This window comes from Armigeres subalbatus, chromosome 2, assembly GCF_024139115.2.
Source record: "Armigeres subalbatus isolate Guangzhou_Male chromosome 2, GZ_Asu_2, whole genome shotgun sequence".
In the NCBI taxonomy this organism is placed as follows: Eukaryota; Metazoa; Arthropoda; class Insecta; order Diptera; family Culicidae; genus Armigeres; species Armigeres subalbatus.
The window spans coordinates 204,065,846-204,210,024 of record NC_085140.1 but is presented as its reverse complement, the minus strand read 5'-3'; the positions used below and the strand labels follow the sequence as shown (position 1 = coordinate 204,210,024).

Here is a 144,179-nt window from a genome sequence, read left to right as displayed (position 1 = left end):
CGATCGACACGGTTGCTAATGTGCCAAGTTTGCCAAACATGTAATGTGGTGTTCGTCCTACATACAAGAAAAAACGACACTTGCCACTTAATGTATGTCATGTATCCTGTTTCCTAAACCTGCACAGTGAAATTCAATCGTGTTCTCCTATTTTATTTCCCATACCTAGTGCTGCACATCATGCCGAAGAAGAATATTGCGGAAAAGCATATTTCTATACCGAGGGTCAAGGGTGTATGTGTATGAATAGTTGTGCGCCGTTCTATAGGCCCATTATTTTACTATGAAGTTGTCACTATAACGAAACTGGATGCCTTTCCCGATCTTGAAAAATTAGCTATTTGCTTTTCTCCTACGTCAATGTGGATTTTTAATAGAAGGCCCTGAGATTCCAACTGTTTTAAGTATACCAATCGACTCAGCTTGAGTTAAGGTTATGTATATGTGTAAGCATGTGCGAAAACCCAGATTGTCTTTCTCGATTCAATCGTTTGGTTGGCAATTATTTTTGATATATATCAAGCTAAAGTCCACAGTACACTGTATGTCATATTGACAAATCGACATTCGCTTGTCATAAGACGAGTTTGTACAATCCCATTTAATTCCACCACTTAATTGTATCTTGACAGATACGTATTTCGACCTCAACAGTAAGGTCGTCTTCAGTGTCTCGTACTTGATTCGACTCGAGTCGAGTCAAGTACGAGACACTGAAGACGACCTTAATTTTGAGGTCGAAATACGTATCTGTCAAGATACAATTAAGTGGTGGAAATAAATGGGATTGTACAAACTCGTCTCATGACAAGTGAAGACATTCCACTAAAAAGCTCAACATAATTTTCTTAACAAATCTACATTGTTGTTTCAAAAGGGCGAAAGTCGCAAACGTAAACATTGACTTCTTCCGCTGATTTCAGAAAGATTAGAGAATTCTGGCGGCATTTTCCACTTCCGTTTGATAGAAGACGCGGAGCGCCACCAGTTCCAAGTGGTTTTTAGCTGGGGGAGGTCCTAGTTGTTGAGAAATTTGCAGGAAAAGGCATTGTTTACGTTTGCGACATTGGCCCTTATGAAACAACCGTGTCGAAATATTTGTTAAGTTTTTCCGGACTTCTATCAAACTGATTAGAAATCGACATAGAAATCAGGCTGACTCGACAAATATTTGTCATTATGACAAACAGTGTACTGAGGACTTAAGGGCACTCCTGACGGAAAGTTTCAAAGTACTCGCGTTCTCAGGGGCACACCATTCGACACGGAAGTAACGCACAACTGTCATTCTTGTTTTTTCACGCATGCTGCGACACAGCAAAGCTGAACCAATAAAAATAAGTGCCTGTTTATTAGTGCCTGTTAATAAGTTTTTTACTCAATTTTTCTATAAAAAGTGGATTCTTCGACGCAGAATACTCTCCCAGTGTTTCCTATTGAAAATTGGCCAGATCGGACTATGGGCTCAAGAGTAATGGCCAAAATACTATTTTAATAATGCACGAGAAAGGCACCATCACCGCTAGGTGGATTAATCAGGGGTTTTCAAATAAGGAAAAGCCATTGTCGACAACCGGTCTTCGAAGGAGGAACTTTCGAACCAACCAGATTTAGTTCGGTTATATCTAGCATGTTGTGGTCCACCTTAAGTCCATGAAGTGTACAAATGTAGGTGTTTTTGTACTCTTATTACTCGCTCCGGATATTTGCAGCTACGTCTTGTAATAACCTTTTTTTCTCCCGGGTCATCACACAAGTTAGTTTCATCGTAGTTTACAAAGATGGCACATCTCGGAGTTCTTGGTATAACCTACCAAAATAGTCTTCGATAATTTTGTGTCTTCTTCATTCAGCTCGGTCCATGGCTGCACTTCGCCAGCCACGCAGTCTGCGGAGGGTCCGCAAATCGCCCTCCACCTGATCGATCCACCTTGCCCGCTGTGCACCTCGCCTTCTTGTTCCCGTCGGATCGTTGTCGAGAACCATTTTCACCGGATTACTGTCCGACATTCTGGCTACGTGCCCGGCGCACCGCAGTCTTCCGATTTTCGCGGTGTGAACGATGGATGGTTCTCCCAACAGCTGATGCAACTCGTAGTTCATTCGCCTCCTCCACGTACCGTCCGCCATCTGCACCACGCCATAGATGGTACGCAACACTTTTCTTTCGAAAACTCCCAGTGCGCGTTGGTGCTCTACGAGATTTTTTTTATGTACAGGTTATCCGACTTTGTCAATAGATGGGAATAACCAGCGCGGGGGGGGGGGATACATACATTTTCAGTGCAAAACGTAAACAAACGAGCATAAATTCCATATAAAAATCCAAGATGGCTGAGTTGGGGATATTGACAAGTCGGATAACCTGTACATAAAAAAATCTTGGTCCAGGTCTCGTGTCCGTAGAAAACTACCGGTCTTATAAGCGTTTTGTAGATAGTCAGTTTGGTACGGCGGCGAACTCTATTCGATCGGAGCGTCTTGCGGAGTCCAATGTACGTACGATTTCCAGCCACCATGCGTCTCCGAATTTCTCTGCTGGTATCGTAATCGGCGGTCACCAGTCAGCCCAAGTACACGAATTCTTCAACCACCTCGATTTCGTCACCACCGATAGAAACTCGTGGTGGGTGGCTTACATTGACCTCTCTTGAGCCTCTTCATATCATGTACTTCGTCTTCGACGTGTTGATGACTAGTCCAATCCGTTTAGCTTCGCTTTTCAGTCTGATGTAGGCTTCCTCCATCCTCTCAAAGTTACGTGCCATGATATCAATGTCGTCGGCGAAACCAAATAACTGGACGGACTTCGTGAAAATCGTACCACTCGTGTCGTATTACTCCCTCCAAAGCGATGTTGAATAGCAGACACGAAAGACCATCACCTTGCCGTAACCCTCTACGGGTTTCGAAGGGACTCGAGAATGCCCCTGAAACTCGAACTACGCACATCACCCGATCCATCGTCGCCTTGATCAACCGTATCAGTTCATCCGGAAATCCGTTTTCGTGCATTAGCTGCCATAGCTGGTCCCGATCGATTGTATCATATGCGGCTTTGAAGTCGATAAATAGATGATGTGTGGGCACGTTGTATTCGCGGCATTTCTGCAATACCTGACGTATGGCGAACACTTGGTCTGTGGTAGAGCGGGGGCAGCAGGGACATCAGGGACAGCATGATGTCCAAGGGCTTGACGACCCCTCCCCAGCTGTCTGCGAGTCAGGGAGAACTGCCTAGGGCGTGGTGGGATTTAGCAGTGGGCTCTGCTAAAATCCCTCCCAAAAACCACAAGTGCCCGTAAGCGGACTCTATCAAAGCGACTGTGTGCCGCTTCAAAAGCACAAGCCCAGGGAGGGAGTGCCAACTGGCATGTGGAGTGTCCCTACTTCGGTAGGGTAGTGCGTGAGCTGCTTCGGCAGGGAGTGAGTGATCTGTTTGTGCTGAGGCAGGAGTGTCATAGCGAGTCGCCGCCGCTATGGCAGCCTCGAAGCGCAGCAGAAGTCTGAGTATGGACTGCACATGCTAAGGTAAGAGTGTCGTAGCGTTGCTACCGCTATCGACACCTCGAGGCATGGCAGTGGAGTGTTAGAATAAGTTGTGGAGTGTACCTACTTCGGTAGGGTAGCGCGTGAGCTGCTTCGGCAGGGAGTGAGTGATCTGGTTGTGCTGAGGCAGGAGTGTCATAGCGTGTCTCCGCCGCTATTGTCACCTCAAAGCGCAGCAGAAGTCTGAGTATGGACTGCACATGCTGAGGCAGGAGTCGAGGTATCCCATCGACACCTCGAGGCATTGCAGTGGAGTGTTAGAGTGAGCACCTGAAAAGGGTCACATGGAGCGAATGGTCTTTGGAGAAGCTGCTTCGGCGGCAGGGTAGCAGTGGGTTGTACCCACACACCTACAGTTGTGCACATGTGGTGCATGGGGAGTGTCCCTGCTTCGGCAGGGTAGCGTATGGTCTGCTTCGGCAGTGGTGTGATTGATCTGCTCGTGCTGAGGCAGAGTGTCGTAGCGCAATATCTGTAGGCCCAGGCAGTTACCGCTATTGACACCTCGAGGCATGGCAGCGGAGCGTCCGGGAGAGCATCCAAGTAAGACTCAAATGGAGTGAATGGGGTGCGAGTCAGTCTCGCGTGGGACGAGTGCCTGTGTGAGCGATAATGAGTGAGTACGCTTAGTACTGCCGTCCCCCCAGAAGTAGTACTGCGAGGTAGTTCCTGGGGAAACGATGGTGGAGCCCAAGGGAGTTTAGTCGGTATTACCGGTATGGTCGAGTCCGACACACCAGAACACTTCCGTGTGGTAGTTTGGCAACTACAATGCACGTGTACTGGGTTAGTGTGTACATGCATTCTCCCTTGTGAATAAAAAAAAAAAAAAAAAAAGAGCGTTCACCTATAAATCCCGCCTGGTACTGCCCCACGAACTCTCTTGCAATTGGTGTTAGTCGGCGGCATAAAATTTGGGAGAGTACCTTGTAGGCGGCGTTCAGCAATGTGATTGCGCGGTAGTTGCTACAATCCAGCTTATCGTCCTTTTTGTAGATGGTACACACGACACCTTATCCACTCCTGCGGCAGAACCTCATCCTCCCAAACCTTGGTAATTACCTAGTGCAGCGCTCTAGCCAGTGCCTCACCACCGTATTTAAACAGCTCTCCTGGTAGTTGGTCAACTCCAGGCTCTTTGTTGTTTTTCAGCCGGCCGTTCTCCTCCTGGATTTCCTGGAGATTCGGAACCGGAAGTCGCATGTCCTGCGCGCGTGCTCCTAGGTTCATTACCATACCGCTACCGTTGTCTGCCATATCGCCATTCAGGTGCTTTTCGTAGTGCCACCTTTGGATCACCTCACGCTCGTTTGTAAGAAGGTTCCCGTTTATGTCCTTACACATATCGGGCTGTAGCACGTGGCCCTTACGTGAACGGTTCAACTTCTCATAGAACTTTCGTGCGTTATTAGCGCGGTACAGTTCCTCCGTCTCTTACGGTCTCGATCTTCCTGCTGGCGCTTTTTCCTCCAAAAAGTCGAGTTTTGTCTGTTCCGCGCCCGTTTGTATCGTGCCTCGTTTGCCTCGTGCGGTGTTGCAGTAATCTCGCCCATGCTGCATTCTTCTCCTCAACTAACTACTTTCAGTCGCCGTCATACCAGTCGTTTCTCTGATCCGGAGCCACCGTGCCTAGTGCAGCGGTTGCGGTGCTTCCAATGGAGGATCGAATATCTCTTCAGCTATCTTTAAGAGATGCTGGGCCTAGCTGCTCTTCCGTTGGAAGTGCCTGTCCCAGCTGCTGCGCGTAGTCTTAGGCTAGTCTACCGTCTTGTAGCCGCCCAATGTTTCGCCGCGGCGGACGACTCCGATGCGTGATGTACACCGTCGAGAGTTTTGAGCGCAGACATACTGCAACGAGGTAGTGGTCGGATTCAATATTCGCACTGCGGTAAGTGCGTACGTTCGTGATGTCGGAGAAGAATTTACCGTCGATTAGAACGTGGTCGATTTGGTTTTCCGTTACTTGATTAGGTGATTTCCATGTGGCCTTGTGGATATTCTTGCGGGGGAAGAAAGTGTTTCAGACTACCATTCCGCGGAAGGCTGCAAAGTGTAGGCATCGTTGGCCGTTGTCGTTCGATACGGTATCCAAACTATCCGGTCTATACATTTTCTCCCTTCCTACCTAAGCGTTCATGTCACCTATGACGATTTTGACGTCCGCGACTTGCAGTTCCATGTTCCAAGCTTCCAATCGTGATCCTTTATTCGTCGCCTAGGTCGTAGCCGATTGTATCGAGTCGTATTATCTTCTATGTCGTTCTTAATAATAATTATTGTTTTTAAAGGCGGCTTATTGGGCCTGCGCAAACCTCCTGTCTCGTCGAAGGGCCGTCGTGTCAGGGCTGTTTAGCGTCCTACCTAACACCAGGACTTGGGCTTGTGCGCTTTGAGCGGCACACGTTCGCTTTGGCGGACCCTACTTGCGGATACATGCAGCTTTTTATAGAAGTTTAACAGGGCCCACTGTCAAACCCCACCACAACCTAGGCAGGCGCTACAACTCGCAGATGGCCTGGGGAGGGATCGTCAAGCCCTTGGACATAGTCCATGCTGCCCCCAACTGCTCATATGAATTCTCAAAAAAAATATAGGAACCATGGACATTCGCCATACACCCTCTCCCCCCTAACTGTCCACGTGGTATATGTTTAGCCCAACTTGTTGTATCTTCTTCTTCTTCTTCAATGGCTCTACATTCCAACTGGAACTTCGCCTGCTTTTCAACTTAGTATTCTATTAGCTATTCCTCAGTTATTAATTGAAAGCTTTTCTATGCCCGCCATTGCATGAGTATGTATCTTGTGTGGCAAGTGCAATGGATACATTATGCCCAGAGAGTCGAGAAAACATCGTAGACCGAGAATCAAACTCAGCATCTCCGGATTGGCAATCCTACGCCTTTGCTCGCAAGGCTACTGGAGACCTACATATTTGTTGTATGAGAAAGACAAAAACTCAAGCACTATTATATTTAACCGATTTTCTCGTAACAAGTTGTATTCGACGATCCTTCCCTATTGTTTCCTATTGAAAATAAACCTGATCGAACAATGGTGTGAAAAATGTTGTCCAAAATATTAATTTCAAAACGTATAGGAAAAATCACCTTTTTGGCACACTTACATACACATGGTACATACTTATAGAATTTGCAAATATCGAAAAACTTTGTCATGTTTTTAGGGATTACACCAAAGATATAACCAGCAATGTGTACTACGAAAGTAGACTATCAGAACACAATCTGCGATCAATAGAATCATTAGCGACGTGAAGCAACGAATTAGTTCTTATCAGTGGGGAGTCAATTTCATTAACATGCTATGCGCCAAGTCATTAGGATTTAGATAGAGACTCTTATACCCATTCGACAAACAGTGCACCATTGCAGAACACATATCAATCGCTGTGTATAATAGCCTCCCGTTTTTACTGTGATAACGTTCGTGCTAGTAGAAACAGAAGCGCCAGATTTCATAATTATCGATCAGGTACTATTAACGTCATCGGTGGCCAATCGATGTGGTTTTCACTGATTTTCACTTTTTTGTTTCCTCTTCGCTCTGCCAAAACATATGGCATCATCATGTCGAACCGGTGACGTTACAATACTGGGGGAATAGTTCGAGTATCGGCATCTATAATATGGCTATGTACTGCAATGGAGGTGATTCCACTTTAATCGCTATCTCACTTTTGTAAATTGGTTCGGGTCAATTGTTCTTCTTTTTGTTATCGATTGATTGAACGTTAAATTGCGCACGTATAGCACATAAAATTTGCGGTAAGCAATGTGTGAGATAGGCATTGTTGTGAAATATCGATGGACCCGTTAAGAAGTGCATGATAGGAAAACATTGGATGCGTTGCAGCATACTGCCGGTGGACGCATAATTGTCCCATGTTTGCTGGGATTCCCTATATATGTGGGACAATTATGCGTCCACTGGCAGTATACGAATTATCTAATTACCCGATTACCGTTCATAAATCAGCTTGATCCATGTGTAGATTAGGTCCATATTGTGAAAAGTTTTGGTCATACTAATGTTTCTATATAAATTAATATTATTTTCATTGGCATTACATCCCCCACTGGAACATCGCCTTGAAGCTTAGTGTTCATACGCACAGCTATTAACTGAGAGGTTTCTAACTCAAATAACCATTTTGCATCGTATATCATGATGTAACATGATGATACTTTTATGCCCAGGGACGTCGAGACAATTTCCAACCCGAAAATTTCCTAGATCGGAACGGGAACCCTCATCATCATGGTCTTGCTTTGTAGCCGCGCACAGGGCTGGTAGCAAGTCACTTTTTAGTGACTTGGTCACTATTTTGAACTAGTCACTAAAAAGTCACTATTTGCATCCAAAAGTCACTAAAGTCACTATTTTCGCACCACCGTTTGTAAAAAAAGTTCAAAATAAAAATCATTTGTACCTACCATTATCATCAACCAAATCAAATGTAAATCTGTTAGCAAAATATATAAAGTTTGAAAAATTGCTCCAAGGCCGTCTTATGAAAGGCAGAGTGGGTTCGAACCATGGACTTCGGGATCGAGAGGTCTACAGCAAAGCTTGGGCATACGTTTAGGCAACGCCGTATATAAAGCGCAGGATTGTTACGACTACGAGGATTTCGCGATTTTCGCGGGTTTTGCTGTTCTCGCGCATTTAATGCGGATTTACATAACGGTTTTGAGGCTTCGCGCGGATTTAGTTTTGGGTGGAAATTTAATGAATAAGTAGCGTAGGGTTTTGTTTTCGATTGCAAAATGTCGTTGAGAAGGGACTCCACATTTGAAGTCTATGCTTACCCATTTTTTTATATTTCCAAGCCATTATTGAATGCATTATACTCTTGAGCACTCGTTTAACAAGCATTATAAGGGTAAGAACTTCACTTGTTGTCATTTTTCATCGTTTCTGAATATCCATTTTTTTGTCACGTCAATTTTGACATAATTCCGAGATATTTCTTAGTTTCTGATTGATTAACCCTTCTACGATGAACCACATAGCACGATATTGTCGGCGTAGCACCACATTAGAATTCGGACATCGGGACTTCCGAACCGAAGTTTTATCTGTTAAACTAATTGATGCATTGTTCAGCGCATCTTTAGGCGAATCCAGCGCACTACTTCCTAAGTTGGGTAAGTTGCCTGTATCTGGAAAAAAAATCCACCTTCGTTATAAAAAGCTTCCTAACTTCGTTTCTATTGGAGGAACTTTCAATGTAATTTCTGTAGCGATAACCGCATAAATCTTTATGTAAAATTCCGTAAAAAATTCGCCTTGAATTTGGGAAATAATTTTCGGAATGTTTTTCTTAGGAATTCACCAAACAATATCTACAGGAATTCTCAAAAAGATTTCTACCGGAATTCATGAAAAAATCCGCTTGTATTTGAAGGAGATTTTTTTTTCAGGGATTCGCGGAGAAGTTTTTATAATAATTGACGTGCAGTTCCCGCGGAAATTCCTGAAAGACAGCAGGAATGTCTACAAAATATTCTGCCTTGAATTTATGGTATGAAAGAATTTCCGGAAGTTTTTGTGCTGACATTCGCTATCGGATTTCTGTTGGAATTTCCGTTTGAACTCCTGGAGAAAGATTTCACAAGAATTGAAGTATTTTCTGCACAATTTCTGAAAAAAATCCTAGAAATTTTCACAGAAAATCAACTTTCGCTGAAATTTCTGAAAAAAATTTCAGAGTTTTCCAAAGCAATTTCTGCATCAAATTCAAGATTTTGGATCACATTTTACGAAACTTTTTTTTTGTCTTTATTAAGGAGACTTTATCTTTACGAAACTTGAAACTTAGGTTCGGTAAAATTCATGTTGTATACGAGTTAATGTTTTAAAAATGTCATCATAATTTAGAATTCTTCAAGTTTTTTTTAACATTTTTTCCTTATAACGATTCATAAGCATTGTGTTTCCAAATAATTCTCTGTCTAGTAATTAAATTAATTTATTAAAAACAATTCTTACCGGAAAATAAAGAATTACATAGTAAATAATTTTTGTTTCTTAATATTTTACTAAAGAACTTTTTCTATATGCAAGAAATCAAATGACACAATTCGATTTCAGTTACTAAATAGATCAGTGTAGCTGTCGGTATAGCTACAAAATTGACATAAATAATAGATGTACATACTTAGGACATTAACACACAGCAATACCAATCAAATTATTGCTACTTTTGTGATACTTGCAGCAGTGACTTATACATTTCTTGTACATCGTCTCATTGCAGGAACACGTGATTGCAGCCAGATTCACCCGTCCACATTGCTGCATCTTCAAATATTCACGATGTACATTACGAATCGGCTTCGGAATTATAGGCAACATTTCCGACGTCACATTAGATTAGACTGATGCGATGAGGTAATACTACAAACACTTGGCATTTACTATCCGCCCGGTTGGATCACATACATTCAGTGACGGCAACGACTTGCGCGCGGAATTCTGAAGACGCAAGCTTCGGGCAGCGAAATAAAAAAGGAGAAATGAAAACATATTAAAACAACAAACAGTTGAAGCAAAGTTAAACCACACATCACACCAAACGGCACTGTTGTCGCCGGTCAAAAATGATTTCATCGGAGCGAGCGGTACAATCCAACACGAGAAACCACGGGTGCAGCGAAAGTCACAGCAGAGAAGCACCCAAATGTAAGTTTTTTTTTCTATCAAATCATAAGCGTTTTTGTAACAATTAACGGAGCTGGCGGATACAGTTTCAAGCGTTGACTCACAGTGTGTAGTTGTAGATAACGTATAGCTTGTTCGACTTGCTTCTGATTGTCTTACCGTTGACCCTTTTTGTGTTTCTCGTACACTAAGTATACGTAAAGGCTATATGATCACCCCAAACCCAATCTTTCAATAGAAGGCTCGGAGATCAATAGTGTTATATACCAATCGACTCAGCTCGACGAACTGAGATGATGTCTGTTATGTGTGTGTATGTGTACAAAATTTCGTAGACACACTTTTTGGAACTTGGCCGAATTACTCGCAACAAGTTTCATTCGACGGGGAATCCTGTCCCATTGTTTGTTATCGAAAATTGGTCAGATTGGACTAAAAGATCAGTAGTTATGGTTTACGCTAAAAAACACTCGTATTTTTAGTATTTTTGCACGAGAAAGGCAACAACACTGCTAGGTGGATTAATCAGGGTTTTTTAAGCTCACTAAAGTTATTTTTTGAAGTTATTTCACGCGGTTTTTTATAGTCAGGGGTACATGAAAACCGCGAAGAATCGATAAGGGTTACGGGAGGTAATATTGGCATAGGATAAAATGTTGGCTCATCACGCACATAAATCAAATCACATCGTTTTGTAGGGATATATATTTTATCACCGCTACTTAAGAAAAGTGTATCGAGCACATTTTAGTTACACTACGCTAGATTCCTGTACTTTTGAAAAATCACTTTGACATAATTTTTAAGCAGCCATATTTGATCGGCTTAACCCTTTGTCATCCATGACTTTTTTCAAAAACTTCAATAGGAAGGAATCATCTTTGTGAAAAATTCTAGAACAAAAGTTATTTGGCATAGTTAAAATTAGTGAAAAAAAACAGTTTTTGATTGTAAATTAATAGTTAATTAATTGTTTTCAATAGTTCAACAATTCGTACTCATAATTAATTATATTTGCAGTCTAATGGAACCATAAAAACATACCGAATATTGCTTTTTGTTGTTGAAACAATTCGATGAAGGTTAGAGGGTGCAAAATTTGATGGTGCTCCACAGACACCAAGGGCGAGAGAGGGTCAAGCAGGCAGGCTATTCAAGATTTTTTCTTCTGCCATTGGGAAATGGAATTTTCTGAATGAACTTACCTGTTTTCGCACAACAGATGAACGGATAACAACCACACTATGTTGGCTAACATATTTATTGCACAATTTTCATTAGTATAGTGACACGATTAACAAAAACTTTGTTGGATAATACTGAGGGCACCCGTTGCAGAATTGCACGCATCAAAACTTCCTAACAATAACCTGACGAAAATAACTCGATTATATTGACATTTGCTCATACAATAATCCGACGATATTGTTGCACCCTCCGGGTGCAAAGAAAACAATTTTGGAGTATATTTCCAATAAACTCAAAATTTAGTTTTCCACTTTCCCAAACACTCCCTAGCTTCGCCTCTGGTGATGAGCAAGAGTCGGTAAGTATCACTACAAATTCAATCTCCTCCGGAGAACATAAACGGTTAACTTGACTTAATAGCGCAACAAACTACACATATTTCATGATGGAGACTTTACATCGCTTATGTACTTAGTAAACAAACAACAAATACAACATTATCGAAATTAATTTATTGGCTGAGCCAATAAATTAATTTCGATAAAGTCACGCGGTGATCAAAGCTTTCCTAATTATAAAATACAACATTACAACGATCATCTGTTTCTTTACTCATATTATTGACACTCACACAAACGCACGTATATCCGTATGTAAATTTATGCTGCAGCAAGAAACGTCAAATATAAGGGTGCGTTCACAGCTTTCTTGTCGGGATGATGCTTTGACCCTTTCGCGACCAGGTATTTATTTACCGGCGGTAACATTCCCCCACCCGTAAACCCTGTGGCTGCTTCAGGCTGTGCAGGGATTACCTTTACTAATCTGCTTTCTAATTAATCAGTTCCGCTCTACTGATACTATTCTGCAACTTGCTTCTTCGTTGGCTGTAGCCTCCTTCCGCTTTGGCCAGGCGTCTTCCCTATACAGGCTGAAGACCCTGTCGAATCAAAATATATTATTGTGCGACTTCATCACACATTTCCGCTCTCCGAGCGGTCTCTCAGCGCCTACTCTCTTATAGCTTCAGACGATGCCCTATACCGTCCAGCCTAGTTCGGACCGAACAGCTACTGGTTCTCCAGATTCTCCTATTCTAGACTCCAGTGGAGCAATAAGGTGGATGTTGTCGATCCCTATCAACATTTGAGGTGCAACTGAACTGTAACTCGATACATCCAAGCCATTCAAATGATTAAAAACACTCAAGTGCTCCGCATTCATTTTTTGGGCAGGGAGCTCCAACTTCTGAACAGTTCGAGCATCAACAAGATCGAATAGACATGACGAACCTTTGGCAGAAACTTTGATCTTTAAAATCTTCGATTTTCTTTCCTTTTGCTGAACACCATTCATCCAATACATCTGCAACGGCTGAACCGGTCCATCTGCTTTCAACAATTTTGCCAGCTTCCTATTGATCAAGGTTACCGCAGATCCTTCGTCTATCAATGCTAGGGTATCGACTTTTCTCCATCCGTTGTACAGGGTCACTGGAGCCATTCGAAACAACACCGTTGGATTCAGTTGACGATGACTGTGGCATTGAACCTCTAGCGTCGTACACTCTGACCCAGATCCACTGTGCAGCAAAGGATTGTGAAACTCAGGGCAGCCATCCACCGTACAGCGCTTCCTTATACGACATGGCCGCTCTCCGTGATCGTACATACAACACGGACACAGATCCAGCCGCTCTACCGTCTTCCATCGTTCTTCCATGCTTTGTGACACGAACTCCGAACAGTTTCGACCAAAATGTCACAATTTCTGGCATACGGAGCATCTCGTGTTCGTGTCCCGATGTTGTGCTTCGGTTGACTGATCCGGATTCTTCGCAACACCCTTCTGACTAGACTGACTGTTCCATAGAGAATTCCCTCCATTCATCGTATGAACGAATCCCTTTGCTTTGAGCTTATCTTTCTTCTTGACCTTCTCATCCACATCCGCCTTTTCGAAAGTTGCTTCCAACGCTTTCTCCACAAGACTTTCCATAAAAGCTCCAAACGTTTCCAAATCGACCAACTGTGCGCGTCGCTTGTATTCCACCCACTCCATGGCATAGTACGAAGGCAACTTTTGGATCAAACTTTGCATGAGAATGGGATTTTTGAGATGATCGGCTAAACCCGCAGCTTTGAGATGCTGAGTGAATTCCTCAACTGCACTACCAAACTCGATTACCGACTCGAGGCTCTCTGCCTTGGGTCCTTCCAATTCCAGGATCCGGTTAGCCAATCTTGTCGACAGAATCTCCGGATTCCCGAATCTCTTCCGCAGCTTCTTGATTATCAACGGCACATTTTCAGGTAGTAAGAGGCGATTTTGTACTGCATCCAATGCCTTGCCCTGCAAAGCTTCTTGCAGACGGACCAAGTTCTCAGCTTTCGTAAATCCACATGACTTATTCGCCTGCTCATATGCGCTAATGAATATTGGCCATTCTTCAACAGCACCGGCAAACTTCGGAAGACTTCTAGGAAACACTTGCCGGGATGCAATCTGCAATTGCGTTGGAGCTTCCTTAAAGCCACTCGAGCTCCGCTCGAAATCCTCTTCATCAAAGTCAACTGTATGGTCGAAATGCGAACTATAGTTTCTGTATGAGACTCGAATGACGGTCGAGGGAGGCTTACTCGTCCTACCCTATTCGACGGTCTCAGACTGCTCTGAGACTTTGGTAGACGAATCGAATTGTGATGAGGCAGATTTGCAGTTGACAGCTGCGGCCTTTCTTGAGCAAATTCTGGAAATTCATCGCCGCTCAATGCTAAATCGTCTTTGCCAGTTCCATCTTCTATTATCTGCTTCAATTCCAGACGTCTCTGCATCATTTTTTTCTGCCGAGCAATCCGCTTCTTCTGTAGCTCAAGAATATTTCGTTGATTCTCCTCCTCAAGTTCTTCTAAACGGTTCCATTCGTCTAGTTCCTTCATCTCCTTTAGCGCCCGAGTTCGCGTCGACTCCGCCGACGATAGCTGACAGCTTTCTTCACACGCTCACGAACACAACTAGTTCTCTGAACCGGAACCGACTCGGATCGCTCAACACGCTTACGATAATGACTCAATACTTCTGTCAGTGCATGCAACAAATCTTTCTCTTCGCTTTCTACTTGCTTCTTGCCTGACTCTATGTACGCCTGATCTCCTGTCTCAATATTACCATCGTCTTTATTCACGACCTCCTGCGCTTTAGCCATACTCAGCTGACTTCTTTTTGTAAAATTCTCCTTAGCTGACTTACCGACTCCCGAGCTATTACTCTCCATTTTTCCAGCATGCTCAAGTGCCAGTGGATGAATAGCTGTGTTACCTGCAGCACCCAGTGATGTACGGATGGATCTATCCTCTCCCAAACAGGTCGCGCAATACCAGACGACTTCCGCTACGCTCTCGTCTACGCCGACACACTGGAAGTGGTACCACTCCTGGCATCTCTCGCACTGAACACTGCCATCGAACTCTCAAAATTTATTACCATGACCTACTTGTACCCGTGCTGTGATAAAGATAAGGAGTGAAAAAATACAATCTAAACATGCTTTGACCCTTTCGCGACCAGGTATTTATTTACCGGCGGTAACAGATATAATGGCAATATGGTAAAATATATGGTATTGATATAATGGATCAGGATCGCTTATTCTATTCAAAGAACTTCAAAGATCATTTCATGCGATCATTCAAAAAGTATTTCATCTGAAGTATGGGAAAGTGTCTTCTTTTTTATTCGGGAAGTTGCAACACGTGAGAGTATTGAGAGGATTCACAACAGCTGATCGACGTAGAGAGGTATCAGACGCACTTAGGGGTGATCGGGGCAATATGGGCCACCTAAGGAAATCGTTCCGAAAAGCGCTGAAAAGCTCAAAAAACATCGTTCAAATGTAGTTGACTTATACTAGAGAATGTTACCTTTCATATAACGTCGATGAATGACGAAAAATGCGTTTGGAAATTGTTGGAATGCACTTTTGAAAATGTATTGATTTCAATGTGTGTTCCCGACTATACGGGGCAATATGAGCCACCATTTGGGGCAGTATGGGCCACCCATCCAAAACGTTTATTTAGGCGAAAAAAGTATCGTAATATGGAAGAATATGATATTCCTACAACAGTTGTGAGTATTCCATACCAAATAAAATTAAAAAACCGCACAACAGCGGACTGAACCGATTTGCCACTCTTCACCGTTTGAACAGCCACATTTCAACTGGCCAATGGTTATTTTTTCTGTTTCAATCGCAGTAATGCGCTGTTGTAATTTTTCCGTAATGAATCTTACATATATGATAATATTCTTGTATTTGACTACTGAAATTCGAACTTGTTCGTATTTTAAGGCCTGATATCTTGCTCTGTACAGGTATGCCCATATTGCCCCATAGAGACTGGTTTTGGGAAAAAAAAGTTTTATGATAAATTCAGATTTGTATCAAAACAAACATGTGTGTACAATACTCAATTTTAATATATCTTTTGATTGTGGTGTATTTTTTACCTGTATTTTAATCAATTTTGTGTCAAAACCTTATTTATAAACTTCAAATCTTATAATAATTTTGCCTATGCAGCGGAAATTTACATTTTCAAGTGTATTTTCATGTTTGAATTGAATTTTAATGCGGTTTTCACGTTGATGCATATGTGTAGCATCCTTTTAAAGATCATATAACTTTTACATGATAAAACTTGTCAATAAGCTCAAAATGAGGGTGGCTCATATTGCCCCGTATGTTCATATTGCCCCTACTACCCCTACCAGAGATGGGAAATGTCAAAAAAATGTCATGGGGTTGCTATTACTAATTTGCTAATAACTTTTTTCAAAAGTTATGTACAATTCGGATTTTTTTATTAACATATAATGCTCAAAGGACCCTACAAGTTTGCCAAACAGGTCAGTGTTCTAAATACACAGTATGAGGCACGATAACGAATTTAAAAAAATGTCACGGAATGTCATGACATTAATGTCATTTGACACTAATTCGGCTCTCACGGCGCCAATTTCAGTTTTAGAGCAATGACCTATTAGAAAAAGTTTTAGTATCCTTTGAAGGCTTTATATTCATATAAAACATACGATTGTAAATTACTTGTGAAAAAAGTTATTAACAAATTAGTCCCATGACATCGATATGACATTTCACGTCACTGACCCCTACTAAACTAAAAAAAATGTACGCTGTGTCGAAAATAAGGATCCAATCATTGTAATTATGTATTTTGACGTAATAATATCAGATAGGAGGCAGAGTTCTCGCTGTTTATGCAAAATAATAAGCAAGTAATTGCCTAGAATAAGGTTTACAATTGAATTTTTCTGTTGGTGCGTTTTTGCGGCATTCCCACCTAACGCATTACGTTTTGCATCGCTCCACGTGAGCAGGTGTTTTGAATTTCTGCTTTCGTTTACATGCTTTTTTCAACGTAAGTTAATTTGCAACCAATCAAACATCAACCCATCTTTATCTTTCGTATGTTCAAAATCAACAGCCACTTGTCCCAAGTCGGCTAAAACAGCATCCACCTATGGAGCTCATATTGGGAAAATTAGACAAAATGTCATCCATTTCGATCGTCACTCGGGGCTTAAAAAAGAAATTGTGGGCAATTATTGTTGGTTTTAACTACTTGGCGCAATAACCAAAAGTAGACAAGTCGCCTGATGGCATAATATTGGTTAGAGCTCCAATTTATGCTGATGTACAATAATAAATATGCTCCACCGCAGCATAATAGGCTAAGCATTAGCATTAGCCTTGAGCACTTGATCTCTTAGCTGGATTAAATTAAATCAAATCAATAAATTGTTTTTATTTCATCTATTGCACATACAACAAAATAATCTGAACTTCAAACTTCCTATTCACAGAAACAAAACGTCACATCAACAGGACACGAGACAAGGAAAGCATCAGGATCAATACGTTCTCCAAAATTGAATCAAATTGTAGCGACGGAAAGAGGTAGAAAGTACAAATTTAGGTAGGGATTCCAATTATTGAGCGGCATTGAGAAGCACCATGGCGCCCAGTCAGAAAGTAACGAAAAAGTGGGAAATTTTCGCTGGTCGAAACAAATTTTACTGCGATGGGTACCTGATGACGGCGCCAAACTCTGGAGTATTCTATTTTACCGTAGTGCTCATCACCGGAACCAGCGGACTATTTTTCGCATTTGAGTGAGTACCTTTTTTGAACCATCCCTTTCTTGTGTATGCTGATTTCGTTCGTCCTCTCATTGTAGCTGTCCCTTCCTAGCGGAACGGATAACGCCGGCCATTCCGATCATTGGCGGTATTCTATTTGTGTTCACGATGAGTTCTCTCTTCCGCACATCGTTCAGCGATCCGGGTATCATTCCGCGCGCTTCCCAGGACGAAGCCGCCTACATCGAGAAGCAAATCGAAGTGCCAAATTCGCTCAACAGCCCGACCTATCGGCCGCCTCCCCGCACCAAGGAGGTCTTCGTTAAGGGGCAAACCGTGAAGCTGAAATACTGCTTCACCTGTAAAATATTCCGACCGCCGCGAGCTTCGCACTGTAGTTTATGTGATAATTGCGTTGATCGATTCGATCATCATTGCCCTTGGGTAAGTTTATTTCGAAGGGAATTACCCGAGGTATTATTTTCCAGTACATATATTGTTATTATCTTATTTAATTTATTCTCATTGATGCTTAAATTTGCCTTCCTATTTGTTTTTAAAGACTATTACCTTCCTAAAATACTGTTCCTTTCTTTCTAAAACTTCTGTTTTTTCCTTTTCATTTTCAAATTCTATTTTCACTCACCTTTTCTTCTCTTTTTAAATTTTCTTCTTCACTTAACACTTTATCTTTATCTGGAAATATATCAAATAAATAGTACCAACTAGCCTTCCCTTCTATCTTTTTTTCCCTAAATTTATTATTACATTGTATTCGTTATTTTATTTGTTTTGTTAATATAATTTAAATAATAAAAATAAAAATAAACTTCGATTGATATTTTTTTGCTTTTAAATTCATTGTCTAAATTAGGGTTATATATTTTCTAAAACCTTCAATTGTTAATATGCATAGTAATACTGCTAAACTGTTTGCCGGAAAATGTTATGGACGTTAACTTTCACCTACTTAGTGACTGAGTAAAATTGTATTGCCCTCTCTTTCTTACTCATGGAAATTTTACTCAATTTCCACCAAACGCATGACTACTCAAATCTATGAGTAATCCTGCTTTTGACGGAAATTGAGTAAAATATCCGTGGGAAAAAGAGAGACGGCAATACAATTTTACTCAGTCACTGAGTAGGTGAAAGTTAGAGTGTGCTGTACGTGATATCCGAAATATTAAAACTAAACTTTTTATTCTCAGGTGGGCAACTGCGTGGGAAAACGAAACTATCGTTTCTTCTATATGTTTATCGTCTCTCTCGCATTCTTAGCAGTATTTATATTTTCCTGTACAACAACACATATAGTTTTGTGTAAGTAAACTGTATTTTTTTGTCAAAGCAAATTCCCCAATTCATCTCCATTTTCTTTATTTTTAGTATTTAAAGATGAGGATCAATTTCTTGACATTGTCAAAAAGACTCCGTTCAGTGTGATAATAGCGGTAATTTGTTTCTGTTCAGTGTGGTCTGTGATCGGCCTGGCCGGCTTCCACACCTACTTAACCACAAGCGACCAGACAACGAATGAAGACGTAAGTGAATCATCCTAACAAGACCATTATTGAAACAAGCAATATTTAACTTTCAAATTCTACTCGTTTCCCGCACAGATCAAAGGTTCTTTCACCTCCAAAGGAGGCCAACAGGCGATCAATCCCTATTCACAGGGAAACATTTGTTTGAACTGTTTTCACATCCTCTGTGGCCCGATTACTCCGTCGCTAATTGATAGGTAATTATCATAGCCGGTTTAGCTGTGGAAAAACAAAGCAGCAGTAAAACTTATTTCGCAAAATGCAATTTCTCACGTTCTTGCGATTTCCGATATGTTTTCCCCCATAGGCGAGGGATAGTGACGGACGAGTATCGAACGCAGATGCAAGCACCCGATAAATACAATAGCGCACCGGTGCCACCGTTGGTCGTCATGCAACCCGGATTGGATTCACAGAACAAACCGTACAGTTTAGAGGTAGGTGTGGAAAACTGTTTATTGGTCTGCTTTGTGCAAATAGATTAAGGACAGCTGATTATTAAATTACACGTGTAAGAAGATTTCGTGAGGCCATGCCATTTGTATTCTACCTATATCTTATTTCAATACTGTCCTAAATCACCAATGTTGGCAAAACATTTGCTTTTTGTTAACTATGACACTTTTTAGACATTTGAAAAGGAGTTGTATCCAAAATGACCAAAGACATTAGTTTTCTGTTGTTGAAGAATTGAATTCTTCCATGATCTTTTCATATTTCACCACATTTTGGTTTCCTGCGAATTGCTGAAGATCTTATCCAGTGGCCATCAGGGTTTGTAGAATTTGTTTTTTGTTGATTGATAATGATAAAAAAGAAAAGAATACCTGGATACCTACAGTGTCGATTTACATATGCCTGTTTTGTAGAGTTCCATCATAGTTGGTCTTCAATCATGTTCTTCCAGTTTCTCCGAACGTTTAGGGTCCCAGGTCTGATTCTACCACGTGCAGCCAACGTGTTCGTGGCCTATATGCAGTTCTCGGTTGAATAATGTTTTTGCTATTCTTTATTCCGACATTTGTAAATAGTGACCAGCCACTGCATTCCGTCGTATTATATACGATTCACAATATTTTTTTCTTTGTACAACTGATACCGCTCATGATTCATGCGTCTGCACCAAACACCATTTTTTAGTTTCCCATCGAGTATTGTACCTAGCACTTCTCGGTCAAAAACCCGGAAGCTTTCCTGTCCGCCTCTTCTAACGTCCACGCTTCATGTCCGTATAGGGCCACTTGTAGAATCAAAGTTTTATGCAGAGCAAATTTTGTTTACATCTGCATGTTTCGGGACCCAAGCTGGTTACCCAATCCGTAGAAGGCTCGATTCGCAGCAACAACACATCTTTTCACTTCACAAGAAACATCATTCTCACATCATGTCACAAATGTTCCAATATGAATAAAATCATTAACAACTTCAAACACATCCTCATCAAGCACTACTTCAACATCAACACCACTGACTAGGTCTACCTCTATCTCTACCCTAAGTACATGGTTACTTTGCCTTGATAGAGTTAATTGTTGAGCCTATCCTTGCTGTCTTCCTCTTCACTGGAACAAAAGGCTCCACAACTGCCCTACGATCGATTCCAATGAGGTCGATGTCGTCCGCAAAGCTCAGGAACATAAGCAACCATGTGATGATAGTGCCGTTCCTCTGTACACCGGATCACCGGCATACTTTTATTTGGCATAATGTTATTTGGCATAAAGACCATTTGGAATATTTGTTTCCTTGACCCGATAAAAAGTATGTATATACTAACTGGTTACCGTTAAAAAGAAATAAACAATTACAATAACGACCGTTTAGCATAATAAAGAAAAATAGTCAATTATTTAAGGGCCATTTGGCATAACGACCATTTAGGGGCCGTACACTAATTACGTAAGCATTTTTTCTGGGTTTTTCAACCCCCCCTTCCCCCATGTAAGATTTTTCCCTAACAATTTTTTTTTTTATTTATATGGAATGTAAGAAAATTGTAGACCTCCCCTAATAAATGCTTACGTAATTAGTGTACGACCCCTTGGCATAAAAAACTCTAGGAAGAAGCTCAATTTACATCTGTATTATTGCCTTATTCTGGGCATATGCGTGTTTTAAGGAGTGATTTACTTTTTCGCCTAATTCCGGGTAAATTTTAATTTAAATGGATTTAAATGAAGAAATAATGTGCTAATTTGCCTTATTCCTGAAAAATGTGATCTACCAAAGTTTTTTTTTCAAATGCGTGCTTCGAATGGAGAAATGATCTGCTCATCAGAATTCTTCCAACCAAATGCAACCAAATCGTTAGAAGGAGAAATCGAGTGCTTTAAAAAATGGAATCATCAGCTCATATATCTAATTTCGATCGTATGCGTAGAAAAGAAATCATACACGCTTCGACTTTTGCGTTCTTTAGAAAAATGGGACATCTAGTATTCTGTCTGGAAAAGGCGTGCTTTTGAAGAAGGGGTCATTTACTCTTTGCCTTTTTCTGAGCAAATGCGTACTTTTAAAGAAGTCATCTACTCTTGCTCCATCCCGGGCAAGTGCGTACATAAAAAACGATTCACTATTTTGCTTTATTCCGGGCAAATGCGTACTTTTAAAGATGGAGTCATCTACTCTTTTGCTTTATTCCGGGCAAATGCGTACTTTTAAAGAAGGAGTCATCTACTCATTTGCTCTATTCCGGGCAAATGCGTACTTTTAAAGAAGGAGTCATCTACTATTTTGCTTCATCCCAGGCAAATGCGTACTTTTAAAGAAAGGGTCATCTACTCTTTTGCCTTATTCTAGGTAAATACGTACTCCTAAAAATGGAAATCATATATTGCGCATATTCCGCCTTATTAGACCCCTGCGCGAAAATTATTTGCGTGAATATTTTCCCCGTGTCACACGAACAAGTGAATTAACACTGTTTGCTGTTTGTTTGAGTAAACAAAAATACGTGTGTCCGATAAATAACAACAAAAAAAAAAACAATTGAAAAGAAAGTTTGAATGTATTGGTGTGCACGCTGAAAATTCAAAGCAAAACGCAATTGCGCCAGAGTCTAAAAATTGATGCAACGGGCAATATTCCTACGATTAACCTTTTTTTGTGCCAAATGCTAGTTTTGCCAAACGGTTCATTGTATTTAATACGTTTTTCGAGGATTCTGCCAAATGGTCGTTATGCCATATGGCCTCGAGGTACCCAACAAATTATGCCAAATGGTCATTATGTCAAATGGTCTTTATGCCAAATAGCCTTCAGACATTTAAATCATTATGCCATTTGGGCTTCCCCCTGCAACGTTGAACAATTAATCTGTAAGTGAAACACTCTGCTTCAATTCATATAAGGTCACAGACGAGTTTGAACCATCAAGCGTTGCACTATCAGCCTAATCAGTTTCGCCGAAAAACCATGTTCAGACATTATCTGCCACAGTTTCCACTGAATCGTACGCCGAGTTTAGAATGGTTAATCCTCTGTAATTGGCACACACTTTGCTTTTATAAATCGGCAATATGAAGCCTTCCAAGCAGCTGGCAGTTCTTCGTCCTCCCATATTTTCTGTTTAATGTGGATCATTTAATGCAGCTGTTCACTTCCAAGCTTGTGAAGCTCGCCCAGGATCTCGTTCTTTTCAGCAGATTTACTGTTCTCATCCAGAGGTGAGAACGTTTCTATCCACGTTCTCCTACGCTTCAGCTATCACACTCTTTTTATGCTGCCTTTTCTTTCTATTCTGTCCCTGCTACACTGTACTGTCCTCTATTATATTGGGTATCAGTCACTATGGAGCACTCCTAAGCCTAGCGGTAAGATGTGCGGCTATAACGCAATACCATGCTGAGGGTGGCTAGGTTCGATTCCCGGTGCCGGTTTGGAAATTATCTCGACTTCCCTGGGCATAAAAGTCCTGTTAGCCTCATGATTTACGACTGCAAAAAAATGGTAATTAGCTTAGTAACCTCGCAGTTAATAACTGTGGAAGTGCTAAGAGAACACTAAGCTGCGATGCGGCAATGTCCCAGTGGGGGATGTATTGCCAATAAGAAGAAGATGATCAGTCATTATCATCGGACAACTTAGCAGCATTTTTCTCGTCCGCCACTCGCTGGCACGCCTCATCAAACCGACCATTTCGTTGGCGTTGCTGTGCATTGCCTGAGAATGACGTCAGAGTAGACGAGACCACACGATGCGCCGCAACAGCGCATTTGACAGTTCATTGATAATAATTATTATTCCTTTGTGTGGGCCGTGTCGCGTCGCATCACACGTCTCATTTACTCTGGCGGGAACCTAACAATTTAAGCTTTATTAGGGTGTTTCAAGCTGAAAAAAGGTTCGTGGGCAGTTGTAGTCACAGTTTTGTGGATATTATTTCGCAATCTGTTGACGTCGCTAGATCCGTTGGTCCTTAAAAGTTCTTATGTTCCAAAGTCCGACTTTCAAATCGTTGCCGGTATTATTGTTGTTATTGATTCCATCTGTTTACTTTACTTTTGCCTCTCTTGGTAACTGTAGAATCTTCGGTAGGCTACCTTACCAGGGTTGCACTGCTTGCTCGATGCTGATACGATGCAATACAGTGTGCACAGTTTTTCTTAGAGCTCCTGACATGGGAACGATCGATCAGATTTGCACCTCCGGAGAAGAGCGAGTCCCCTGTTCCCTGTCAGTTATGAATCTCTAATGAGTGAATGTCCACCGTTTAATATTAAATATGGAAAGTTTTGGGCTTAGTTTTACTATTGCAGTTATTCGATCAACATGCTGGTAGCTGTACACTTCGGAATAAACATTTGAACATGAAAATATTGTTGCCTTTGACTCGAATAACATGCTAAATAATAAATAAATAACAATACCTAATCCTTTTACAACTCTTCTGTTTCAGAGTGAAACTCAAAACTCTAGTGCGGGAGTATTTCGACAGCGAAGCTACGATAACTTACAGAATGGTAAGTCGCCATCCATCAAATCTTCACTTAGCAGTATCAGTAATCTAACAAATTTGAATGTGACTAACCCGAATCAAGCTAGTAATAGCAGTAATAATAGTAACCAAATTAAACACCTCCAAATGTCACAATCTCCATCATCACAATACAATAATCTCTCGTTGTCTTATGTAAATCTTTCGCAAAATACGCAACCACAACTGTACCATTCCGCGACATGCAATGTGAATCTGTCGAATTTCACGCCTATCAACAACAACAACACCTCTGTGTCCGCCAATAATGTCCCGAATAACTCGAATACCTACCAACAAATTCCACGCTATTTGCCAACGCAACCGTTACAACACAACCTACCGGCAGTGCCGATACCAACTAATTTCAAGTACTTTGCTCCGCAATCGAAGTACAATACTTACAGCGAAAGTCAAAATCAACTCGTGCCGCAAGTCTCCCCAGCGGTTCTCCAAAATCAACAAAGCAACGACGTTCAGCAACGACTTCAATTCCATCAACAACAGCAGCAGCAAATCAATATTAATATCAACCTCACTCTGCCCAGGTATCCCTATCACAAGAATCGTGCTATCGGTAGAAAGTCATCTCACGACCTGCAACTGCACGAACAATCAAGCAAGTTGTTCTACTCAAACTATCCACCCTTCTATAATCACTCCAGTACCAATAGTCTCAATAACAACATCACCAGTAATGCACCGCCTTCGCACAACAACCTTCTAGCACTAACCGATTCGTCCTCGTCCTCTACCACTACCATCTCCTCCTCGTCCACGTCCACAACCTCCTCGCTTGAGCAGAGCAATATGCTACCTTCCGGTGGTTCATCTTCGTATCTGAACAGCTACGACACCATGTCCGAGCAGAATCCCAATTCGCTTCCGCAAACGTGTCCCAGTAGCCCCCGGACACGGTGCGCCAGTCCCAGCTGTAGTGAGCTCGATCCAATGCTTCAAAAGTCTAAACACTATCACCACAAAACTTACAAACTGTACAAAAAACAATATCAACAACAAGCGCAACAGCACACTCCACACGCGTCTCCCGGGACAACGAATCCCATATCTCCGCAGCCTTCGTTCAGTCAGTTCAGTCCGAGTTTCTGGAGTGCCAACAGTAACCGGAGTAGCGTCATCAGCACTGGTACGCTTGGGTCGATCGGTTTCGTTCCAACGAGTGGCAATGGCGGAGGAGGAGCGGGAGGGGGAGGGCTTGGTACTGGTAGCGGCGTAGACTGCAACGGCACCGGTGTCGTCGTCGGTGGTGGTGGAACCTATCAGAACTATGGTGGTGTTGGCCTAATCGGAGGCAGCAATGGCACCAGCAGCAGTAGTCCGTACGCGCAACGGCGCACCAACGCCGACAAGCAGCGATTTTCCAACGTGTACGAGTACAAATTCAACAACTTTGATCTAAATTCCATACACGAAGACACCACAAACGAAACATAACACATATTGCATTTTTAGTTTTGTAATTTTTTATAATCTTGGTCGAGGGTGTGCCTAAAGCCAGCAGATTCGGTGTTTTGTGTTTCATGCATGCACTCGCTTGATCGCTTCGGATGGTATGGTAGGGAGTTTCAGAACGTACGAGTTTGTTTGCAGTTGTTTCTGGGTGAATGTACATTAGTAGTTGGTGTCGGCTTGCTGAAAAAAATATGATTTTCTTCGAACCAATTGAGTTTTCATGAGTTGAACGATTTGCAAAGGAAAAGACAGCTAGCTACACAGATAAAATATTATAAAATATTCATCGTGCACATATATGTCACTTTGGCTATAAAACTTGATCTCGGCTCCGTAACGCTTAACGGCAAATGAGCCTACTAAATAAAATAAACTTCAGAAAAAATATGCAATTTTGATGGAGTTTTGGCACTGAATCATTCAGGCGAAATTGTTGAAAAAATCTATTTCCATCGGGAATAGTGATCATTATTCATTAATTTTTAAACGTATCATAGGCTTTAATTTGCAACGATAAATCCTTAGCCTAACGGTATAATTAGAGGTTACAACAACATGGGGTAATGCTGAAGGTGGCTATGTTTTATTTCCGGTCTGGTCCTCGATTTCTTTGGAAACTGGTATATGAATGTAAAAATGGTAACTAGGCTTAAAAACGTAAAAAAAACGATCTTCTTTTAAAAGGTGGCTATGTCCCAATCGGGAATGTAAATCCAATCTGATCAACCGGGCCCTTTCTTAGCCTAGTGGTAAGATACATGGCTACAAAGCAAGACCATGCTAAAAGTGGCTAGATTCGATTCCTGGAATTACACATCATACGAATACAAAGATGGTAACTTTGAAATCCCGCATTTAATAACTTTAAAAATGGTTAATGAATACTACCAGACGAATATTACAAATACATATACGAATAACATTAAATCTGTTGCCTTATTTCAAATTTGTTTTCAAGCAGAAAATGCAATACTTTACATAATTGTGAGTTTCGTGGCCGTGCGGTTAATGTCGACTGGCATTCAATCGCGTTGTGCTGCGGGGAGTGTGACTATTTTTCAGTCGTAAAACTATTTTTCTAGAAATTGAAAACGTGTTCGACAGAACCAATGGACGTTGCATGTTGGTCGTTTGTCAGGTATGGTACCTCCTTCAAAGAGCGAAATGCTCACTGGAAACAATAAACGTGTAGCGTATGCTTTTATTTATAATGTTATTCATACGCGGGGAACACGAGAGTGACCCTATCTGGTAATCTGGAAATCAAATGTTCGTTCATATAACAGAAGGGATATGAACACCGAGCATGAATGGGTCCATCATCGCACTCGAGTTGACTCCTTTGCAGCAACCTAATTATTTCATTTGATTGAAAACGTTTCAGACATGACTAGAACACTGCTGGGGAAACCAACGAGTTTGTTCTATTTTGTTTCAGATTCAAACTAGAATAGTGTTCGAAAATTTGCAATGAAACTGAAGCTGATCAAAATCAGAGTGCGGCGCCGACACCTGCATTATCCCATCTCCATTAGTTATCAATTTCCAAATCACAAACCCTTTACCGGTAGTCTCTTAAGCCCTGAACACAATTAATGGAATGGAACGGAAACGGTAACGACAGGATTGGACAGTTAGTTCATTTATTTTCTGTCAAATCTGTTCAGAGAAATGAAAGAAGCCAGTTCTTCCGTTTCCTTCTTCTTTTTTCTTCTTAGATCCTTCCAAGTTCACCCTTCATGTTTCTTCCTTTATCCTCCATATTTATTCCTTCTTCCTCGTTTCCTTGTAATTGTTCCTTTTTCTTTGTTTGTTCCTTGTTTCTTCTTACTTTTTCCTTTTTCTTCACTACTCATTTCGCATAAAGCGATAAGTTAAAAATAAGGAATGAGTGGTGAGCACTGCGAAGTGAGAAATAAGAAATAAGGTATAAGAAATGAGGATTGAGAAGTGTGACGACTCTTTTTACTTTTCACTCCTCATTTCACGCTTCTCATTTCTCATCTTGGAAAGTAAGAAGTGCTTCTCACTTTTCACTTCTAACTCTTTATTTTTCACTTTTCATAATGAGTGGTGAGAAATAAGAAGTTAGAAGTGGGAAGTCTTAGATTTGATGCCCACGTAGCGTTTCACACAAGGTTGCGTACCTTCAAATGTATCAAATCTCGCTTAACTTTTCAAAATCACCTAATTGACAAATTCAGAAAAATAGATTTAAGTGTTGCATATAACAGCGTTCAAGCTAATCTACATGCTACATGAACCCTCGTGCTAATATTATGCATATTGCCATAGAAAACTAGAAAGCAACAAAATGACCAATGTACAGAATCGATAAAATTCAATTCGATTGTTACATTGGACGTTTGATTCAGAGGACATGCGAACGTTCAATGTAACAATAAAATCCAAACGAAACAAAACTGTACAGAGGTCATTCTAATTATGTTCAGGAATACAGTAACTGAACTGTTCATCGATTGTAAGGAGTCACGAATTCACCGAAAAAATGAGAAAATTAGATTTTTTTTTTACTATTTACAAATTACATTTACATAAAATTATTTTGTCATATTATACTCTAGACTTGATAAAGCACGAATTTCGTTTTGGACTACACATTCAGAAGAACAATTCGATTGGTATGTAATTGGTTTGCCATGGCTCGACAAAAAAATTCTTGCTTAACATTTCAAAAGGACCTAAGTAACATTTTTTTCATGAATTAATTTGAATAGCGCAAACAACAGAAAAACAGGAGAGCTATTGATTGCAGTATTCAAATTAATTAATGAAAAAAATGTTACTTAGGTCCTTTTGAAAAGTTAAGCGAGAATTAATTTTGAAGCATTGAATCCCTGCTGATCAACAGCTCCTATCGGTGAACGAACATATATAGGGGATTTTCACCGACTAACTAATAGCCGGAAAGTAGGCAATTAACTAAGGAGGGGAAAACCAAAATGGGCAATGTAACATCCTGGAACGACCAAAGTAACATGACCAATGTACAGATTAGGAATTCAAAATGTCCTATCTGACTTTTTTACTGTTATTATTTTGAATTCAATATGTTAGGCCAGCGGTTCTCAACCTGGGGTACATGTACCCCTTGGGGTACCTTCGTTGGCCCCAGGGGGTACCTCGGACAAGAATGCGTAATGGCGGCTGTATGACAATTCCAATCAAAACTTATTGATAAAGTTTTGATAATTGTGTATTTTTTTTTATTTCAAAACTTTGTTTTCTACATAATATGCATGGCGATTAGTAAACAAAAGCATATTGAATCCTGCCCTCCAAAACCAGCACAGTATATGAAGGCCTGTGCGACACAAAATGAAAAGGACAAAACGTTGAATGAGCAAATTAAAAAAAAACTTTAGTGCAATCTACCTATTCGAAACATCATATTGCATAATATGTTAACAACATGCTTCTGGACTTAAAGCTAGAGCCTGAAGGTACGGAGGCCTCATTTTAGACGCTTTTTTTTTTCGAAAAACTCAGTTGCTTCGTTGCGAGAGATTTGGAAGCATCCTTTTACGCTTCTCGGAAGCTTCAATACAAGCAGCTCGAAGTCACCTTTCAAGAGACTCGGAAGTTTCTATTCAAGATGTTCGGAAGCCTATTTTTAAGTGACTAGAAAGTCGCCTTTCAAGAGGTTCAGAAGTTTCCCTTCAAAATGCTCGGAAGCCTCCCTTCAAGAGGCTCGGAAGCCTCCTTCCAAGTGGCTCGAAAGGCTCATTTCAGGAGGCTTGGAAGGCTGCTGTCAAGCGGGTCGAGAGGCTGCTTTCAAGAGGCTCGGAAGCTTCCTTTTAAGAAGCTCGGAATTCTTCTTTCAAGGGGCTTGGAAGCGTACTTTCAAAATGCTCAGGAGCCTCCATTCAAGTGGCTCAAAAAGTGCCTTTAAAAAGGCTCTGAAGCCTCAAGATACTCGGGAGCATCCCTTCAAGATACTTGGAAGCTTCCTCTCAAAACGAGCGGTGCCTTCTTTCAAGAGGCTTGAAAGGGTCCTTTCCAGAGGCTCGTAAGCCTCCGTCCTAGAGGCTCGAAAACTTCCCTTCGAAAGACTTGGAATTCTTTTTTCAAGAGTTTTAGAAGCATACTTTCAAGAGGCTCAGAAGCCTCCTTTCAAGAGGATTGGTATCCTTCCTTCAAGAGGTCGAAAGCTTCACTTCAAGAGGCACGAAATTCTTCTTCCAAGAGGCTTGGAAGCATACTTTTATATGCTTGGAAGCCACCCTTCAAGAGGCTCGAAAGGCGCCTTTCAAGAGGCACGAAAGCTTCCTTTCATGAGGCTCGTAAGCTTCCCTTCAAGAGGCACGAAAATCTTCTTCCAAGAGCCTTGGAAGCGTACTTTCAAGGGGCTCATAAGCCTGCTTGTAAGTGGCTCGAAAGCTGCTTTCAAGAGGCACTGCAGTCTCTCTTCAAGAGGATCATCAAGAGGATGAGCCTCTAAAGTCCCTTTTAAAGAGCCCGAGAGCCGCCTTTCAAGAGACCCGGAAGCCTCCCTTCAACAGGCTTGGAAGCCTCCCTTCGAGAGGTTCGGAAGCCTCCTTTCAAGATGCTCGGAAGCCTCTTTTCAAGAGGCTTGGAAGCTTCCGTTGGAGAGGTTCGGAATTATTCTTTAAATAAAAAAGCTTGGAAGCATACTTTCAAAGCCTCATTTTAAGTGGCTCGAAAACCACATTTCAAGAGGCTCAGAAGCCTCCTTATAATAGGCTTGAAAGCCTCCCTTCAAGATGCTCAGAAGCCTCCAAAAGCCAAAAAAGTTTTGCAGGAATCTTGATTAGGGTGGCTCAAAAAACACTTTTTCAATTTTTTGATGGGCTATTTGATGCCCTGATGCATCATGCATTTTATTCGGTTCTATTTGATGCCCTGATGCTCTGGACAAAATTTCAGTCAAATCGGTCAACGTTTCTGCGGTGCAAAACTCGTTGGAAGTTTATATGGAAAAATGTATGCAGAAACATTCAAAATCAGTGATTTTCAGTTGGACGGCACAATTTACGATCAAGAACCATGATACTCATTCACTTCTTGTAGAATTAAATACAGAATGTTATGCTGAAAACCGCGAGAAGATTAGAGTTTATTAGGCAAAGATATTAGCATTTTACTGGAGTGTTGTAGAGGTGAATTTATTTCTTTTCAAAGGTAAAAGAAACGAAATTTGCTCAAACCCCACTTCAAAGAAATGCTAATAACTTAGCCGGGCAAACTCTAATCTTCTCGCGGTTTTCTGCATAACATTCTATATTAAATTCTTCAAGATCTGAATGAGTATCATAGTACTTCATCGTAAGTTGTGTCGTCCAACTGCAATTCACTGTTTTTGGATGTTTCTGCATACATTTTTGCATATAAACTTCCAACGAGTTTAGCACCGCCCAAACGTTGACCGATTTTGCTGAAATGTTGTCCAGAGCATCAGGGCATCAAATAGAACTGAATAAAAGGGCGGCCCATCAAAAAAAAAATGAAAAAAGTTTTTCCCATACTAATTTGAGCCACCCTAATCTTGATGTATACATTCACTTTGAATTGTTTCAGTCAGCTTAAAATAAAACACATGATTGGTCAGATAAGAAACATAAGCGATAGAAAAAAAACCATAGCCAATGGAAAATTAAGGTATGTTGAATAAATATTGAGATAATTTTGATAATCAAAAATTCAAAATAAAATGTAAACAAGCCGGTTTCACTCAATCTAACGCAGCGCACTCTGGGATAGATTATTATTAAATTTGCCTGTATCAACCGGATTTTAAACTGTAAAATCTGTAAAATCGAAAAAGCCAGGTAGTGGTTAACCTCAGACCATTTTCTATGAAAATGGAATGAAGTTATGCTACTCTTGTATAATAGTCAACTTTGTAACACCTACGTGCGAATCTCTTATTACGTAAATGTCAACTCAAAGAATGATTAAAAAAATAGTTTTTGCGAAGAAAAAACACTCATTATATGTTCATTTCAACATTTCAACACATTTAAAGAATAGTAGGGTGAATCATAAGGAGAGGGGTTAAGAAACATTTGATAAAATTTCCCATGTAAATATGACAACTGCTCAAGTATGGGCGAAGGAATGTTTTACTGCAAAGAAAAACGACAGTTCCATTATTGCAATACATACACAGGCGTTACTAGTGTTACAAAATTTGATTTCTTATCAGCTCCGTAAGGCTCAAGAAATTTCAAAACCTGAATTATTCCTTGACGTATCATCTTTCTTCCGACATTCGCACTAAGTGGCCAGCCCACTGAAGTCTGCCGTATTTTATACGATTCACAAAATTCCATCCGCAGGCTAAACATCTGATTCGTCGTTGATCGGCCCTCACGAAAACCTGCCTGGTATTCGCAGACGAGGGGCTTCTCAAGCGGTCTCAGTCTGTTAAACAGTATACGCAATAGGATTTTGTACGCCGAGTTCAGAAGGTGATCCCTCTGTAATTGGCACACTCTAGTCGGTGCCCTTTCTTATAGATTGGGCATATGAGGCCATCCAACCAGCCGGCAGGCAGTTCTTTATCCTTTCATTTTTTTTTTGAGTAATGTGGTGGATTGATTGATACAGCTGTTGACTTCCGTGTTTGAGAAGCTCAACCGGGATCTCGTCCTTCCCAGCAGCTTAACTGTTTTTCAGCTCGTTTAGAGCCTTCTTATCCTCGTCCAGCGTTGGTGGTTCCACACCTCGACCGTCGCCGACTATGTCCATTCTGCTCCTTAATACACCTTCATTTTCACCGTTCAACAAATCTTGGAAGTGCTCCTTCCACCTGGCTGCCACCATAGTCTTGTCTGCCAGCAAATTCCCCTCTCGGTCATTGCACATGGCGGGCACTGGCGCAGTCTTATGCCGCGCGCCATTGACAGTTGCGTAAAACCTCCGCATATCGTTTCTATCCATGTTCTCCTGCGCTTCAGCTATCACACTCTCTTCGTGTTGCTTTTTTTCTGCGGTGGATTCGTTTCTCTTCTGCCCTTGAAACATTGTACCGCTCTCTGTTGGAATGGGTACGAGCCAAGGGGCTAGACTTCACTAAGGTGGCGCAGATCAGCGCTGCATGCCACTAGTTCTCTCTTTGACTCTCCCGATGATCTTATGCAACGCAAATAGTGACGTCACTATTCGCGTTGCATAAGAACAACGGGAGAGAGAAAGAGACAACTAGTGGCACGCTGCGTTGATCTGCGCCACCTTAGTAAAGTCTAGCTCATTGGGTACGAGCCACTAACATTCGACTCCTAGCAACATTTATCTCGTCCGCCACTCGCTGGCACTCCTCTTCGAACCAACCATTTCGTTGGCGTCCTGTTCAGCTACTCCTTTAACTGACAAGCGTTGGATATTGCATCGTTCTGTTAATGATATGGAAATCTTCCAAACTTAGACGTACATGTTAATGATAGAATTAGAGGCGAAAGTATAGAATTGATAGTTCCGTTAGGATACGGCAGGCAATATGAGGTTACAATATGAGGTATTGCAGCATCTGGTCTCATGGGTCCCATCCAATCGCATTTAATATTGCGGTTGCGGAAGATTTCCTATTTTTGATTACCTCTACGTGTTTACCATCCGAAGCGTGTTACGAAAAATTACAAAGCATCTAAAAATGCATTTTGGATATACACAGATCATACACAGCTTTTTGCTCTTTATTTCGTAGGTACTTATCATTTCGCTAATATTCGGTGCTTTACTATGCAGTTGCTTTATCATCAAAGATAAATTTACAAACTTTTCCAAAGTTTTAAGATGACCCAAAAAATCAACACAGGAACAGAATCTTATCGGACAGATAGAAATCACCTCAATCTCCCAGAAAGTAGCAATCCCAGAGCTTCAGGCGACAATGTAAAATAATCACAGCAACAACATGTCACGGTTTCTCGCCACACACATCCTTAGTTTGCCATTTGGTACAACTTCCCATACTTGCATTAGTAGAACAATAATATACAAGCAGCGCCGGTACGTTTGTATCGTTGTTATATTTATTAAATGGAAGATGAAGTTTATAATATTTACGAAAGCAGAAGGATAACGGGTTGGAAAAGGAATAGAAAAGAAAGATTCCAGGGCTATGAATATTACCAATTCATATTAATAGTTTGAGCTTCCGGTGAGTAAAACAATAGACACTTTGTCCCTCTTCAAATTGTTCACAAATACGAGTCCCTTCAATACTTACTAATATGCAACTTAATGTCTTATGAAAGATTATGATATATAAAAAAAACTATTCAAAGCGTGGAACGGTATGTGATGGTAGAAGATGAGGTTGGAGAAGACATGGAATCTCGGTAGATATATTTTAGCTTCCGAATGGTTAACGCACCATATAAAACAAATTTTATCACAACGATCTTCTTTAGCCTTTCCAAAACCGTAGTAGTGTCTAGAGCAAGTTGCTACTTTAGCTACTCATTCGATTTTAATTAGGATTCAAACAAATACTGCAACAGTTTAACATAGTTGGATGCATAGAAATATTTCCCTCTTTGCTGTAATCGATTTCATTCAATTTCGTTGAATCCATGACATAGCGATTCCGTTGATGTTATCATCACCAATGAATTGTTGAAGTTTAGAGAGTTTGTAGCTTTTGATTATTCATCGAGTTCAATTGTTAGTATTAAAGTGCCGTTGAGTAATTTTAGATAGCGCCAGGCGTTATTATTTACAAGGAGAAAAGATTGGAAGACAAATTATTAAAAGGAACGGTATAAATTTTATTTACTTTTTATTGAACAATGTATGTAGTCGATCGATTTGTTTCGAGCAAAATAAAACAATAAAGATATAATGAAATGACCAAGGTATCTAAAAATTGCAATTATTTGCTTTAAAATAGACCATCGAAAACATTAACTACAATTATTAACCTATTTTCTAAAGTTTTCCATTTCGAAAGCTGATTCAAGACGAGAGACATCAGTTTTAATGCGGGCATTTGTGGTGAGTTTCCAAGCCATTCAGATGAACGAAAAATCTTTGTTCCTTTTCCATCTTGATAATGCCAGTTTCGTGCGTACTTAGTTCTGGCTCCTCGCAATCCTTTAGCCTTGTGACGACATCCACTTGAGAGATCTTTCGTTTATTTTACATGTGTTCTTTATGAGTTACATGCGTAGCTTGCAAACTGTTTTAGACTTGTTATAGAAAACGCTATGGCTTACCAGCTGCTTACAATTGAACCAAGTAATCAGAAAGTGCTAATTGATATTTTCCAACCGTTTGGAATTCCATACTTTCTTATGGCTCGAAAAGCAATGATTTGACAACACGTAAAAACGTTCAACACAGTCCACCATCCTCACATACATCTAATGGTCCATCTGCTAATTTATATGAGTATCATCATAAGAAGTACTGTAACACTAGGTTCACAGACAAACAGACGTAATTATTAGCACATATTGTCATCAGCAGTTTTTGATTAAAAACACTTTAGCCATCTGAGACCGCATCGTGCTTTCGTGCTGTGCGGTTCTTTTCTGGTTTCTCTCTTTGCGGAAGGAAGTTTTTAATACAACCCGAAGCTATTTTAATTTCAACAGTGCTTCTCAGCGCTATTTGTACCCACTGATCCCGTTACGTTTCCAAGGACCCGTGCCTTCGTTTTACGTTGGACCCGTTTGCGGAAGTTAAATTCCGACAAGCGGTGGTAATCCTGCAGGGACACCGTTCTGAAAAAAAACCTCTTAGAAGGTCACGTCTCCACGCTCAGCAACAAGAGGAAGGGTGAATCTCTGAATTCTCCACTTCCTTCTAAGAAACAAGATTTCAAGACCGTCCTGCAAGAGCTGGTGTTCCCCAAGGCTGCATACTGGGGCCCATACTGTATAACATTTTTACTTCTGACTTACCTGATTTACCACCAGGGTATCAAAAATCTTTGTTTGCAGATGACACGGGCCTTTCCGCCAAAGGCTTCACTTCGTGTAATTTGTAGTAGACTGCAAAAAAGTTTGGATATTTTCTCCACTTACTTGCAAACATGGAAAATTTCCCCGAATGCTTTCAAAACTCAGCCTATAATTTTCCCACATAAGCCGAGAGCTTCTTATTTGAAACCTTCTAGCAGACATATTGTCACTATGAATGGAGTTCCAATTAATTGGTCTAGCCAAGGTAAATATTTAGGACTTCTGCTAGATCAAAAATTAACTTTTAAAAGTTGATTTACAAACAAATTTTTAGACCAGCCATGTTGTATGCTGTGCCAATATGGACTAGTTGCTGCAATACCAGAAAGAAGGCACTCCAGAGGATTCAAAATAAAAATTTGAAAATAATTCTGAAGTTGCCTCCGTGGTATAGTACCAATGAACTTTATAGAATTTCGCGAAAAGCTTTACCGATTATGATTCGCTCCAATTTCAATTTTGAACAGTTTGAAAAAAGCATTACTTCCCTCCCCAACACAAATAAATGCAATCCCATCAGAAGTGTTATCTCGTTTTATTGGGTCGTATGAATAAAAAGCAGCAAAACTCAACGCTTGTAGTATCTACTCAAAAATAAAGTCCACAGAGAAAACTACATGTTTGATATGAATAAAAACATTTTCGAACTTATGGCATATCTCAATTGATTATTCGACTTATTTAAGCTTAACCCTTATGCGGCCAACAAAAAATACACACGTGGATGGCCGACAGGGTACCCGTGTTCCCATAAATATTGAAGATATTCTCATAACTTCAACAATTTTCAACCGATTTGGATAATTTTGACAGTTTTGGAAACAATGGTCAAGGTTTACAGCTTATGTCCATGGTTATACAAGAAATCTTTGAAGTAAGGCTTAAGAGTCTACACGCGTAACCAAAGGCCATTCAACCAGTTTCAAATATGCTACAAGCTCTTTGCACTTCTTAGAATTGAAGGTGTTCACAGTATATGCTTCGGGTAATGCAAAAAATCCCTGAAGTGAGGTCTTAGTCATTCGAGAAATCTCTGGAGTAAAGCCTGAGGATCTACTCGCGTAACCAAAGGCCTATTGTCCAAATTCAAATACGGTACAGGCTCTTTGTGGTACTTAGCATAGAATGCGTTCACAGTATATGTTCCGAGTCATCCAAGAAATCTTTAGAGATAGGCCTTAAGGTCTACACTCGTAACCATGGGTCTATGGACTTGTCTCAAAAGTGGTGCAGATCCTTGATGACGCACAGTAAGACGTTCATCACCATTTTCAAGTATTTAAAGTTTTTCGAGAGCCTCCTGGAGCTTTGACGTATGTGGTTTGTGGTACATAGAATAGAGCGCCTTCATTGCATATGTCCATGGTCATGCAAGAAAACCCTGGAGAAGGCCTTTACATCTACACGCGTAACTAGTGATCTTTCGGTTTGTTTCAAAAGTGGTATATGCCCTTTGTGGTACATAGAATAGAGCGCCTTCATTGCATATGTCCATGGTCATCCAAGAAAACCCTGGAAAAGGCCTTAAGATCTACACGCGTGATCAGAGATCTTTTAGATTGTTTCAAAAGTGGTACATGCCCTTTGTGGTACATAGAATAGAATACGTCCATTGCATATGTGCATAGTCTTCCAAGAAAATGCTAGAATCGGCCTCAGGATCTTCACACGTAACCAGATACATTTCGGATTGTTTCAAAAATGGCATATGCCTTTTGTAGTACATAGAATATACCGCTTTCATTGCATATGTTCATTGTTATCCAAGATAACCCTTGAACAATCCTCAAGAACTTCACGCGTAACCAGAGTTCTTTGGCCTATTTGAATAGTTATACATGCCCTTTATGGTACGTAGAATAGAATGCACCTATTTCAAATGTTCATGGTCATCCAAGAAAACCCTGAAGTAAGGCATTAGGATCTACACCACAGATATATCAGCCTGTTTAAAATTTGGTACTTGTCCTGTGGGCCCTCCTTAGCCGTGCGGTAAGATGCGCGGCTACAAAGCAAGACCATGCTGAGGGTGGCTGGGTTCGATTCCCGGTGCCGGTCAAGGCAAGTTTCTGATTGGAAATTGTCTCGACTTCCCTGGGCATAAAAGTATCATCGTGTTAGCTCATGATATACGAATGCAAAAATGGTAACCTGGCTTAGAAACCTCTCAGTTAATAACTGTGGAAGTGCTTAATGAACACTAAGCTGCGAGGCGGCTCTGTCCCAGTTTGGGGATGTAATGCCAAGAAGAAGAAGAAGACTTGTCCTTTGTAGTCCATGAATAAAATGCGTTCATGACATATGGTAATGGCCATCCTAGAAATTTATGAAGTGAGACTTCTAAGTTTACACGAATAGCTTGAGGGTCTTTAATCTAATTTCAATATGGTACATGATCTTTGCAATATTAGCCCGTTTTTTCCCTTACGTTCTCGGCGTGAAGTTATACCATTCCAATTTATACACATTTTGCATTTCCAAAGAATAGAGAGTGCATGTTGGCTCTTGTTTCGGACGGCAGAACGATCGTGCGATTCGTCGAAATTTTGTGTTTTGCATTGCGCGGCCGGTAATAAAGTTAATTAGTTCAGTGCGAGTTAGCTCTTGTTTCGGACGGCAGAACGATCGCGCGATTTGTCGAAATTTTGTGTTTTGCATTGCGCGGCCGGTAATAAAGTTAATTAGTTCAGTGCGTGTTGACTCTTGTTTCGGACGGCAGAACGATCGCGCGATTTGCCGAAATATTGTGTTCTGCATTGCGCGGCCGTCAGTGCCTGTTTTGTCGTGTTTCTACTCAGTAAGCAGATAGTTCGCGCGGCCGAGTGAGTAAACAATTGGTGCGTGATCGGACGTGTTTCAGGTAGGATTTAGAACATTCGTAAAATCCGAGTTTTTGGTTCTGATTTTAATGTTCGGTGAATAAGTGTGCGGTTGAACGTGTTTTGTATATAATGCGAAACATTTGTAAAATTCAGGTTACTTTGTCCTCCTTTGGACGGTTCGTAAGTAAATTGATGAATATATTTTAATATTTTTTCAGCATATACCTACTGTTATTGACAAACGCTCTATATTGTCGAATAGAGCTCCCTATTATTCACCTTACCCACTAACACAAATTTTCCTTCCCGAGACATCTATGAAGGTAGTATGGGTTCCCTGCATCTTCACTAGTAGATGTTGAACTAACATTCCTTCCCTTCCTTCCGCGATTGTAAGGACGTGGCCAGGTATACAACTGCTACTGTATAGGAAAAAGTACTACTCCCAAGTACAGTAGATACAGTAGATTGCTCAATTGAGCATTGTATAGCCACCCACGGTTTGTACAATCACATAATATGCTACATATGCTATGCATTTCCAAAGAATAGACAGCTTCGTATTAGTGATATGAATGACGTTTGTATACTACCTGGAACCAACAACAGCAAGACAACAATAAATACTTGAAATACAAATATATCAAGATGAGGTTTCACAACTTGACCTATTTGAAATGCAAACCTATAGACGAATCCAAGTAAAAATAAGAAGAAGGCACATGACGGTGTTAACTTTGACAGATCCTACAGCACAGCATAGGGAGATCATTTTAAAATGCTTATAATAAATTCTAGACAAAATGTAATTAAAATCTGATTGATGTACGGTACGGAAAAAGTTCTAAATTACATATCTGGAAGCTTATCTCAATTTTGTGAATATTTTCCGAAAATGTATCTATCATACAGTTCGAAACTTACATCAATCAGATTTTAATTACATTTTGTCTAGAATTTATTATAAGCATTTTAAAATGATCTCCCTATGCTGTGCTGTAGGATCTGTCAAAGTTAACACCGTCGTGTGTCTTCTTCTTATTTTTACTTGGATTCGTCTATACCAATAGCCTTCCGTTCGTGGGTTTGTCTGCAGATCATTCCTCTATGGAATTCATAGACTAGCTAGTACCATGGGAAAAACAAAAACTACTTGGAATGCATACATCCACTCAGATGAGGTTGCACAACTTGTTATTTTTTTCAATTATTAGATGATTTCAATTATAGGTTGATCAGCAAGTCTTGACTCTATGAAGTTTGTTGGCTACATGGAACCAATGGCAACAATAAGAACTACTCATGCAATCATATAGCAAGAAGCAGTCACACAACTTGCCTATTCCTCAACAAGTACCTCAACTGCTGTTGATCTGCAGACCTTAACTTTACGGAGTTCGTAGACAACTTCGAGCCCATGACAATAAAAATCACTACATGAAATGCGAACATATACAGTATTGATCCGATTTTGCCACTACTCGATTTTGTCTACTCCCGATTTTATCACGTTTTCGACCTAATTTTCCGCAAACAAAAATGATTTTCATTAAATAACTTTCACCGCCTGTAACTTATTATGAATCATTTATGAGTACCTGTTAAGAAGTTTGTAAGTCTCTTCGACAATAAATTATGGGTTCCATTCACGTATTTTGCCTTTCCAAGGCATAAACTGATGCATATTTGCGAAACAAAAAAATTTGAAATAAAAACTGCTCCGATTTTGTCACATTTTCTACTTTATCACCCAAAAACCAAGGGTGTGATAAAATCGGGATATTACTGTACCAAGAAGGGGTCACACAAAGTGTGTCATGTTCAATAACTGCCTTCATTACGGAGCCCATGACAATGAAAATAACTACTTAAAATACAAGCTGTGATACAAGCATATAACACGAAGGGGTCTCACAACTTGTTTATTCTTCGATAACTGCCTCCATTATGGAGATTGATCCACAGACCTTGACTATATGGAGTTCGTAGACTACCTGTAACCAATGACAAAAACAAGAACTACTTGGAATACAAACATATACCAACCCGAGTAGCACGTTTGTCATATACCCGTCGCTATGACTTATATGCGACCAAATCCAGTCACATTGGAGTTGTTTTAACAAAATCGATCAAAATTGTGCTACTAGGGAAGAAGGGGTTATAAAACTTGTTTGTTCTTCGATAACTGCCTTCATTACAGAGATTGATCCACAGACTTTGATTCTATGGAGTTCGTAGACTACCTGGAGCCCACGACAACAACAAGAACTACTTGGAATGGAAAAATAAACCAAGAAGGGGTTACACAACTTGTTTAATCTTCGATAACTGCCTTCATTACGGAGATTGATCCGAAGACCTTGATTATATGGAGTTCGTAGACTACCTGGAACCCACGAAAACAACAAGAGCTACATGACATACAAACGTGTGGCAAGAAGGGGTCACAAAACTTGTTTATTCTCCAACAATAGCCTCCATTACGGAGGTCGATCCACAGACCAAACTCTATGGAGTTTGTAGACTACCTGGAACCAATGACAACAACAAGAACTACTTGGAATACAAACAAATACCATGAAGTCGTCACACAATTTGTTTATTCTTCAATAACTGCCTCCGTTACTGAGGTTGATCTACAGATCTTGACTCTATGGAGTTCGTAGACTACCTGGAGCCTACGACAACAACAAGAACCACTTGGAATACAAGCATACAAGCATACAAGCATACATACAAGTCGTTCAAAAATGATGTCACAGGTTTTAGGGGGGGAGGTGGTCTAAGATTTTGTGACAGTACATGTACTAGGTATACAAAAAGCGTGACAGAGGGGGGGAGGGGTTCTAGAAATCCCAAAAAAGTAATGGACGTCATATTTGAATCGCCCCCAAGAAGGGGTCACAAAACTTGTTTATTCTTTGATAACTGCCTCCATTACGGAGATTGACCCACATATCTTGACTCTAAAGAGTTTGTAGACTACCTGGAGCCCACGACAACAACAAGAACTACTTGTAATACTATCATATACCAAGAAGGATCACGCAACTAGTTTGTTCTTCAATAACTGATTTCATTACTGAGGTTGAAGACCTTGATTATATGGAGTTCGTAGACTAGCTGGAAAGCAACAAGAACTACTTGGAATGCAAACATGTTTTAAGAAAAGGTCATTGGATGAGATTTATTGGATGAACCGGAACATATACTGTGAAAGCATTATATGCTAGGCACCAATAAGAGCATGTACGGTTTTTGAATTTGCACGATAGACCTTTGGTAACGCTAGCAGCCATAAGATCTTATTCCAGGGATTTTTTAGATGACTGAAGCCTTACTCCAGGGGTTTTTGGAGACCCAGAACATATACTGTGAACACTGACTATTCTAAGAAGCGCAATGAGCATGTAATATATTTGAAACTGGTTGATAGTCCTTTGGTTACGCGTGTAGACTCTTAAGCCTTACTTCAAAGATTTCTTGTATAACCATAGACAAAAACTGTAATTGACAATGGGCAAAAAGTATATGAGTTTCTGTTTCCAAAACTGTCAAAATTATCGAAATCGGTTGAAAATTGTTAAAGTTATGAAAATATCAATTTATGGAAACACGGGTACCCTGTCGGCCATCAACGTGGTAAAAAAATCAGGTGCCCCTCCCCACGTCCCTCCTCACTGTATCAACGTGATTTTCTCACAGATGCTACATTTTATGGAGTTCTTAGATGTCACCGAGTTTCAGCTTTTAGCTATAAAAAGTCATTGAAATATGACCCCTTGAAGTTGAAACCGTTATAAGGGTTAAACACATTTTTAGAGCTGTAGATATTTGTAGAAGAAAAGGTTGGGGATAGGCCCTATTTGATATAGACTTTCTGTTAAGGTCGAAAAACGTATCTTTTTTTTTAAATGTAAATTTGCTCGACTTGCGGCAGTATAGTGATTTTTAATTTTAAATTAATTTCATCATTTGAAATACGTAATGTAATTTTGAAATTTTATCAAGTGGTGGAATTAAATGAGGTAGCACTAATTCGTCTTATGAAAAGTGACATATTGAAGGTCAACTAAAATCCCTATTTTTAACGCCACTATTCTTAATTTTCGTTCCTATTATGGCAAATCCCATAGTTTTCTTATGGGATTGGCTATAACAGGGCCACTAGTGCGACAACTGGTGCAAAGGACGCTAAAAATTAGGCAAAATCAATTTCTACAATTGTTTTTTTTTTGTTTTGAAAGAAGGTGTTATCGTGTAGTATGAATATTATTCACTAATTATATATTTTGTGGTGATATGATGTGCCACTAAGTGTATAATTCACTAGTGCGACAACTGGTGCTATAATAACCACGACTGGTACCTCCACCCTATTTGATCGACGATTGGTTCAATTATTTGATCGACGACTGGCATTTCAAGAAACCGTAGAATTTATTTAAAATTTAGAACGCTGTTCAAAAAAGTCGTTTACTGTTCGGTTGCTTATTACTTTAGTAAAACTAAGAATATTTTGGTTTGTTGGTCAATATTTATATTGACAAGAGGTGTGCTCGCCCATCCTTTCATGATAGTGGAATGAGTATAGTTCTTTTTATGTAACATTTAAGATAATCTGTTCTTTTTATGAGAATTTTAATCACCTCTGTGCGGTCCTTATTAGTGTCGAATGAACCCAATATTGATACATCTCTGTCGGAAAAATTCAAAATGTGAACTGGGTAACACACACAAAGCTGAAAGTATGCTCTTTTGTGGGAGAATGGGATTACCCACAAAATTCATATTTTTACATATTTTTCCTGTTTTTATGCATAAAAGTTAATCATTTGTGAATAAAAAATAGTCATAATTGTGCATAATGTTTATTACTTTTTGTGTGTAGTCCCATTCTCCCACGAAAAGAGCGTACTTTGAAGTCAAAATAGAATTATAGTTAAAAGGGCATACTTTAAAGTCTTTTGTGTGTAAAAAAGATATTTCAGTTACCAAATAAAGATTGTCGCTTCGGTTCCCTTTGTTCTGCTGCCCGAAACATGTGTGGTACCTAACTGTCAAATCGTATGTATTTTTCCTCCATTGATGTTTAGATCCCCTATCCTCGCCAGCAAAAGATGTTCCGGACAGCGACGACAGCGACAATCTTCATCTGGTAACTAAAATATCTTTTGTGTGTAAACTTGTTTCAGCAGTTCAGAAAATTAGAGAACGGATATTATGTAGCGACTCTGTTCAGCCCCCACTCGCATTACAAACTTCAATATTTTGCAATGCGGCAAGTGCTGACAGCGTTTGCTACTAAAAGTAACAGCGTTAACAATTAATTGCATATTATTCGGCAACTCGGCCATACGAAAACCATTTTTTTTGTTAAATATCTTGGCTGTGCATATGCACAGCTCATGTTTCGAAATGGACAAATTGATATGAAATTTGCGAAAGGAATCCACGTGTCTTGGAGGGACTCAAACCCTCATCCTCCTACTCTCTAGATAGGCGTGATAACCCCTACACAACAAGACCACTTAAAGGTCACGTTTGCGGAAAAGCCATCAGAATCCGAGTACCAACCTCCACCGCGGTTAGCTCTCTTTTTTGCAAATTGAATATCTGTCGGATGCTTGATTTGTCCAATCTTCACATGTGCTTAACTGTTGTATATCTACAGTCAAGCGAGTGCACATTGTTTATTAATCGAGAGCCTCACACTCTATGCCCTCCCAACAACGGGCTGGGCGGATTTGTATAGAGTGCGATTCAATCACACTCTGCTGTGTCAAAGGCTTGCTTGGCTAAAGCATTTGATGAGCAGTAACAGCGTTGCTATATCGTCAGAAAAAAATTGCATATCTCTCATTAGTAAGTGCCATGTCATTTCATGCGTCATTACAACTAACGTTCAAATGAAGTGACTTGGAGAATCCAAAGCGAGACTGCCCCAGCAATGACCGAAAGCAATATTTGATAGACTACAAAATTCACAATTGTATGATTTCAACGGTTCATTTCCTCATAGTAATTGAATAGTTCTGACGCACTGATGCTCACTTGGTTCTCTTGATCATATTATTTTTCACGTTAAAGCGATTGTTGGTTCTTGTAAGCAAAATTACACAAATACCCGTCACTTCTTGTACCAGCTTCCCTGGTATTTTGAGAGAATGGCAAAAAAGTAGTTAAAATCCAATATCAAATGACTTAGTTGATGCTTTACTTGATTCAAAAATACTCGTTCAAATTTGTTTTCAATGTTAGTGGTATGTAAATTAGGTATAGGAGAATTAACAGTTTTAGCAGGTTTGTACTACTTTTGGTAGATCATATAAACACCAATTGATCGAAATTTGTCCTCGGGCTAAGTGTTTCTGATTTACCCAGATTTTCCATGCTATTATTCTTATACTGCTAAAAAATGAACCAAATGGATGGTCACTATTTTTTTTTCAAAAACCACGGATTTTTCAACAATCGATTTTGCAGCAGTATTAGCGAAATAGCAAGAACTATTTGGGAGATCAGATTTTTGATCACAAAATTTTACCAACAAAGCCCCTCCTGCCATTATTTGACCGATTTAACAATGCTCGGGTACTTATTCAAAAGGACGTATGTGATTTTGTAAACAAAGATTCAAACGTCGATTTGTCCAATCTGATAGCACTCCCACGCAAAACATCACCACAGACAGGTAGGGGAAGCCTTCGGCTACCTCTTGGTGGTGTTGGTTTGCGTGGGAGTGCCATCAGATTGGACAAATCGACGTTTGAATCTTTGTTTACAAAATCACATACGTCCTTTTGAATAAGTACCCGAGAATGGTTGGAATGTGTGAAATTTTATTGTTTTCTTCGAACGCAAGATAAATCTGCCAAAGCTGTCGTTTCCCCTACCCAATAGGGGGCTTCCTTAGGCCTGTGCTGTGAAAGAACATGAAACATGAATTTTTTACATGACAAGGTATTTACAATTGATTTTACTTATTTACAGTAAACGTTGATATTTTAAAGTATTTGGAGTCTGACGGCTTAAAATCATGAAAATCTAAACACTTTTTTGGTGTGCGGATGTTTTAGTAATAATCATGATAATCAAAATTTAAATATCCCATTTTGTCAATAACTACCTATTCAATGAAAAAAATCCAAATACGTTTCATATTCTATTACTTATACGATGAAATGTGAAATTTTCATGTTTCTAATTTTTCGTAATTGACAGGTTCAACTAATTTGCCTTTACAATTGTATAATAAACAAATGTATATGTTAAAAATGAAGTAATTTGGCGTAATGATTGTACAATAATTATACCTGTTCATAAATAGAACCAGAAATATTGTTTACATCATTTATAGAATTTATCTCACTTGTTATCTTTGTTTATAGGAGCTTTCAAATTATGTTAGCTAGGTTTTTTCTGCTGTAGATAGAATTTCCTAGTTGAATTATTTGTTCGTGACATAAAGCCTCTAATTACTATTTTCTTAATTATGTATTCTTGCAGAAAAATCCAATAGCATAGCGCACCTTGTGGAGAACGAGGCTCCACTGTCCAACACCGGTAACATTTCAGCCATTGAGGACACCACCGCGACTACCATCGTGATGGATGACGATACTATCGTCGAGTTAGAACCACCGAAGATAGTCAATCTGAGTGGCAGCTACAACAATCTGTTCCGAGAATCCCATAGCGCAGGAAAACTAATAGCTTCCGATAGCGAAAAAATGCAGCACGTGGATGAGATCATCAACGCCAGCGATCTGATGATGGTTTCCAGCGTTAGTGGACATGAGAATGTCTACAGTAATATTCCGGCCGGGTCGGGTACCATCGGTAATGGAGTGCTGGGTTCGCCCAAGCGGGTCAGTACGGGCAGTGCCGGAACACGCACCAGCGATGTCGGTAAGTCGACAGATCCCAATATGCACGTCTATTCCAACATCGGTAACGGCAGTCACACTAGCAATGGGAACGTGGTTGGGCAACGGCACAGTGCTTCCAGTGGGAGTAATTTCCACCACCTACCGAATAGCAATAGTGTTAATAACAATTTTAGCCCAGTAGTTGATGATCAGTCGCTGCTCAATTCCTCATTCATAACCAACGATCTGGATCTAGACGATCCGGTGATGACGAGTGCATTTGCCAGTAAAAAAACAGCGAACTCAATGCCGCCATCAGGCGGCAGCCTTGTCGATAGCGGGCCATCAGCTATGATTACTACCCCTGCATCACATTTACCGCTACCACCACACAAAAGTTCCCAGCCCATCACGGCAATCGAGATGAAGAATGTTATCAAAACTTTGGATCCCAGCGTAATTATTCAAGCAGCAGCTGGCGCCAATGGTACCACAGCCAACGCTATCAATGCATCCGTAAGTAGTAATACCAACAATAATACCATCAGCAGTAATAGCATTAGCAACAACACAAATAGCAGTAGTAATGGCACAAGTGGTGGTTTCATCACCAGCTCAAATCGGTTACGGCTACTGCAAGAATCCACCATGATCGATACTGCCCTAGATTTGGATAGTTTGGACGGTTCGATAGGGAACAACTCCCAATCATGTCTGGTCAAAACGGCTATTGTATGATAAGACTGCGCTTCCTTCTTACAACATTCGTCAAACTGTTCGTAACCTCCCTTCCGTTAATCTTTGTGGACAGTCTACGCCTGTCACGACATGTATGTATACTGTAACTAACTAATACTACTTGCATAAGGTCGAGTAACTTTCGGACGATTATTCACTGGAGTTACTGGAGTATGAAGATAGCAAAAGAAACTCGATGGCACAAACAGTCTGACCTTGGACCTATATCGTTATCTTCCACGTGTGCAGTACTGGTGAAACCATAATTATAGCAGAATTTTACCATAGACGGTATGAAAAAGTGATAGCATGAAGGGTCGCCCCTTTGATCCTGTATTGTGTAAATTTGATTAATATCAGTTGTACAGAGAGCCCACCGTGGTGTAACGATTCAAACGACGAATTAGATGATAGAGAATACGCGCGCGCTGATGCAGCGTGTGAGATTCGGAGTTATGCTAAGAGCGGATAGAATGTATTTTTGTGTCTGTACGTATAGAAAATATTATTTTTTTGTGAGTGAATAACAGGCATACGAGAGGTGAAGCACAATTTAAAAATAAGTGCATTGTTATGTTAATGTGAATGTGAAAAACAAAACAAAACGAGATTGCAGAATGACGTAATAAATTGCAATTAAAATTTTCATGTTTTTGTTTTCTATTACTTTGCAAGATGACATGGCCTGGTTTTTCCAAAAATATTGTAATATGTAAAATGTAAAAAGTTTCTAGAATAAGATATTGGGAATGTTTAACGAAATCTACGATTTCTTGAGGTATCAGATTAATAAAATCTCCCTCAAACCTTCTCAAAATGGTTAACCTTCATAGGCCTTCGGTTCTTCATATCATCGTAAAAGATGGGATCAGTACAAAATGCCGAACCACAGAAGGCCGAATCACAAATACCGAAAATGTTCTAGCATACCACAAAAGGCCGAAAACCCAGGAGGCCAAATGATACAAAAGGCCGAATCATTGCAAATGTTTCTTTTCTGATCTTCGAGACGATGGAGCTCTTCCATCATCTCGTGGTCACGCTCCAACAACTTCTTTTTAAGTTCCGACACAACCGTCATCACTTGTCGTGCGGTTTGACGCTTCTTGCGTGTTTTCAAAACTTCGCTAGTGGGCTTCCTCAACGTCGCAGCGCTGTTGTTTTCCTACCTTTCTAGTCCAGTCGAAATTCGGCTCTCCGGCGATTGCACCTTGGTCATCAACAGATGGAACAACGAGCGTCTTCTCAGGGATTTCGTAAGATACGGCCTGTTCTCCACTGATATGCTCATCTTCCAAATATTCCACCACAAATGCATCGCTAGGTCGGGAGTTCAAACCCTCCATTTCATAACTTTACATATGAGCTATTCTCTGTGAAATTGAAGGTCGATTTATTTTTGTATTTTTTTATTTCTCCGAAATGTTGCATATACAGTAATATCCCGATATTGTCACCCCCCCTGGTGAATTTTGGGGTGATACACCAGGGTATGTGACAAACTTGTAAAAAAAAATATTTTTAATTTTTTCATTCATTCCACAAATATGAACCATGTTATGCCTTGGAAAGGCCAAATGCCGAAATGCGTGAACGGTACCCGTTATTTCTTGTCGAAATTACTTATAGAATATTTCCCAGGTACTCAGAAGTCGTTCGTAATGAACTACAGGCGGTGAAAGTTATTTCATGAAAATCAAAGTTGTTTGTTTGTCAAATTTTGTGGGGTGACAAAATCCGGTCGAAAACGTGATAAAATCGGATATTTGACAAGGTCCTATTTGGTATCTTTGGCAAGGTAATCATTGGGGCTATGTGAATATCCACCGTAAAAAAAATTGTTCAATTATTGAAAATAAAACTTAAAAATCGATTTCCTCAAAAACGAATTTTTCAATATTTTTTATTTTTTGATATGTTGTAGCAGATTGTATATGTACTTTTTTGCACTATAGGCCATAATGGAAAAATGATAGACAAAAAAGTTATATTTTTTTAAATAAGTTGGTTTTTCAAAAATGGTCGAATTATTTTTTTTACGTTTTTATCAACTTGATTTTATGAAAGTACGTAAAATTTCCAATGTAAAAGGTGTACGGTATTTTTTTTTTCTAAGTGCTACCGTTTCTGAGATATTTATTTATTTATTACCACACAGAAAGAAAATTCGTTATTAAAATTAAAAAAAACATTGGTAAAATTAAAAAGTTGCGTTGGTTCTTTTTCGTAGAGAGTGCTGTAAGTTCAAAATAAAAGTACGCCAACTTTTATTTTGATTATGGTTCAAAAGTTGCATAAAGCTCTAAATTTAAAAGTTTGAACATTCAAAACTAAATTGTACAACTGTCAAATGAAAATGTTCACACTATAAGAAATAGAGTGAAATATTTTCATTCAGAATAAAAATTACCTCCTTATTCCTCCCTCTTACCCTTCAATCATCTTTCCATTTTGAATTAAAACAAGAAAATCGCAACGAATAGCCTTAAGTTTTTATTTTAAACATTTTCTTTACTAACACGGTGTAAGCTGCAGCATCTCCCATGCATAACACGGTGGGCAGTGGCCACTTTTGTACATATATCTAGGATGCCAGCCCCTGGCCAGGGTGCGCACCATTGCCTTCTGTGGACATTGCGCCATAAAATTCCTTTAGGAAAAGAAAGAAAAACACGGCATAAATACCATAATGAGTCTGATGATGCCAACCAACTCCGGTACTTCAAGTTTAATTTTGCACCGGAGTGGGTAGCTGCTTTTGATGATTAAAACTTTCGAGCATTACCTCTTTTCAAATTCATGTCTGACCTACCTGCTCGATTGGTGCTCCGAATATTTTTCTGAAACTTTAAGGACCAAGAACGATAGGAACATTAGCTGCAAAATAAAAGAAAGCACATCAGAATTCTCGGATCATAACACACTACCACGATCGCATCGCTTTTACTAGCGCTTTCTCAGGACCGGTCATAAATATATTTATTTGTGTGACTTACCTTCGAATGGCAAAAGTTTTTTGGATCAACATCCCATCGATTCCTACGCGGATGGCCATTTCCTCTTTTCGGTTCAGGCCAGTGAATATATGAAATAACTGGATTGTTGTTGTCTGCTGGGTAGTGCGGTTAGCTTAACAGTATAATAACTATGCTGCCGTGAATCGCATATTTGTCCCATATGAATAGGAAACCCAGCAAAGATGGGACTGATATGCGATTCACGGCAGTATGGCCGGCTTTTATCTAAGCAAGTAGCCAAAAATAGTATTTACAAATGACATGAAATACATATTAGGAAATTATTTATTTTTCAATATTTATAATTATTAAATAGATATATTGGAATAAACCATGTACTTGTAATCTTGTAATATCAACGCACCCTCTGACCATAGCCTATCTGCGTTGTATTTAAATACCGCTGAGCGATACGTCTACCGGGCAACACGTCCGGTGTTCACTGCACTAAGATCTCCTTAGATGCAACCGGACCGAGATCTTACTTAAGGCTCCGAAGGGTCCCGTTTCGCAGTGATTGTTGCCAAAAAATAGTAATTTATGCACTTGCTTTTCTAATCTACGGAATACTTAACTTTACTAATGATATTGATTATTCACGATCAGAGGCGCATCCATGTTCCGAGTTGTGGGAAGGACAATTAGGAAAGGCCAATTTGGGCAATAATTCTAATATTAATATTAGCATTAAGCGATTCGCATAAATTTGTAGATATTTCAACCCTAGACTGTTGTATGAGAGTAGCATCTCCGCTGGGATCCGTTACCACAGAGGCACTCTCCAACAGTCAAGATCTGTCCTGGCCACGTGCTTGCGAATATTTCAGGGGAAAGAATTGACACCTATTAAAGAACTCTACGACGTCGCATAGGTGCCACAAGAGGTTTTACAACTGTGAGAAAGACATAACAGTAGGCAGGGCACGATTCAGCCGGAAGGGGGCCCCGGTGCCGACGGTATGTGGGGTCCCAAAATGTACAAAAAAGGTTGGTTTTGGTACATAAGAATTGTGGGTGCCCGGGGCCACACCAACCCCCCCCCCCCCAGCCCCCCATAGATCCGGCCCTGATAGTAGGAATCGTTTAGGTGAAGTGAAATGCAGAAACAAAAATAAGACGTAAGGGATGCGCACAGCAAAATCTGACCAAAGAAAAACTCACAGTAAAATATGTTTTCCTTAATCAGATAATATTTATTATAACAAAGGGGTTATTAACAACTGACACTTTGCGTTTGATCCCACCCATCAAGTTTTGCACAACGTCCTCAGTCACCAGTCTGGAAGCCTTTTCCCACTTTTTAACCAAATTTGTCTCATTATTTGCCTCTCCCCTCGATTTTTCAAAGTTTCGCTTCACAATGGCCCAATATCTCTCGATTGGACGAAGTTCTGGAGTGTTTGGCGGATTGCAGTCTTTCGGTACAATGTTGATGTTGTTTACTGCATACTCCTGTGGCGTTTTTCCATAGTGGCACGATGCCAAATCAGGCCAAAACAAAACAGAACTTGTATGCTTCTGAATAAATGGTAGCAGCCGGCCACATCTCGGATCGAAAGGTTCGGGTTTCGCTTAATCATTCTAAGCACTGCACTCCGCTGTGATTTGAAGTTGTCGTTTCGCTTGCCGCCAGATCCTGGTTTCCGATCAACAGTTAACCGATCCCGGAATCGTTTCAAAACACTACTTACTGTCGAACGAGGAATTCCGGTTGATTTTGCTATGTCATGATGCGACATAGACGGATTTTCAACACTTATGTGCAAGATTTTTTCACGCACTTGCTGTTCTTTCGACTCCATTTTCAAAACAAAGCTTATTTGTCAGCAAGTTATATGTCGATACGTTCACACAAACAATGAAGTTGCGTTAGGGGTGTTGGTTTCATATCGGCATATAAAAACAATATGGCTATAAAACCATGGCTAGATTTTCCTGTGCGCATACGTTACAGAATAGGAAAGAGATGAGCCTGCGATCGAGTCCACAACCTCCTACCTATAGTGGGCTTCGTGGCCGTGCGGTTAGCGATCACCGAGGTTTCCTCCGATTTGGGCAACCGTTCTGGTGTTGAGAAATCGATGCGCATTCTACCTATACTGCCGATGAAAGCATAACCGTCCCATGTTGATATGAAATTCATTTCAATGTGGACCAGTTTGCTTGCGGTGGCATATAATCAATTCTAAAGTATTCAATCAGGACTTGTAATGCTCTTGCGGAGAATACTCACATAATTTAAGATTTTTGTTTCAATTATCGGGACAAACATTGCATTTCCAAGATTATTAACACCTCCCAAGGAACTGACATACATGAATTCTTACGATTATCAAATATCTTCACAAGCTTCCAGTAGAAGTCACAAATCACAGAAATGTGTATAAATCATTATTGCTAACTGCTAGGATTTTCAGAAATGGTTATGGATCTAGCGGCAAACTACCAAGAAATCACATGATTGTCAAATAATCTTTTTGGGAGTTCAGAATCCTTTACCGAACCGATTTCAAGTGGGATTTGGGATTTTTGTGGTTCCTCAGATTTCAATAAATCATCTTAGGTTTGTATAAAACTTTTTCCGTGGGCTTATTAGAAGCCATTTAAACAGCAACATGCGGCTAAACTCCGGTTTTAGCGGAGTTCTAACAACTTGATCAAAATGATTTTTCAAAGAGACATCGAGCTCATCACTTCAACCAACGGTTTGTTTGGCGGAGTTGTAGAAAAACTTTCACACTAGAAGTCCACCATACATGATATTTTAAAATTTAACCACTGAAGTGAGTTATTTACATAATACAAAATGATCGAACCTAAATTACTAAATAAATGAAAACATTCTTGATCCTAGAAATATCTATGATTTTTGTCAAGACTATAATTAACTTTGAAATCTCCACAGATTCCTGCCAGCCAATGACTTCCCCAAGCAACCAGAAGTTCAGATTTTACTTAAATTTGTTACTAACCGAACCAATTGGTTCACTTTTGATTCACATTCAGTTCCAAGCGCCTTAACGGAACTTCAAAGTTCACTTTTGCGTTCCCACCATACAAAAAATTGCTTAAAATGCGATCTGATTAAGCCAAAACATCCCTTCTTATCCGAACTTTTGGTTGCTTTGGTTATCTTACCATAATCATGGGTAGGACAATGCTTTGACTGTCCTACCCAGGAAAATTCATGCGTAGAACATGTCCTACTTGTCCCACCCACTCCCGGCGCCACTGTTCACGATGTATCTAAATATGTAACAAGTTAATTCATTCATCGATCAGATTAGAACGAGCTCAGTGCAATTAAAATATAAACGCAATACTTATCTGCAATTCACAGAGGATGTTGGGATTGTCCTTGAAGTAATCACGTTGTGAACACAGACTTCCTGTATTGACGGTGGTTGTAGGTAGTATTACTACCACTGCTGATACCGGAACTATGAGCTTTCCTTGAAGTAAATTCTTCATCATTGGTCGTCTGGAAAGAGGTAGATAAAAGAATTGGGCCGCTTTCACTCGCCGGCCCGTAAAACATTAGTAAGTAATTAATCTTACTTCAAAGACAAAAATACAGTTCTTATAATTCTGCCTTATTAAAGGTTATCATACATGCATATCTGCTATTTAACTTAACTAAAAACATATCCTCAATACTTAATAAAACGATAACTGTATATAGTTTCTATTATTGTCCATATATACCTACTATTCAATCTAGGATTCCAAATCGGATAAATTAATTCAGTTCCTAACTAAAAAGCTTATCCTCAACGCTTTGGTTGTCAATAGTCTCCACAATATGAACCCTGAAGGTTATAACTTTGTTCAATCCTACATCTGTTTATATTAAAACTCAATCATAACTGCCCCGAAATCGCTTTCAACACACAACTGCCCCGAGCACAGCCACTACATGCGACCCACAGGACCCCAATCGAGGATGGCCTACACTATACCATTACAACGCAGAGCTAACACCCTCTCCTGGGCTGTGTGACGCTGAGAACATGCTCCTTACATTTGATGCCTAAAAAATAAAAATAATTAAACTAATTAGGTACACTAAATCTTACACTTTGTATCGATCCCGGCTGACATTCGCGTTAAGGTGATTATAGAATGAAGCCAGAAATCGGCCATTTTGTAAACCACGTGCTTTTCCAATATTTTTTTCAAAAGCACGAGATGAAAGAACCATAACGCGTATGGGGCTGAAATAATGGTAGAACGTTTGCTTAGTTATGCTGAACAATCATAATTTGAGTTTTGGCACTGTTCGAAAACTATTACGCCAGATTTGGGGTTTTGGAAATGTATGTAGATAAACGTGTGGTGAATTTGAAACTCACCACGGGCTTCATTCTATAATCACCTTAAACAATGTGTTCCATGAGTGCTGATCAAAGTAATGTTTTTTTTCGTAAGTAGAAGTTAAGTAGAAGTAAGTAGTAGAACCCACAAGCGAAATTAAGCATTACATTCCTAACCCATCTTTTATTTTTGGCACACGATATTCCATAGTGAGTATGAAACTGACGAAATGCTATTTTTGTGGAGGAATGATTTGAGAACTTGACAGTTAAACAATTTTCATGGCGAAAATGTGAACTTTTAAACTTACAATCAGATCAAGCAGAAAATATTTTTAAATTTGCTATATTACTTTTGCAGAGAGTATTTAAACTTTTGTTTTCAAATTTTTTTACACTTTTCAAATAGAAAGCCCACAACATTCTGTTAAACCATATTTGTTTTTTTGTGTGCAGACTAAGGCCGGAGTGGCCTGTGCTGCACATAAAAGTCTTCTCCATTCAGCTTGGTTCACGGCTGCACTTCGCCAGCCTTTCGTGTTCAGCCTTATGAGTTTTCAGCCTTATGTGATTCAGCCTTTCGTGGAAGACCCTCCAAACCCTGTAAGACCTGGTCCATGGACTCTTTGAAAGATGACAGCACTAGATGATGCTCCTTGTGGAAGCCTATTATACACATTAGAGTGGCCCAGCCTAGTATGGGGAGAAAAAAAAGTCGTCGGATTTTACGGGGCACCCTCCAGGATTTTGCCTTTAGGTAAGAAAATCATTCTCTGGAAATTTCAGCCTGATCGGTTATTGCATAAGCTGGCGCAATTGATTTGAATTTTGAATAAAATGGTAGTGTGAAATGAAAAAAATTTGAATCCCCCATATTAACTTCAAATCAATTGCGCCAGCTTATGCAAAAACCGATAAGGCTGAAATTTTCAGAGAATGATTTTTTTACCCAAAGGCAAAATCCTGGGGGTGCCCCCGGGCACTGCCCCGTAGAATCGGACGACTTTTTGTATCCTGGGCCAGTCTAATGCACATACAAACCCTTTTATGGTGTTGATCACCATAAACTTCCGGGAGCGCTTGAAACATAAAAGTTGCGAATAAGCTCCAGCCAAATCTAAAATACAAAACACCCTTGAGCCTGACAAAATAGTAAACAAATCTTGTGGTACTGGTAAAGGATAGGTTTTAGGGAACCGGCGTGATTATACCATCCTTCTCCAATGAATTTAAATGTTCGATTACTTTTGGCCGTTATCTTGAAGGCACTTCGTAAGCTTTCCTGAACACCGGTGTTTCGTCCTTAAAAATCAAGTTTCCCTCAAAACCATCTATCGGTTTGGATAAATCTCTATCGGAACAAGCTGGGAACTTACTCTTTATCTCCTCTACCGCTGCATCCTCTGTCAATGAGTTCGATGGCTCGGTGCGGCTGAATGAAAAAATACGCTCCTCCAGCCTTTGTAGAAAAGATCTAACCATGTTCGTCCCATCAGCGGGACAAAATCCTTCTCAGATCGTAATACAATCAAAAACAGCTTTAATTCCGTACCGTTTAGCCGTGCTACCACAACGATTTTTTAAGATATCCAATTTATTACCATCGATCACAAACTACCTTTTCTTACATAACTCAATTGGGCAGCTCCTGAAATTTTGCTGGTAAAATGCTTCTGATGTCACGCAATCCACTTTCATTGAAATTCTACAATTTTCAACTACCACTTCAGCATAACAAGGTTCATTGGTTCTTTGTCTAGAGGAGATCATCATGCATGGTGAGTCTTCTTCTTCTGAATCTAAACTCATCTCTGCTTTTAGCCTTTTGAAAAGTCCTGAAGTATGTGATGCAACCGGAGGAGAGGAGGAGTCAATGAACTTCACTTCGGAACGATTTTTCCTAGGGCTCTTCCTTTTAAGACGGTAACAAAACTTTTTTGTGTGCCCTCTCTTATTGCAAAAAGAGCAGACATATGTTCTACCAGAGTTCCTATCTCGACTTCTGTCCCTAGAGGAAAAATAATGGCTGTCGTTCCTATTTGTACTCCAACTTTGCTTTTTTCTGGTGAGCGCACCGCTCGACGACCCAATCTTACGATCACACTTCCCCCTCTTTCATCATCTCTGTCAATGAATCGGGTTCTATCGAAGGATAACTCCTGGTTTACAACGGAAGAATTACAAAATTGTATGGCCGCGCAAGGATTCGAACCCAGAATAGTAACAATAAAAGCTGTGGGGATGCGCTTACTCTAGCCACACCACCACGCTACCTGTATGAAAGCGTTAAGTTATTTGGTCCACATAAGCTACTACCATTTGCATTTATGGTACCACGAAAAGACTCGAATATGAAAGAAAAAGAACAAATCAACGATTGGCGGCAATCGAAGTGGGCGAAAAATGGTTATCACTCTCCAGGCTGATTTTCTTTCCATCCTGTGCTCCTGAGATTGAGTGAGCATTACGAACCCTGATAAGCTGTAATTCAGTGAAAGCATAACCATTATAATATATCTCCCGCTCTTTATCTCATTTGCTAAAATCTCAGAAGAGAAATACTTCTCACTTCTATTCCCATTGAAGGGAAGTGGTTACCCCCAATATATTTTTCAGGGCCCTCCTTAGCCATACGGTAAGAAGCGCGGCTACAAAGCAAGACCATGCTGAGGGTGGCTGGGATCGATTCCCGGAGCCGGTCTGGGCAATTTTCGGATTGGAAATAGTCTCGACTTCCCTGGGCATAAAAGTATCATCGTGTTAGCCTCATGATATACGAATGCAAAAATGGTAACTTGGCTTACAAACCTCGCAGTTAATAACTGTGGAAGTGCTGAATGAACACTAAACTGCGAGGCGGCTCTGTCCCAGTGTGGGGATGTAATGCCAATAAGAAGAAGAAGAACATTTTTCAAATCATAATCTTCCACATAATGTACATATATACATCTGAAATTTCAGAACATTGAAAATCAATGTCCGAGTCGGGTTGTCCAATACCCGAAAAATATGCAATTAACTTTGATTAAACTGAAATAATAGTACTAAGATGCAGTCGCAGAACCTCATTACAAACAGTACAGGATGATGGGGATTTTGTTTTGGTCTGGGGCGCATGAGTTCTACCGATGTAGGAAAATTGTTTTTTTTTACCTTAGACTAGAATCAAGACCCCTTCTTGTTTTTTGATAGCATACTAATGCTAATAGTTTAATGGCGGTGATATATATGGCAATGGAACAGTTGGTAAATCAGGATGGATTCAAGATCTGTATTTCATAGAGAATTATCTGCTCTACAACATCATGGAAAGAATTGTAACAGCATCAGATTCAGGTATACTTACATTTATCATAATAATGGTAATATTTTTTCATCACTCCATTTTGATCTCACACTTCCAGACATAAAATTTGCTAATTTATAGATTCAACTATTCTTTCACATAGTTTGTCTCACGATAACTTGACTTGGAAATTAAAATAAATCAAATAGGAACATAACAACTACAGGAACTAACTGAAGACACAACCAGCTGCGCTAAGTACAACGAATAACTTTGTGCTTGAAGTATGTTAAATGCCAACTAAACCTATAAAACACTTAAACAGAAACAAAACATATAACGATAGTTTAGGAGGTGTTCACTGCTGGATGGCTGAAATGATTTAAGTCATAGTATGGCCACTTTCAAAAGGTTTCGTTCCTTGATCGAACAAAAAAAAAAGACGATCGAAAGTTAAACTTTGTCGCTGTGTCTAAAATTAACTTATACTGTGCCGACAAGTAGATATTAAAGTGCTACTACTATAATAAGTACCTGCTACTGTGTATCGTCATGAGCAGTTTCATAATGCTGTTATTACGAGTTGAAAGGCTATTATATTTTGAGTACACTGACATCGAGACTGAAAGGATCGGTTCTGCGTTGGCTACTGAGGCAGATCTACTGCATTGCTGACAATAAAAACGGGCTAGTCCAGGTGCTTCTCGGGGTTTGAGGGTTGGAGTTTCGAATCCATCAATCTGCTTATGGGGCCAGTATGGAAGTCAAACGCTGGTAGCGGCATCCGGCGCATACTGCACTTGGTAGAAGACCCACTCTTCCATGAAGGATGGCACGAATGCGCTGCACTTTGTGTAGTTTACCTTTGGCGAAAGCTTGTCTAGCTGTTCTTCGTACATTTGGAGAGATTCCGGACAGCTGACTCCGTTGCCCTGTGGATTGAAGGGAATTTATTAGATCTTTAGAACCACTTCTTCAAAACATTTTCTAGAATGGCCATAATTATTTATTAGGGTTATTTGGATGAATGCCGTTTGGCCGAATAGTTGAAATATGTTTCCTTGTTAAGTGTGTGAAGTGAGAAGTGATTAGTAAGTAGCGAAAAGTAGAAAGGAAAAGTGAGAAGTATGTAGTGAGTAGAAGTGTGTAGTGGGAAGTAAAAACTGAAAAGTTACGAGTGAGAAATGAGTAAAAAGAAAAATGGAGGAAAAAGGAATAAGAAGAGAAACGATAGAAGGAAGAGGAGAAAGGAAGAAAAAGAGAAAAAAGAAAGAAGTAGGAAAACCAAAAAAGAAGAAAGGAAGAAGGAAGATGAAAGAAAAAGAAAGAAAAAAGATGAAAGGGAGAAAGGAGGAATGAAAAAGAAAGGAGCAGGAAGCAAGAAGAATGAATATAATGAAGGAAGGAAACAGAAAGAGGGAAGAAGGAGGAAAGAAGAAGAAAGAAGGAAAAATGAGGAGAAACGAAGAAATAAAGGAGGAACACCGAAAAAAAATGGAAGAAGGCAAAAAGGAAAACAAAGGAATAAAGGCTTCTCTTAATCTTTCATCCCCATTTCTCAATTTTCATTTTTTTATTGTTACTTCGACTTTCTAATCTCTCGCTTCTTGATTCTCACTTCTTATTTCTCATTTCTCAGTTCGCATTGGCAGGCATGAGGTGGCATTTTTTTATTGGCGAAATGTACACTAATTCCGTCGAATTGAATAAATACGAATGATGCTTTAACTTCTTTAAGCATTTTTCTCCTAACAGTTGTTATATTCATTTCACTAAATACTTACATGGGTCATAAATTTGCCGCTCGGTTTGAGCACCTTGAACGAAGATTCCAAAATAACGCGAATAAAGTCCCAAATTTCACCGGTGGGGGTATCCGAAATTGGGATATCGGTCAAATCACCGAACACGTAATCGAATTTACGTCCCTCCTTGATGAACTTGTTCAAATACATCATACAGTCTCCCACGACAATCTCGTAATTGTCACTTTTGCGCTTCTCCAGTACGTCGCCACAGATGGAATTCATGTACTTGTTGCAGGCTGCCATGACGAGATCATCAATTTCCAGCATGACTACATGCTTTGGTTCCTCTTTGAGGAGTTCGTATAGTAAAGCACCGTCGCCGCCACCAAGAATGCAGATTTCTTTGTCCTTGTAGTTTTCTACACCGCGGCGCATCAACGTTTCCGTGTAAATAAGATCGGCCTCGGCAATATCTGGAAAGATAAACGAGTGATATTTTAGGTGGATGTTTTCTAGAGGAGGCAGATGGCTAGAAACACATACTTTGCAACTCATCCAGAACGAGCATGTTACCCAAGCTCTTGGAATGGACGATCTGGATTTTCTGGAAATCAGAACGCTTATCGTAAAGCACCTTGTCGATGTCGTATTCAATTACACGTTCATCTGTAAAAATGTAACAAACAATGTTAGTTATTTAAACGAGCTTAATGATTTTATACTGAGGGAAGATCCGTTAATTATAAGTTTCATCATCTACCCTGTAGTGGCTTCGCATCGTACGTATAATACGCGGCGTTCTTGTGTTGTGTATACAGCACCTTGAACACTTTCAAAAAAATATAACTTGGAAACGGCTTGTCCGATCGTTTTGGTATCTTTGGCAAGGTAATCATTTGGGCTATGTGAAAAAATATATACCGTGAAAAAATGTTCAATTATTGAAAATAAAACTTAAAAATAAAAACGTATTTTTCAATATTTTTTATTTTTTGATATGTTGTAGCAAATGATATATGTACTTTTTGGCACTATAGGCCATAATGGAAAAATGATGAAGAAAAAAGTAATAGTTTTTTCTAAATAAGTTGGTTTTTCAAAAAGGGTCGAAATATTTTTTTACGTTTTTATCGTCTTGATTTTATGAAAGTACGTAAAATTTCCAACATAAAAGGTGTACAGTAATTTTTTTCTAAGTGCTACCGTTTCTGAGATATTTATTTATTTATTACCAGACTAAGGCCGGAATAACCTATGCTGCACATAAAAGTCTCATTCAGCTTGGTCCATGGCTGCACTTCGCCAGCCACGCAGTCTGCGGAGGGTCCGCAAATCGTCCTCCACCTGATCGATCCACCTTGCCCGCTATGCACCTCGCCTTCTTGTTCCCGTCGGATCGGTGTCTTCCGATTATCGCGGTGTGAACGATGGATGGTTCTCCCAACAGCTCATGCAATTCGTGGTTCATTCGCCTCCTCCATGTACCGTCCGCCATCTGCACCCCACCATAGATGGTACGCAACACTTTCCTTTCGAAAACTCTCAGTGCGCGTTGGTCCTCCACGAGCATGGTCCAGGTCTCGTGTCCGTAGTGAACTTCCGGTCTAATAAGCGTTTTGTAGATAATCAGTTTGGTACGGCGGCGAACTCTATTCGATCGGAGCGTCTTGCGGAGTCCAAAGTACGTACGATTTCCAGCCACTATGCGTCTTCGAATTTCTCTGCTGGTATCGTTATCGGCGGTCACCAGTGAGCCCAAGTACACGAATTCTCCAACCACCTCCACTTCGTCACCACCGATACTAGAAACTCGTGGTGGGTGGCTAACATTGACCTCTCTTGAGCCTCTTCCTATCATGTACTTCGTCTTCGACGTGTTTATGACTAGTCCAATCCGTTTAGCTTCGCTTTTCAGTCTGATGTAAACTTCCTCCATCCTCTCAAAGTTACGTGCCGTGATATCAATGTCGTCGGCGAAACCAAATAAAATAACTGGACGGACTTCGTGAAAATCGTACCACTCGTGTCAATCCCTGCCCTTCGTATTACTCCCTCCAAAGCGATGTTGAATAGCAGACACGAAAGCCCATCACCTTGCCGTAACCCTCTACGCTTTTCGAAGGGACTCGAGAATGCCCCTGAAACTCGAACTACGCACATCATCCGATCCATCGTCACCTTGATCAACCGTATCAGTTTATCCGGAAATCCGTTTTCGTGCATTAGCTGCCATAGCTGGTCCCGATCGATTGTATCATATGCGGCTTTGAAGTCGATAAATAGATGATGTGTGGGCACGTTGTATTCGCGGCATTTCTGCAATACCTGACGTATGGCGAACACCTGGTCTGTGGTAGAGCGTTCGCCCATAAATCCCGCCTGATACTGCCCCACGAACTCTCTTGCAATTGGTGTTAGTCGGCGGCATAAAATTTGGGAGAGTACCTTGTAGGCGGCGTTCAGCAATGTGATTGCACGGTAGTTGCTACAATCCAGCTTATCGCCCTTTTTGTAGATGGGACACACGACACCTTCATCCACTCCTGCGGCAGAACCTCATCCTCCCAAACCTTGGTAATCACCCAGTGCAGCGCTTTAGCCAGTGCCTCACCACCGTGTTTAAACAGCTCTCCTGGTAGTTGGTCAACTCCAGGGGCTTTGTTGTTTTTCAGCCGGCCGATCTCCTCCTGGATTTCCTGGATATTCGGAGCCGGAAGTCGCATGTCCTGCGCGCGTGCTCCTAGGCTCATTACCATATCGCCACCGTTGTCTGCCATATCGCCATTCAAGTGCTCTTCGTAGTGCTGCCGCCACCTTTGGATCACCTCACGCTCGTTTGTAAGAAGGTTCCCGTTTATGTCCCTACACATATCGGGCTGTGGCACGTGAACGGTTCAACTTCTCATAGAACTTTCGTGCGTTATTAGCGCGGTACAGTTCCTCCGTCTCTTCACGGTCTCGATCTTTTTGCTGGTGCTTTTTCCTCCGGAAAATCGAGTTTTGTCTGTTCCGCGCCCGTTTGTATCGTGCCTCGTTCGGTGTTGCAGCAATCTCGCCCATGCTGCATTCTTCTCCTCAACTAACTGCTCACATTCGCCGTCATACCAGTCGTTTATCTGATCCGGAGCCACCGTGCCTAGTGCAGCGGTTGCGGTGCTTCCAATGGAGGATCGAATATCTCTCCAGCCATCTTCAAGAGATGGTGCGCTTCCGTTGGGAGTGCCACTTCCAGCTGCTGCGCGTAGTCTTGGGCTAGTATACCGTTTTGTACCCGCCCAATGTTTAGCCGCGGCGGACGACTCCGACGCGTGTTGATCACCGTCGAGAGTTTTGAGCGCAGACATACTGCAACGAGGTAGTGGTCGGATTCAATATTCGCACTGCGGTAAGTGCGTACGTTCGTGATGTCGGAGAAGAATTTACCGTCGATTAGAACGTGGTCGATTTGGTTTTCCGTTACTTGATTAGGTGATTTCCATGTGGCCTTGTGGATATTTTTGCGTGGGAAGAAAGTGCTTCGGACTACCATTCCGCAGGAGGCTGCAAAGTTTATGCATCGTTGGCCGTTGTCGTTGGATACGGTATGTAGACTATCCGGTCCGATGACCGGTCTATACATTTCCTCCTGACGTCCCGCAGTGGGCATCGTCGTCGTCGTCGGATCTTCCTTCGTGTGGGCAGTGTACGTTGATGATGCTATAGTTGAAGAAACGGCCTTTTATCCTCAGCTTGCACATCCTTGCGTTGATTGGATGCCACCCAATCACGCGTTGGCGCATCTTTTCCAACACTATAAAGCCGGTTCCCAGCTCGTTGGTGGTGCCACAGCTTTTGTAGAAGGTAGCCGCTCGATGCCCGCTTTTCCACACTTTCTGTCCTGTCCAGCAGATTTCCTGCAGCGATACGACATCGAAGTTGCGGGGATGTAATTCATCGTAGATTATCCTGTCGCAACCTGCGAAGCCTAGCGACTTGCAGTTCCATGTTCCAAGCTTCCAATCGTGATTCTTTATTCGTCGCCTAGGTCGTTGTCGATTGTATCGAGTCGTATTATCTTCTACGTCGTTCGTAATAGTTGTTTTTTAAAGGCGGCTTATTGGGCCTGCGCAAACCTCCTGTCTCGTCGGAGGGCCGGAGGCTGTTTAGCGTCCCACGTAACACCAGGACTTGGGCTTGTGCGCTTTGAGCGGCACACGGTCGCTTTGGCGGAGCCTACTTGCGGATTCATGCAGCTTTAACAGGGCCCACTGTCAAACCCTACCACATCCTAGGCAGGCGCCACAACTCGCAGATGGCCTGGGGAGGGATCGTCAAGCTCTTGGACATAGTCCCTGCTGCCCCAGCAATATACACTTCGTGTTTTTCGCCATGTTCGTCCACGATTTTTTGTGCCAGCGTTAGGCCTTTAACCTTGACAAACGCACATTATTCACCGCGCTGGCACTGGAGTCTCTCAACATCTTCTTTCTTCAGTCCTAGAACTGTGCGGCAAAATCAATGCTAATACATCTTTTCGAAAGACGGCTTCACCGAGAAGCGCGAAAAATTTATTCGAAATGTGTTCGAACTGAATTTTACCGGATGGTCATCAAACGCTGGTTTGGCTGTAAAAGCAATGCAGTTGCAGATCGAATCAAATGGTAGTGCTTACAGATTGGACATACCGATCCAATCGATGCCGGAAATGTTGAGGTTAGGGTATGACGAGACAAAGCACAATATTTGCTCAGAGGATTTGAAAAGGCAATAAAGGTTCCTCGAAAATTTCTCTGCGGGCGGGCGAAGCAAGCTTCGAAACCGTGGAACAATGAATCCAAAAAAATAATCAAAAATATCATTATAGGTACAATCAGTCTGAATGTTTTGTAAAAATAACATGAGAAGGGCCTTTAGTGCTAGTAATGGACCCCGTGCGTATGATGGACCTCGTGCGTATAATGGACCCCCTGAACAAAAACCAAAAGTTAATGCTGGAATCAACGATTTCCTACAATTTTCCATTAGATAAAGTTGCTTCACATATCAGGGTAGTTGTTCCATGCAAATGTTTTGGCTTGGGATCCTAAAATTAAGTTATATTAACTGATTAGTAAAAGTAAATACGTTAGAGGGTCCATTACTAGCACACAAAGGAAGGAGGGGTCCATAATAGGCAACAGGAATATGTGGAAATGGAACATGTAAATCAAATGGGGGGACCATAATATGTATGTAAACAAACTCTATGTTGCGTATTACGGTTCCGGGGGTGGCCATAATAGGTAATCTGGCTACATTATTTTAAAATACTTATTTTAGTAATAAAAATAAATGTTTTAGCATGTTTTATGTACGAAACGCATTGCTGATAACTGTTACTTGGCATCTAGTGCTACAGAATGGCAATATGTTATGAGTCTGACTCTAGCGAAGCGATTGAAGTCAATTTCCGTCCTTAAGGGATCCATTACTAGCACTCACTCCCTATTTCGAAATAGGACTAATATGAGGAATTTCTCCGCAAAATAGCAACCAAAAGTAATGCTCCACTATGGGTGGCATTGTCTATCATCAAACATAATAATACCTGGAAACTTTCAGAAACCCAAAACCCTAATAAAAAATAACGGTCGTAGACATCTTTCTATAATGCATGCTTTTAGTCTATAACGAATTGCAATAACTGTAAAGTGTTAGGCTTAAATCAACTTGAATGCTTACCTGCGGTTGGGAAATACTTGGTGATAGGTCCTCGCTGCAGCGTCGGCAGCGACTGACCGTGGTTCAGCTTCAGATTTTGTACCAAATTGTTCTCAAGCTCTCGTGTTTGCTGTGAGGTTGTTTATTTTTACAGTTGATTGTTGGATGGTTGGTTGGGGGTGATTCGAACAAAAGCGTTTCATATCAACGAGGTTTGATGAATCGGAAGGTGCACATTCGAAGGATATGTATTGATTTTAAAACGTAAAAAGAAGAAAAAAATCATGGAAAACAAGGTCATAAAAATGCATTTTAGTTAGAAGGTAATTTTTGGCACTTGATATTTATAAACCAAAATGATTTATAAACATCTGGGTATCAGATAGGACGATCACTCCAAGAAAATTAGCAAAACTTTTAGAATTTTAACAGTTGCCAGTTTTCTCAGAATGTGCTGCTAAAATCCAATTAGTGGAAAAGGTGTCCTGAGGTCCAATAAATCTCCAACGTAAAAAGAGGCAGGCGCGGATCTAGGGAGGAAACTCTTCTTGTTTTAGTATGGTTTATATAAAGTGATCAGGTGAGTTTTGGAAAATATGTTAATTCGGTTAGAATGTGGCGTGGCAAACCGTTAGTTCCAATTGATGTTCAGGGCAAAGCTTTTTTATTGATACTAGATCCACTCCTTGATTGCCGAGTGAGTTATAAAGCATAGTGAATGACATTTGAAGGAAGTAAAATTACAATATTAGCACGTTACCTGTAAGTTGCCCTTGTGCAAGGTTCACATATCTATTTTATCTAACGAATTCTAGATTCTATACAACCATTATGTGACGTTTTAAAAAAGATGCAATTAACGACAGGAAAGTTGCCACGTAATACTGAGTGGTTTGCAAAACTCGAATTGAATTTATGATGTTTACGTGAATTGTAGTTGTTATGAAGCTGCATGCTGAAGGTATGTTGTAATTTCGATAAATTCGTTGGTTTGTAGAATTGATGAGAAATTGGAATTAATTTGTAACATATGGTGTAGTGGTATGAAAAAAATAGTTAAAAAGTAAAGGAATAAAGAACGTAAAAATTGTACGATGAAGAGATCTAACCTGAGCTCGTTAAGTATACGTCAATATTACTGCCTCTTTTTATCGGTGGGAGATGCTTGGAGCGCTTTGCCTCTAGCTTTAGGCGTAAATTATTCTCTAGCGATTTTATTTGCTACAAATGACGACAAAAAATCCTATCAGTTATATAAATTCTGGTTACTTACAAAAAAAGAAGAATAATGGAAATAAAAAATCACAACGTACAAAGTTCTTCAAAGAACAATGTATATTTAAATTGTTAAGCACAACCTCAAGGGCCGCACATTAATTGCGTAAGGGATTAGAGGAGTTCTATTCTTTGAGCCGCATACAAAAACTAATTTGCATGTGAAAGCAAAAAAAAAAATGTATGAGCATAGGGGAGGTTTTCAAAACCAGAAAAATCTCTTACGTAATTAGTGTATCGCCCCTTACTTAAAGAAAGAACCTATTCCATAAGATTGTAATTGCATTACATTCTAATGAAAATCAACAGAAATGAGATGTGTTAATGTGATGCGTGCTTCTCATTTTTCATAACGACCATTCGGTCTAATGGCCTGATACAATTTCAATGTACTTAAAGGCAACGACCCTTAGCGTGAAACAACGAAGAGATTTGCATCCGGGAAGGAGAGCCCAAAATATCTCTGATCCTTACAAGTTCCAATATTCACGCTTTCCCGGGTCTGCCGATGACAATTGACCGGGAGTTAAGGGTTGCGTACTTAGCTGGTAGTGTAGCCTGTTGTCCTTCTGACAACAGCTAATGTCAGAGGGAGCGTCCTGTGAAGTCTGCCTAGGATGTGAGGGGGTTTTACAGTGGGTCCTGTTGAACTTCTGTAAAAAGCTGCATGCATTCGCAAGCAGGACCTATCAAACCTACCGTGTGCCGCTCAAAGCGCAATAGCCTAGTCCTGGTGTTGGGCGAGACTATAAACAAAATTGATCCTACTAATTGAGTGTCGGTTCACCAAGGAGGTGCGGCTCCAATAGCGTCTGTTGTGGCATCCAGCGGCTGAGTATGAAATTCTATTTCCCGGAAGCTATATCCTAGTTGGTAGTCCCATCCCGGTGCATAGGAACCTTGGGCCAACAACCTACTGGTCCTGAAACATCAATTTCTTCGAGAATCCGATAATGAAAGATACGGACTGATATAACAGCAACGACTCTTAGCGCGAAACAAAGGACACGAATAGGAAGATGGAACGTTTTCACCCAAGTCCAGCAGTGTAAATTGGCACAACTTGCCAATGACGCACGTTGCATGAAGCTTGAGATCCTGGGACTGAGTGAAATCCGTTGGCTAAACTTTGGAGAACATAGAATGCCGTCGAGACAAATTCTGCTTTACATACAGTAAAATCACGGTTGTCAACTGTATCGAACGAAAGATCACAGCAAACGATGCGTTACAATATCCAGCGATTGTCGACGGAAGGAGTATCGGCTGAGTACCGCCAGAAACTCGACGAACGGATAAGTGCAATCAACGTTAGCGACAACATCAACGATCTATGAGAATCGATCCATGGAGCGGTGAGCACAACAGCACGAGAAGTGGTAGGCACTGTACAGAGGCGATCCAAGACGGGTTGGTTCGATGTGGAGTGTCAGAGAGTGACAGACGAGAAGAACGTTGCCAAAAGCCGGATGTTGGTGTGGGGTACCCGATCGAATAGAATCGGTACAAGAAAGCAAGAGCAGCCGAAAAACGAACCCACCGCAGGAAGAAGAAAGAATATGAAGAACAAATGATTAGCGAGGCGCAGGAAAAAAATGAGCAGAACGATATGCGGAGGTCACTCCCAACGGAAGAGCAGCTAGGCGCAGCATCTCTTGAAGATGGCTGGAGAGATATTCGATCCGCCATTGGAAGCACCGCAACCGCTGCACTAGGCACGGTGGCTCCGGATCAGAGGAACGACTGGTATGACGGCGAATGTGAGCAGTTAGTTGAGGAGAAGAATGCAGCATGGGCAAGATTGCTGCAACACCGCACGAGGGCGAACGAGGCACGATACGAACGGGCGCGGAACAGACAAAACTCGATTTTCCGGAGGAAAAAGCGCCAGCAGGATGCACGAAAATGGATTTCCGGATAAACTGATACGGTTGATTAAGGCGACGATGGATCGGGTGATGTGCGTAGTTCGAGTTTCAGGGGCATTCTCGAGTCCCTTCGAAACACGTAGAGGGTTACGGCAAGGTGATAGTCTTTCGTGTCTGCTATTCAACATCGCTTTGGAGGGAGTAATACGAAGGGCAGGGATTGACACGAGTGGTACGATTTTCACGAAGTCCGTCCAGTTATTTGGTTTCGCCGACGACATTGATATCATGGCACGCAACTTTGAGAGGATGGAGGAAGCCTACATCAGACTGAAAAGCGAAGCTAAACGGATTGGACTAGTCATCAACACGTCGAAGACGAAGTACATGATAGGAAGAGGCTCAAGAGAGGTCAAATGTAAGCCACCCACCACGAGTTCCACGAGTGACTATCTACAAAACGCTTATGAGACCGGTAGTTCTCTACGGACACGAGACCTGGACGATGCTCGTGGAGGACCAACGCGCACTGGGAATTTTTGAAAGGAAAATGTTGCGTACCATCTATGGTGGGGTGCAGATGGCGGACGGTACGTGGAGGAGGCGAATGAACCACGAATTGCATCAGCTGTTGGAAGAACCATCCATCGTTCACACCGCGAAAATCGGAAGACTGCGGTGGGCCGGGCACAGAATGTCGGACAGTAATCCGGTGAAAATGGTTCTCGACAACGATCCGACGGGAACAAGAAGACGAGGTGCACAGCGGGCAAGGTGGACCGATCAGGTGGAGGACGATTTGCGGACGCTCCGCCGACTGGTTGGCGAAGTGCAGCCATGGACCGAGCTGAATGGAGAAGACTTTTATGTGCAGCACAGGCCACTCCGGCCTTAGTCTGATCTATATATATAAAAACCAATCTATGTATGTATGTTCGCTAACTACTTCTGAACCACTTGGCCGATTTCAACCAAATTTGGTACAGACATTCTCTATCCTCAGAGGAAGTTAACAAAGGGGTGGGATGGTCATGTAGAAAAGGGGGGGGGGGGGGGGGGGGGGGTTTTGTTCAGAAAACGAACAATTCTGTGTAACTTTCAACTCCCAGGACCGATTTCAACCAAATTTTGTACACATATTCACTACGAGGAGGTAATCATATGGGAGGGGATTTGGGAAAAGGGAGGGGTCCGGAGGGCGGGGTTTTGTTTAGAACACGGGCAATTCAAAGTAAATCATGAACCCCTGTACCGATTTCAACCAAATTTGGTCACATTCTCCATCATAAGGAAAATATAACAAAGGGGGTGGGATGGTCATTGGGAAAAAGGGAGGGTATAGGGGAAGGGTTGTCTTTGGGAATCGAGCAATTCAGTGTAACTTCCAACCCCAGGACCGATTTCAATCAAATTTTGTACACATATTCACTATGAGGAGCCGATCGTACAGGAGGGTAATTTGGACAAGGGGGGAGGGATCTGGAGGGAGGGGTATTGTTCAGAAAACGGGCGATTAAGTGTAACTTCTGAACCCCTGTACCGATTTCAACCAAATTTGGTACACACATTCTCTATCCCAAGGAGAAGAAAACAAATGGGGTGAAATGGTCGTTGAGAAAAGAGGGAGGGGAAAAGGGGAAGGGGTTGTCTTTATGAAACGAGCAATTCAGTGTAACTCCCAACCCCCAGGACTAATTCCAACCAGATTAAATGATTAAATCATTTAATCTGGTTGGAATTAGTCCTGGGGGTTGAGAGTTACCTATGATTAAAGGTTATGATTAATGAATTATTAATTTTTGACAATGATGACTGATAATGATTAACGATTCAATTCATTTTTGACAATAATTAACGATTATGAATAATGTAAAAAACCGTTGGATTATGATTAACGATTACCGATCGTGATTAAATGTTGATACACTATGTGTATGATTAATGATTAACGATCGATATGATTAATGATTGATGATTATGAATGATCAAATTGAATGATTTGCATAGTGATCCATAATCGAGTAACCTTTATTACAAATTTTAAAAGGTATGGAATTTATATGATTATGATTAAAGATTAATAAACAAAAGCAAGGTATGCAATGATCCAATGTTCCAGCATAACTTCTGTACCCTTGCCCGATTTCAACCGATTTCAATAATTTTTCTTAAGAAGGCGAAGATGATAGGGATGATATTTTGAAAACGGGAAGGTTGTGGAGGGACTAGCATTGTTCAGCTCTCAATCACCTCAGTGTAACTTCTGATCTCCCTTTAGCCTATTTCAGTCAAATTTGGAGCATACATGGTTTAAGGATTAAGGGTGGGAAAAGAGGCGGGTGTGGGGAGTTGTATTGTTTAGTTATCGATCAACTCAAAACTTCATCGAAATCATGGTTTGCCCAGTGAGAAGCAATGATTAAAGTGTTTCCTTCTGGATGGTAAATTTGTTTAAAAATAGACGTTTTTCCGGAATAAGGCATCGGTGTATGTTTTTCCTTCTTTAGAAATAGACGTTTGCCCGGAATAAGGCGATTTTGGGTTTGATCCCTTTTTCAAAATCAGTCAATGTTTTCAAATGTATTCTGCCTTTTTTTAATCGAATGATAAAGTATTAATAAGAAAGCACAATTATCCTTTTGACCAATTGGTTTATTCATTTTCCGATTGTGAGAAAACTGCGAATTAAACTGGCAACTCCGAGCAAGGCCGGGTACATACAGCTATTAGCTATCTATATATCTCGGATACTTATTCAACGTATGTGACGTATGTGATTTTGTAAACAAAAATTTAAACGTTGATTTCTGCAATCTGATAGCACTCCACGCAAACTATCGCCACATACAGGTAGGGGGAGGTTTCGGCTACATGTTCGTTGTATTGGTTTGCGTGGGAGTGTCATCATATTTGACAAATCGACGTATGCATCTTTGTTTACAAAATCACATACGTCGTTTTGAATAAGTTGCCGAGATATATAAAACTCAATGTTTGTATGTTTGTGTGTGTGCTCCAGCCTAACTTCTGAACCCATTATTGTATTGTTTAGTTATCGATCAATTCAACCATTTATCGAAATCATGGTTTGCCCAACGTAAAAGCAATGATTAATGTGTTTCCTTCTGGATGGTGAATGTGATCCCTTCTTTAAAAATAGACGTTTGCTCGGAATAAGGCATCGGTGGATGTTTGTCCTTCTTTAGAAATAGACGTTTGCCCGGAATATGGCGATTATGGATTCGCTCCCTTTTCCAAAATCAGTCAATGTTTTCAAATGAAATCTGCCTTCTTTTGATCAAATGATGAAGTATCGATAAGATAACGCAATTATCCTGTTGACCAATTGGTTTATTCATTTTCCGATTGTGAAAAAAAAACTGCGAATCAAACTGGCAATTCCGAGCAAGGCCGGGTACATAAAGCTAGTAAATAAATAAAGATATGCGGAGGTTCTATGAGTCTATAAATGGTGTGCGGAGAAAGACAGCGCCATCTCCCCTCATGTGCAACGACCAAGAAGGGAATTTGCTGACAGATAAAACCGAATGGCTGCCAGGCGGAAGCAACAGTTCGAGACTTTGTTGAATAGTGAAAGTGACGGTGCATCGGTTAACAGAATAAATATCAGCAACCATGGACAAGCTGTGGAGTCACCTACACTAGATGAGGTTAAACAAGCTATTCAAGAGCTGAGAAATAATAAGGATGCGGGTGAAGACCAGCACCCGGCTGAACTTCTCAAACATGACAGTTCTGCATATTAAGTCGAAAATATGGGAAGATGAGGAATTGCCTGCTAGCTGGTTGGACGGCCTCATTTGCCATCTCTTTAAGAAAGGACACAGACTGGAGTGCGCCAATTACCGAGGAATAACCCTCCTTAATTCGGCGTACAAAATTATGTCTCGTATTCTGTTCAACAGACCGCTTGCACAGTCCTTCGTCGGCGAATATCAGGCAGGTTTCTATGAGGGAACGACGGATCAAATGTTTACTCTGAGACAAATCCTTGATGAATTCCGGGAGTACAATTTGCAGACACATCATCTGTATATTGATTTCAAGGCGGCGTACGATTCAGTGAAACGGAATGAATTATGGCAAATTATACTAGAACATGGTTTTCCGGCGAAACTGATACGGCTGATTCGTATAACGTTGGCCGGATCGAAATCAAGCGTAAGGGTTGCGGATGAAATATCTACATCATTTGTTACCTCAGACGGATTGAATTTGCTGATGCACTCTCGAAACTACTGTTCAATATAGCCCTCGAGGAAGCGATTAGGAGGATTCTATAACATTCCCCAGAAAACCATACCCCAGAAAACCATTCCCCAGAAAACCGTTCCCCAGAAAACCATTTCCCAGAATGAAACATTCCCCCGAAAACCATTCCCCAGAATGCACCATATCCCAGAATTTTTTTCATACCTTTAAAAAGATTCCTGCAATGAAGAAAAAAGATTTTGGCAACTAAAAAATTTGAATAAAAGTAACGGCTCGGGAAATTATGATTCACCTTATTTCCGGCAAATGCTTATAGTAAACGGGCATTCCTATGTACATGGGACAGATATGCGTGTAACGGCAGTATTTGTTTTATTTTTATTTTTGTTCAATGAAACTGTAGATTTTTATTAGTGCGGGTGAATTCACATTTCAAAAGAAGGCATCATCCACTCCGTGCAAAGGCATGATTTGAAAGAAGGCGTATTTGGAGCAAATGTATGAGTCAAAAGAATGTAGCACTCATTTGCCTTTTTCCGAGCAAATGCGCGTTTTAAAAGAAGGAATCATTGACTTAATTGCCTTACTCCGGGCAAATGCGTGGGTCTCTATTTGATTCCTCAATCAAGGCATGCTTCAAAATAGGAAGATTTTTTTTCGGTTTTGGGGTGAAGTCAAAATAGACATGTCCATATGCTATGCTAAGCCAGAATAGACGTGACCATGCTATGCGACGTGACGCGACAGTGCAGTTTGACAGTTCATTGATAATAATTGTTATTCCTTTGCGTGAGTCGCGTCGCGTCGCATCGCACATCGCGATTAGGGTGTGGCCAGAGTAGACGCGAAATGCAATGCGAAACGAAGCGTCCATGCGATTTGACAGCTCCTTATTATTGATTGTTATTCCTTTGCGTGCAATCTTCGCGCGACGTCGCGTAGACGCGTCTACTCTGACAGGAACCTTACTCTGGCGGGCACCTTATGGTCATTATGCCAAAAGGTACATTGTATTTGAAACTATAGTTTCTAATAATTACCACAATGGCCATTGCACATACAACTCATCAAGACAAATGATTTTAATTATGGTCTTGCGATGATGTTTGTAAGAAAACAAGAAAATGAAATCATGTTTATCTATATATGTATTCTGTTTTCTGGGGAACGGTACATTCTGGGGAACGGTGCATTCTGGGGATTGATTTTCTGGGGAATGGTCCATTCTGGCGATTGGTTTTCTGGGGAATGGTACATTCTGGGAAATGGAATTCTGGGGTATGGTTTTCTGGGGAATAGTATAGAACCGATTAGGAGAGCTGGTGTGCAAAGAAGCGGCACCATTATCACAAGATCGCATATGCTCCTGGGATTTGCGGACGATATAGATATTATCGGGATTGGTCAACGTGCCGTGGAAGAGGCTTTTGCGCCTTTTAAGAGGGAGACAGCGAGGATTTGACTCACGATCAATACCAGAAATGAAAGCCGAATACGGAGACTTGTTGTATTATTGCGAATTTCATTGACTAAGCCTTGGTACCATCCTTGAGAGATTTTATTCTTTTCGAAAAGAAAATAGCACTGTTTCTACAAGATAAAAAAAAACCACTGCCCGAGCTGAATAATCCTGAATGGATGAGTGACTTATTGGCTTTTCTAGCAGATATCGCCAAACATCTCAATGAATTGAAATCTGGTACATTTCTCTCATCCCGTTGAAAGAAGTTTCACGCAAATCTGTTCAATATGCTGGTAAAGTAACGGTGTGAATAGATTAATTTAACGTTTCAAATGGATCCCTAATACAACGGCGAAAACAAAATAAACCAAAAAGATTGTTTTAACGTAATTAAATCGTGTTTAGTTTTTCTAAAAAACGGAAAAAAAACAATGTTAGTTTTGAAATTATTTAAAAAGTTATGTACAAAACATTTTCTGGCCCGCCAACAAGTGTGAATTCTAAAAACTGGCCCGTGGCTTGAAAAGGTTGGGCAGGCCTGATGTAGACGAAGAATGAAGAGGAATAAATTTTGGCTGTTACGCCCTTTTCAAATGTTCGTTCATTTCCCCATACTAATTTCGATGTAAACTTGAAACGGCTTGTGCTAAATCAGTTTTTATCCAAATCAGCTCGAATTTTCATTTTCAGAGCATGAGACCTGCTTTTTAACCACCTTAGTGTTCATTTTCTTCAATAGTCAAGTTTTGTGTGCGTCATGTTTCAGAATGGATTAAAAATGACAAGTGGCGTCCAAAAGATATTTTAGTTACTATTTTAGAGATTGTCGCTGTCGTCGCTGTCCGGAACATCTTTTGCTGGCGAGGATAGGGGATCTAAATGTCAAAGAAGGAAAATCCATACGATTTTACAGTACCCAACTGTAAAATGGTACCCAACATGTTCCGGATAGCAGATCAAAGGGAACCAAAGCGACAATCTTTATCTAGTAACTAAAATATTTTTTGGCGTCCTCATAACATTTGTTTAAAGAATGCTGAAAAGTGTAATGCATGCCATTCGATACGGGCTTGGACATATCCGAAGACATAATGTTAATAGCCTTCAAACGTAAGTTTTGTTCTCAACATTTGCTTATTAAAATAAAGCTCATCTACATAAAACTAATTTTCAAATATACCTACATAGATCTAGCATTTCATTTATTAAATTTTCACCTAAAAGTAAATCCTTGCGAAACCCTGAAATGTAGATCCGTGAAAAATCCTCGTTATCCGCATATTCGTAACAACCCTACCGAAGACGAAGAGCCGCAGCAACCGTGGACATTCGCCTCCTCTACGATATCTTACGACGCTTAAGCGGAGCGAAGATGAATGCAACGATGCCTGTAAAAGACGCGAATGGTCAGCTATTGACCGACCCAACTAACCAGCTGAAACGCTGGTTCGAGCACTTCAAACCACTTCTTCAAGTGCCAACCAGGCCATCACCACCTCGGCATGATCTGCCTAGGATCGGACGTATAACCCGCCGTCAATAGTAAAGCTCCATCACTACTAGATATTCAAACAGCCATCCAAAGCTTGAAATCGAATAAAGCCCCAAGGGTCGATCGCATATCAGCCGACATGCTCAAAGCTGACCCCATGACATCCGCTCAACTACTGCATCGTTTATTTCATAATATCTGGAAAACCGCAACTTTCTTGATCGACTGGATGCAGCGTATCTTAGTGAAGGAAGTGATGAACTTCTATAACAATGAAAAAATCACTCTAAGAAAGAATTAAAAACAAAAAAAAAATCTTAGCGAAGGTGTCCAAAAAGGTGTGCCTTGACTATATGCGATAACTGGCGAGGCATTAGCAGAGGATCAATGCGACTCTCTTTTGTGCCGGAAGATCCTGTGTGGACCACATTGTCTCGCTCCGTATCATTTTGGAACAGGTCAAGCAGGTCCTTTTGCTTGGTATTCACTGACTACGAATAAGGTTTCAACCGTCTCAATCACGAGAATATGTGGGGCGCCCTAAGAAAATCATCGGCTTCATCGAGGCACGGCACAGTACGAGGCCTTTTCGTGTCCGCCTTACCCTATCCGAGTCGATGCTGGGTTATTAGGCCGAAGGTCATTAGTCCGAATGGTCATTAGGCCGAACGGTCATTAGGCCGAATGGCCATTAGGCCGAATGAGAACTGGGGAGTGAGAAATGAGTTGTGCGAAGAGAGGAAGAAGGAAGAAGGAAGAAAGAAGAAGGAAGAAGGAAGAAAAAAAAATAAGAAAGAAAGATAGAAGACGGGAGAAAGGAAGAAAACGGAAGAAAGAAGAAAGAAGAAGGGAGAAGAAAGAAGAAGGGAGAAGAAAGAAGAAGGGAGAAGAAAGAAGAAGGAAGAAGAAAGAAGGAAGAAGAGAGAAGGGAGAAGGAAGAAGGGAGAAGGAAGAAAGAAGGAAGATGGAAGAAGGAAGAAAAAAGAATAAGAAAGCAAGAAGACGGGAGAAAGGAGAAAGAAAACGGAAGGAAGAAGTAAGATTAAGAAGAAGAAAGAAGAAGAGAGGTGAAAGAAGGTGGAAAGAAGAGGGAAGAAGAAAAAAGTAAGAAGGAAGAATAAATAAGGAAGAAGGAAGAAGAGAGAAGGAAGAAACAAGGAAGAAGGGAGAAGGAAGAAGAAGAAGGAAAAAGGAAGAAGCAAGCATGAAGATGGAAGAAGAAAGAAAGAAGACGGGAGGAAGAAGGAAGAAAACGGAAGAATGAAGAAAGAAGAAGGAAGAAAGAAGAAGGAGGAAGGAGGAAGGAAGAAAAAAAGAAAGAAGGAAGAAAAAAGAAGGAAGAAGGGAGAAAGAAGAAGGAAGAAGAAAGAAGAAAGAAGGAAGAAGGAAGAAGGAAGAAGGAAGAAGGAAGAACGAAGAAAGAAGAACGAAGAATGAAGAAGAAAGAAAGAAGAAGAAAGGAGGAAAAAGAAAAAAGGAAGAAGGAAGAAAAAAGAAGGAAGAAGAAAAATGGAAGAAGGAAGAAGCAAGCAGGAAGAAAGAAGGAAAAAGGAAGAAAAAAGAAGGAAGAACGAAGAAGGTAGAAGGAAGACGGAAGAAGGAAGAAGGAAAAAGGAAGAAGAAAGAAGGAAGAAGGAAGAAAGAAGGAATGAAGAATAAGGAAGAAGTTAGAAGGGAGAAAAAAGCGAAGAAGGAAATATTAAGAAGAAAGAAGGAGTGATTGAGAAGGAAGAAAAAAATAAGGAAAAAGGAAGAAAGAAAATGAAAAAAGAATAAAAAAGGAGAGAAGAAAGAAAGAAGAAAGGAGAAAAAGAAGGAATCAAGAAGAAGAAAGTAGAAAGAAGAAGGGTGGGGAAAAGAAGAAAAACTAAGGAAGAAGAATGAATGAAGAAAGAAGGAAGAGGAATGCAGAAATAAAAAGAAAGAAGGAGAAGACAAAAATAGCACAGAAGAAGGAAATAGGAGGGAGCAAGAAGGGAGAGCGGGAGAGAAAAAAGGAAGAAGAAGGAAGAAGAGAGATAAAAGAAGGAAGAAGCAAGCAGAAAGAAGGAAGAAGGAGTAAGGTGAAGAAAGCATTTCTCATTTTTAATTTTTTCCTTTTTTTGCTAATTCGGCCTAATGGCCATTCGGCCTAATGACCGTTCGGCCTAATGACCATTCGGCCTAATGACCTTCGGCCTAATGGCCTGACACCATCCGAGTCGTAGCAATTGTGAACCAACAATGTATTCTATGACCGCTACTGTTCCTGGTAGGTGCCATTCACCGTGAACCGAACCGCACCAAAAACCGAATTTTCAACCCTAACATAAAATCTGTGCTGTTATACGCTAGCGAAACATGGTGAGCATCAATGCATAACACTCAAAGGCTGCAGGTTTTTATCAACAGATGCCTGCGGTACAAAATTCGGGCATGGTGGCCTCACAACTGGATTTCAAACAACGAGTTCCATCGTCGTTGTCACCAGAGGCCGATAGCAATAGATATTCGGGATCGCAACACCTTATGTAGGGGTGAAATCTGAAAACAGACATTAGACCGGAACCCAGCAGACGCAGACCCAGAGGCAAATGGCCGCGCAGCCCCAACAAAGTCGACGCAAATCTAACCTGGCAACAGGTAAAAGTGATAGCTGAACGTGGCTGAACGTTGCTCAGGATAGAGATCTTTTAAATCGGCGCTTTGCACCAACGGGGGTGTACAGGACCCATAAGTTCCTATCAATACTCTCAAACTGAATTTAACACCTAAGTAGAGATGCCCTAAGTGAAATGCGTTAACCAAACTTTGGAGCACACAGAATACCACTGGGACAAATACTTCTATGCTCTAGCCTGCAAGATGAATAAATACACGGCATAGTGTATTTGGTTTCCTATCAAACGCCCTGCTAAAGTCTACTTTTAAATTTAAAATTCTCACTATATTTCATTGTTATGCGCCAACAGATGCTGTAGATACGCTAGACAAAGAGAACTTCTACACTCTACAGTTAACTTAATGCTATCATAGATATTAAAACTGTTGGTGCTTGTATTACAGATTATATCACAGTGGTTCTAAGGATTTCAGCAAATGTATTAACCAGTATGAACTCGTATTCAACTTTGTATACGTGCTCTCCCTATTCACGACATTCTAAAGCTGAAGTCAACAGTTAATGCCGAGAAACAAAATAGGAAAGCAAAATTCTGCGAAATGATCTGGATATAAATAACTATAAATACATACTCTGCTTACCCTCTCAAACCACATATAGTCAACCCCCTCACCAAAGTTCTAACATAACACATCGAAACAACCTCAGTGATATTGGCTGTGCTCGAAGCAAAATTTAACTGCCTTCCTCGCAAATATCGATTTTTCAACTTTACATCTTTCACGAGGCTGTGCTTAACCATTTTTGTTTAAAACCATCGAATTTCGATTGTAGCTCGTTTTTAGGGATTATTTTGTTTAGCAACCTAATACAATAATTTTGCGTTCGTATTTTTCATTAAGAAACTGATACGATTTTCATACTTCGAAGGAAATTTTTGGCGCCTCGCACTCGCCCCGATAGTACTCGATGTTAATCGTGATGAGACCCTGGCTGAAGAACCGAATCGTCGTGATAACCGCCCCGGGGGCATTCAGCATACAAAGGTACCCGTCCTCGGTCAGCATGTCGTAGGTGATTTTCAGGCCGGAAATGTACTTCTCCAGGTGCTCCTTGCATAACTTTACGATGTCTTTGCGCGAAACCTCGTCGTTGATGCGAGTCGGGTCTAGCGAGAAATCCAACAGCACTGAATTGGCCGACATCGTTCAATCAGGGTTTGCACTTTTCACTGGATAATTTATCGGATCGAATTACTTCACTTTCACTGCACCGGAGTCACGAGAAACGGGACCTCAGAACGCGGCGGACAACTGGGAAAGAATGAAGGAGAAAATAGACGACCCGGCAAAATTTTCCAGAACCTTGCGCAGATGCAAAACACATGTGACGGACGAAAGAGAAACGTCAAAACGGTGTTAGGCCGCAAATCAATGCATTATATTTTAGGTCTGGTTGAACGTTGCTTCTCGAATGTTTAAAAAATTTCAATAAGCCATTTTATAGAAAGCTCAAATGACAGAAGACCAAATACTAGGGTAAAGTGCCCAATAGTGGACCCCAACCAATAGTGGACCCTCCAGCCATTTTGCATTATTACTGCACAATGTCAACATTTTGCTATGAAATTCTATCGGGAGAACCTACCTTACAGTCCTATGATTTGATTACATGCGTTGGAAATGCTATGGAAAGTCAAATTAGATGATTTTTTACAATTCTATAAAAAATAAACACGAGAGTGTCCATTACAGGAATATTTTGGGGGGTCCATAATAGGGAAGAAGAACGTCCCGAAACGGGACATGAAAATCAAATGAAGTGTTGACTATAGGGAAGCAATTTCCTATTATGAACCCCCAGGGGGTCTACTATAGGGCCAATTCAGTTAGACTTTAAAATGTTAATTTCATCGAATAACGTCAGGTATTTGGGTGTTTTATGTATGTATCGTGAAGAGGGGATGCAGAGCTTGTTGTTAGATATCAAGCAGAGTTAATATGTTGAAAATTTCTAAGCCTTTTTACAGGAAGAGCTAAATTCCGCTACTAGGGGGTCCACTATAGGGCATTTTACCCTAATATTTACATTTTACAAGGAACATTTGCGAAAATGAAATGAAATGATGATGATGATGACGAAATGATGATGGTTTACATGCAAATTTACCAAAACAAAGACCGAGCCGTCCACTCAAAATTTCAATCAGCTGTTCGAACCTGTCTCGTAAAATGGCTTATAAAGTGCATAATTTGTAAATATTAAGTCAAATTCAAGACAAAATTTTCAAAATTCATTTTTTGACAACATAAGGAAAAGGGAGGGAGATGCAAGAGAAAAAAAGTACCTAATATTAATAGGTATTTTTTTTCTAACCGTGCGTACAAAATTTTCAACTGCTTCATAAAATGTTTGACATTATGAGGTAGGTTTAAAAAAAATACGTTTTTTACGCAATCCTATAGAGACCGTTCTGTCGTAATCCTTACCTTGATGCTTCAAATTGAGAAAAGCTCCAGAAAACGGTGTAAAAGTCGTCAGAGTTTATTTACACCAATGGGTTCTTATCCCGAATCACCATCTGGTGGTGAACACCTCAATAAATTCGTGCTTTTTCTGGGAGTGGAAAACAGAACACCCCAGGATGGAAAAAGTTCGTTGTTAGATATGTGTGAAGTTCGTAGAATATTAATTTTTGCTATTCATCAAAATGTTTGTTGAATGTGCTTTAGCGAACATGCAACCGAAATCGGCTCGTGATGCAATGAAGACTGATGAACGTGAGCTGTGGGGTGAGGCCGAGGAATCTGAGATGCGAGCATTGAATATCAATATCATAGGAGTGGACTGTAACGAAACCTACTCGCCGCTGGTTCGATACGAAAGATATTTTAGTTACCAGATAAAGATTGTCGCTTCGGTTCCCTTTGTTCTGCTGTCCGAAACATGTGTGGTACCTGACTGTCAAATCGTATGTATTTTTCCTTCAATGACATTTAGATCCCCTATCCTCGCCAGCAAAAGATGTTCCGGATAGCGACGACAGCGACAATTTTCATCTAATACCTAAAATATCTTTTTTCGATACACAAGCATTCGTTTCCTATTGGCATTGATTGACGGAACAGCAAGAAATGTTTATATGTACTTACACCAAATGGATGCAGTAGCGGCTTTCCTCCAAGGATCCTCGAGAGTTCGATAGATAAAAATACTCCCAAGCAGATGTGTTGGTTGGTGAAGGCGCTATAACAGTTAAAGCAAGCGAGACGTGTATGGAAACTGAAGTTGGATGCCGAATTGAAACGTATGACCTTAAAAAGATCTAAGTTCGATCCGTCCGTTGATTTCAAGATACAGCAAGATGTTATTCTCGTAATTGCCTTCTACGTGGACACATAGTCCGACAATGTTCACGAAATTTCTGTTCAGTTGTCTGCAATTTCGATTGTTATGGTCAAGTTCTCTTCAATTTTAATGGTATCCAATATTCCTTGGGTGATTAAATTATTAGTCCTATAGTGATAATGCGGCCGGAAGTCGCATTGTGATCATAACGCTATATTTTCCTCCCCACAGACAGTCAGCTTTTTCCTACAGTCAGTCAGTTATAAACCGAATAAATAATGGAAACTCAGCACGTACATAGATGTTTTCTAAGTATTTAACATATAAAGTTGAATTTGTATTTTCTTGTAGCCGATATTCAATACACAATAGCACTATAGCAGTCGATGTTGACAACGGGTAGTACTGATGACATGTCCAAGTAACACTTTTGAATGAAGATGTTTGTTGTTATTAATTCAAGTAGGGAAACTGTACCGGTTTTGGCCATGTTCCTAATTTGGCCAATTTTGCGAATAACTCCAAAATAAAGCAATTCGGGAGGGTTTTATTAGTTCCAACAAGAGATATATCCCTCACGATTCAACACTGCTTTAAACTGATCGATTATTTTGGAAAAATATGTATTTTTCAGGATTGGCCAAAATAGTCTAATACTAATCTCCTAGGGTCTTTTCCGCATAAATGAAAAACCTTGTTTAAAAGTTTGAAAAACTATCGCTTTAAAGTTGAGCGAAGATAATGAAACTTTCCCTACCGTTTCTATTCGTCTTAAATCCTTACAAGCAAGTGTAAAATAACTATCATTATATAAGTCGTGGTCAGCTATAGGATTCACTTTTCGGTGGAAAAATAACGCTTCATTACGCCTATTCCTTATCTGATAAAAAAAATTTATCGAGAATGAAGTCATTATTAGATTGTTTGTACATATACCATAGTTGTCATGTGTGGTATTTTATATTATGGCTTTTTAATTTGAGACATAACAAAATAAGAGAAGCGCCACGCTCCTAGTTTTGAAAAAAAAATTCTTCTGCTCAGTGAATCCTTTTAATGTCAATTTCCTATTAATGTCGATAAAGTTGATTAATTTTTTTCTATATATACCTATCTAGCTAGATTTAAGCGTAGCTACGACTCATCTTCATCAGGGAACACATCGGAAAAGTATTGCAAAAAAAGGAGGAGATCTCACTTCATTAATACTGAGGAAAGAGGCCCACCTCACTGCATTACTATTCCAAGCTCCAAGATACGATGTCCGTTGGTTCACATGCACATCCGTAAGATCAGTGCATCAATGCCAAATTGTGACGCGGCATTGAACAAATATAATCAACATGTGATACCACCACGACAAGATGTGTCTTTGGTTGCCATATCAGTGCTAATGGCGTCTTAACAGAGCGTCATTCGGATCGAGAGTTAATATGAAACGCGTGTTGATTACTCGAATACAAAACATGGAATGGGTTTATTGTTTGATTTCTCATACCGCATAGCTCAAAGTACAAGGTGTGTTATCCAGTTTTCCGCGAGCGGTAATGGTCGCCAACTTGCTGCGGGTTGGTCTCTGATTTGACATTTCTGGAGGTCAACTGCACCCACCGTTCGAGCATTTTGATCAATGTAGTATATAAAAAGGCTTGAATTCACTTAATCAGCACCTTCTTTTATGCCACATTGGTCAGAATGCTCGGAGCGGTGGCCGGTGGGTGCAGTTGACCTCCAGAAATGTCAAATCAGAGACTAACCCGCAGGTAAGCTGGCGGCCATTACCGCTCGCGGAAAACTGGATACATTTCAGGTGAGTGTTACACATTAAAACAAGAGTAGGTGAATGGCATAATTATTACCCTCAACATCCCGCCTCAATCAGCTACTCCTATCAATTCTCTAAATTTACGAAAACGTGGTCCCGGTAATCCCTTGGTTAGCATATCAGCGGGTTGCTCATCTGTTGGTAGGTATTTCAGCGTGAGCTTACCGCTTTCCATCAGCTCCCGAACAAAACAGTATTGAACTTCGATGTGCTTCATCCGTTTCAGCTTTCGTGGATCCGTCGTAATTGAGATGCACGGTTGATTGTCCTCAAAAACTGTTACCGGTTCCTGCACTTCCCGTTGGACAGACTTCAGTAGGTTCACAATCCACATCGCCTCACAACTTGCCTGGCAGAGTGCCATCAGCTCAGCCTCGGTGGACGACAGGGCTACGGACGATTGCTTCTTGGTAGACCAAACCACTGTTTGGCCATGCAGCTTGATCACCAATCCGGATACCGAACGCCTGTCGTTTGGATCGTTGCCCCAATCCGCATCGGCGAACACCGCAAGTGGCTCCGCATCCGATCGACGATACACCAACTGATAATGCGCTATGCCTGGAAGGTATCGAAGCACCTTTTTCAGATGCACCCAGTGCTCTTCTGTTGCGCAACACTAGAATCCGGCGAAGTAATTGACCGCCGCACAGATGTTTGGTCTTTTTTTTTCTTCCAAAGCAATGGAGGGGGAATCTGCTCAACAGAAATCCTTGGTTGTTCAGGAAGTGCGGGGTTAGGGACCACCTCCAACAGCAAACGAGGGAGGCAGGACTGCATCCCCGACCCGCTAAACCGTTTCCATTGCCGCCAAGCCCATCGTCCCTTTGGTACAACCAGAAAGTAATGCTGCAAGGGGGGGGGGGCAGTGCATAACGCACCCTCGAGGTTAGCTGCGTGTCCTTGCAGCATCGAACATCGTGACTCGCTTTTTTAGAAGAACACCATGGTATCGTGCCAGCGTATTGCCAGCTTTCCAGGTGTCCTTACCGCGCCCTATGTCCTCGGAATGTGGGAAGGGTCGACTTCAGTCTGTACGACCTCTGGTTGAAGACGGTGTTCTTGTCTTTTATTCTACCAAATATTGCGAAAATCAGAGATATGGTATATGTGTTTCCCATGAAATAGCTGATTTTTCATACAAAAACTAATATGATTATCAAACAAAAGTGGACAAACAAGGACAAACGAAATACCATGGATTTGATGGGCCTGCATGTATATTTTCAGATGACGATTGAATTTTTTGCTAATATTTGCTACTAGCTAAAAACGCTTATAATATGCTTGAAAATGATGCTATCAACCATCTTATGTAACCAAAAGATGCGCCATCCAAAGACCGTGAAGCGATGCTAAGACAGTTTTTGAAAATATTCTAAATTGATGAAAGTGGACGCTAAAAACTATTTTTGTCGGGACCACCCTATCTAAATTTAGTAATTTTGTCATAAAACATTACCTATATGAGATAAAATAAATGTTTATTAATCAAAAATGCTTCTCTACAACTTTGTAAAACTATATAAATTCCTAACTCAAAAGGGTAAAAAATACATTTTCAAAAAATGTTCACCGAAGGGCCACCCTAATGACAACCTACACTGATCTCATCTTGTAGATCATTTCTTCTGAAGACGTCAAAACTCTATCACTGATGGTTTTCGAGTTATCGATTTATGTCGTGAAATTTGACGAAGCCGACCATTGTGCCCTGGCCATGCATCCCCTCGGCACGGGTCGCTTTACGCCTTGGGATTAGGGACGAATGGTCCCGTTGGTCACACCAACTCACTCTAGCTGATGTCAGAAGGACAACAGTGACCAGGCTGCACTACCAGCTAAGTACGCAACCCTTAGCTGGCGGTCAATTGTCATCGGAAGACCCGTGGAAGCGTGAGATTAGAACTTGTGAGGACCAGAGCTGTGTAGGTCGCTCCTTCCCAGCTGTCAACTCACCATTTCGCAGCCCAGATATCTGGTCTAGAAGTCACGGTTAGGTACATGAGGCACCCAATCAGTTCGCGGTACGGCTGGTCCGTGCAACTTTTAGTATCGTCTCCTTTTTCGAGCTGCAAGTGTGGGTCCATTGGCACTGGTGAAGGTTTGCAGGCTACCATCCCAAATCGCCCTAAGACCGCTCCGATGTACGCCTTTTGACCGATTGTCATCAGTCCCGCCTCACGATTACGCTGGATGTTCAATCCCAGGAAGTTCCGCACCTCCTGCAAGTCCTTCATCTCAAACTCACTAGAAAATCTCTTCTTCAAACTCTGGATCGCCTTCAGTGTGTTGCTCGCTATTAGTACGTCGTCGACATAAATCAGTACGTAGATAACGATGCTGTCGTGACCCGGGCGAGATTTCTAGTCTCGACCGTTCGTCGCAACAATACTCAGCAAACTGATCCGCTCTTCGCTTTTGACACGATCATTCAACATGTTTCAAAATAAGGTAGCTTGCTACCCATTCGAAAGAAGTACATACCAAAAGAGCGAATTCAAATTACAAAAATCAATACCATCAATACCACAATGCAGTACAGTAAATCACTTTTTTTTCGATACTTTATAGACCAAATCTTATCTACTACATTCTTCTCCACCTCTACTCTCCAGAAGTGTAATAAATGTATAATGACTTTAAAACTTCATATTGTTGATCCTTAAACAAATATTATCCACATCAAACTATCTTCTGACTACTTTTTATAGTCCAATAAATTGAAATTCAAAACTCCCTTCTCAATTCTTTAAAAAGATTTAAAATGTAATACAATCAATCTACGGCTTGAACCGTAGCCAAATCCAATTCAAGTCCAAGCTTACATATCTATCCAATTCGAAAGGAATGAAATATGCAAATCCAATTTAATTCAATTTAGATCCAATCTGAATCCAATTCAAATCAAAACAAAATCCAATCCAATGCAAATCGAATCCAAATTCAAATCCTTATGAATCTAATCCAAATTCATTCCATACGAAATCCAGTCCAAATACAATTCAAATCCGATACAAATCAAGTCCAATCAAAAACCAATCCACATTAAATTCAAATTCAATCCATTTCTAAGCCCAAGTATAAACCATTTCTAAGCCCAAGCATAAATTCAATCCAAATTAAATCGAAATCCAATCCAAAATACAATCCAAATCCAATCCAGACCCAAATAAAGTCCGATCGAAATCCAAATCCGTACGAGTCTAATCCAAATCCAATACAAATCCAATTCAAATTCAATCAAAATCCAATTCAAATCCATACGAATCTAATCTTAACCCTCAATGACCTAGGACGAACGGTTTTTTTTTTTTCAAATGGCTAGCATTCATCACCTGATCTCCTGAATTCCTCACAGTTTTGTTTATGCACAATGGGAATAGCTATATTTTTGCCCTGATACATTTTCAGACCGAAATTCATGTTCAGATCCGAGTGTTTGCTAAACATAAGTGTGCGCAGGGGTCTTTTTTTCTGTAATTCGAATATCAACTCAATGTTCTGGCCATGTTTACGTCCGGAATTTACAAATCAACCATCAAACCATCTCTAAAACTTATTTGACAAGAATTCCAGTCGATATCGATAGTTTCATCATTTGAATAGGACATGGTTGACTTAATTCAGGGCCGGATTCAGGGGCCACAATAGTATAGTGTGGGATACAAAACCAATTACAATGAAACATGCCTGCGGTAATTGACATGCAGCTATACAAGCTTTACAAATCAAGAGTTTTTAAATTTCCATTTTCAATTGAATGTGATCTTCTGAAATTCTTACCAGGGCCCGATTCAGGGGTCAAAATGGGGGACAGCAGCGGCCATAACACCAATTTCAATGAATCTTGCCATGCGACTGCTCAAACTTCATGAAAACACATCAGGAGCTCAATGAATTCTGTTTGCAATTGAAAGTGACTTTCTGAAATTTCGACCAGGGTCGGATTCAGGAGTCAAACTGATGAGAGCATGGGTCATAACACCAATTACAATGAAACTGGGCATGCGACTACTCAAACTTCATGAAAACACATCAGGAGCTCAATGAATTCGGTTTGCAATTGAAAGTGAACTTCTGAAATTTCGACCAGGGTCGGAATCAGGGGTCAAAATGAGAAGAGCAGGGGTCATAACACCAATTACAATGAAACTGGGCATGCGACTGCTCAAACTTCATGAAAACACATCAGGAGCTCCATGAATTCTGTTTGCAATTGAAAGTGACTTTCTGAAATTTTAACCAGGGTCGGAATCAGGGGTCAAAATGAGGAGAGCAGGGGCCATAACACCAATTATAATAAAACTGGGCATGCGACTGCTCAAACTTCATGAAAACACATCAGGAGCTCCATGAATTCTGTTTGCAATTGAAAGTGACCTTCTGAAATTTCGACCAGGGTCGGATTCAGGGGTCAAAATGATGAGAGGGGCCATAACACTAATTACAATGAAACTGGGCATGCGACTGCTCAAACTTCATGAAAACACATCAGGAGCTCAATGAATTCTATTTGCAATTGAAAGTGACCTTCTGAAATTTCGACCAGGGTCGGAATCAGGGGTCAAAATGAAAAGAGCAGGGGCCATAACACCAATTATAATAAAACTGGGCATGCGACTGCTCAAACTTCATGAAAACACATCAGGAGCTCCATGAATTCTGTTTGCAATTGAAAGTGACCTTCTGAAATTTCGACCAGGGTCGGATTCAGAGGTCAAAATGATGAGATCTCGGGACATAACATCAATTAAAATGAAACTGGGCATGCGACTGCTCAAACTTCATGAAAACACATCAGGAGCTCCATGAATTCTGTTTGCAATTGAAAGTGACCTTCTGAAATTTCGACCAGGGTCGGAATCAGGGGTCAAAATGAAAAGAGCAGGGGCCATAACACCAATTATAATAAAACTGGGCATGCGACTGCTCAAACTTCATGCAAACACATCAGGAGCTCCATGAATTCTGTTTGCAATTGAAAGTGACCTTCTGAAATTTCGACCAGGGTCGGATTCAGGAGTCAAACTGATGAGAGCATGGGTCATAACACCAATTACAATGAAACTGGGCATGCGACTACTCAAACTTCATGAAAACACACCAGGAGCTCAATGAATTCGGTTTGCAATTGAAAGTGAACTTCTGAAATTTCGACCAGGGTCGGAATCAGGGGTCAAAATGAGGAGAGCAGGGGCCATAACACCAATTATAATAAAACTGGGCATGCGACTGCCCAAACTTCATGAAAACACATCAAGAGCTCCATGAATTCTGTTTGCAATTGAAAGCGACTTTCTGAAATTTTTACCAGGGTCGGAATCAGGGGTCAAAATAAGGAGAGCAGGGGCCATAACACCAATTATAATAAAACTGGGCATGCGACTGCTCAAACTTCATGAAAACACATCAGGAGCTCAATGAATTCTGTTTGCAATTGAAAGTGACCTTCTGAAATTTCGACCAGGGTCGGATTCAGGGGTCAAAATGATGAGAGGGGCCATAACACCAATTACAATGAAACTGGGCATGCGACTGCTCAAACTTCATGAAAACACATCAGGAGCTCAATGAATTCTGTTTGCAATTGAAAGTGACCTTCTGAAATTTCGACCAGGGTCGGAATCAGGGGTCAAAATGAAAAGAGCAGGGGCCATAACACCAATTATAATAAAACTGGGCATGCGACTGCTCAAACTTCATGCAAACACATCAGGAGCTCCATGAATTCTGTTTGCAATTGAAAGTGACCTTCTGAAATTTCGACCAGGGTCGGATTCAGGAGTCAAACTGATGAGAGCATGGGTCATAACACCAATTACAATGAAACTGGGCATGCGACTACTCAAACTTCATGAAAACACATCAGGAGCTCAATGAATTCGGTTTGCAATTGAAAGTGAACTTCTGAAATTTCGACCAGGGTCGGAATCAGGGGTCAAAATGAGGAGAGCAGGGGCCATAACACCAATTATAATAAAACTGGGCATGCGACTGCTCAAACTTCATGAAAACACATCAGGAGCTCCATGAATTCTGTTTGCAATTGAAAGCGACTTTCTGAAATTTTTACCAGGGTCGGAATCAGGGGTCAAAATGAGGAGAGCAGGGGCCATAACACCAATTATAATAAAACTGGGCATGCGACTGCTCAAACTTCATGAAAACACATCAGGAGCTCCATGAATTCTGTTTGCAATTGAAAGTGACCTTCTGAAATTTCGACCAGGGTCGGAATCAGGGGTCAAAATGATGAGAGCAGGGGTCATAACACCAATTACAATGAAACTGGGCATGCGACTGCTCAAACTTCATGAAAACACATCAGGAGCTCAATGAATTCTGTTTGCAATTGAAAGTGACCTTCTGAAATTTCGACCAGGGTCGGATTCAGGGGTCAAAATGATGAGAGCAGGGGACATAAAACCAATTACAATGAAACTGGGCATGCGACTGCTCAAACTTCATGAAAACACATCAGGAGCTCAATGAATTCGGTTTGCAATTGAAAGTGACCTTCTGAAATTTCGACCAGGGTCGGAATCAGGGGTCAAAATGAGAAGAGCAGGGGCCATAACACCAATTATAATAAAACTGGGCATGCGACTGCTCAAACTTCATGAAAACACATCAGGAGCTCCATGAATTCTGTTTGCAATTGAAAGTGACCTTCTGAAATTTCGACCAGGGTCGGATTCAGGGGTCAAAATGATGAGAGGGGCCATAACACCAATTACAATGAAACTGGGCATGCGACTGCTCAAACTTCATGAAAACACATCAGGAGCTCAATGAATTCTGTTTGCAATTGAAAGTGACCTTCTGAAATTTCGACCAGGGTCGGAATCAGGGTCAAAATGAAAAGAGCAGGGGCCATAACACCAATTATAATAAAACTGGGCATGCGACTGCTCAAACTTCATGCAAACACATCAGGAGCTCCATGAATTCTGTTTGCAATTGAAAGTGACCTTCTGAAATTTCGACCAGGGTCGGATTCAGGAGTCAAACTGATGAGAGCATGGGTCATAACACCAATTACAATGAAACTGGGCATGCGACTACTCAAACTTCATGAAAACACACCAGGAGCTCAATGAATTCGGTTTGCAATTGAAAGTGAACTTCTGAAATTTCGACCAGGGTCGGAATCAGGGGTCAAAATGAGGAGAGCAGGGGCCATAACACCAATTATAATAAAACTGGGCATGCGACTGCCCAAACTTCATGAAAACACATCAAGAGCTCCATGAATTCTGTTTGCAATTGAAAGCGACTTTCTGAAATTTTTACCAGGGTCGGAATCAGGGGTCAAAATAAGGAGAGCAGGGGCCATAACACCAATTATAATAAAACTGGGCATGCGACTGCTCAAACTTCATGAAAACACATCAGGAGCTCCATGAATTCTGTTTGCAATTGAAAGTGACCTTCTGAAATTTCGACCAGGGTCGGAATCAGAGGTCAAAATGATGAGAGCAGGGGTCATAACACCAATTACAATGAAACTGGGCATGCGACTGCTCAAACTTCATGAAAACACATCAGGAGCTCAATGAATTCTGTTTGCAATTGAAAGTGACCTTCTGAAATTTCGACCAGGGTCGGAATCAGGGGTCAAAATGAAGAGAGCAGGGGCCATAACACCAATTATAATAAAACTGGGCATGCGACTGCTCAAACTTCATGAAAACACATCAGGAGCTCAATGAATGAATGAGCGTCATTCGGATCGAGAGTTAATATGAAACGCGTGTTGATTACTCGAATACAAAACATGGAATAGGTTTATTGTTTGATTTCTCATACCGCATAGCTCAAAGTACAAGGTGTGTTATACATTTCAGGTGAGTGTTACACATTAAAACAAGAGTAGGTGAATGCTATAATTATTACCCTCAGCAGTAAGCCCACCTATCGCGGCAAGATCACATATCCGAGGGGAAGGTAAAAAGTCGCAATTATATTATTACACAGGAATTGGAAATTTTTGGAAAAATATTCCGGAAAAATCCAAGCGACCTTTTCAATTGCAGACGATAAAATGCACTAAAATTTTCGTTATACTTAGAACTACTGACTCCAAATTATAAATGAATCAATTACGCCAAAAATGCTGGTGCTCCATCATTACCAGAGTCAGAACTCTGGCACTGCCAGTGGACACATTCTTATTGTTCTCAACGGATCAAGATCTGATCGAATATGTGGAGAATGAAGATGTCATAGTTTCATGTGAAGGGTTTAGGAAAAGTGTTCTGTGTAGTCCAAGGATGTACCCTGGCTGTGCGGAGCACAGGGGTTTTCTAACACCATCAAAAAAGGAGATGTCATCATCAAATACACTTTGATCAAATGATATATTAATCAAATGATTTACATTTATTATTTATTTTACTTGTGCTCTATTCCTGCTGAAACCAATATTGGGATCAACATTCGTTGATATCTTAAAATGCGATAAATAATCAGTTTGAATAGCAGCCAGCTTCTAAGCTGTTCGTGGATGATGATAAATCTATAGCTAGGATTATCTATACGTGATTATTATATTTATTAAATCGCAAAATTTAAATCTCTTCGGCACGTTTTGACCGCATCAAAATCATTACCATTTACATACGTATTACTAAAACAATGGCATTTTATTCAACATTTGTCGAGTATTTGGAATTTTCTTTTTTATTACCGTTATCTAAATAGACAGAAAGAATGTTTGATTTAATACCAGTTTTCGTGGATATGTGAAACTGTCGTAAAGTAACGATTCTAAATAATAGAAATAAATCTTGATTGTTCGTCTTCAATCTCTTTTATGGAAGGACTTATTCGGGAAGGATTTACATACTTTAAGTATTGATAAATGGTGATGCTTAATCTTTGTGACCATCACTTGAAGCATTTGTAGAGAATTAGAGCTTCTTATATTGATTATATTAGTAACAAAAAATAAGTGATCTTTGCTGGTATTGTCGCAGCTTTTTGGTTAAACTAGTTACAGTGAAAGTTATTTTATTTGTTACACGTGAAATATATCTGATGAACTACAATAATCTTATTTTTAATACGAGGTGCACAGCATTCTTATTTACGAGATTATTTATGCTTGATGCTAAGCAATTCAAATTCCTGTTTCAGTAGTATCAATCTTTTACAATTTTGCAAAAGTTAGGATTTTGATCAGCAAAGTAAACATGAACGATAGAAGAAGCATTTCCTCAGTTATTAATTGGAAGCTTTTCTGTGTCCGCCATTGCTTGAGTATGTATATGGTGTAGCAAGCACAATAGGTAACCTATGCACAGGGTTTTGAAAAAGTTTCCAACCTGAGAACATCCTACGGATTGGCAATCCTACGCCTTTGGTCGCAAGGCTACTTGAGACCCCAAGCACAAAACAGATAGGCATCATAGAACAAACTGCTAGTTTCAAAGTAGACTCGTTGTGCATAAACAAACGGCACTCGTTTACATCCAAGGCGAAATCAAGAAACAGCAAAGCATGTATTGCTGCTCTATGCGCTTGGTTCAGTAAAGCTTGACTCCCACCGCTGGGTTCGCTAGCGTTTCAAAATCATGGAACGACCACATTCCTCGGCAAAGATGCCTTTATGTTATGTGGTAAAGCGATGAACTACTGCTGCGCCCTCGATCACTACGGGCACTAAAAATTAAACGCTCATAGCATCAATTTTTAACAATATAGTATCTGAATAGGAACTTAAATATTAAAATCGCTTCCATCTCCTGTACTCTGACTAATCCGTCTATTAATAAAAACACATTATTCTACGAAGCAATGAACCATCATACAAGTCACTTTCAGCTCTACCTGAAAAATATGGCGTTAGTCGCAAGATAATAATGCTGTCCAATGAGCAGCTCGAAGTAGCTCGAAGTTGTTCCCGTCCTGCTCGTTCTTTTTTGTCAACAAATGGGCATGAGCAGGACAGGGAGAAACTTCGAGCTACTTCAAGCTCTCATTGGACAGCACTAATATTCTCTCTGGGAAGGAAAAATTTGCGAAAATAATATCACCTTGCGAAATGTCGCCATATTCCAGCATGAACTTGTTTCGTGGATTCATGTATCCTTACTTACTCACGGCATCCATTCGAATCACCATCCCGTTAGTTGTTGATGTGACTGAATTCCATCATCTCGGCGTTCTGCACCGGTTCCGTCTCCGTTTCCGATATGATTTGCTTCAGCCACTGTTGGATCTGCATTGTGTGCTCTTGACTCTGAGTGCCGGACTCAGCTGCCGTTGCCTTTCCTGCGACAGTTGTCGGCGATGCCAGTGCGAACAGGTCTCCCAGGACATGGGTGAGACTGCTATCCTGTTGGGGTAGGTTCAGCACGGCCCGCAGCTCGGCTGCCGTCAGCGCCAGACGTTTGGGTTTGTTACAGTTGGATGCGCTACCGCTGCTGGTTGATAAGTTGTCCATCGGAGATGGTTCTGTGTTAATCGACGGAGAATCGGAACCACTAGAAGTCTGCGAGATTGGTGCCTGGGGTGTTACATTGGAAAGAGTGGTTTTCAAGATGTGCTGGCGCAAAATTTTGTTCTCCGTGATGAGACGTTTATAGAAACCGCATTCTGGACTACCTTCTTCTGAAGGGCAGGGTGGGGCAACCGATTGTTCGACTTGTTTCCCCGGCGTATCGGAACATGTATTGATAGTTAAATTTGTTACATTTTTAAGATTGATTGTGCCGCCACAGTTGTTCATCGTTAGAGTGGACACATTTTTCATATTTCGGTCCATTTTTGTTGATTTATCCGTTACACTACTATCCACCTGGCTATTTGACGTAATGCTATGCCTACCGATTTTATCTAACTCAGTCTGCGATGCCTTCGTGATCATGTGCTGAGATCTAGCGACTTTCGCTTGTTCAATTCCCTTGTCGTCATCTTGATTTGTGCTAGTAACGTTATTGTTACTAATATCAACAGGTGCACCTTCACCTTGCAATGAAAGTGAATCATCGACAGTTCTTCTTTCCCGGTTACGACAGTTTGTTAAATCGATTTTCATCTGCTCTAGTTCCTCGTCTAACTCCAGCCCCATACTCACGCCACCAAACGTTCGGTCGATCAATTCCTTGCTTTCATTCAAAGCAAGATTGATAATCGATTCCCGAACCATTTCCGCCCCTTCCTTAATCAGACTCTTGTTGTTGAAGAATTCCACCACGATTTCCTCGCTTTCCGGATTATGTTCTTCTTCTCCGACTCCCCTTCTGCAGCTCTTGTGCATCAAATCGTGGTCGTCCACCGGCTGGATATAGTCTTCATTCTCGTACGGATCTTTTAGAATTATGTTGAAATTATCTATATTATACCTTCCGTAGGTCCTGATCCGGCTAACGAGGTCCTCCTCCCCACCACCGTCCACAAATTTTATGTTATCGAACTGGAATGTGACGTGATGAGATTGTTGCACTACTACCGAAAGTTGACGTAATAGCAACTTTTCGCGCAGATCCAGTGCCTTCCGAATCCGATCAAATGAGGCATTCACTTGTTCCTTCAGCTGTAATATAAATAAAATCATTGGTGGATTTCAGATTTCAATGTACAGAAACGAGCTACCTTCTCGGAAAATGCATGATTCCTGTTGCTATCCATTGTTTGGTAGGAATGTAACTTTCTGGCATTAGCCCGCAATAATATAAATTGTCTTAATATATCGAACACTTTCACTTTATCTTTCTCTACTAATAATGCTGACTAATCATTTCCGAAACTTTTTTTTGTTAAAAATGTCTGCGATTTATGTTTACGTTGACTACAAGTTTTGCAGACTTTGACAATCGATCAACGAAGAATGAAGATTCAAAGAAAAGAAAGATAAGCAAATCAAACGAAAAGAAAAAACGAAAAATGCAGAGTCTATTATATAGAGTTTCGCAAAGAGGATCTTCTTACACTTATTCTGAATGATGCTCTTGTTATTCTGTTGCCAACTTTCACTTTTGTTCAACCCTTCAAGTGACTTTACGGGAGCGTTCACTTCGAAAGCTTTTTAATTCGATAACCTGGTCACCCACAGAGTGCAAACACGTGAGTTTCTTGTTGCTACTTTATTAGGGAATGTATTGATGGTTTTTGAAGCTGTTTCTAGATCAAATCTAATACATTTCCATTCATGCGTTTTAATTCGCCATAATAATCATTAGGCGATAACAATACTTCCGCCTCACTAACAAGCATTTGTTTACTTTGCTCGATAGGTAGACGGTTTGACAGTTCAATAGGTAGATTTGGCTTCACTCTTTGCGCAACTCTATATATAATAGACTCTGGAAAAATGAGTTTCAAATATAAAGATGTGAGCCACATTGTAGAGTTCCCGAGTAGAAAATTTGGTTTTGTCTCATTTGAGAATATTATTTAAACCACAGAGAACAGACGTTCATCTTCATTCGCGTGCTTGTGTAAAAGTTTGTACTGGTCATTTTAAAGTACACTGGCCCAAATAAAATATGGAAATTCATAAGCTACGCCTTATGAAACATCAAAAGTTCATCTCATAATCGCTTCATAAGGCGATTATAAAAATCATAATCATTAATATTAATTACATACATTTACCTTACACTACTAAAAATCCACACATATTTATTGGCAAAAATCCATAGATTTTACTGTAGTGTACAAATGAGTTTTCTATATGATATAAATCAGCGCACACATAACCATTCTTCACGCGAACTACAGTCGCGATTCGCTGGTTGGGCCACGACCTCGGTCCAACTAACGAATTCGGTTTTTTAGTTGGGTCAACTGACAGCCATTTGAACACGTGTATTTCGACTTGAACATCACAAATGATGTCCAGTGACGCCCAATCCCGTTTTCCGTGTTTACATTGAATTTTGACGTACGGTTGCTTTTTAGTTGGGCCATGGCCCAACCAGCGGAGGCCTAACTAAAAAGTGACCCAAGTATTAAGATCCCAACCAGCGAATCCCGACTGTACTAATAAAATATATCTCCAAATAAACTTTATGTGTGGTCTCGAATTAGCAATTATTTAATTTATGTGTGGTTCTATATCGATTATATTAGGGTGGAGCTATTGCAAAAATGTATAACGGCGACACATATTCATATCCCCATATACACAAGATATTACGAAACTGCAGCATATAATTTTGGTAATAATCTCTATGGCTAGAAATATTCTTACACAAATAATTAACACACGAACTTTACAAGTTTGCGATTTACAAATTAAACTTTTATTGTTTGCAATGATCGATTTAAAAATAATAAATAAATAAATAAAATTTAACAACTTTTTCACCGTAAAACTGGCAACTTTGCCGTGAAAAACGAAAGTGAAACGTCAAATGTTTTTGCAAAAGAAAATAAACAATCTCGATAGTTCCTAAAACTTTTCTCTTCCATCGCTTCGTATACGTGATATTGAACTCGATATTGAATTATAATTCATCCTGCGCGATCGGTAAGTTCTTCGTATAGCAATAAAATATTTGGAGTGAAATTCAATGGTTTTTATAGGTGCCTTTGTCTCGGCCATGACCTCAAATAGACATCGTACTGTCTCAAACGCTGCTCATGCCATTTTCGCTGTAAACAACAGATTATGGAGAACAGAAGCGGCTGTGATTTGTTCAACTGGCCTATAGAAAAGTATTCGAACACCTGCTCTAAGAAAATTCTAAAAAGTATTCGATCATACCAACGGGCAACTGAATGATGGCACTCCGGGATAAAATGTTCTGTTCCCAAGTCTGTTCCAGTTCCCGCTGTGTAAGTTAGAACTGAAACGTTATAAAAGGTACGTAGTATTAAAATATTAAATATTTATTTATTTACAGGAAGTTCGTGAACAGATACCGATGGAAAAAAAATCCGACTTGGATGAGCTTGAACCACGAAAGCTGATGCTTACAACTGTGGACGTGGAGCTCTTCCAGCCAATCCGATCTTGTGGCCCTTCCTCTGTTCCAAAAACGTACTTCGGCTAGCAGCGAGGGAGCAAAGAACAACAAGATATTTCTGATCTGGATGAATTATTTTTATAAAGTTTTTTTTTTCGGAAGGCGGAATTTATGCCGAATCGTTTTATGGAATTTTAGAACGTCATTATCAGGATGAAACAAAATCTGTGGTACGACAATAGCTAAAATTGTAGCATTCCATGTAAAAGAGACACATTAAAATAAATGTTATCAATTCCAGAAATCAATGAATGTACTCAAATATCTTGCACACAGTGTTTGTAAAGCTTGACTAAAAGACTGAATGAACTTTTAATAAGAAGCCCGGATACCCATAGTGTTGTAAACCAATTTACACAGCCTCACGAATTGCAATGATGGCTCCCCAAAAATCCACTTATATTTAAAGAATTTACCGATGAGGAAACCTTTTTTACTTCCTAAAAACCGATAATGTATATAAATAGAAGCTGAGTTCTAAGTTGATGGTTCAAATATGCTATATTAAATACGAGATTAAATATCGCTAATAACCTTGCTAATAACTGAATGTCTATAAATAGATTCAAGGCTTGCATTCCTAATGCCGACTTAGAGCAACTATGCACTTGAAGTGTTAAGTGTTTCAAAGCATTAAATCTAGCAATAAATGAGCATTGCAAAACAATATAATGCTTATAATAATGCCAAATTGTTTGGGCTTCATAGCATTAGCAATGCTTTCATAGAACATATAGGCTTGAATAATGCTATTACTTAACTGTTAAGCAACATAAATGCCAATATAAGGTCATTATGAGGCTATGATCTAATGCTTACGGTTACTTGGGGTATTATGCTTATTTTACAGAAAAACATTGCCAACATTTTTGGTAGATAGGAATTGGAAAAAAAACGAAGTTACCACTTTCAGTATATCTTGATTTAATCGAGAAAGGCATCGTCACCGCTAGGTGGATTAATTTGGGTTTTTATTTATTGTTCTAAATATTTCTTTTCGGACACTACGCAAACAAAGGTTTTCCAATGCATTAATGACCATCGCTAAATTTGTGGCTCTGATTTTGCTCTGATAGCCCAAGACATGCATCATCCGGCTGTAATAAAGAGTAGTGTTAAATATAATTTTCATTATAGCAGTCAACAATACCTTCCAGAAGGTTTTCATTTCTTGCAATCTTTTATTGGCCTTTATCACACGTCTAGTTCACCGTCAAATTTAAAAAAGCAGGTTTGTGCAAACTTACGAAAATGGAGAAAATGTGGCGGCCGTATTCTTCTCGCATCACTTCAGTTTGACAGATAAACACTGTCACTAGATTTTCAGCAAAAACATGACTTTTTCTGATTTTCAGTAAAACATTCAAACATTGCTGGATTTCAGCAAACAAGTTTATTGCTGGTTTGAAACCAGCAAACTGTTTTGCTGGAACGAGATATGAAATTTTGGTGTGTAGCACAAGGATTGGGACGACTCACGGAACTACTAATTACAGATGTGCGAATACTTTTCCAGACGATTAAATCTCGCTTTACTTTTCAAAAGGACCTAAGTAACTTTTTTTCATGAATTAAATTGAGCTTTTGATTGCAGTATTCAAATTAATTCATGATAAAATGTTACTTAGGTCCTTTTAAAAAGTTAAGCGAGAATCTGTTAACTTTTCAAAAGGACCTAAGTAACATTTTTTTTCATGAATTAATTTGAATATTGCAATCAATAGCTTCCATGTTGTTCTGTTGATTGCGCTATTCAAATTAATTCATGAAAAAAATGTTACTTAGGTCCTTTTGAAAAGTTAACCGAGAAATCGTCTGGAAAAGTATTCGCACATCTCTTAATATAGGATCCCTAGAATTGACTGTTTACATCTCTTATCATTCCTTTTTTCTTTTGCTAATTTTGACGTTTCCACAGAAAAGTTTTGGTCATCGAGCAGCAGTGGTTTTTCAAGGTTTTGCTTTATTTTCAATAATTTCATAATAAATTATTACTAAAATATCGTGGTATGTTACACTAAAGTACATCCTACTAATGTCTCTTATTAAAGATTTTATTAATTGCAGCAAAAACAGCGAAAAATAGCATAGTTCTACAATCTCGTGGTAAGCGAACTCATCGAAAGGAAAAAAAAAGGAAAATCCACCCACTAGCCACCCATCACCGTGGTTTCGTCGCAGGGGCGGGCGGTCGGCACGCAACAAACAGCAGTTATCACAACATAAACAAACAGCGCTTTTCATAAGCATTTTCGTAGCAAAGGTAAGGTGTCCTTAGAAACGTCCGGTGTAAAGTAGATTGCCACTTTTTCCGTATGCAGGGCTGGTAGCGAACATTGAAACGCAATAGTTTGTCACAGATATCCACGAGAATCTTTTACGTGTATGCATTAAAGATAAATAATATCAATGATGAGCCTTTGTAGGAATCACGATCTATAGTACAGCCTGTAGAAACTCAAAATAACCCTTTGGAATACATATTGATTTATATTTCTTAGTTTAGTATGTTTTTCCAAATAATAGTTTGATTTAGTTTAAATTATGAACAAGTGATATCCAAACAGACAGATGTATCCAAACGGTTATCGACTCTGATTGAACAACAAGCTAAATATTTGAAGCATAATTTTTCATAACGACGTATGTAACAATTATGAAGATTCGAGAAATCCTTTGCAGAAGGTTGGCAAAACTTTTTCTAAAACTGTTTTAAAACTAAATCTTTTTTCAATACTTTTTTCCGCTGGCATGCATCATTACATGGCACGTAATAAGCGTGCTTCACAGCAAAGCTCAGTTCATTCAAATTCACTGTGAAAAACGATAAAATTATACATACACCGGTATGCTACACGTACGTCGGTGTACATTGGTTGGTTTTCATAGTGCACGATTGACGCAACTGCAGTTTTGTTTTAATTTTTTTTGTTACATAGGTCGCTCTTAGTTTCCATATGTTAAAGCGACGTATGTAACAGTGAGACTTCAAAAATAGAAATTTTTACATACGTCGATTCGCAAAAAGATTGAATTAAAGAATTTGAAGATCTGAAATCAGTAAAATCGATGCGTATTATATAAAGCCGCGTGTGATTGTCACGTTGTATTAAAAACCCCGTTTTGTTTACTTTTGTTACATACGTCGTTATGAAAAATTTTGATTTGCGCAAGCTTAAGCGTAAATGATGATGAACGAATTGATTTCTTTCTTGGCATGGATACTGTAAGGTATACATTTTGTTTGAAGCCGTTAGTTCAAGTTAAAATTATTTTACAACTTTTTCTGTCTTCACTCATTGTCATCTTCACAAATTAGCATTGCTTATTTCATTCATCTTCCTCAATCAAAGTTTTGAAATTATTTGATTTGTTAAAATAAGCTTTTTATGAATAAAGTACATAATATCTTTAATGAGAAAAAGAACTTAATACCAGCCCTGATAGATAAACTTATCTATACTAATTGTTTTCCTTTTTTTGGCAACTGCAGCGCTATGATGATTATATGCTTGACCAACAAGGGATAGAATAATTGCACCACTCAAACCTATTCTCGGATGCAATCGTTTTTGGTGGATGTAAACATTAGTGCCCATCGCTAGCACGAGATTGCTTAAAATAGTCTATCTCGAACGAACAATGGATCGTCATCGGCGGCAAAAGTGTATTAGAAAATGTCGTGATCAGGAGGACAAGTCTTTGAAGAACATAACTGATGGCATTATTAGCCGTTTGCATTCGCAACTTCAAACGACTCAACATGCGAGAATTGACTGTATGCGTTGATATCGTAGTTTTATTATATAACCGTTATGATTGCAGTCAATTATTGTATACTATTACAACTGACTCAAGAAACAAAAATCTGTAATAGCGGAATTCGTTTTCGAAAAACCGGATATCACGTAAGTACGTACATAAGTAGGTAGACCATAGAAGATCAGAAATTTTTTTGGTTTTAATTTTTTGCTGATTACCAAATGTCGCTGCGACCATCTATTCCTTGTTGATTTATTCTTATTTTTCATTTCATGAAAAGTGTAAATATAAGTCAAAAAATAGAGACATGCTTTGCGATATTTCATTGCAGGCTGCGATAGATTTGACTCGATTATTGTAAAGGCGATTCAATATTAAATATTTTGAAACAAAAAATATTTAAAATATTTTGAAACCGCAACATTCTATGATATATAAAAAAATCTTTTTTGTTAAATTTAGCATTTAAGAACCCCTGAGAATGATAGAACAAAACATATCAAACCTGTTGTTGTCCTCAGAAAAGACTAAATCTCATTTCTTTCAACTGCGAAATAAATAACTACTTCTAGGACTAAAACAGCTTAGCGCTGATTTAGCGAAAAAATAAGCAATGGATAAGCAAGACACTTCAAAGCAAAGCAAAGGAAAAAGACCGTTTCTAGGTCTACTATCAAAACGATCGTCGCGAGTGGAACCGCAACGATGTACTGAAAGTGAAGAAGAGCTCGCTGCATCCGATTCGGCAAATAATTCCACCTTAAATTTGGCAAACACAAGTCAAAAATCAAGCAGTTCGAATCTTCAACAGCAAGCACAGCCAGCAAGAACTGATGGCAATGCGATTAGTAGCAATACCCCAGCTGTCCCCCAGCAGCAACGTCAGGATTCTTCCAATCAAAGTGATACCAATTCGTACCATCTGCTTTCAACATCGTCCACAGCTACGAACTCGTCCGCTGATCCATCCTCGAAAACAAACAACACGTCATCGTCATCGTCACAAAAACCGTGCAACAATTTTACCGCGAGGTAAGTTAATTTGAGTTAGGTAGGGTAACCGTACCTGTTGCGGGAGTGATAAATCAGGAAGATCCAATTCAGTAATTCATTCTACAAGATGAGATTAATTGCACAATTTACACATCATTAGAGTCGTGGCCCGTATGTAGAGTTGAATGTGCTTATCGATATGCTGGTTTAAGACGAGGCGCATTTAACTCTACCCATAGTTAAAGTACATGTTTTTAATATGACGACACGTATGGCGATAAACGAATACATTATTTTATTGTTGGGAAGGATGAACTATTTAGTCTCCGGACTATAAATAAGTTTCTACTTCGATGAGCAATGATAAAATAGTACACGTGAATGTGTTGTAAATTATCAGCTAAATTTATTTTCTGAACAACAAACGTCTTTAGTTACATTAGACGATGACGCTTTCAGTTCGTCAAAGAGTATGTTCTACGTATTATTACTGTGACGACAATCAATTTCTAATTCAAGAAACCATCGCTACTAGGTATATTCAGACACAACATCACATTTGGTGTTTGTAAATGAGGTTCAACCTACCTCAATCTTACAAAATGTGGCCTGTCCATCGTATAAAATCAAATGGTTCGATTACGATTAGACTAGTTTAATGATCATCGTTGATCGCTGAGACATCGATTTTTCTCTTCGTCACTATCGATCTGCGATGCTCTTGTTTTCCCAACATTACACTATATGCAAACTGTAATTACTAGTTTCGTGAGTCGTCCCAATCCTTGTGCTAATCTTGTATTTGATATTCTTCGTTGCAGGGATCATTCACAAGTTGCTGCTATTCGTTATCCATCAAACAGACTGAGTGGTCCATTCAACCTTTGCTGTTCAGTAGATGAAAATTTGCTCAAATCTCCGAAGAAGAATCGATATTCTGATCCACATGGAGGAAGTATTTCTTTGGATTACGGAACTCAGCAGCAATCGCAGTTGAATCAGCAACAGCGGCGGCAACAGTTGAGGTTGGAACTTAACGCCAAGGCTTCGACAAATAGCAATCGAAGGGAAACGTCTAGCCCAGTAACGAATGGGGCAAAAAGCAGACCGTTGGAAATTGGTCAAGATGTGGCTGGAGCTGTTACGTCAAGTGAAGAAATCGATAGCAGCGGTTATCACAGCAATAGCCAAACAGGATTGGTCGATAACAAGATTGTCACAAAACCCGTAGTGTTTCGAGAGTATCAAAATCACACGCAACGAGCAATAATGAGCAGCAAGTCTAGATTTAAGGAGCGATTTTTGCCTCCATTGCCGAAACTCGAAGGCTATGAAAAAATGGAGCAACACTACAGTTCACCCAATATTGCGGAAACGGAAGAGCCACCGGGAGGAGATCGTCGCGATAGTAGAAAATCGATGTCATTTGATACTGTAACGTCGGGTAACGAGGCTGATCCGGGAATTGTCAACCCAGCAAGCACTGATTCGCTGGCTAGACAAGCTTTAATGGCGGCACACGTGCTTCATCTGATACCGGCGGACAAAGCTCGCCAACGTAATTTTCTACATGGTAGACTTGGAACCACCTCTCTCCTGGGTCCATCCGAACTCGATAAAGTTCTTCCAACTAGAGAGATAACAATTTTTGTTGGCACATGGAATATGAACGGACAAAGTCCACCAAAGCAAATGAATGACTTTGTTTTGCCAACCTCTCTCGAGCACGTTCCGGATATAATTGTATTTGGTACTCAGGAGTCCTACTCGGAGCGGTTCGAATGGGAAGTAACATTGCAGGAGACACTTGGGCCAAGTCACATACTTCTGCACTCCACTAGCCTTGGCACACTTCACTTGGCGGCGTTTATAAGGCGTGATCTGATTTGGTATTGTTCCGAGCCAGAGGACGCAAATCTTTCCGTACGTCCCGGCACAGCCTTTCGGACTAAAGGAGCTATCGCCATTTCATTTAGCCTTTTCGGAACATCTTTCCTTTTCGTGACATCTCATTTGACTGCTCATCAGCAAAAAGTGAAGGAACGAGTTTCGGATGTAAAGAAAATTATCCATTCGTTAGATCTTCCTCGGAATTTAACGGTGAAACATCGGAACAAGGATGTGACGCAGAATTTCGATAGTGTTTTCTGGTGTGGAGATTTGAATTTTAGGCTCAGTGAACCACGCGATAAGTTGATGCATTGGATAGAAACGACCCAATTCCCTCTGCCAGCCCATTTGCCACATGGGTTCATGCACACGGATCAGTTGACGAGTGTCCTAGCGGACGGTGCTGCTTTCAAAGGTTTTCGGGAGGCGAAGATCACATTTCCGCCAACATATAAGGTGTGTTGATAGCTTAGTATACACATAACTTCTTTCTCAACATTTCGTAATGTTTATGTACTTCAGTACGACCCAGGCACGCAGCGATTCGATACATCTAGCAAGCAACGGGCACCCGCGTACACGGACCGCATTCTCTACAAGTTTAAACCGTTGCCCGTAACTACTGTTCATCGGCGCATCAGCAGTGCTACAGGTAGCAAAATTACACACCCTCCATCACCGGTCAAATGTCTGGCATACGATTCGGTGCAGAACATCATCACGTCGGATCACAAGCCCGTTTGGGCGCTCTTTCGCAGCATCGTACGTCCTGGCGTTGACACGTAAGTTTACGTTTTTTTATGGTGTTTGATTTAATTATTTGGAACTTTCCACGAATGGGAAATTTGATGCAGCAATGCTTTCAATTCGTGCTTTCAATCTTGTGTCCAAAAACGAAATAATCAAAAAAATAAATATATCTTATAACAAATTATATGACAGATGATTGGCGCTTTGATGTTGCATGAAGAAGAAGAAGCAGAAAGATGATAATCGAAAAAATCTCCACGGGAAACCATACGGAGAAGTTTTTAAAACTCTTCTCAAAAATTCTAGAAGCAATTTAATTAAAAACGGTAAGCAGTACGGGGTTGGACTTTTCTTCTTCTGTACACTAAACACAATATTTCTATTCGAAAATTTATTTTGTAATATTACACTTAAAACACAGTATAAGAAAAGTCCAACCCTGTACTGCTTACCGTTTTTAATTAAATTCGAAAATTTTTGAGAAAAGTTTTAAAAACTTCTTCGTATGGTTTCCCGTGGAGATTTTTTCGATTATCATCTTTCTGCTTCTTCTTCTTCATGCAACATCAAAGCGCCAATCGACTCGAATGAAATTTAAAAAAATCTGAAGGGTTATGTACAAGACACGACCGCCCAACGTAAACTACGTAAAACAGTTTGATGCATTGAGAAATGTAGCCATATTTTAAGATAATTCATTCGATTACTTATGTCACTGGTTTAGAACAAAATTACCATAACTTAAAATATAAAAATATGTTAGATTCCGTAGTCAGGGGTGACGTCAGCGCCCTAACCGACACTCTGGAGGTCGGATAACAAAATCGTTCAAAAAGATCACTTATAATTCAGTTTTATTGTACGATGAATCACCTATGCATCACTAGCGTTACATGGTCATGATATCCCAACCCGAGCAGAAATGAATAACTTATTGATAACAAATTCTATTACCCGGTTATCGGACATTTTGATAACTGAATTTGTTATCATTTTGGCTGAATTAACAGCCAACATAACAAAAATGATACCAGAATTTTGCTCCTGAAATAACTAAATGAAAACAAATTAAGTTATCACTGATACCAAGTTGATAACACATTTTGTTATACATATTATTGACTCAAATAACTAACTTAGTTATCAATTAGTTATCACTCATCACTGTTTTATCGACCAAAATAGTTAAATCTACTTTGCCGACTTCGTTACGCATTGAAAAAATGTTGGCATTCACTGGGGTTCGAACTCGAATCACGTGATTGTACGGCGACGTCTCTGGGCACTCACCCAATTACGCTTTCTTGTGGAGCAAAAGAGAAGAGCACTACGCTTCCTACAATCTTGTATTTACTGAAGACTATTTATAATCAAATCATGATGCCATATGGCATATGGCATATATATGACCAACAGTTGGCTGGACATAGTACAAAGCAGAATAACTTATTAATAACAAACTTTATTATCAAATTATATTGATAACTAGAATTGTTATCATTTTGGTTGAATTACCACTTAACATAACAAAAATGAAAACCGAATTTAATTCAAAATAGCAAGTCGACAATCAATTAGGATAAATACAGTTCATCGTCCTTTTATTGAACACTTTTTTTCAGTTGTGACCAATTAAATAAATATATAAATACTAGGCAATCATTCCCGATCTTCCTCAGGTTAGTTTTTCTCACTTATTGTCAACTAGCTTTATGTACCCGGCCTTGCTCGGAATTGCCAGTTTGATTCGCAGTTTTTTTTTCACAATCGGAAAATGAATAAACCAATTGGTCAACAGGATAATTGCGTTTTCTTATCGATACTTCATCATTTGATCAGAAGAAGGCAGATTTCATTTGAAAACATTGACTGGTTTTGAAGAAGGGAGCAAACCCATAATCGCCATATTCCGGGCAAACGTTTATTTCTAAAGAAGGAAAAACATCCACCGATGCCTTATTCCGGGCAAACGTCTATTTAAAAGAAGGGATCACATTCACCATCCAGAAGGAAACACATTAATCATTGCTTGTCACTGGGCAACCATAATTTCGATAAATGGTTAAATTGATCGATAACTAAACAATACAATAATGGGTTCAGAAGTTAGGCTGGAGCATACACACAAACATACAAACATTGAGTTTTATATATCTCGGTACTTATTCAAAGGACGTATGTGATTTTGTAAACAAAGATGCATACGTCGATTTGTCAAATATGATGGCACTCCTACGCAAACCAACACAACGAACATGTAGCCGAAACCTCCCCTACCTGTATGTGGCGATGGTTTGCGTGGGAGTGCTATCAGATTGCAGAAATCAACGTTTAAATTTTTGTTTACAAAATCACATACGTCACATACGTTGAATAAGTATCCGAGATATATAGATAGCTAATAGCTATATGTATTCGGCTTTGCTAGGGACTGAAAAGTAAATTATAGAATTAAAATGTCCAATGCTGTAGCACGAAACCCACAGAGGTAGATCTACCGCTCATAGAATTGAACCTTTGTATCAATATATTTTTATATCTTTGTTTGGCCCTACCTTTTCAATAAACATCTTCCAAAAATAGAGAATAAGTGTACCAAATCTGGTTGGAATTTATCCTTGAGTTACACTGAATTGCTCATTTTTAAAGACAACCCCTTCCCCCATAACTTTCCCTTTTCCAAAATGACCTCCCACCTTCTTTGTTATCTTCTCCTTAGAATAGAAAATGTGTGCACCAAATTTGGCTGAAATTGGTCCTGGGAGTTGGGTGTTACACTGAATTGCTCTTTTCTAAAGACAACCCTTCCCCTTACCCTCCCCTTTTCCCAATGATCATCCCACCCCTTTGTTATTTTCTCCTTAGGATAGAGAATGTGTGTACCAAATTTGGATGAAAGCGGTCCAGGGGTTCAAAAGAAACACTGAATTGCCTGTTTTCTGAACAATACCCTCCCCCAGACCCTCCCTCTTTCCCAAATTACACTTCCATGTGATCGACTTCTCTTAGTGAATACGTGTACAATATTTGGTTGATATGGGTACTGGAAGTTGGGAGTAACACTGAATTGCTCGTTTTATAAAAACAACCCTCCCCCATACCCTCCCTCTTTTACAATGACCGCCCCACCCCATTTGTTATCTTTTCTTTAGGGTAGAGAATGTGTGTATCAAATTTGGTTGAAATCGGTGCAGGGGTTCAGAATTTACTCTAAATTACCCGTTTTCTGAACAATACCCTCCCTCCAGACCCCTCCCCTTTCCCAAAATCTCTCATATGATTGTTTCCTTATAGTGAATATGTGTACAAAATTTGGTTGAAATCGGTCCTGGGAGATGAAAGTTACACATAATTGTTCGTTTTCTAAACAAAACCCCTCCCCCTTTCCTAAATTACCCTCCCCCCCCCTTTTTTAACTTCCCCCGAGGATAGAGAACGGGTGTACCAAATTTGGGGGGGTTCGGCCCAGGGGTTTAGAAGGAGGTTGCGAACATACAAACATAGATTGGTTTTATATATATAGATCATTAGGTTGCTAGCTGTGCAACACTGTAAATCGACTTCAGTGCTAGGATTTATTCAAACAAAACCAAAATCTTGTATGTCGCAGTGAGTTACATGTTTTCTCAAGGGGCAAGTAACTCTAAACTTTGCGATAGTATTAATCATTGTCCAGCAATAGTATTCGTGGTATTTCTAGTATCCATGATATTCCTCAAACAAAGATACGGTTGCTAGTTTGGTTGTTATGGCATTTGTCTGTTAGTTTTTGAAACACAGTGCTCCCCCGTTTTGGGAACATCTGATTTGTACTTTTTACAGATTCTAGAACGACGTAGTTTTTCGCTAATATTTTTAAGTATTTATGCATACTGTCGAAAGTTTGTGTTTTCATATGCATGTTTAAACTCTGTTATTTGTAGACAACAGAAATCTCAACTCATTCTTATTTATATGCAGTGAAGGATCAGGAGTCGATGTTCTATGACTCAATATCGACTCAAAAAGCAAATTTTTCAACACTGAAAATTGTTTTATGGGTTACTATGATGACAGTACACCTTCTTAATAATCTTCCATTCTACATCTCGATATTTCCATGAGTCGACCGACCCTTAACTATCGTGGAGGTTTGACTGCATATAACGATTTTGCCTGGATTCGTATTTTACGTTCAAACTTAAGTTCAAAACTGTCAATAGTTGAGCATATTGCAGCGCTGCACTTAGATCGACGTCAGTGCGATCATGATTGTTTTCTCCAAATCACACCAGATCGTTGCAATTTATTGATTATTCGACAGTTAAATTCTTCGCTTCCCCATATATTTGAACACTGCGGATTTCAAGATGAGTTATATTGCCGTAAGTGAATTATATTGCCTCAAACAAACGCATACTCATTTTATATATAGACGTTGTCCTGCAAAGTAGGCGGTTAGTCAAGAGTATTCACCATTCCTGAATGAGCACACATGCCCTTGGATCATATGTTTCGGGAGTTGCAAGTACACGTTAAGTTTTAATTCAACTCCTACATCGTATGGTTCTCAGATACATATATACTTCATTATTCAACGACACCTGAAATGAAAGTAAAGTCAATAAGCATAGTATAAAATAAATAAGAAAACTTGAACTCTTGCGCAAATTCCAGAAAAAAACGAATCTGTAGATATCGTTGGTAACAGGGAAAATCATCGTCTGCTTAGACGAACATTTCAGCTCAGTGTTAAGAAACAGTTCTTGTCAAACTTTTTTAGCGTCCGCCATTATGGTGAGAATGGAAAGCTGGATGAACCTTAATCCTAATCTGTATGGTAAATCTGATTAAAGAAAGATTCGCAGTTTTATATGGTAGAGTTTTACCTCGTGTTAAACAAGTTGGGATGATCATTCACCATAAAATATGTCCATAGGGAAGTTGCTCTCACAAGTTTGTTTATTTGAAAGAATAGAATATTTAGTACGATATTTGAACGACGCGAAAATTTAAAGAAAATGGCAAATTTGTATTGATAATAAAATTTGTTATTATTCAGTTATCAGTTAATCACATGATTGATAACTGAATATCAAAATGATAATAAGGATAACTTAGCATGTTATCAGTTTGATATCATTTCAGTTATCTGCCTTTGCTCGGGTAAGCAGCACAAGTTGAGCCAATCTTGCTGCAGTAACCATATTGTGACAGAATTCGGTCATATATAAGTTACTGTGATCGATGTGCAATATGTTTTTTTTTGTTGGGGGTGTATACTGGTGAGTGCGTGTACCACGATTTAGCAGTATTACAACAGATGCGAGACGATACGCACCGGCCCTGGACCTTGCAAAGAATCTCTGCTCTGGCTACGGACAAGCAGGTGCCTTTGTCCAATGGTAGTCAGAGCATCAAGCCATCACTGGTGGAGGAATACGAGCCTTGGACCTTTGGCAGAATCTCCGCCCTCTGTTAGTTGAAGTCAAGGATGTTATCGATCATTTAGTTATTTGTGTTCGATCATTTAGTAGTTTGTCAATAACTCATTCCAAAAGCTGAAATTCAAAATGTGTTGTATGGTAGACGAAGACGAGTGGGAAGGTTTTTCTACAACTCTGCCTAATGGTTCGTTGTTATAATTCAACTAATAATGGAGTTATAGCGCTAGTTGCAGTAGCTTTAACTAAATGAATGGAATTTTGTTATCGTTTAGTCTAAGTTACTGAAACTATAGCTATAACTCCGTTACTAGTTAAATTCAAACAATGAACCATTAGGCAAAGTTGTAGAAAACCCCTGGCACTTGAAGTTCACCATACAACGCTTTTTGAAATTTAGCTTTTGGAATGAGTTATTGACAAACTAGGGGTAACGGCTCAAACCTTGGCCCATTATGCTACGGTTGAGCACATTTATCGTTATAAATCTTCATATATTGCATTTCCAACCAGAATTATTCCACCAGCCAGCTTGCTTACATTTGGTTTTGACGCCAAATAGCAAAAAACGACGATGAATGTTCGCAATAGCTCATTTAAACCAGCGAAAGTCTCGAGAGAAATGGACAAAATGTCGGCATCCTTGTCCCTATCAAGTGGATAATTTTTCAGCCCACATGGGACGAGTGATTGTTGAATATTTTCGAACATACGAGAGGTAAAGATGGGTTGCTGTTTATAGTACCAGTCATTTTGCTTGCGTTGAATAGGGGAGGAGAGACCACCAGCTGTCATCGAGAGAAAAAGTAGAATCATTGAAATTTCGCACGGTGTGGTATAGGAAATGAAGTATATTTTTGTTATAAAACAGAAATTAAGCACGTTTCCCAAAAAATCTTGGTTTACGGGGTTAGAATTTTAAAAGCTCACAAAATAGACATGATATCTCGATTTTTATATTTTTTTCGAATAAGCGGTTAATGCTTAAGATTGTTGAATTTCTAACCCCACAAACTGAAAATGGTTTGACAAAACATTTCTATAACGTTCACCTTCCCCTCGGATATGTTACCTTGCCGCGGTGGGTCGGCTTACGCCATTAGCACTGAGATGGCAACCAAAGACATATCCTGTCGTGGTGGTATCACATGTTGACTATTTTTGTTTGGTGCCGCGTTACATATCTGGCATTGACGCACTAATTTACGGCATTTGCATGTGATCCAACGGACATCGTGTCTTGGAGCCTTGAATGGTAGTGCAGTCAGGCAGAGGCCTTTTCATCAGTGATAATGATGTGAGTTCTCTTCTTTTCGGCAATACTTTTCTGATGCGTTCCCTGTGACGCTGAGTCGTAGCCACGCTTACATTTAGCTAGCTAGGCATTTATTGGAAATTCGTAGGGAATCGACTGCTGGATTCACTGAGTAGAAGTTTTTTCAAAACTAGGAACGTGGTGCCAGTTTTATTTTGTTATGCCTCACTTCGAAGAGCAATAATAAAAAATACCACACATTATAATGATGGTATATGAACAATCTTATAACGGCTTCATTCTCGATAATTTTTACAAACAGATAGGCAATAGGCGTGATGAAGCTTTAGCTTGCCACCGAAAAGTGAATCCTATACCTGACCTTGAATAGAACTTAATAGATAATCACCGTAATTAATCAACGATAAAGCTACTTGTTAGAACAGTTTAAAGCTATAGGCAACCTTGACAAAAAATATAATGGAACAAACTAAGTTCTTATGCAGTTTCCACTTTTACAGGATCCAACTTACATTGAGTTTGTAGTGTCAACACAGCTTAAAAACATTGACGAAACAATGACTTAGGTAAACAAAGTGATTTGACGAACGCATAATCTACACTCAGAGCAAACAAAGTCAATTAATTTTCATTCTGCATAAATAAAAGTTAAAAAATAGAACACTAATACGCAATTTTTTTTTATATTTTCAATGTGGTCACAAAAAGCTAACACATTAAATAACTTATAATTGTACTATATGACTAAGTGGCCTTTCAAACCACATCAGATGCTTCTAAAGAAGACATTGCATTTTAAATATTGCTTTTAATAACTAGAAAAACGTTGTACTAGAAATCTTGAAATTATCATTTTAGCCTTTGATCATTGACTAGTTTGCATTCAATTACATTTTGCATTAGTGTCGAGTCGATTCCAAATCCGAACCTCACTTCACCCCATCCTTATCCTACCCCATGGCGTTCAAGTGGTCTGCACGGACTCTTCTGCCATTACCCTCTCTATTATCGGCTTTGGATTGACTTGCGCTCTCATTGCCCCACCAAACGCTGCAAAATGAAAATGAAAATGAAATGATAATGATGTGAGTTCTCTTCTTTTCGGCAATACTTTTCTGATGCGTTCCATGTGACGATGACTCGTAGCCACGCTTACATTTAGCTAGCTAGGCATTTATTTAAAAAAAACTAAGTATTCAAGACATTCGTAGGGAATCGACTGCTGGATTCACTGAGTAGAAGTTTTTTCAAAACTAGGAACGTGGTGCCAGTTTTATTTTGTTATGCCTCACTTCGAAGAGCAATAATAAAAAATACCGCAAATTATAATGATGGTATATGAACAATCTTATGCCGGCTTCATTCACGATAATTTTTACTAATAGTAGGGAATAGGCGTGATGAAGCTTTACTTTGCCACCGAAAAGTGAATCCTATAGCTGACTCATAACTGATCATTAGTACATGATAGATAATGACAGTTAGTTTGGAAACGATCAAGCTACTTATTAGAACATAATAATAGTAATACCTTGACAAAGGAATAACAAAAAAATAGACTAAATGCACGAACAGTTTCCACTTTTTACAAGACATAACTTACATTGTGTTTGATAGTATTGACACAGGATGAACCAATAACTTAGGCAAACAAAGTAATTCAAGGAACGCATACTTCATACCTTCTGACCATAAAGACAAAAATGACATCGTACAGACCAATCTGTATGATTCGGCAATTGAGCCTCCAAAATAAACAAAAGATTTAAAAAAATTCTATATGATTAGGAATGAGATAATGGGAGAGAGTATCTATTAGAGTTGTAAATGTAATGTCTTTTGAGCTAGTTCAACAGTGTCTTAATGGACGACATGATCCTTGTACGGCTGGAAAACTGCTTCAAAGGTTATTAACTTGTCATTTTTTATAAATCGGGGATTGAACACTTTCTTATACTTGATAAAAAAAACTTCCGACTCAGTTTCTTCGATGAAGCATTGGGCAACATGTTCCATGTGAGTTGAAAAAACTGCTTCGGTCGATTTCGAGCGCGTACAATGACAATAGACGTCTAAATAGCATAAAAATTGACAAAATAGTTAGACTCTGACAAGAAAATGACAAAAATTACTTTAAACTATAACGATGTTAGTTAGCATGAGACCTGTCTGACTATTTATGAACGTAATTCCCTCTGATTCAGTTGCAACAGCGTCTTCTTGGACGACATGTTCCGTGTACGGCTGGCAAACTGCTTCGAAAGGAATTATGCAACGGTATCATCAAAGGCCTGGTGCAGAGGTTTCTACTCTATTCAGAGTCCCGCCAGTAAACCTCCAAAAAAAAAAAAGCCAAAAAATTTCTATAACGTTCTAATTCTCATTTTCTATATCATGCCATGTCAAATTTCCATGGTTCTACTTTTTCTCTAAACTTTTCCAGGTGGCAGCACTGATGAAGGAACCTCCCCCATAAAGGGAGCATGCAAACAAATAGAGAAAATCAAATCATCTTATTGAGCGTGAATTCTAATTGGTTGCATGTAAAATACTACCACACTGATTGTGAGAGTGCGTTTCAGATTTCCCCAATAGAACGCTTTCCAAGGACTTGCTAACGAAAATACTATTATATGAATCATTTAATTACCAAATATTTGCCATACTTGCAAGTGAAGAAGTTTAGAAAAATGAAAACTGTATTAAAAACTGCAATTGCTAAAAGGCTACATGTTCTAGCCCTCATGTTGTGCCTTCAAACAAACTCCATACGTTAATTATTGGCTGTCGCATAATTTTGAGATTTACTGCTAGTTGAAACCATGGCATTTGTGTTGCTCTCGCTCTCGCGATACTCTCAAAAAAACTTTTTTTCCAAAACGTAAACAATGCTTTAGGTGGGGATGATGCATAACGCACTACAGAAGAAAGCCAATTGTAAAAAATATTCTAGACAATTCCTTGCTTTGTACTGTGCATAAACAGTTATAACTGTGCCAACCGTGCCAACTACCTGATATTATTACACATTTATTCATAAATACAATTATTGGATGCTTATTTTAAACTCTGCCTGCATTGAAGTTTCATGATTGGTACGTGCGTTTGATTCCATTCCTCTCTATATCGATCAGCTGTTGTGAATCCTCTCAAAACTCTCACGTGTTTCAACTTCCCGAGTTCAAAGAATACTTTTCCGGTATCATTTTACAGATCATAATACTTTTTTGCAAGCAATAATAAATCTAAATTATTATGAAGGTATTTGTCAAGTAATTTGACTTGAAATTATTCACATGAAATGACGTTGAAAGTTTATCTAATGAAACATACGATCCATTGTATCTATCCATTATTAAATGAGAAAATGTTTGTAGGTTTCGTGCAAAAGATGATAAAACTAAATGTTCTTAAACTTATTGAATCATTTATTTGCGAAATTATGAAGAAAATGGTGTATCGAACCACGAAAGATTGATGCTTGAATCGCTTTTGCTTGAATCGTGTTTGAAAGCCGTAAGGTAGGCAATTATTTTTGGTATGTTCTGCGATTATGTCGTGATTCGAGAAAAGCTTCATGAGGGCCCATTTACAAACTACATGACGTTTTAGATTGTGGGAGGGTACTTGTCTGAGCGTTAAGGACTTTATAAATTTCAAAACCCTACCATACACGAAGCATTACTAGAGGCTTGGTGTGGGTTGAGTTTAGCGTTATGTAATTTGCGAATGAAACTTAACCGCTGAGTGGATTTACCTGTTTTTACAAAAATTCTTAGCAACCTAATCGCAAGCATCGGATATTGTATCTGCAGCTTTCGGTTATTTTCTCCAGTACGGGTTATTGGTGAGAATGTTTTGATTTTAGAGTTTCACCTATACTAACGTAGTGCTACAAATCGAAAACGCATGCCACCATTTGGCTACGGATGCCCCCAGTATTGTCCAAAAAAGTTTTGGTTAATTATGTCGCTATACTAATGAAAATTGTGAAATAAAATTGATAGCTGACATAGTATGGTTGTTATCCATTCATCTGATGTGCGAAAGCAGGTATGTTCATTCAGAAAACTCTTTTATTGGGCAAAAGAAAAACTCTAGCACAGCCAGCCTGCCTAAGTCAACGAAACATGGCTGCTAAAAAACCGAGTCAAAGTGATTTTTCACGCAAGATAATTGCTTTTAATAGTTTAAGAAGTGTATAAATCAAGAGTTATGAAGCAGATATATGTTTGATACACTTTTCTAAAGAAGCAGTGGGTAATATTTCCCTACAAATCGACGTATTATTGCTGAAATATTGATTAATTTGCGTGATGAGCCAATGTTACATCCAGGGCCAACATTACCGCCGGTTACCCTACTAAATGATCGAACGCAAATTACTAAATGATCGATAACATCCTTGGTTGAAGTGTCGAGGCATCACTGGCGGAGAAGGGATAGTCGTATTGTCGAGTCCGACAAAGAAGCGCGAGTCGATAAAACCCGGTTGCGACTACCAGAAATCAACAAATACTAGCCATGTACCGTTTTGACTCAAATTCCGAACATGACTCATATTTTGAACACTAGCTTTTAAATGCCCATTTTGACTTTATTCGTGTAATTTTCTCCACAGGAGCTTGAATTCGTTTGTTATCTTGATCCTCAGTGCGGAAAATCAATGACAGTTTTAGGGCGCTAAAATGCTATTGTTCGGAATATGAGTCAAATTCGGGATTTGAGTCAGAACGATACCAAAAAACAAATCATTAAGTTGAGATGCGCCAGAGCAGCTAACGTTGAGGACGGGAATAGGGTGTGTGTGCTATTTTATTACAATCCAACCCAGTATCTGAAGTGCATTTACACTTCCTGAATTGAAATTGAATCCTTTTGATTTTGACGCATATTTAATAATAAAAATATAATAACAAATTTGCAGTTTACTATAAAATGGCTGATCATTTTCCTAAGTTATCTTTGAATCGAACTTGTTTGGTCATTTGCTTTACGATTATCGCATTATCACATTGCATTTCCGTTGCTAACAATCGATCATCCTATCCTTGCACAAACATGCGCTTGTATGTATATCACTTTTTATGCACGTTACATACAATGCCGACCGTGGTCACTGCTCTGGCTCTACTTTTTGTGCCAAACTGGTGCGAAGCACCGCACTAAAAGCAGAGCCCAAAAGCCAACCACACTGAACGACGGCCAAAATGAGACTCACGTTGCGAACGGGAAAAGGAGGTGCTGCCAAAATGGTCCAATACCCTAGTTTAATGTTGATAATCAAAAGTTTCAATAAAACTGGCAAATTGGTGGAGAGTTTCCGAGTCGACTGCCATATAAATCTCAAAAATCCATTAAAAGATGAATGCGCTATTAACGTTCAAAATCTTACATGATTTCGTGACGGTCTCTGATTTGGAAATTTTCATTTGTCTCCCTGTATCCGAGTCTTCCCCTTCGACGTAGTTTACGTCAAAAAACAAGAGACTATGAATCTTTTTCAACTAAATAATAAACGATAACATGATCATTGATGAACGGAAAGCAATATATTGAGACTAAACCTGTGCGCCGATTGAAAATTTGTCGGCGGCGGCCCGATAGATCATTTTCAGCCAGCGGCGGTGGCGTCACGCCGTTGGTAATCGACGGCGGCGGCGTGGGTCTGCGTGAGCTTATTTCAAGCAATAGAAATTTTCCGAAATTCTTCCACAAATTCCTTCGTTAATTCCACCTGAAACCGCTCTGAAACCTGCTCCAAGAATTGCACCGAAAGTGCCTCCTGGAATTCCTCCGGAAGTTCATCTAACAATTTCTCCGGAGCTTGCTTCAGGAATTTCTTCGGAAGTAGCTCCAGGGATTCCTTCGGAACTTGCTGCAGGAATTCCTTCGGAAGTTGCTCCAGGAATTTCTTCGGAAGTTCCTCCAGGAATTCCTCCGGAAGTTGCTCCAGGAATTCCTCCGGAAGTTCTTCCAGGACTTCGAGAATCCGATAATGAAAGAATACGGACTGATTTTACGTCGACGACTCTTAGCGCGAAACAACGGACACGAATAGGAACATATGGAACGTTTTAACCCTAGCCCAGCAGGGTAAATTGGCACAACTTGCCAATGAGGTACGCCGCATGAAGCTTGAGATCCTGGGACTGAGTGAAGTCCGTTGGCCAAACTTTGGAGAACACAGAACACCGTCGGGACAAGTTCTGCTATACTCTGGTTTACGAGGTGAACACGCTCCCCGGCATCGCGGAGTTGGCTTCCTACTAAGCGCTCAGGCACACTCTGCGCTTATGAAGTGGGAACCTATAAGTGAAAGGATAACCGTTGCCAGAGTTAGAACACGGGTCCGAAACCTTACTATAATCCAATGTTATGCGCCAACCGATGCTGCCGATCTGCAAGACGAAGAGAACTTCTACAGTCAACTCAATGCCGTCGTAGATAGAATTCCGAAGGGTGATATCAAGATCTGTTTGGGCGACTTCAATGCGAAGATCGGATCCGACAACACGAACCATGAGCGCATTATGGGTCTCGGAGAAATGAGCGAAAACGGAGAGCTGTTCGCAGAATTTTGTGGTAATAACGACATGGTGATCGGGGGATCGCTCTTCCCTCATCGACCGGTTCACAAGGTCACGGGGGTCTCCCGTGACGGCTTTATAGAAAATCAAATCGACCACATCTGCATCAGCCGAAAATGGAAACGGAGTCTTCTTGATTTATTGTTTATTTTATTTCGTCAACCAACGTAGACTAGTACATATACATATACATGTTTGTTTTTGTAATGCTATAGTATAATTAAATAATAGGTTTTTTTAGTAAAGTGATGTATAATTTTGATTTTGAATTTATATTGCTGAATTTGTAATGTTTGTTCTTTGGAAATACTGTCTAATGTTATGCCGAGACATTGTTAAGTCAATAGTTTCGCAGTGTTGATTGTAAACGGCCATCATTCGGTTGAGAGGCCCTAATTTGGCGTAATTTGTTCGGCAGTGGTTGGTTAAAAATAATGTTCTATGTCGAAGTAGCCGAGAAGGTATGTAAAAGTTAAATTTCGATAAAATTTCAGTTGAATCAACACGTTGAGAAACTATATCGTTAACAAATGAAACCGTTGCACATTCTCGACGCTCTTTCAAAGTTTGTATATTTATAAGCATGCAACGTGCTTCATAAGATGGAAGAGGAAATGACGTCCAACCTAATTTACGAAGAGCGTATAATAGAAATTGTTTTTGTACTGACTCTATTCTTTCTTCATGTGTGGTTGTATAAGGCGACCATACAATGCTACAATATTCCAGTATAGATCGTACATATGAAATATATAGTGTTTTGATTGTGTAGGGATCCTGAAAGTTGAAGCAAAAACGCTTGATAAAGCCTAGCATATTATTAGCTTTGTGGATGATTGTGTTATAGTGATCAACAAGAGTTAGTTTCGAATCTAAAATCACTCCTAAATCCCTAACTCTTTCGTGTCTTTCTACAGTATTGTTCCCTAATACAATTTGTGTATTTGGTGTAATTCTTTTCTGCTGAATGATATTATGTTGCATTTCTTAACATTCAGTTGCAATAGGCTTTTCTGCACCATGTATAGAACATGTGTATTTCATTCTGGAATATGATTATGTCGTCTTCATTTTTATTTCCATAAATAGCTTTATGTCATCAGCATACATTAAAATCTTTATATTTTTGAGAATGAAGGTAATGTCATTTACATATAATATAAATAAAAGAGGGCCAAGATGAGAGCCTTGTGGAACTCCTGAAGTGACTTGAATGGGATTGGATTTCTTTCCGTTAAATTTTATTATTTGTTGCCGGTCTGTGAGATAAGATTCAAGCCATCTAAGGAGTCCTGGCTCAATTCCAATTTTTTGCAATTTGAAGAGTAACATTGGAATGTCAATACGATCAAACGCCTTGCTAAAGTCAGTGTAAAGAGCTTCCACGTAGTTACCATTATCCATTGCATTAAGAGAATAGTCAATGAATTCTATTAAATTTGTAGCGGTAGAGCGACCTTTGAAAAATCCATGCTGCTTATTCGTAATTCTGTTTTTAAGTTGTGAAAATAATTTTTCATTGATAATGGATTCAAAAAGTTTGGGAATGCAAGAGATAATGGCTATTCCACGGTAATTACGAATGTCAGATTTTTTGCCTGATTTGAAGATAGGCACAAGATAGGAGCTTTTCCATACCCTGGGAAAATTTCCGGATTCCAATGACAATCTGAAGAGCCAAAACAAAGGTGCAGTCAGCTCTTTAGCCAGACTCTTCATAAATATCGGTGGAATACCATCAGGACCAGGGCCTTTAGATGCATCCAAGTTTTTTAAAGCGTTTAGAATATCGTTCACCATGATCTGATTAACACCGATATCCCTAGCGAATTCTGGGATAGGCGCAAAAAAATCTAGGTCGCGATCTTGTTCCGAAAAGGTGGTGTATATTTCTTGGAAGAAATCTCCCAAAAGATTACAGATATCTTCCGAGCAATTACCGACGCGTTCGTCTAAATACATGGTTGACGGAAAATTGTCTGATTTTAATTTAGATTTTACGTAATTGAAGAAGTTCTTTGGACATGACTTTATTTCGTTTTCTGTTTTCGTGTTGTGTTCTTCAAATGCTACATCAATTGCTAATTTTAATTGATCGCAGATGTTCAAATATTTTTCCAAATTTTCATTCGTCTTGTCTAGCTTGTAAGTTTTATGTAATTTTTGTTTGCGATTCTTTAAATTTTTATTTGCCTATTGTACCAAATTGGATATTTTGAATTTCCGCTCCGTCGTTTTCTTCTTTTTGGGACCTCGTCAATAATAATATCAAAATAATGTTATAAAAGACATCAACGGAAGATTCAATATTACCTTCATTCTCTAAAATTTGCTGCCAGTCAAATCTACTTAGCTTATGTCTTATGTTGTCATAGTTTGCTTTGTTGTATTCAAGGACTTCTTCAAAGTCACAGTCGCTGGGTTTTTATATTCATGAACGAACACAGAGTATTCGATTGCCGTGTGGAATGTTTCGTTTTTCCATAAGGGATTCAATGATTTAGTCACACAGAAATCTTCTTGAATATTGGTTAGTAGGAGATCAAGGTAACAGTTCTGTTGATTTTTAATGTGATTGATTTGGTTAAGTCCTAGGCTAGCAGTTCTGTCAAATATAAACATAAGTGTTTCATTTTCCCCAGCGACTGGAAGTAGAATTTGTTCGTTCTCTGAATCCGGAATAAAGTCAACGGTGCGTTGGTTAAAGTCTCCGTAAATATGTACTTTGACTTCAGGTGGAAGTCCCGATAAAATTTCTTCTGCAGTTTTAAAAACTTTCATAAGATGTTGTTTGCGCATGTTCCGGTGGAAATACACAGAGGAGAAAACATGGGTTTCTCCTGCAATGTTAGATTTCACCCAAACATGCTCAAAGTTCTTATATTTTTGTAGTTATTATTTCTGAATCAAAATTGCTAGAGATTGCGATTAGAACTCCACCGCCAGACTTTTTTTGGATTCTAAGAAATCGCGATCGTCCCTGAATACGTTAAAGCTGCTTCCAAAAAGTTCTTCACTATTCACGCTTTCATCCCAGCTGGTTTCAGTTGCCAAAATAACCGAGAAGGACGAGCTTAAGATGTTAATATGAATTTCCTTCATTTTAGCTGGGCTTTTCATGCGATTGAAATTTTGACAGTAAATCAAAACTTCAGTGGCATTCTGTTTTGATGAAGAACTTGTTGGAAGCACGTTGGTTGTTAAAATATTTACCCCGTTGGTCGATAAGATAGTGCTATTTTCTTCAGCCGAAGAAGGCGTCCTTACTTGCGAAAATTTCCGGGGGAAGGAGAGTGGTACCTCGTTGTGCTCTCCCGTAGTTGCTGCAGGCGATGTGTCCGCTCGCTGGACAGGTATTGTCGGTATGACTGTAGATCAGCTGCAGTTTCTGCTGGCCCAATTCCGTATTCCTGATGTACTTGAATGAATATTTGATGTAGATGTTCTGGTGCAGTCGGCAGTCCTTCAGATGCAAGGAGCATCCTGATGCTCGTTGGAGTCATTCCCTCGACGCATACATTTGCAGACTGGTCCTTCATGTATGCCAAAAACAACCGGACAACCTTCATAATCCTCGGGTCACGTAGTCTGGCTTTAAGGAAACGGCCGTCTCCTTCGGTGGATTGCTGAGTCAGACGGACGATGGGTGGTCTCATCGGATCTAACTCAAATTGGCTGTCAGGATTCGGTAGTTGTGTTTCCTGTTGTTGTTGTTGTTGCTGATATATTTGGTGTTGTTGATGATTTTGTTCTTGTTGTTGTCGTAGATGCTGTTGTTGTTGTTGCTGGTGCTGTTGCTGAAGGCTTTGCAGATTTCCGATATTTGGTTCACTCTGTTGGTTGAGGATTGGTGGAGGTGTGGGTTTTGTTTTTTTGGCCGGGTTTATCGTTTCACCTTTTTTGAAATTGATGAACGATTTTGCAGCAGGAGCAGAGAGAGCTGCAATTGGGTGGTCTGTAGATGCTGGGGGTCCGGAAAATTGATGCTTTGCCATTACGAGCAGCTGTTTGTCTGTAGATTTGTTGTTATTGTTGTTGTTTTTGCTGGTGTAGGAAGATGTAACGTTGTTTTTGATTCTTATTGGTGGAGCTTTTTGTTTATGATGTCTTTTACTGTTAGTCGCCTTTTCATTCAGTGGATTATTGGTGAGGGTGTTTCTGGAGATTTCATGCTTCCGGTATTCTTCCAGTTTTTTCCAGTCTGGGCTCCAGCTGCATTTTTTTTCCTGGCAGAAAGCATTTCCAACCAGCTTTATTAAGGTGTCTAACACAACTTCCCTTTACTTGCGCCATTTTTGCGCGTCGCTCAGCGAAAAGCTCTGCAATGGCATCACGCGAAATTTTCTGCCGGGCAGGAGATGGGTTTGGTTGGTGCTGTTTTACTTTGATGTTGAGTGGAGATTGTGGATTGTGAGCCCCAGCAACTAAATTATTTTCAGTGCAGTTTTTGTCTTGGGATTCCTCTGCTAGTTCATCCGCCAAAGTCTTGTTTGCGAGCGTTGAGATTTTGTCAGTACTGCAGTCAATATTGGAAATAGCAGCAGAAACTGACCTGACCTCCTCTAAAAGCTGCTCACTCAAAGAAATTAAGTGAGGGAAGTCTCCAGTTGTGCTTCGTTTTGCTACTGCTGATGTAATTTCAGTTATTGCCGCAGTCACAGCTGACTTGGTTAAAGTTACCAAGTCGCTCTTGACTGCATTCATGAGGTCCGGCAGCAAGTCTGTTGAGTGTTCTGCTTCCGTTGTTGTTGTTGTTGCAGCTGCTGCCGAATTGGCGGTCTTTTCCACAGTCGTACAGGTCGTTACGGAATAAACGTAGTGCCGATATCGTGTCTGATCATCACCTCCTCATCGGCGAAATACGCCTGCGCATTGCGCGGATTCGTCGGCAGGAGGAGAGAGTTGGCGACGGTTCAACACACGCCGACTGGAAGATGCCACGGTGAAACGGTCCTTTGTTGAAGAACTGGAGACACGTGCTGCAGATATTCCGGAAGGTGGCAGCGTGGAAGACCAATGGACCGCCATCAAGAATGCCTTCATCGCCACCAGCGAGAACAATCTGGGCGAACTGCGTACCCAGAGAAAACAATGGATCACCGATGAGACCTGGAGGAAGATAGAGGAGCGAAGAGAAGCTAAAGCCGCGGTAGAGCGATCAAAAACCAGAGGAGCCAAAATCTTAGCCCTTCAACGATACGCAGCTCGAGAAGGAAGTAAACCGCTCATGTCGACGGGACAAGCGAGCGTGTGCAGACTCTCTGGCCGACGAAGGAGAGAGAGCCGCCGCAAACGGGGACTATCGCCTCCTCTACGATATCTCACGACGCTTAAGCGGGGCGAAGATGAATGCAACGATGCCTGTGAAAGACGCGAATGATCAGTTATTGACCGACCCAACTGAACAGCTGAAACGCTGGTTCGAGCACTTCGAACAACTTTTTCAAGTGCCAGCCAGGCCATCACCACCTCGGCATGATCTGCCTAGGATCCGACGTATAACACGCGTCAATACCGAAGCTCCATCACTGCTAGAGATTCAAACAGCCATCCAAAGCATGAAATCGAACAAAGCCCCAGGGGTCGACCGCATATCAGCGGAGATGCTCAAAGCTGACCCCATGACATCCGCTCAACTACTGCATCGTTTATTTCGTAATATCTGGGACACCGCAACTTTCCCGGTCGACTGGATGCAAGGTATCTTAGTGAAAGTGCCCAAAAAGGGTGACCTGACTGTATGCTGTATGTTGCTGTGTACCGTTCTCAAAGTTCTATGCAAAATTATCCTAGCCCGGATTCAGGAGAAGATCGATGCGACTCTCCGGCAGCAGCAGGCCGGATTCCGTGCCGGAAGATCCTGTGTGGACCATATTGTCACGCTCCGCATCATTTTGGAGCAGGTCAACGAATTCAAAGAGTCCCTTTACTTGGTATTCATTGACTACGAAAAAGCTTTCGACCGTCTCAATCACGAGAACATAAGGGTGTTCCTGAGAAAATCATCGGCCTCATCGAAGCACAGTACGAGGCCTTTTCGTGTAGAGCGCTGCACAATGGGGTCCTGTCCGACCCTATCTGGGTGGTAGCTGGTGTGAGGCAAGGGTGTATTCTATCACCGTTACTGTTCCTCATCGTAATTGAGGTTATTCTGATAGATGCGATTGACCGTGAACCAAACCGCGGGCTGTTATGGCAGAGCACCTAAACGACTTCGAATTGGCTGATGACGTTGCACTCGTCGCGCAACGGCGCTCTGATATGCAGAGTAAGCTCAATGACCTTGCCGAGCGCTCCTCTTTGGCAGGTTTAGTCATCAACGTCAGCAAAACCAAATTGTTGGATGTAAACACGGTGACCCCTTCCAGTTTCACAGTAGCCGGGGAACCAGTGGAGAATGTTTATTTCATTTATTTAGTCTACATCTAAACAGATAACACTGAACCAACAATTTGACGCCACAATACACATTTCGAGGCCGCATCTCTCCATCCTCGGATACGCCCAGTGGAGAATGTTGAAAGCTTCCAATATCTTGGTTGGTAGCCAAATGGCGTCAGACGGCGGTACCAAGATTGACATTAGCGCACGGATCAAGAAAGCAAGGGCTGCCTTTGCGAGTTTAAGAAATATCTGAAAAAAACAGGCAGATAAGTGAATGCACCAAAATACGAATTTTCAACTCTAACGTGAAATCTGTGCTATTATACGCTAGCGAAACATGGTGTGTATCAGTGGAGAACACTCAACGGCTGCAGGTGTTCATTACCAGATGGCTGCGGTATATAATTCGGGCCTCACAACTGGATCTCATCCATGGGTTCCTCCGGAGGTTCCTCCCGAAGTTCCTCTAGGGGCTCCTCCTTCTTTCGAAATTTTCTCCAGGAATTTCATCAGAAGTCCTTTCGGAGATCCTCCGGAAGTTCCTCCAGGAATTCGTCCGGAAGTTCTTCCAGTAATTTCTTTAAGAAATTTTTCCAGGAATTCCTCCGGAAATTGCTATATGAATGGTTTGGGATGTTTTGCTCAAGAAATCCCCGAAAAGTGCTGTAACTTCTTGAATAATTACTCATAGAATTTCTCCTGAAATTTATTCAGGAGTTCCTTTAGAAGCTCCTCCAAGAACCCTTTATAAATTACCTCGCAAACTTTACATACATTACCACGAGGGCTCTTCAGATATTTCTGCTGAATTCCTTATGAAATTTAGAAAATTGTCCAGGAATACTTGACGAACTTCTTATGGAAATTAGATTGCAAAATCTAGATCTAAAAAAACATACGCGCATTCCTGTGGTAATTCTTCCCGAAATTCCTACCCCAAAATTCCTACAGGGATTCTCCCGGAGAGTCGTTCACTTCGAAACTTCTCCAGATCCCTTTGAAAACTCCTCCAAAATACCATAAAGAAAACACTACGAATTTTTTTCCACTTTTTCGTCAGACTTCTTTAGAAATTCTCCAAGAACTCTCTCAAAAATACATACAAGAAATTCCTTCAAGAACTCTTCCAAAAAGTATTTCTACTTGCTCTCCTAGATATTTCTCTAGAGAAACTGCTCCGTGAATTCCTCTTTCATGAAAAATTCACGACGGAATTTCGGTGGGAATATACAAAGGATCACTTGTCATAAGACGACTTTATACAATCCCATTGAATTCCACCACTTAATTGTATCTTGACAGATACGTATTTCGACCTCAACAGTAAGGCCGTCTTCAGTGTCTTGTACTTGACTCGAGTACTTGCTGAATAATCAAATGTCAGCATCTGATGCAAAATGCACCATTTTGTTTGAACAAATATTGTTTTCAGAAAAAATATTTAAGCTCTTTTAGTAGAATGTCTTCAACTGTCTAAGACGAGTTTAGCACTTTCCATCCGATAAGTCGAGTCAAGTACGAGACACTGAAGACGGCCTCACAGTTGAGGTCGAAATACGTATCTGTAAATATAACAAAACGTAGTGGAATTAAATTGCATCGTGGAAGCAGAAGGAGTTGCATGGGACGCACCCCCATTAACTGGAGCTGGAGTATATCGACAAAGTGGCGTTGAATTTGGTGCTGTTGCGTGGTGAAATCGTCTCAGAAATAGAACGATTCAGGTACCGGGTAATTGCGACGAAGAACTATCGGGACTACGAAAACGTGGCGCGAGATCATAACGGATGTCCTCATTCGTGCCAATCGGCTTGATATTGTGGTCTACGACAAAACGGGTGTACTGTTCTGCTAGACCATAATGATAATACAACATTCACCAGCAAGATAACGAAGTACCACGACTTGGCGGAGGAGTTGAAGCAGATATGGCACTTGGAGGACGTGCGTATCATGTATCAGAACGTTGGCTCAAGAGGCACGTTTCCCTCAATTTGGGAGATTGTGACATCGCCTTCACTGGCCTTTCTCATAATTTACCTGACGGAAAAGGAAGTGAAAAGGGGAATAGAAGAGGAAGTGAAGTTGGAAAGGAGAATGGAACCATTTATAGGAAAGCCAAAAGAGAGGTTTCACAAAAACACAGAGGACGTAACAATGGACGAACGTCAAAGACGAAGCACAGAGTGCACTGTGAAAAACGCATAATACGAATCCATATAGGTGACAATCACAAAGTACATTGTAAAAATCGCATAATGCGAATCCATATAGGTGGCAATTTGTTGAAAACTAAGTAAAATACATATTCAAAACCTCACTCTTATTTAACCTCACGTTGAGATTAAACAAGAGTAGCCGAAGCCGAACGTCAAGAACGAGACACAGAGTACATTGTGAAAAACGCATAATGCGAATCCATAAAGGTGACATACACAAAGTATATTGTAAAAAACGCATAATGCGAATCCATATAGGTTGCAATTTGTTGAAAACTAAGTAAAACACATATTCATAACCCCACTCTTATTTAACCTCACGTTGAGATTGAACAAGAGTAGCCGAAGCCAAACATCAAGGACGAGACACAGAGTACACTGTGAAAAAACACATAATGCGAATCCATATAGGTAACAATTTATTGAATACTAATTAAAACACATATTTATAACCCCACTCTTATTTAACCTTACGATGAGGTTGAATAAGAGTAGCCGATTATCTCGGAGAAGTATAAAGTTAACTACGCCATAGCTCCGGTTAGCGCAGCGAGGGCTAAAATACTGTGAAGGGGGCCCTAGTGCTTCACAGGCTCCGTTTGCGATTAGGTTCTTATTTGACCCCCCCTAACCATTCATTCGTAGGCACGGTAAGCATAAAGCCGCATCACACCGAGAAGGTGGACTTTTACCACTGGAACAGGCAATCCGTAATGTTATTCTTAGCCAGATAACCAGCTGCCGACACCACACGGCTATCTAGGCTGTTCGTGGAGAGAAGTTGACATTGACTTTACGTCAACTCTCAATGTGGCCGAACAGCCGATGAACGAAGAATAACGAAGTACCACGACTTGGCGGAGGAGTTGAAGCAGATATGGCACTTGGAGGACGTGCGTATAGTTCAGGTTGTTATGTCAGCAACCGGAATCGTCCCGAAATCCTTAGGGGAGTTGGAACTATTTTATAACCTCCATAGCATCCAAACGACAGTAGTTCTTGGAACATACAGCATTGTAAGAAAGTTCCTGAACCACCACTATAAGATCATGCGATGCAAATGCTAATTATAGGATTTCAGGTCAACCGGCGAATGACATCTACAGAGTCTAATTCCATTTGGCATTCAGATTGCCCGGGGTAGGTGAATATTCCCAGCACTTGCTGAGAAAGTGCCAAAACTCTATAAAAATAATAAAAATAATTTTATCTACAGCACATTCCTGAGTTGTTGGGTCAGTTACATTGATGTGAATAAAACCACCACCACCACTTTTCTACCATTGCTTTATTCTTATACGCGTAGTGATTCTCTCAACTTGTGCTCTTTAATAACTAGGTACTGAAAAAAGCACGTGGTTTGTTGTATAATAATCAGTAAACACCTTAGGGAGGCAAACGAGACGAGCCAGCCTTGGGCTGAAAGTCTCGCTAATAAAGACATAAAAAACCTTAGGGAGGCACGATGCTACTATCCGGTTTGACTTTCGAACCAAACATATTATAAAAAAAAGCTCAAACAACACACTAAGATCAATTTACACAGCATTGGTGTAAGTATATTCGCAAATATTTCCCTCTCCCCTCGGATATGTAATCTTGATGCGATGGGTGGGCATACGCCATTAGCACTAAGGTGGCAACCAAAGACATATCCAGTCGTGGTGGTATCACACCTTGACTATTTTTGTTTAATGCCGCGTCACATAAGCTTACATTGACGTTCTGATTTTACGGATGTGAACCGACAGACGTCTTTTCTTGGAGCCCTGAATAGCTCTGCAAAAGTTCTGGTAGCACATTATCCTCAGTGATAATGATGTGCGATCTCTGCTTGACTGCAAAACCTTTCTTTTACGGCTTCGTTATCGATAAATTTTCATTTTTTACTAAAAGATAGTGAGTAGTCACGAGTTAGTAAGGAAGCACTATACACCGTGTTATTTTGCCTATCTTTTGTCTCTTTCTAGCATTATCACCTCGTAACTTTGAAGCGGTGTATTTCGGTTTTTAGTTGTTTGATGTAACTGATGATGTAACTATTCAGATTGGGCTATTTATGACTTTGTTAAGTGAGAGGGTATCCAATTATTACGAGGTGTTCAGACTGCAGCAAGATAATATATCTTGACGTTTCCATGTTTCCTCATTTGCACGCTAATACAGGGTTGAACTCAAGGAGAGTTTTAAAATTTAATTTGCGAAATCAAGCATTTGTGTGGCGACAATCGAACATTTTTTCTAAACAAGGTTCTACGAAAAAAAATATAAAAAAAAATATGAAAAGGGATTTTCGAAGAATATTTGAAGCTCTCATTAAGGATAATGAGCGAAGCTACATTCATTAGTTGGGTGCGCCGTTCTTCGGGGAATCAGACTATTCCTCAATTTATTTTTAAGTTTAAAAAGTATTTTGATTCTGTACTATGATCGAACGGAGATTTGATAGAAAAATTTAGATACTTTTGGGAATTCTCACAAATAAATAAAAAAGGACGATTGGACCAATTTTCAAGAAATATTATCGAACTAAAATGTATTTCCACCAGTATCTCCATGTATGAAGGGCAACTCAGCAATTTATTTATTTTTTTTTCAAAAATGGAAAGTGAACCATTGCGTTCTACTCGACAATCAATGATACAGCTTCTAACAAAATCGAATCGTGTGAATGTGATATAATTTAAACTGGATTTTGGATGAATTAATGCATTACCAATCCATGTTTTATTTAAGGTTATTCTACTTTATATATACATCCCATTCAAATCGTACAGTTGTCCCACGTGAAAAATGTTGAAATCCAAAGTATATTAAGCCATGCAAGGAGCAGAATTGAAACAATTTATGAAATCATGTTTATTCATCAAATATATTCGTTTTACAACCATTCCTACGTTTTAAATTGTCTTCCGCATTGGTCCTTGAACTTTGAAAATTTATTCGATTTGTTCTATTAAATCTAGGTTAGTTAAATACTTCATGTTAATTCTAGGGAGCATCTGTTTTTTAAACAATTCATGTTGAATAAGTGGAGAATAAATAATTATCATCATTATTTTTCATCATATAAAATGCTTTCCACAAAACCATCACAATCCGAGTTATTCTTCAGCGCTCAGAAGATTTCCATCTAACATGCATTCGACCCTGCTGCGACAGAAAGAGCATGACTGTCAACTACTGAAACAGAAATGAAAACAGAGAGAATTTTCTCTCTGGCAAAGAGAGCGTGACGCTTGTCAGTTTTGTTTTGTTGAATTTCTCCCTGCATCCCAGTTAGAACGAAAGCTCTCTCGTAATAATTGTTCGTAATAAATTCTTTATGACTCTTTTTAGCGGGTATCTTTTGACAGCGCAAAATGTATGGAATATTACGTAAATAATGACATCATAAAGCGTATTTACCCTGAAACGCCAATTATTATGTCATTAATGGCGTAATCTGAATAGGCTATAAATGTATCAGCATGTAGATGGAGATTGGAGAGTAAGCACGCGTCGCTGATACTTTTTCAAAATCATATTAGTTGTAGAAAAAAAATTAAGCGTTCAATGATGAAAATGATGACGATGTGATGATTGTTTGTGCTTCCCGTAACCCCTTAAACTTGGTCACATAACGTTGACAAACTAAATAACTGATGAATAGACTAGGGGAAATGACGGCTTTGGCAGGTTTTGTTCTATTATTGGCAGGGGGGTTTTCTATAACCAATTATGCTCAAATTTGGCCTAAACTTTCTTTGTATATCAAAGAATATTGTGGCCGAATTTCATAAAATTTGGTCAACAAAAACCCCCCTGCCAATAATAGAACAAAACCTGCCAAAGTGGTCTGCAAGAACTCTTCTGCCATAATACCATTGATTGATAAAATGAGTTGTTTAACAATGCACGAGAAAGCCCATAGCTCACTAAGGATTCAACTGTATATCGTACTGAATTTTGTGTTGTGCTTTTTCTGTCATTAAAGGATACCACTGGCAGCTGGATTGTTCAATCGGGATGTCTACCTAGAGGGTATGAAACGGCGACTCGACAGCTCCGGCTCGAGCTCGTCAGCAGTTTGCAGCATTCAATGATGATAGTCGAAATCCGTAATGTGATAAGGTAATCAGCACACAGGTAATGTTCTTTTTTCTAGTCTAGTGCGTTGTACAGGGTTAGTAAATATTTAGCGTCAATGGACAGTAGGACAATGTAGGTGCGTGTGAATCTCCTAGTCCTCTGCTGCTTGATTTGATAAACTAGAATCGGTAGAATGACACCAATAGTGAAGGTCTTGTAGCAGTGAATATAATTGCTAAAAAAGAGAAAAAAGACAAAGTAACACGAATGATTCCTTTTAAAAGTAACATTTTTAACATGTTTAGAGAGTAGATAGAAACTCACTTTTTCCGGGTTTTGAAATCATATGCGGTTATAGGTGAGAAAAGCATCTTGTAGTGGAAGGATTAGTATACCAAAGAGTGAATCTACACTTATATGATAGCCTTGAGGAGGGGTAGTTTAGAAAACCAGTTTCTAGTCAGAAGATCCAAGTCAAATTATTGATAAGTCTCGTAAATTTAAGTAAGTGTAAGAAAAATAGTGAACTGAGATAAAACAGTCGTTTGATACCATCATAACATATCGCGATTCGATTTTCACCGTGCGTAGATACATGTCAATTGTTAGTTACGTACATTGCTATTTGCAATTATCTAGAATTCCTTCGAATAGAAATGGCAGACCAGGTAATGTTCCTTATCCGAATAAAGGAATTTGCTTGGCGCAATGGAACTGCGTTTAGGTTCACAAAAATAATTCAAGCCACGACAATTAGTTAACTGAAGTACCATATTTAACTAGAATCTTTGGTTTCTCATTAAATAATTTGGAGTTGGTTCTCAAATCTCCAGCATTATTTAGTAAGGCCATTCATCATTCACGATTCCAAAACGATCACAAAAACGAAGCTTTCTATAAAAAATACACACTTTCCATAAGTAAATCTAAATAACAATACATCCAGTTTTTTTTTCACACGGCTTAGTTTTAGTCGATTAAGGGCCGATTTCTTCACCTCCGCTTAGTGCTTAAACCCGGTTTAAACGTATGGGTAAGCACCGCTTAAGAGTTAAGCGAAGGTGAAGAAATTGGCCCTAAGACTTTAAGCGTCAATGAAACAATGAGTTAGCCCCACGAAAAAAATCAAAGAAAATTCAGGTGGTATTTAAAAAGCTGTGAAAGTTCAGGTTAACCAAGAAATTAATGAATTCCAACCGAGTAAAAAAACCTGGGTGTACCTACATGATTGTCTAAGTTCTCATCAAATAAAAAAAAGTCTTCATTGCATCTATTTTATGGTTTATTTTCGAATAATTTGTCGCTAATTAGATTTTTTTGTAAGCAACTTTTTCTATAGAATATTTTGTTGTAAAATGGATATTACACATTTAAATTATTTATTGTTGAATTGTTTTATCTTTTGGAAATATTTTAACATGATAAGTTTTAACTCGCCGTTAGAAGTATTTTTTTGTCTTCATTTTAGAGGTTTAGTTTAGAGGCCCTGGGCTGGCTCTATTCTACCGTTAAAAGGTGATTTAAGTAGTTATTTGTAATTTGGAGTATATTGGTTTGAAAAAGAGTTGTGTCAGCTTATAGGCTGTATGTTCAAGAATAATTCTAATATTCTTTAAGTAACTCTCTGTGTAAAATCTACAGCCCCAAACGAGCCGTTAAACAACAATCGATGGAATCAATTAAACCAATAAGAATAGAAAGGATCAAAAGTAAATTTCACAATTGAAATTTAAACCATTAACGCTCAAAGTGTAGGCAATGTTTGTTGGGCGTTCACACGGGTAGCCCTATGTATATGACGCTGGGCTGGGATTAAAAAAATGAATCTTTGATTACATGAGCCATGGTCAAGTTTAAAATTTTTATTCGAATACTTTGTATATATTTCTTTGATTTCAAAAATCATCAAGACTCTACATGATATGTGTCAGGGATATCAAGAAACATAATTAAGTATTGGTTTTGGAAATTTAGGAATCCCTCAAATATATTTCAGGTACCGTGCTGTGCCCTTATTCCGTTCACCTAAGACAATGCGCTATGTCTAAAAGCTCTAAAAAATAGCCGTTTAGTATTTTGAAGCTCCAATTTCGCTGCATAGTGTAATTTTTATATACAATTGAAAATAAAATTTGTTGGGATGCATTCATAGACTTAGGCTCCAATAGTGAAAACAAAATTGACCAATTATGCGGTCCTAATTCCAATCGCCTGAAATGGAATTGTTCCTAATTCCGTTCATTCGTGTTCCTAATTCCAATCACCCGAAAAACATTTGATTTCTTGGAGATGCTAATACCAGGCATCATTTTTCTCACAAATCCATCTTTTCATTTATTATAATATTGCAAATAAAAAGCTTAAAATGTAATTTCCTTCCAAATTTTAAATACAAACAATGAAAGATATTTTCTTATATAGGCAAGTTGACTGTTTTTTTCGTTTGTTTCACTTACCATTCGAGATATATTCAACATGAACATTGATGCTAGCTGCCCAGTTGCATTATGTACCACAGAAAAAGACAGATACAATACCTTATCGGAGTTTTACACCTTATCCTCAACGTAATTTTTACTTGAGCCTGGATACTAGGCCTTTAATTCCGACCTGAACCTTCCAAAACAATGTCTCTGTTTGTTTGGAATTGTTCGTACCACTGTTTCGTTCAGATTTAATATTATTCAATGTTTCGGTTCTTTAAAGTACCGGATAACCCTTTTTCTACGAAGTATTCACGGATTTCGGTAAAACATAATCTTATTTGCAGCTCAGAGATGGCAGTGTTCTTTTTATAGAAATTCGCCAAGAAATTTCCGGATAAAGCTTTGAAACAAGAACGCCACTATTAAATGGATTGTGCTGTTTAAAACTGTTCGCATTCTTCGAAAACCCTTTCTCAACATTTTCAGCATTAACTTTATAAATCATCATTAAATCATTAACTGAAAAACCTGTATTTTCCCGGCACGAGTTGAAAAAGATCCCTTAACCTTTTCGCGTAGTCGTTCCTTTCGGTCTGCCTGCTTGCGGGATAAAGTTTCAAATGTTCACCATTCATATGGTTTCATGTACGATGTATTTTTCTTGCCATTGAGAATCCATCCTCCAAACCCGATGAACGGAATAAGGAACGAGTAGATTTAGATGTACCCTTATTCCGGTCAAGATATTTTTCACTTTTCAGCATTTTCTGTCGAGAAAATACAGACAACAATTTGGTAATACGCTATAATATTACCTGTTTTGTCTTGTTATGCTGCTGTGTTTGAAATCCAGGACAAATTTTCACTTAAAAATGCTTAAATATTATGACAGACGTTCTTAGCAAGTGGATTAATGAAAATAGTCAAAATGGCGCTCGTAGTGACGACCAACAAATTTTGTTTAAATTTTCACTATTAATCGCTATAAATTACGCTGGTTTTCATTTCATTTCATGCATACATAACCATAGAAAAGTACAAGGATATTTTTCTGATGTCTTTAGACAAAAACTCTTTATTATTTATCATTTTGTTTTGCGTGAACGGAATTAGGCGCTGATTGGAATAAGGGCACAGCACGGTAATTCTTAAATTCCCCAGACTTTCTGTATTATGCTTTCTATAGACACTTTTTCCCCTTCCATATTTCTACTAATGTGAAAAATATCAAAACTTCATCAAATAGAAAATGCAAAACATTACGATTGCCGAGAATCCTACAATTGATATCTTGACAACCCTTTCGAGGAATCCCTGTGAACAAAAATCCGAAATTTCGGTAATCGTTACAGACATCTCGAAAAAGAATAAATTTTGCTGGATTTCGGTAAATATTGACAAGGTTTCGAGAAAAAATAACAAGATATCTGCTGTTGGATTTTTGGCGAAAATTATGCTCAGGTCGGCAGTGTGCTATGCAGAACCCATATACGCATACCGCTTTTTACTTTATCAAATCATCTAATTTAACTTATCATGTAAATTAATAAAACCTCATAGTCCAGTTGCTATTTTGTTAAAGCTTAAAACGTCACAAAAGCTTGACTACCAAAAACAGCAGTCATTCTACCACATGTGGGGAGCAACTTAAATAAGAGCGTCTGTAGAATCTTCGAAATAAGAAATGTGAATGATAGCAATATCTATGTAGAGCAGATGATCTCAATGAGCGCCAAATATCGTCTCACTAAAATGGTAGATAATAAGTATAGAAGCAATGATGAAACAATCCTGTCACCAAGTAATATTCCATGGAAACTATCCGGAATTGGCCTTAAAGAAGTAAAACAGAATCAGCAATCTGCTATCGATTTGTTCGTTTTTTCATTCCATCCTGTACTATTATTCTTCCGGACATATATTTATTTTTATTAGGAATAGGTAGTCGGTTTTACTATTTTTATTGTTTGTCGGTTATAATAGAAGTAATTGTTTTGTTTGTGTCGTTTGACACGTATGGAATAAAATAAAAAGATCTATAAGAATCTGAACTTTTACACCATGTTTCTACTTGAAATATAAATTCTATTTCCTTCTAAATCTGTTTTTCGAGGATATCACATTCCATAATAAAGAGAAAATTTCCGCTCAGTTTTTTTTGTGTCTTACTTTATTTATTCGCAACAATGGTCATGGTTTGAAACAGCAGCACAGTAAAGTGGATACTTAGTAATTCACTCAAACACGTACAATTTGATCAAAGTTTGCAATAGTCCTCCAGAGAAAAGTACAAACTACAGACTTTTGTTATAGTTTCTTCACAATTATTATAATTCTTTGAGAATTTGGCGTTTGAGACAGTCTTGCTATTTACTTACTTACTTATGGATCCTGTACACCTCCGGTGGTGCAAAGGGCCGACTTGAAAGATCTCCATCCTGAGCGATGCCCGGCTATCGCTTTAACCTGTTGCCAGGTTAGATTTCGGTCGACTTCTTTTATTTCTTTATTGAGGCTTCGCCGCCATGAGCCTCTGGGTCTGCCTCTGCTGCGATGTCCCGCTGGGTTCCAGTCTAATGCTTGCTTACAGATTTCGTTTCCGCCCCTACGTAGAGTGTGGCCGACCCAGCCCCACTTCCGATCCCGAATTTCTGTTGCTATCGGCCTCTGGTGACAACGACGATGGAGCTCGTTGTTTGAGATCCAGTTGTGAGGCCACCAGGCCCGAATTATATACCGCAGGCATCTGTTAATGAACACCTGCAGCCGTTGAGTGTTCTCCACTGATACACACCATGTTTCGCTGGCGTATAACAGCACAGATTTCACGTTAGAGTTGAAAATTCGTATTTTGGTGCGTTCACTTATCTGCCTGTTTTTCCAAATATTTCTTAAACTCGCAAAAGCAGCCCTTGCTTTCTTGATCCGTGCGCCTATGTCGATCTTGGTACCGCCGTCTGACGCCATTTGGCTACCAAGATATTGGAAGCTTTCAACATTCTCCACTGGTTGCCCGGCTACTGTGAAACTGGAAGGAGTCACCGTGTTTACATCCAACGATTTGGTTTTGTTGACGTTGATGACTTGTCTTGCTATTACCCGTATTTATGCTAATTATTTGGGTAAAGCCCACCTATGCACAAAGGTCGGATTCGTCAAATTTCACGACATAAATCGATTACTCGGAAACCAGCCTTTGCAGTCCCATTGCTTGTGCCCCGGTTCCAGGCACTTGAAGCATTCTTCGGGTTGCTCGTATATGCCCACAGGGCATACCGACCATCCCACCTTGACGCTCCCTAACTTGACTACCTTGGAGGCGTCCGCTGCAAATAGCCGAACCAATGCTACCTGCGTCCCTGCCGGACCTTTCCGTAGCCGAACGGCTGCGGTGGGCGTCTCCACTTCACACTGTCGCCGCAGTGCCGTGACGAGCTCTTCGACTTCGGTGATCTCGTCCAGGTCTATAACCCTTAGATTCACCTCCGTCGTGAGTGCCCTCACCTTGACCGCCTCGCCTAGGACTTCCTCCGCCAACTTCTTGTAGGCGGTGCCCTTTTGCGAGACGCCCCGCTTCAGCTCGAGGATCATCTCGCCCATCCGGGTACGTTTTATTCGACGTACGTCGGCGCCGAGTTCACCGAGCTCATCGCCTTCAAGACGTCCGAGTACTTTTTGATGACTAGGGCATCGTCCCTGGAGCGATTGGCGCCTACCCTAGACTTCTTGCTACCCTCATTCGCGTGGGCCTTCTTTTCGGCCCTTGACATCTTCGGTTTCCTCTTGTTCTTGACCAGGGTCCAGGAGGCGTCATCCCCCTCTATTTCCCTGGCTCTCAGCTCTCAGCTCTCAACCTGCCGTGACTCCTTAACACCGTCTTTCCTGGGTGGGCGGACCTTTCCAGGTCCTACTTCCCCCGGTTTTGGAGGTACCTGGTTACTACCCTTGTTCGGGGTAGTAACCCTCCGCGTTTTGGAGCGGCCCCCAGGAAGCTCATCCCCTGGAGACTGTCTCCCCCGTTTTTGTGTCTGCTCCGTTGGAGCAGTCACCCCCGACGTGCCCGCAAATACACCCTCGGTCGATTCGACCTTGCCCGAGTCCGCGAATCCTTGGGCCTCAGTCTGGGTAGACCTCGACTCCACGGATTTCACGGGTTTAAACTTGGCCGTCCCGACCGCCCTCTCCAGCTTGGCGTCCAACATCGACTTTCGAAGTTTCAGCAAGCTCCTTTTGAGGTCCTTACTGATATTATGCTTCGATGACGCAAAGCCGATGATGGCGTCCAGCTGTTCCGTCGCCACCTCGAAGGCCGAAAGCCCATCGCGTTTGCGGTTCATCGCCTCCACAAGCCATGGGCCGTCTATAACCTCTACCGGCGTAGCTTGGGAGATTGTTAAGTGACCCACGCTGGCGCTGCGCACCGAGCTGACCACTATTGCTTCTGGCCTCCTAGGCGGAGACCTGAACAACCCACCTCTTGCGAAGGGGTTGTCGCCTACACTACTACCACTAATTGAAGAATTGACTTGTTTTTCCATTTTGGTCCCACGAGTTGCTCGGGAAAAGAGGTCCACCACGCCAGAGCCCAGCATGACGCAGTAAAGGACAATTACTGTGTAGGGTGCCCAGGTACCCTACAGGGTCCGTTAAAGGCCTAGCCCCTCGGCACGGGTCGCTTAACGCCTTGGGATTAGGGGTTAGGGACGATGTTCCCGTTGGTCGCACCCCCTCTCTCTAGCTGATGTCAGAAGGACAACAGTACCCAGGCTGCACTACCAGCTAAGTACAAATCCCTTAGCTGGCGGTCGATTGTCATCGGAAGGCCCGTGGAAGCGTGAGATTGGAACTTGTGAGGACCAGAGCTGTGTAGGTCGCTCCTTCCCAGATGTCAACTCACCATTTCGCAGCCCAGATACCATCACTGTGCTGCAGTGGAACTGTCATAGTCTGAAAAATAAATTGGACGTGTTTTTGTTTTTAATTTGCAACTCCGATTGCGATATATTTGCACTCTGTGAAACATGGCTTTCTTCTGAAGATGAAATCAACTTCCACGATTTTAACATTATTCGCCAAGATCAGAATGATTATTATGGTGGCGTTCTTTTGGGAATAAAAAAATGTCACACTTTTTACAACATTCCCATTCCGACTGTTAATGGCTTAGAAATCGTCGCTTGCCAAGTGTGGTATCCGCGTGCGTTAAGCACAAAGATGTATACAAGACTGACTTCTGTTAAATTACGATGTACAGCATGCAGTTGCTGTTGCACTTATACTTAGATAGTGTAGCGTATACGGGTATTCTTCATAGATGCTACGAAGAGTAGATCAACATGATATGGTGTGTATATATGACCGAGACATCAGTCACCACACCAAGTAAATGTAAAGAATAAAGACCTTTACATAGCTTTAGTGTATATTCCCCAGATGTCTCACTTAATCATCGGCATCTTTGGAGCGCAGTCTCTCTTTTATCATCCCCAGTTTTAATACTGGATGATATGAATGCACATGGTATTGCATGGGGCGAAACTAGAGACGATAACAGAGCGCCTTTTTTCTATGAGTTGTGCGACGATTTCAACTTTAATATTTTGAACACAGGCGAAGTAACTCGAATAGAACCTCAAGGTCAGGAAAGTCGAATAGATCTGTCTTTATGCTCTAATTGACTATCATTAGATTGGACGTGGAAGGTAATCTAAGATCCCCATGGTAGTGACCACATGCCGATAGTCACCACAATCAAAAGTGGCTATCAACGATCAGAGCCGCAGTTAATGTTCCTTTCGATCTCACGAAAATTTGCATCGGCGGTAAAACTTGGTATTGACTCAACTGATATTCTTTCACCACTGGATGAGTATCGATTCTTTACCGAATTGATTTTTGGGTCTTCTGAATCGAAGTTTCATAGTAGCTTTATAAAAACACATGAATATTAGTGCTTGGTACTTTTTCCTTCTAAGCTCCAAACACTTTGAAACCAAATCCACAACCAACAGTAAAGGCTGAATCACAAGAGCGCGTTGCGCGTCAGCGTTTTGTACTAAAACGTAATGCCAATAAACGTGACGCATTCATGCCCGGATTCTTCAGGAATGCCTCCAGCAATTTCTTCGGCAATGTCTTCAGGAATTCCACCATCAATTTCGCCGGGAATTAACCAAAAATTCCACCATTATTTACTCCAAGTAATCCTCCACGAATTCCTTTATAAGTTCTGCAGGGCATCCTTCAGATAATTCTTTCGTGCTGTTTCTCATAAAAAATCTGAAAAATTGTACCTTGGAATTCCTAAGAATATTCCGTGCAAATTCCGCAGAATTGCCAATAAACATTCCTAAGAATTTCGCGAAAAATCTTCGAGCTTCCTGTGTAAATTCCAAATGTTTTTCCGTGAAAGTTTCGAATAATTTCTTGTGTGAACATTTCAAAGAATTTCTCCAGAAATTTCACCGAAAATTTATACAGAAATTATACCGAAAATAAAATCAACAATGGAATTTTTGGAGGAATTGCTAGATTAATTCCTAAAGAAATCCTGAAAGTTCAACCGGCAGATCCTCCAAGAATTCCTCCAGGATTACCTCCGAGAAATTTTCCGGTAGTTCTATCGGCAGTTCCTACGGGGGCTCTTTGAAAATTTTCCCGGGAATTTCTCCAGAATTTCCTTCCATTCAGAAATTCCTCCAAAAGCTCCTCAAGGAATTTTCCGGGAGGTCCTCTGATGATGATGATGGTCCTGCTACATACCCCTACAAAGGTTTCAGCTAGACGAGATTTGTCTATAAGATGAATTCTCCAAGATTTTTTTCCGAGAAGTCTTCTGGTAGATTCACTGGCAGTTCCTCCGGGGGTTCATTTAAAAATTCTCCCGGAAGTTTCTTCAGAAATTCCTCCGGGTGTTCCACCAGTAGCTCTTCCAGGAGATCATTCAGGCTTTCTTCAGAAAATTAGCTGGAAATTCCTCCCGAAGTTCTTCCGATAGTTTTTCTGGGAGTTCCTCCGGAATTTTTCTAGGAGTTTCTCCTGAAATTCCTCCGGGAGTTCTTACGGGAGCTCCTCCGGCAGTTCCTACGTGAATTCCTCCGGAAGATCCACCAGCAGTTTTTATGAGCATTTCTCCGGGAGTTTCACCGGCAGTCTCGGGTGTTCCTTTGAGAAGGAACTCCCGGAGTAATTTCCGGAGGAACTCCCAGAGGAATTTCTGTAGGAATTCCCGGAGAAATTATCAGAGGAATTTTCGGAAGAACTGCTGGAGGAACTTCTAGATGAATTTATTGAAGAACTACAGGAAGAATTTCCGGAGGAAATCCTGGAGGAACTCTCGTAGGAACTTCTGGATGAACTTCCGTAAGAATTCCAGGAGAAACTCCTGGAAGAATTCTTAAATGACCTCCCGGAGGAGCTCCAAGAGAAATTTTTCGAGGAACTTCTGAAGGAATTTGTAGATAAATTCCCAAAGAAAGCCTAAATGAATTCCTGAAAGAAAGTCTGAATGAATTTCCGGAGGAACTACTAGTGGAACTGGATATTTGAGGAACAGCCGATGGAATACCCGGAGTTGAATTTCTAGAGGAACTTACGAAATCCCATTTCCCTTGAAATTCCTGCCAAATATCCTCAAAGAATCCCCTGTGAAGTTCCTGGAGGGATTACTAGATGAACTTTCGGAAAAACTCCTGGGGCAGCTCCCACAAGCACTTCCAGGAGAATTCTCACAAGGTAGTACTGAAATAATTATTGGAGAAGTTCATGAAGGAATTCCTGGAAAAATATCTGAAGGAATTCCCGAAAAAATACCAGGAGAAATTAATACAGAAATTCCCAGATAAAATCCTGAAAGTATTCCCAGATGAATTGCTGTTCTTTGTTTGTTCTGAAGAAATTCCTGGAAGAATTTTTGGAAGATATCCTGGAAGAACTCCCAAACTAATTTCCGAATGAAATTCTGGAGTAAATTCCGAGTGAAGTCCGGAAAGAATTCTAGGACAATTTCGCGGAAAAAATCCCGGAGAAATTCCTGAAGGATGTTACGATTAACTATTCTATTGCAATGAAATTTTAAAGAAATGATAAAACTAAGAAAACTTCAAATACTAATTCAATTGGGAAAAATTCACTAAAATAAAACTATATTAATACAAGAAAATTTACTAAACTATTTACACTTCAGCCCTCTCAGGGTCTGTCCGGGATAATCGTTGGGGCGGACTCACTTCCCAAGCTTGCAATGCGAATTCAATTTCAATAAAACGAATGATGGAGAAAAGGGATTTGCGCGTGAAATAAGTATGCTAAACACTAGATATCAATTCAAAGTTCACTGGTTGGGTTTATTTAGTATTTACAGGAGTTCACTGGGTTTATGGGAATGCACAAAATTTTCACCTGACTTCAAAGGTTGAGGCGATTTCCAGTCGGTCGGTGGATGTTCGGACTATTGGCTTCGACCGGTCCACTTCCTCACCGATGGCTACGTCGACGATTGGGTCAGGTCCAGGGATGCAACGTCCGAGGTTGAAGGGGGGCGTCGCACAGTTCTCTTCCTCTTGTACCGGATGGGTGATTTCACTATCACTTACGGTCCACCTATCACAGGCCGTTAGATCACCCTCGGCAATTCCGATGATGGATGGTGACATCAATTTTCTTTTCTTTTTTTTCAATCTTTTATTTTTCTAATTATTTACATTAAATTTTAGGGTAAATGGTATCTTAGGATAGGGAATATAAGGATTTATTTACATATTTACAGTTTTATTTATTTATTCTAGAATTAAAGCATACTTATTTTCAAAAAAAGGAAAACGGAAAATAAACGATAATAAAAGAATCAAGTTTAGGGATTGTGACCTATTGGAAAGGTAACAAGGAAGGGAAGAATTTCCGGGAAAATACTTGGACGAATTCCTGGAGAAGTTCCTAAAAAAATTTCTAGAGGAATTCTTGAAGGATATTCTGAAATAATTGCGGAAAGAATTCCAGAATGTAATTCTAGAGGATTTCGCTATTGAATTTATAGAGTTATTCCCAGAAAAATTCCTGGAAGTTATCCCGGAGGAATTTAAGGAAGAGTTCCTGGAGGAATGCCCGAAGCAGTTTCTAGAAGAATTTCCGAAGATTTTTTTTTATAGATTAGCAGATGAAATTATGGAGCGAAATCGGAGGATTTCCGTCATAAATTACTGAAGAAACTTCTAGTGGAATTTTGGGAGGAAATTCCGTATGTATTCTTGGAGGAACTCTAGAATGCATTCCTGAAGGAAATGCCGGAGATTTTCCTGGAAGAATAGCCGAAGAAATGTCTAGAAATAAAACTTGAAGGGAAGAAAAGAAATCTTCAAGAAACTTCCTCATGAATTTCCTAAAAAAAAATTCTAGATAAGGAGAAATTACAATTACAGGAGAAGGATTTTCAAACGATTTTGAGAGGAATTTGTGGATAACTTTGCGGAGGAATTTAGAAGTTCCCAGGGGAGCTTCTAGAAGGATTTCTAGGAGAATTCTTGAGCCCGAAATGTTTCGAGTTGTTTTGAACTTTCATATAGTATGGATCCTGGATACCCTTATAAGTTTTTTGGGAATCTTTTGAATTTCAAAAACCTATTTCTGAATATGATTGGATTGTAAAGTGCACATGTTTAAGCGAATTCATTTCACTACCCGTTCAATCATTCCACCATTTAGGGGGGGCGACGGCCCCCCTGCCCCCCTCTGGCTACGGCCTTTAAATACAGTTGTTGTTGCGAAGCGATTTGACGTTTGTAAGTAAAGTTATATAGAAAACAAAAATGCTCATTATTGATATTGATGTTATTCTTTTACGTGTTTAATTGAATTTCCCACGATTCAGTGTTTCCTTAATAACATCAAATCGTGTAAGCATCAAATCGTTTCGCAACAAAGATGAGTTACTTCCTTGCTAAATTTGCTATGTAGCCGATGTATTCATACCTTTTTAAAGCTTAATGCGAAGCGTTGTGGAACGGTTTGCCCAAAAGTTACTGTTTTCATATCGATTTTCACACTTCACTTCATATTGCGCGTGCTGACTCAAATTACAACCAAATTAGCTAAAAATTTAGAAAGATTGTTAAAATAGCAAATGTAATCGTTTAAGCACAGGGGAGCGAAAAAGTCAAAATTTGAATCAGTCTAATGAATCATACGACTGGCAAAAGCTTTCTATGCGATGTGGTGTGGTGTTATCCGTCGGAGAAACACATATTTAGCTGCAATTTGACTGTACGCCAAGCATGTGGCGTTGAGTTGATCTGTCTACGCAATATTTAGCTGTTAAACCATCACTAGAAATATTACGTGAAACTTTGTTTAAAAAATTTTACTGTGTAATTATTTTCTGTAATAATTACTTGCCAAGAAATTAATTTCCTACTTTCGAACTAAAAATTGTTACCTGTTCCATGAGCAGGTAGAACGTATAGACGGCGCCTCTGAAGGAATGTTTCATCAAAAAACATCTACTATGCAAAGCAAAATCTATCTCCATCACAAGGAGTTAACGAATCAACGCACCATGCGTCCCCATATGCTTGTATGCTTATACGTCGAACATGTTCAACGCTTGTTGGCATAAAAAGCAATAAATCTTCAAAAGTACTTGGAGAAGAACTTGTATAAGTACAAAAGAAGTACAAAAGAACTTGGTGTCTTCGACAAAGTTTTTCAGGAGAACTTTTGCTACAACTCTCGCGAAGACATATACCTTGCATGTTGTAAATTAGAAAACATATTTTTTTATCTCACTTTTAGGGGACTTGATCAGTAAGCTGAATACCTCCAAAGAAGCGCATGAACTTACTGATGTCTCGAACACCATTACGCTATATTGCATAACGAAGGTACTATTAAATAAACGCGCAAAAAACACGATTTTAGCCACTGTGCACCGCTTTATTTTCACTATGCATAAAAAGACCCGTGTATGACCCTGGCCCAGTGATGGCCGTCTGCAGAAAATTTATTCCCATAGGGGGGTGGGGGAGGTTCAAGTACAATGTGATTTATGCGACAAAACCTTACGTCACCTTACGTTGTCGTATGTCGCCCTTGCGGTCGTGTCTTGCATACACTGATTTTTTACTAAGAAGTGTGCCCACTGCTGAACAAAATTCCAATAATAAGAATATAAACTCATCTCATCGCGAAAGAAAAAAAAAGTAGCTTCTTTTCATTAAGATGCGTGCTCACTGCTGAACAAAATCATAATGGCTATTACAAATATCTATCTTCTTCTTCTTCTATCTTCCATATGATAAAAATGAAATGGTC

General features: G+C 40.0%; 4 protein-coding genes across 14 annotated transcripts in view; 2 read left to right on the top strand and 2 right to left on the bottom strand.

The window, feature by feature from the left end:
* LOC134211527 (palmitoyltransferase app) overlaps nt 1-47,610 on the top strand; it is an 81,304-nt gene extending 33,694 nt beyond the window's left edge. For all 4 annotated transcript variants that reach the window (XM_062688451.1, XM_062688449.1, XM_062688450.1 and 1 more), the window contains exons 3-11: nt 9,832-10,256; nt 17,310-17,618; nt 17,684-18,029; nt 18,797-18,908; nt 18,975-19,129; nt 19,208-19,329; nt 19,440-19,569; nt 24,030-24,093; nt 45,865-47,610. In XM_062688451.1, coding sequence (XP_062544435.1) covers nt 17,461-17,618; nt 17,684-18,029; nt 18,797-18,908; nt 18,975-19,129; nt 19,208-19,329; nt 19,440-19,569; nt 24,030-24,093; nt 45,865-46,964 — 2,187 coding nt within the window. In that variant the 5' untranslated portion in view covers nt 9,832-10,256; nt 17,310-17,460 and the 3' untranslated portion in view covers nt 46,965-47,610. The remainder of the gene's footprint in view (nt 1-9,831; nt 10,257-17,309; nt 17,619-17,683; nt 18,030-18,796; nt 18,909-18,974; nt 19,130-19,207; nt 19,330-19,439; nt 19,570-24,029; nt 24,094-45,864) is intronic.
* A 9,935-nt stretch (nt 47,611-57,545) lies between these two features.
* LOC134211525 (spermine synthase) lies at nt 57,546-79,350 on the bottom strand. 2 transcript variants are annotated; one of them, XM_062688446.1, is made up of 5 exons: nt 78,863-79,350; nt 66,117-66,228; nt 59,872-59,994; nt 59,365-59,801; nt 57,546-58,512 (listed from the first exon to the last, which is right to left on the bottom strand). In XM_062688446.1, exons 1-5 carry the CDS (start codon nt 79,142-79,144, stop codon nt 58,345-58,347), a joined length of 1,122 nt encoding a protein of 373 aa, XP_062544430.1. In that variant the 5' UTR covers nt 79,145-79,350; the 3' UTR covers nt 57,546-58,344. The 2 variants fall into 2 exon arrangements, with proteins under 2 accessions (XP_062544430.1, XP_062544431.1); XM_062688447.1 differs by lacking the exon at nt 66,117-66,228 and adding an exon at nt 65,029-65,137 and having other exon boundaries at nt 78,863-79,344.
* Nucleotides 79,351-91,476: 12,126 nt separating this feature from the next.
* Nucleotides 91,477-94,982, bottom strand: LOC134211524 (uncharacterized). Of its 4 annotated transcripts, none has more exons than XR_009979036.1 (3): nt 94,714-94,981; nt 93,153-94,654; nt 91,477-92,946 (listed from the first exon to the last, which is right to left on the bottom strand). XR_009979036.1 is itself a non-coding variant. In XM_062688445.1 (3 exons), the coding sequence occupies exons 1-2, from the start codon at nt 94,747-94,749 to the stop codon at nt 93,245-93,247; spliced, it is 1,446 nt and encodes a 481-aa protein (XP_062544429.1). In that variant the 5' UTR covers nt 94,750-94,982; the 3' UTR covers nt 91,477-92,942; nt 93,216-93,244. The 4 variants fall into 4 exon arrangements, 2 of the variants coding, with proteins under 2 accessions (XP_062544429.1, XP_062544428.1); XR_009979037.1 differs by having other exon boundaries at nt 91,477-92,942; XM_062688445.1 differs by having other exon boundaries at nt 91,477-92,942; nt 93,216-94,654; nt 94,714-94,982.
* A 4,013-nt stretch (nt 94,983-98,995) lies between these two features.
* On the top strand, nt 98,996-134,962 carry LOC134211523 (inositol polyphosphate 5-phosphatase E). Of its 4 annotated transcripts, none has more exons than XM_062688440.1 (7): nt 98,996-99,098; nt 99,159-99,354; nt 100,585-100,999; nt 101,426-101,885; nt 102,668-104,192; nt 104,259-104,518; nt 130,355-134,962. In XM_062688440.1, exons 4-7 carry the CDS (start codon nt 101,467-101,469, stop codon nt 130,461-130,463), a joined length of 2,313 nt encoding a protein of 770 aa, XP_062544424.1. In that variant the 5' UTR covers nt 98,996-99,098; nt 99,159-99,354; nt 100,585-100,999; nt 101,426-101,466; the 3' UTR covers nt 130,464-134,962. The 4 variants fall into 4 exon arrangements, with proteins under 4 accessions (XP_062544424.1, XP_062544427.1, XP_062544426.1 ...); XM_062688443.1 differs by having other exon boundaries at nt 100,585-101,003; nt 101,798-101,885; XM_062688442.1 differs by having other exon boundaries at nt 100,585-101,003.
* The last annotated feature ends 9,217 nt before the right edge of the window (nt 134,963-144,179 follow it).

Bases quoted from the DNA above. Each gene is read 5' to 3' on its own strand.
- LOC134211525 (XM_062688446.1), bottom strand. From the start codon at position 79,144: ATGTCGGCCAATTCAGTGCTGTTGGATTTCTCGCTAGACCCGACTCGC. The intron at 66,229-78,862 runs GTATGAAAATCG...CGTCATTTGTAG, and splicing joins CGCCAAAAATTTCCTTCGAA to CAAATAAAATCGCTAGAGAA. The intron at 59,802-59,871 runs GTATGTGTTTCT...TTATCTTTCCAG, and splicing joins CGTTCTGGATGAGTTGCAAA to ATATTGCCGAGGCCGATCTT.
- LOC134211524 (XM_062688445.1), bottom strand. From the start codon at position 94,749: ATGGATAGCAACAGGAATCATGCATTTTCCGAGAAG. The intron at 94,655-94,713 runs GTAGCTCGTTTC...TTTATATTACAG, and splicing joins ATCATGCATTTTCCGAGAAG to CTGAAGGAACAAGTGAATGC.
- LOC134211523 (XM_062688440.1), top strand. From the start codon at position 101,467: ATGGATAAGCAAGACACTTCAAAGCAAAGCAAAGGAAAAAGACCGTTT. The intron at 101,886-102,667 runs GTAAGTTAATTT...TCTTCGTTGCAG, and splicing joins TGCAACAATTTTACCGCGAG to GGATCATTCACAAGTTGCTG. The intron at 104,193-104,258 runs GTGTGTTGATAG...TATGTACTTCAG, and splicing joins CATTTCCGCCAACATATAAG to TACGACCCAGGCACGCAGCG.